The following is a 116,250-nucleotide window of genomic DNA, read 5'->3' as shown; positions in this document are numbered from 1 at the left end:
AACATGTTATCAGAGAAGAACCTGGCACAGACTTCCCTTTTATAGGCTACATTTGATTCACATCAAACAGAATGTGCCTTTGTTCCTAATAGGGTTGTGCGTCTGTAAATAGAGGCCTCTGCTTACAAAAAGCAGAAGATAAATAGAAAAGGGAAGCTGTGTGTGATGACGATGATGAGCAACCCCTTGATCGCACTCTGAGCTCTGGTGTGTGTTTCTCTCTCTCCCTTTCCCCCTCTTTCAGCTATAATTATATCCCTTCGTCAGTGAGCCACAGTACCTCTTTCCCACTTTTCAAGTCTTTGAAGTCGGCGCTTTCAGAAATTATGTGGAGGACGCTCAGGAATTTTGCACTCTTAATTGCAGTGTATTTGGCAGAAGGGGGAAGGTGGGGGCTCGATCCAGGATTCCCTCCCATAATTACAATTCGTTTTCCCCAGCACCACCACTCCAGAACTGAAGCCTACTGTTTTGTTTGGATTCGGTTACCATGCACCATCCTAAAGATGCATTTTAAGGAAATGAGTTTTGTTGCGCTAACCTTAGTTGCAAGTCCGGTCCCTCAATCTGCTGTGCTGGAGGGAGTGGAGAAGTCCTTCTGCCCTGCCTTGCCCAGTTCTGCTTGCCTCTGCCAGTGGGGAAGTCCCACCTGCAAGGAGCACCCCAATGCAGCCACCCAAATCGTGGGTGGGAGCTGCCGCCAGTAGCATTCCTGCCAGCAGTAGCAAGTAGAAATCCCCAAAATATGGTGTGTAAGATAGGGCTGGGGAAACTCAGCTTGCTTCACATTTTAATGCATGCCTACCTAATTCTCGCCTTCCAAAAATATCTGCAAATTGAAATTACAGGTCACACATCCTAACCATACATTATAAGTGCATGGCTGCCTCCCAAAAATTCATGGGGACTGTGATTTATCCCACATGCCGTATCAGTCTCCAGCACCCTTTTAAAAAAACTACAGTTCCCAACATGGGGGGGGGGGCTTTAAATGTACTGTGTGGAGATGAGAACAGTTATCCTTTGAAATTGCACTTCTCTGAATTTTGCAATGCAGATCTACAAACAAAATAATGCATACAAAAATGTGTATATTAGGGGAAATGTATATGTTAGTGAAAATGACATATAAAATGCAATATATTAGAGAAACTGCTTTTTAAAAAAAAGGTTTTATCACTGCATACCTTATAAGAAATTTTCACTACAATCCTGTTGAATTTTCATGAGGGCTTAAAAAAAATATTTTGCAAACTGATGCAGAAATGTAGGGAACTGAATTTAAGACTGGAAAAAAATGAAAAATAGAAATTGGCAGATACATCCAGTCCTAGTGTCAAGGGAGGTCAGGAGACTGAGCTGCACCTCCAGCACAGTATCGCCTGTTGGTAGTAGCTGCTGTAGCAAAAGGGAACTTTTCTCTGGTTGATATGAGCAGTGGGGCTGTGGAAGCAAAGGTGGCTGCATTGCTCTGCCAAGCTTGCCACTGCTGGCCAGACATCTCGAATGACCCTTAAGGCTGAAATCCTATTCATGCTTAACTGGTGGTAAACACCATTGAGCCCAGCGAGACCTGCTTCTAAGTAGACATGTTCAGGATTGTGTCCAGCACTTTCCCGCTGTAAGCTGCATGTGGAATTGTAATTCATTTCCCACACTTTGGATGTTCTAGGGCTTTTTGTGTGTGTTCATTCTGCTATGTTCCAGCTGGACTAGGCGATGTATTGTTGCTGTGGGTAGGGAAAGGTTGAGTCACCGGAGCCTGACATTTGAAACAAAACTTTTTGGATCATTAAAAAAAGAAAAATTAAATCTTCAGTACAGTACAGTGCTTTAAAAACCTTGGAGCGATTGAATGACTAACTGAAAAAGGTTTAACATTAGAAGTAAAATATAACATTAAACGGGGGAGGGAATAAGCCTGATTATAAATGGAATCAATTGAAAAACCCTCAAATATACCATTAATTTAAAAATACTTTAAAAAAATTACACTAAAACAGTGTTTCATTAAAGTGCAATTGCAAATATAGTTTAACATTTTTTTTAATTGACAAAAAAGTACAAGTTGAAAGATTATTTATTTTTCAAAATGGTGGAGACTGAAAAGGTTATAGTGAAGATGTTCTGAATTAGATTTTTTTTGCTTGTATTTGATTGCATCACATGATTGTTGTTTTATGTATTAATGTGGGAAAGCCAGACTGTGTATTGAGAACTACTCTTCTCTCTTTGTTGCCAGATGAGATGCAGTCATGTGGCTTCACTAGGCATTTTCCTGCCCAAATACATTGATCCTGAAGTTCTGTTCAAATAGGGGAAGTGGCACCTCCACCCTGTTACTCAACCCATGACTTGGCCTTCTTTCCCTTCTTGCATCCAAAGCAATTTTCTAACCTCATTTCTTTTAATTAAAAGTAGTTTACCATAAACGTTATTTATTGACTTTTAGGGTATGGCAGCAAATGACCCAGCTGTTTACTCGGACTCCGGGAGAAAGGGAGAGGTCTGACAAGAGAAGAGTCTTTTGTTTTTCACTGAATGTTTTGGGCAAGGCAGGAAAGAATATTGTGTGGATCTTTTCAAAAGGGACCCTAATACTCTATGTTTACTCAGGCCTGCTCCCAACAAAGGCTGCCAACCTAGGCATATTGACCCAGCAACTCAATGGAACACAGAGGGACTTACTAGGAAATAAACACACACCAAATTGTGCTTTTAGTATAGTGTATATGTGCCTACTAAGAAGCCCCACTAAACTCCAGTATAAGGATCACAAGAACATAGGACCTTATACTGAATGACATCATCGGTCCCGTTCAGTGTCTCCCAAACTTGGGTCTACAGCTGTTTTTGGACTACAGTTCCCATCATCCCTGACCACTGGTCATGCTAGCCAGGGATGATGGGAGTTGTAGTCCAAAAACAGCTGGAGACCCAAGTTTGGGAAACAATGGTGTAGCTCAATCTTGGCTACACCAGGGATGGGGAGCCTGGGCTCTCCAGACGTTCTTGGACTACAACTCCTATCATCCCTGTCTGATACTGGTTGGGGTTCACAGGACTTTGAGTCCAACAACAGGAGTGCCCTGCTTGGAGATGCCAGGGATTTGAAATGATGACCTCTCTACATGCAACCCTGATGCTACTGAACTACATGGCCCTTCTTCATCACAAGGGTTGTGCCCTTGCAGATTCTATTAAGGTATCCATATAGATCTCATGGGGAGAAAGCCAGTTGAATGAACATAGCAGGCAAACTAGGTTTTTCATTACTGTTACAAGTGTGTCAAATGCAAAATGACAAAGTGTGCATAATTTGCAAAAATGCCATTTTCATTAATTTATTGGTACTTCCTCAGAAGTCTGTTCCAAAGCCAAACACTCTATCTTACTGTTATGCAATGTTTGGATAGCCTGTTCCTTACTGGTCTGCAGTGCCCAGAATCTGTGACACACACACATACACACACACTCTCTTAATGTATTTTAAGATGTAATTAATGACACAGCAAGTTTATCGAAAACAGCAGGAGGAGCCTGGTGAGGAGTGTCAAATGCTTTTGATTACCCAAATTCTAATTATGAGAGCCATCGGTGTGTGGTCCCTGACATTTTCCAGTGCTCGGGTTCCATTTTAAAAATGAATTAAGCTACCGGTACTTATCCAAAAAACACTTTAACTCTGGTAAAATTATATATATATATTTGCCATGTGAATTGGTATTTGGCACACATACTATGGTGTTTTGCTATGCTAGGATTCTTCCATATTTTCATGGATTTCTCTGTGGTGTGGTGGCCACTGCAAAGCTGCTGCCTTATCTACAGTTCCCTTGTGGCACTGTTCCTGTAGGAACATTTGTTTCACCTGGATAACTTGGACATTTTCCACACCACCATTCCTCTGTATTCACTGGCAGATTGGTTTTGATGTCACCTGTGCAGCCAATTTTCTATTTCTGCATGGTCAGGTCCTCAGCCATGCTGGCAGTGTTTGAAAGAGAGAGATCATGCAAGATGGGACAATGATGTGGTCATGTTCGAAGCAGCAGCACCATTGGTGGCTGCGCCCACAGACAGTTGTATGAGTTTTGTATAAGAACACAGGGAGAACTGAGTCAGACTACTGGTGCATCTAGCTCAGGGCTGTCTGCACTGACAGACAGCAACTTTCCAGGGTTTTCATTCTTCTTTTTCTCTTTCTTTGAAGATCATTCATAGCCAAGTAAGATTGTCTTCCATAAACACGGTTTTAACAATGAGTCCATAAGTGACTGTGGAGGCCAATTCTGGATCCACACGTCCTTCCACAGTGGGGACATTGGTTTCCAGGTGGTGTTGTGTATTGAGTCAAAGGATTTTATATCTGTATTATTATTGTCTGTATTGCATTAGGGTAAAGTAACTGCCTTTTGGTTCCAGAGGGTACAGCTACTATTGGTTCATTTAAGCTGCTGTATTTGGATCCTCTGTCTTATTGGTTTCCTCCAAAAGGCAGGACTGTGATTGCCTGATATTGTTCCCTCCAAAATGTATCCTTTCTAGCTTGTTCCCTGTCCCTATAAATGTAGCTCTCCCCTCCTCAAGTCTCAGTCTTGTTTGCTTTAATAAAGAAGTGTTACTAGAGAACTGTCTCCAGCATATTATGTCAAGAGAGCTGAAATCACAAACCCCACGTCACAACAACTGGCGACGAGGATGGGATCCGGAATGCTGAGGAGCGGTTAACGCAGCCCTGCCTCAGAGTCCGGATTGAAGCTAAAACAAGACTCACTGGCCAGCTGAGAAGACGACCCTGCCCACAGGACAATGGAGAGTCCAAGGGTATTGGAGCCCTTCCAGCCATCAGAGCCCCACACGTGGGAAGACTACGTCGAACGCTTCGAGTTATTCGCGGTGGCTCAAGGGATCACCGATGCCAGCAAAAGAAGGGCCACATTCCTGAGCTACTGTGGGCCTGAGATCTTCACGCTGGCCAAGGCATTGCTTGCTCCAGCGAAGCTAAGTGAGACATCTCTCAAATATATTCTTGCCTGCCTAACAAGCCATTTGGCGCCTACTGAGACCAAGATGGCCCGGCGGATGGAGTTTCATAAGAGGCAGCAGCGTGCTGGGGAGTCTGTATCTGCATTTCTAGCTGAACTGCGGAAGCTCGCTCAGCACTGCGACTTCCAAGATCTGGAAGAGACTCTCCTGGATCGTTTTATCGGTGGTCTGAGCAGCAAGAAAGCCAGAAGACGCATCGTGGCTAAAGAAGAGGTTACCCTTGCTTCAGCCTTGAAAGAGGCCACCGTCACGGAGAATTATGAAAGAGAGGAGCTTGATGCCAGTCGCAGGGCCCCTAAGCCACAGATAGAAGTTGCGCATGCCATGGACGAGCTAGAGTCTACTTCGAGCCAGAGCCCAGTCCGTGGGGTCGAGTCAGTGCGTCAGGCCTGCACAGTGCACAAAGATCACCGAGGCAGGTGCCCTGGTTGTGGCGGAAACCATGAGCGGAAGAGTTGTCGTTTCCGGGATGCTATGTGCCGGACGTGCGGGAAGACAGGTCACATCGCCAGGGTCTGTAGATCGGCGGCGTTGGGAGCAACAGGAGCACCTAGACTGGAGCATCGCAGACCGCCCACAGCAACCCACGTTCTACAGGACTGCCACTACGTAACGGAGATCAACGGGAGGGTCGTGCAGTTTCCAGCGCACGGCAAGGCACACGTCAAGGTGAAGATTGAGGGTCAGCTGTGCGACATGGAGGTGGACTCCGGATCTGGATTCACTATCGTGTCGGACCAGACCGCGAGGACATTCTTCCCCAGGGGTAAGTTGCCCCCTCTGGAGCCCTTCCCGGCAACTTTGCAGTCATACTCAGCGGGCCGCATCCATGTCATGGGAATGTGTGCCGTGAGAGTACAGTTCCGGGACAAACAGGCGGTACTCAAACTGGTGATTGCGAAGGGCAGTCGCCCCAGTCTCCTGGGCACTGACTGGTTCCCCGCCCTGGGACTGAGTATATCAGGGCTTAATTCAATCTAAACCTGCCCTGAGATGAGTGAGGCATTATGCAAAGAATTTGCTGGTCTCTTTAATGGAAAACTGGGTTGTTATAAAGGGCCCCCAGTTGACTTCGAATTGGACCCTGGGGTGGCCCCAATCCGACTCAAACCAAGGCGAGTGCCATTTGCACTGCAACCCAAGATCAAAGCAGAGCTGGATAAATTGGTCAAGCAGGGAGTTCTCTCACCCGTGGACTCCGCTAAGTGGGAGACTCCAATCGTCACGCCCCTTAAAGCAAATGGGGAAGTCAGGATCTGTGCTGATTACAAATGTACTATCAATAAGGCACTCAGGGGAAACTCATACCCCATTCCAGTCATATCACATCTGTTGGCTAAACTGGCTGGGGGCAAGGTGTTCGCCAAAATTGACCTGGCACAAGCTTACCAACAGCTGACAGTAACCCCACAATCAGCGGAAGCACAGACTATTGTCACACATAATGGGGCGTTCAGAGTTAACAGATAGCAATTTGGAGTTTGTGTGGCCCCAGGGATTTTTCAAGGGCTCATGGAACGCCTGTTAAGAGGTCTGCCGGGGGTCTTGCCATTTTTTGATGACGTTTTGATTGCTGGAAAAGACCCACAGGAACTGGTTGCGCGTGTCCGTGCAGTGTTGCTCAAGTTCAAGGAGGTGGGATTGCAACTAAAAAAGGAAAAATGCAGTTTTGGGGTGCCAACTGTAGATTTCTTGGGGTTTAAAATTGATGCATCAGGTATCCACCCCACAGATGCTAAGGTTAAGGCCATCATCGAGGCACCACGACCACAGAACAAGACGGAGTTGCAGTCATTCCTGGGACTTATTAACTTTTATCATTCGTTCTTACCCCAGAAAGCTTCCGTAGCTGAACCATTACATAGACTGTTGCAGAAAAAGAATGTGTGGCGATGGGGGCAGGAGCAGCAGAAGGCTTTTGACTCCTTGTGAGGAATGCTGAGTAGCAGGAGCGTCCTTGCTCATTATGATGAGTCGAAGCCGCTGGTCCTGGCATGTGATGCCTCTCAATACGGTCTGGGGGCGGTGCTGAGTCATAGGGAACCGGATGGGTTGGAAAAGCCCATCTCTTTCTATTCCCGTACGTTGTCGGCCACAGAGCGCAACTATGCTCAAATTGACAAAGAGGCACTTGCAATTGTGGCAGGAATCAAAAAGTTCCATGATTATGTGTACGGTCGCCATTTCTCCATTGAAACGGACCACAAACCACTGTTAGGGTTGTTCAACCCGAACAAACAAACGCCACAAATTCTCTCCCCCAGAATGTTGCGTTGGTCTATATTCCTGAACGGGTTCCAGTACACCTTGACCCATGTGCCGGGGAAGCGGTTGTGCCACGCTGATGCGCTGAGTCGATTGCCCCTTCCTGGCGGGAGCAATGAGGATCCTGCTCCAGCGGAGAACTGTCTCCAGCATATTATGTCAAGAGAGCTGAAATCACAAACCCCACGTCACAACAGGTGGGAGTTGATCACGGTGTGGATTTGCCAAGCATGCCTTCCTCTTAGCACGTTTCCCCCTTGCATCCTGAGTTCGAGTATCTTCAAAGCCCATGACACCTTTGGTAAAGGCTGTTCTCCAACTGGAGCGCTTGCAGGCCAGTGTTTCCCAGTTGTCAGTGTTTATACTACATTTTCTTTAGATTTGCCTTGAGACAGTCTTTAAACCTCTTTTGTTGACCACCAGTGTTACACTTTCCATTTTTTAAGTTCAAAATAGAGTAGTTGCTTTGGAAGACGATCATCGGGCATCCACACAACATGACCAGTCCAACGAAGTTGATGTTGAAGAATCATTGTTGAAGAATCAACTTTCCAGGGTTTTCATTACCAAATGCTGAGTCCTGAAACTGGGACTGTCTACATGCAAAGCATGTGGTCTGCCACTGAGCTCACACCTTTCCCTGTGGTTACAAGATAAAGCCTTATCAGATAAGGGATTTCTCATCTCCCAGAATCTCGCTTTCGCTTTTGGAGCTGCTTCTTCCATAAAGCACATTGGAATGGAATTTGGCAATTCCTGCTGGCTTGTCATGTCCAAATGCAGGAGGACAGGCTTCACCCAGAAGAAACTAATGCTGTCCCTCCCTGGGGAATGCTGGCTGGGACCTGCCATTGTTTCGATAAGACAATCTGAAAAGGCTCCTGTCACCAGCAATAAACTGTGTTTTGACAGGTAAATAGCCTGTAAAAAAACTTTGTTGATACTTCATATTATGCGTGTCTAAACACCAGGTCTCTCTGCTTCCAGATTGTTACAATGTCATATCCATCAGCACAACAATTATGGGCATTTACCTTCTAGCTCTCTACAGGTTTTTACCAAGGATTACTGCCATATGTCTCCCATATATAGAACGCTCACAGGGTGTTCCCAGGTATTAATTGCTAGTTTAACAAATGCAGGGGAAATAGCACACAGTCAGGTTTAGGGGGCGAATTCACTTTTGGCATCATTCCACAGCTGATTCCAGTTTGAACTGTTTCCTCTGAATACTTGCACACCTCCACTATTTCCCCATGAATGTCCCCTCAAACACCCCCCCCCCCATTAAACAATAGCCATCCTGAAAGCTCTTGTTCTGGAAGGTCTTATTCATCCCCTCCTATGACAATAATATTTCAATTCCTTAGAACTGTTTGACCTATACAGTGGTACCTCGGGTTAAGAACTTAATTCATTCTGGAGGTCCGTTCTTAACCTGAAACTGTTCTTAACCTGAGGTACCACTTTAGCTAATGGGGCCTCCCACTACCACTGCACTGCTGCCATGCAATTTCTGTTCTCATCCTGAAGCAAAGTTCTTAACCTGAGGTACTATTTCTGGGTTAGCGGAGTCTATAACCTGAAGTGTCTGTAACCTGAAGCGTCTGTAACCTGAGGTACCACTGTACAGTATTTGTCTTATAGTCAATCTCTGTCAGCTTTGCTGGGTGGGAATTATAATGGAGGATAAGGCTTTCAATGGGGATGGCTATGCACTATTTCCAGGCTCAAGAGGCAGCATGCCTCTGAATGTCAGTTACTGGGGAGCACCAGTGGGCAGTTCATGCTCTGCTTGACAGCAAGGAAATGAAATTTAATTACATTTATGTGCACAAACGTGTGTGTCAGCGTATATATGTGTATATACATTAGGAGTGCCAGCTTGGCTCTGCAACTGTGGGTGCCCGGGACCATGGGTGCCATGCAGTGTGCATGGCCCTGGCATCAAAATGTGTGGGGGCCGAGCCCCTTCATGGGGAATTTTGTGGGTGCTTGGGCACCCAGGGCCCCAGGGAGTTGGCACCTATGAGATACATACTCTCTCTCTCTCTCTCTCTCTCTCTCTCTCTCTCACACACACACACACACACACACACACACTTACACTTGTATAATGCCTCACGACTTCAGAAATCCTAGTCAATTAATTGTATTAGTTTCACCTGATTGAATAATAGCTCGATTAGATATGCACGATTCTACATATTAGGAGGGGGGAAATCTATAATTCTAAAGAGAAAAGCACAGATGAGACATGCACATTCTTTGATTATAAGATTAAATGCATAGTTTGTTTGATCTTCCAAGTGGTCCTGGACCTTCTCCAATTTGGCCCACAAAAGGATGTGTGTGAACCCTTGGAGACCTCCTGTAGCATATTTTCTAAACACTTTAGCAATAAAATAGTTCACATTTCCCACAGCTTAGATGCATCTGTTTCTGAAATTCTGTCTGAGGAGGTGTCTAGTTAATCATTGTGTCCTATTTTGTTGGGTGAGGTGAGTTTCAATTGGTATGGGCTGAGGACATGAACAAGGTGCTTGGAGGGTAAGGATTGCCACAATTTTACTTACTCCTTGGATTTCTTTGCCTGGAGAGAGATGAGTGACTGGCTCCAGGAAGTGGCTGACCATTTATCTGACGAGAAGGTGACCCTGGTCATTTTGAAAGAGGCAGCTGTTGAGCGGATGCTGTTTGAATGTTATTCCTTTGAGTGTCTGAGGATCTGTTTCACTGCTGTGATGTAGCGTTAACTGTTATACTGCTATTCCAACTATAGGTGGCACTGTGTCAAATGGTGGCAATCCGTCATGTGGTTGTTCTAGACTGTTCTTGTTTGCAGCACAGCTGTATTAAGCATCCATTTTTTTGGCCTGGCCTTTCCCCTGAATTAATATGGCAACTGGGACTCGGTTACATTAGTAAAGAAAAAGCACATTATATGTGTTATAACACTGTGACACCAGGTGGCGCTGTGGAGTTCAGTCTTTCACCAAGGTGATTCCCCACTTTGAGGTTTACAACACATTTTTCTGAAACACTTTTTTGATGTGTCTAGATCCAGGCCTGCATACTACAGTACCTCTGTACATGCACGCAGCCCATAAATCTGTAAACATGCTGATTCACATGTGATCATACGTCTCATTTTCTAATATTCCCAGGAGCTAAACTGCATCCACTAAAACCTGCATCTTGCCACTTCACAATGACTGTATGAAATCAGCCTTTGCTTGAATCTATTCATCTACCCCTAAATACTCAGATTTCTGCTATGCACAAAAGTGTGGCCTCTCCTTTTGCTTCACAAGCAATTTACACATGTGATGCCAGCGGAAGCACATGCTCTATAATGACACAGCAAAACATATAATTAAGATTAATTATATACCAGTACACTCCATAATCTTACTGGCCTCTCACCGAGTGGGATCCACATTTTAAGAGTTTTGTGAGGCCTCTGAAGTCACCTCCTTTAAAGAGACCCAAGGGAACGAGCCTTTCTTCTCTCTTGCTCACCAGAGAGTGAAATCCCAAAAGTGCTTTATAGCTGGGAGATTGTCGTAATGCCTCTGAATGCCCCGAAGGGTTGCGCTGGGGTTTTAATGAGGGAGAAAACTGTCTCATGAATAGTAGTTTCGCCACTGAAAAATCAGCTTGGAAAACTGAGTTGTCTGCCAAAGTCACTCACACTTTTAGGAAGAGGAGCTGAGATTTGGCCTGGTCTATGTGACAGAGGCTTTTGATGTTTAAGCACTCAGCTGTCTCTAGCCATAGACTGTATACATGCCATATATTTAAAGCACATTTCCCCCCACCCAAAGAATTCTGGGAACTGTAGCTTGCCCCTCCCAGAGCCACAAGCCCCATCAACCTTATCAAACTACAGTTCCCAGGATCCTTAAAGCGGCAAATGTGCTTTAAATGTTTGTGCAGGTAACTATAGACAACAAGGAATTCCATGCAGGTGAGTGAGAATGTAGGTGTAGGTGTAAGAGACGCCTCTGTTCTGCTCCACCAGTCCATTGCCACCTCCCTCTGCTATCTCTTCTCCAACACAAAAATTAAGCAAAGAGAGCCCCTCACAGAACTACAATGCCCAGAGTCAGAGCCACCCCACATATGAGGCAAGGTGAGATGACTGCCTTGGGTGGCAGGATCCACAGGACCAGATCAGGCTTCAAGGAATGCATCACCCACTGCAACACGTTCCTTGGGGGCTGGATCTGATGCCTCCCCCCCCCCCCCGATATTGCCTCTCCAATGGCCTCTTGGTGAATGGGAGGTGCTGCTCATCTCCTCCCACCCCAGGGAGGAAATGGCAGGGGCTGCCCTCTGGGGTCTCCTGGGGTCCACATCCTTCCAGCATGATTCAGAGTCCCACCCCCACCCCATGGCATTTGATTGCCACTTTAACAGTTGGGTTAGGGTGATTTGATTCTCACCTTATTCCCAATGTAGAACTTTATTTCTCCCTTCTTTCCAATGTAAGATCTCCTCTCGCCCTTCCTTCCTTGGTGGGGGAGGCGCCATTTTGTGGTCCTCCTCAGGTGCCAAAATGTCTTGAGCCAGACCTGCAGAGCATCAATGCCTCTTCCCAGGGAACTCTAGGAGTTGTAGCAGGGGGAATAGGGGCCTCCTAATAATTCTCAGTAAGGGACGCAGGTGGCACTGTGGGTTAAACCACAGAGCCCAGGACTTGTCGATCAGAAGGTCAGCGGTTCGAATCCCCGCAACGGGGTGAGCTCCCGTTGTTCGGTCCCTGCTCCTGCCAACCTAGCAGTTCGAAAGCACGTCAAAGTGCAAGTAGATAAATAGGTATCACTCTGGCGGGAAGGTAAACGGTGTTTCTGTGTGCTGCTCGGGTTCACCAGAAATGGCTTAGTCATGCTGACCACATGACCCGGAAACTGTACGCCGGCTCCCTTGGCCAATAAAATGAGATGAGCGCCACAACCCCAGAGTCGGTCACAACTGGACCTAATGGTCAGGGGTCCCTTTAGCTTTAATAACTCTTAGCACCATCTATAAGCTATACTTCCCAAGATTCTTTGAGGAAGCTATGACTGTTTGAAATGGTACAGTACTGCTTTAAATGTGTAGTGCAAATGGGGCCTAAGAGCTGCGCTCCTTTTTATGGTCCAAGCCATCTAGACATGCCCTCTTCCAAGATACCATAACAAGTTATAAGGGATTCTTTCCCAACTGACACCAATATGTGAGGGCTTCCAGAGACCTCTGAGTGTAGCACCCTGCTTGTGGTTAACGCTTAGCTGGAATGAAATATTCAACGCAGCAATAGAGAAATTAAAATAGTAATTTATTTGTCAGACAAATAAATGAGAGGCACAGTGGTATATGGTTACCAAGCTCTGGCCTGGCCTCCTGCCATTCTGGCCAGCACTTATATTTCCTTAATCCAGCCCCCTTGCTCCTCCTGTGGCTGCCTCTGTCCAATCAGCCTGGTTGAAATTCCTATTGGCTGTTTGCTAGAACCAATCACAAAAGATACACCCATTTCCTTTTGCCCTTTTATGGGAAACAAAGAGCTATATATTCTTATATCTATAAATGACAAATAAGTAGTAATATATCTTACACTTGTCTCAACAAGGAACCTTAATTACCAGCTCACCTCTTGCCCTCCTTGCCCTATTGCCTTCCAAAACAGATGGTTAATCTTAACTTTTTATCTTCAAGGATCTTGAGTTCACATCATCATTGAAAGATTTCCTTCATTTGGAGGTCTCTAAACAAAAGGCCTGACAACCATATATCTAATGATGTTTCCTGCTTGGCAGGGGGGCTGGGCTGGTGGCTGACTTAATTTCAGGATAGTTACAACTCTTACAACTATATGAAATAAGAATCTAGCATTTCTTAAATCCTTTGCATAATTACATTTAAGCCAATATATTTAATACATAAATAACCTTTTAAAAGGAAAAAAAAATCTTAAAAGGATCTCAGTTTAAGAAAGAAACAACTTTAGAAAAGACTTCCCAAAAATGCTCTCTTCCTTTCTGCCAGCCAGATGCTCTTGGCCTTTTAACCTTAGGAAAATATGGCTCAAGTTTAATGGGAGGCACATGGTGTTATTTTACTATTTACCCACTCTTAATTTTGACCACTCTTACAGCTTAATTGTACTCTGTAACATGCAAGGTCAGTGTCCTGCTCTCAGCCTGTAATTCCCTTTTTACGACTTTGAGAATTGTTTTCTGCTATAAATCAGGGGGCCCCCTTGTCTAGGAGGAAAAACATCTTGCCAAGGTTCTTTAGGCAGCTGGTCTTCTGCCTGGCATGAAACATTTGAAAATCTTTAAGCTCATTTTAAAATACAAGCCCTGATCAAACATATAAGCTTTGATAAAAATGCAGGCTTATGATTAGATGCCTCATGAGGATACCTAGTTCTCACTGAGTTGGGGTTTCACACACCCTATTTGGCTCACCTGCACATGCTGATACCTTTTCAGTATGGTTCAAATTGTTTTGGCACTTAAGTCACTCGGGTTTGCTGTTAGAAGGAAGGATTCCCAAGTCTTGCCCTTAGCTGGGACTGTGGTTGTGAAATGTTTTGTTTCAGGGGTCTCAGGTTGCCTTCAGACCACAGCAACAGATCCCGAGTCATCCAGATGTAGCCGGATGAACATTTGTCACTCTCTTATCAGCCACAGCTATTTGCCAGGCAGCTCCAGCTTCTCCGGGTGAAAGCAGGGATAGTTCTGAGGTGCCCTGCCACAGCCAGGCCCCCTGTAATTGCACAGCAACAGCAGGCTGCTGCTGGGCTGTACTTTGAGTAATCGCCTTAATCCCACTGCAAAGTGCCAGTAATTGCTAGTGTGGTTCTTCTCCCTAACAACATTCAAACTCCACAAGCCTTGAAGGTATCTCTAGGCTGCTTTGCCGTTTTACCCCTAGCAAGTACTGGCTGGCACAATAGCCAATCTTTCAGACGACGGCTTGCTCACATATTGTTTTCTACAGCACCATAACTATAAGATCAAGGGCAAGCTATATTTGCATTCCATGCAAATATAGGCAATAAAAGCCCAGGGATTCCTTTTTCTAGGCAAAGTGTCTTGGAGAGCGAGAAATTTGCAGCGGAGAAGCAGTAGCGGGAAGGGATGTTCCATCTTTTTGCCACTTTCCCACTGTACCTGCCTTCATGGGGCTTCAAATGCGTGTGTCCTTTTCTGCTGCAAGCTTCCTGCTCCAAGAGTCGCTTTGTCTGGAACAACTAGTTAATAGGGTTTTTATTACGCATGTAAACTGTTGAGCTTGGGCCTTAGGATGTATAATTAAGAGTTGTATATTTTCACCTTGGTAAATGATGGCATTTGCCTAGGATCCAGAAAGATGGTTAGACACTTACATGGCACTTGTGCCAACACATTGTCTGATGCCTTTTCTTTCTTTTTTACTCCAGTTCCCTTTGAATCACTGACCTTCATCCATGCCCTCTCACAAATTGCTTTTTAAACTCCCCTTGGTTTTAAAAGCTGATTGCTCATGCAGTACAGGGCCCAATTGCTAAAGGAGGCTGCCACACATTCAAAGTGCCATTGTGTTCACAGAATACTACTACTACTAGTAGTAGTACTACTACTAGTAGTAGTAGTAATTTATTATTTATTTATTATTTATACCCCGTCCATCTGGCTGGGTTTCCCCAGCCATTCTGGGTAGCTCCCATCAAAATATTAAAAACATGATAAAACAGCAAACATTAAAAACTTCCCTAAACAGGGCTGCCTTCAGATATATTCTAAAAGTCAGATAGTTGTTTATTTTACATTTATTTTGTTACTGGCCATTTATATGTTACACAAGCAGTTCTGTGCAAGCATTGGCACTCCCATTTTCAGCCACAGAATATCAAAATGTAAACAAAGCAAACTTTTATTATCTTTTTCGTCTGATATTTGCTTCTGTTGAAATGCATCTGAAGAATCATCTAATGGCTGCTTTACAGTTTTATAAAGTACCCATAAAATGCATATATCTATTGGTACCTCGGGTTAAGTACTTAATTCGTTCCAGAGGTCGGTTCTTAACCTGAAACTGTTCTTAACCTTAAGCACCACTTTAGCTAATGTGGCCTCCCGCTGCCACTGCGCCATCAAAGGACAATTTCTGTTCTCATCCTGAAGCAAAGTTCTTAACCCGAGGTACTATTTCTGGGTTAGCGAATTCTCTAACCTGAAGCGTATGTAACCTGAAGCGTATGTAACCCGAGGTACCACTGTATATATATGCATGAACACAACAAAGATATGTTTGCAATCATATTTTTCTCCACTGCAAACAGCAGGTGCAGGAAGGGGTCCAATTCTGATTGGGCTGTGGCAGCAGCAAAGGGTTAAATTTCCCTATCCCCACCACAATCATAGAATTATAGAGTTGGAAGGGACCCTGAGGATCATCTAGTCCGACTCCCTGCAATGATTCTAATCTAGTTCACTCCATGTATTGTTAAAGGGAATCAGCTACATTATGAAAGTCATATATAGCTCAGCTTTAGGACTCCAGACATGGTTGCATGATAGCCAGTTCTCAGAGGCTCAGGGCTGTGTTTGATATGCCCTCCATTCCAAATCCATTGAGCTGAAACACTATTCTTTTGTATATAACATTTTAGCCATTCTATTATAGAGTCTGAAGACATTTTCACAGCTTCGAAACATCTTAAGCTTTTGATTCCCTCGCTCACCATATATGCCACATAAGAATCACCTTTGCACAGGTAATACAGGTTTTATATTCATGATGCTGGCTAATTTAAGCCAAAACCAGTTTAAGCCACCAATGTGAAATGCTCCAGTTCATGCTGTTGGTCTCATACTCTTGCAATCCCGTTAAAAGTTCTTCTAGCTCTGTGAATGTTCAAGGCCAGCAACCGGAAATTAGTCTCAAGGAATAGGGGACAATCTGTTCCTGGAGAGCAGAGCATGTTTCCATGCTGACTGGACTGGTTGACTCTTGTATTCATTCCATGTTTCTTATAGTTGAGGCCTAGATGATTATTTCATTTCAGGAGCGATTTTTTCATTTAGACAAACTGGAGGCACCACCAAGTGGCCAAAGGAGTGAAAAGCAACGCTTTTGCAGGGTTTTAAATGGATTGGCTTTTTTAGATTTAATGTTTTCCTTCTGGCGCTATCCAGGGTACCAGCCTGAGGCCACAAGAGACAATACTTCCATTGAAACCAATCATTCTCATTTGGGTTTGTCCAAATTTTAATGAATGCTGTAATTTCTAAATATGCACACACCGTTCTATTTGCTGTTTTCACTACTGCTGTTTTAACGATTGGAATGTTAATGCTGTAGCATTTGTTGTAACCCATCTTGAGAGGATATAAACTCCAAAAGGCAGGCTATGAAGAAAGTTTAATTCCAAATCTACTGGAATTGCAATGTCGTTTTCTTCGGCATTTAGGAGAGGCTTAACCACATGTTGGAGGTTCAACTGGCATGGACTGTTGGTGTCAAAGGTGTGATGCCTGCATAACAAAGAAGCTCTCTTCCCAGCACAGAGAGCCCCAATGCAGCATCACCTGGTGATGCCTCAATGGAACATGTGGCAGTGGCTGTGCTAGGACCCAACTGCTACATCTTGGTTTCCATGGATTATTTCACATGGTGGCCAGAGGCGTCTGCTATTACAAAACAGGAAGCTGTAATAGTGGCAAATGCCTTGGTTGCCCATTTTCTTTTTCTGATTTTCAAGTGCTGGGGGAATTGCACTCTGATCAACACAGGAACTTTAAGTCAAGGGTGTTCCAGAAAGCGGGTGAAATTCTAGGCATCCACAATACCAAGAATACCCAACCTAGGCCTCAGTCGGATGGCATGGTTAAACCACATGTTGGGGATAGAACTGGCAACGTTTGTCCAGCACCAAAGGGATTCAGATGAGCATATTCCACTCCTTCTGAGGGTGGACAGGACAGCAGTTAATGAAAGCACCCCAGAGCATGATTGGAGGTTGAGCTAGGTGACTCTCGGGGTCCCTTCCAACTTTATAATGTTTATGTTTCTTGTGGAATTATTCTATGACAGCTTAGACCAGGGGTCAGCAACCTTTTTTAGCTGTGGGCTGTTCCACTGTTCCTCAGACCATGTGGTGGGCCGGACCATACTTTGAAAAAATAAATAAATGAATTCCTATGCCCCACAAAGAGATGCATTTTAAATAAAAGGACATATTCATGTAAAAACACGCTGATTCCCGGACTGTCAGCGGGCTGGATTGAGAAGGCGATTGGGCCGCATCCGGCCCCTGGGCCTTAGTTTGCCTACCCCTGGCTTAGACAAAAACCTTCCTCTCAAAGAGAGGCGGCAAAGGGACAAGAAAATAAAAGGACTACTTATGAGACATAATATAGAGATATAATGAGATATAAGAGCATAGCTTTCAGTTCCTGGACAGGGCCAAAGGACCATGAATTGAAGGACACAGAAGTCAGCGGCTGGTTACAGTGGTGGCTGGGGCCTATTGGTAGGGTGCTAACTCCTCAGTAATGGATGAACTGTCAGCATCTCATGGTGTGAGATTTAACTGGATCTCTTTTGCTCATGCCTTAACTGTGAAGCGGGACCCTGCCAAGAAAATTGGAAGTAAAAAACAAAACGAAAAACTAAGACAGGTGTCAATTGCAGTGCATGTAGTAACTTTAAAGCTAGCATGCCAGCTAGATTGTAGAACACGCATATTTCTTTCAACATGCTGATAATCGCGAAGTGAGAACTGGGCCAAACACAAGAAGGCAGTAAGAATCCAGAGATCAGCCCTGCCCTCCAGCGTCAACTGTTTTATGTGGTTCCAACATATTTAATACAGCAGGGGTTTTTTTTTCAAAGAAGTGGGGTGGGGGATGGAAGACATGATTAATTTAAGTCTCTCCCTTGCCTGTGTGTGTGTCTTGTGTGTCCTAACACAGCCCTTGCTGCCAGGGGAGAGGCATTTGTTTGCATCCTTTCCAACTACAAAGCCTAAAGCAAACAATCTAAACAGAAAGGTGAAAACTGTAGATTAAAAAGCTACTTGCATGTATTTAATAGTAACACCTTTAAAAAAAAAAATTCGTAACATCTGCCGAGGAACAAGTTTTACAGTAATTGTTTCTTAGAGGAAAGAAAAGGTACACCAATTAGAAATGTCGCCAGGAGCTAGGGATGCAGAGCCTGCTAACACACACATATCCTTGTCAAAAGAATAGAGGACAAAATTTATTCTTATTCTGGCACTAATAAGATTTGAGAGCAGCGGCCTTTCGAATGACTATGTTGCAGTCTTCTCCCAAAGCTGCAGTTCTAAACCACCGTATTTTGGAGCAAAAAGTAGCTTTAGACCTGGTTGCGATTTCCTCATGGCTTCTTCCGACAGCAGTCTAATCATCTCTAAATTTCGTACACATGGAGGCAGCTGAATCACACACAATAATGTGTTCCCTTCATTGCCAGCACACCAAGAGGCTCAAGTGTTCCTAATTAGGTTTTGCAAGCTCATCCATCTACAATGTAAGTTAAACACACATGCTCATTTCCCCTCGTAATGAAATAGTACATACGTATTGGACATTAGTTCAAGAAGCTAAAAAAATGCTTCATACCTTGCCACAAAAAGCAGGTGCTTGCTAAAGACCTGTTGCTACCTAGTTTTTCCCACCATAGGTAGACTATAGATACCTGCACAAGTATTAAGGCCACTATATGAAAACAAAAGACTGTCTATGCTGGATCATAGTGTGGTGTAGTGGTTAAGAGTGGTAGACTCGTAATCTGGTGAACCAGGTTCGCTTCCCCGCTCCTCCACATGCAGCTGCTGGGTGACCTTGTGCTAGTCACACTTCTGTGAAGTCTCTCAGCCCCACTCACCTCACAGAGTGTTTGTTGTGGGGGAGGAAGGGAAAGGAGAATGTTAGCTGCTTTGAGACTCCTTAGGGTAGTGATAAAGCGGATTATCAAATCCAAACTCCTCTTCTTCTCTTCTTCATCAGATCTGTCTTCAATAGTGGTCAGCCAGCACAGCTGATAATTGTGCAGATAATTATATCTGAGTATTTCTGTTGTGAACTCAGTGTATGTTTGTGTGTGGTTGAGAAGAACTGCAGCTGCTGGGTGGTTAACTTGAGATGCCCCCAATATTGCTGAACCCCAACTCCCATCTGTCCCAGCCAACACAGCCAATGGTCAGAGATGAAGGGAACTGGAGTCCAACAATATCTGGAGAGCTAGAGGTTCCCCACCCCTGTGGTAGACAGTTAACCCCCCTGCCTGTAAACACTTGCCCATCAAATCCCAGATGAAACAGAAGATTGCTGAGGTTCATTCTTTACAAACTGGTATGTATCTGCCCTGCTATTTCTAGGTAAATGTGCTTCAGTGAGGGTGGGTCACACTTGGAGCAAAAAAATACACTGTTATGTCTCTTGCTGGTTCGAGCCCACCAAAGAATGATTGTGGGCAGCATTCCTGCATTGCAGGGGGTTGGACTAGATGACCCTGGGTGTCCCTTCCAACTCTACTATTCATTTTCTACAATCTGAAAGACCCCACACTCTCTCATCGTGGCATTGAATCCAAGGTAAATACACTCTGTTCCACATGTAGTACGTGTTAAAGTAGGACATTCCAAAAACAGTTGTACAAGTGATTTTGTACTTTAAGGAAAATATGCATTTATTTTCATTGACAATATTTGTGTCCAATATAAAACAATGTGTTTAAATACACTTGAATACTGTGTAAGAGCAGGACAGCTTTCCCATATGTAATCACCATTAAACAAAGAGCACCTTCTTTCCATGCTGCTGTCTTGTTGGACTCGTCCAGCTAAATTACAACTTGTAGAATAAATAAACACCTCCCGTTTGCCATGAAAACCACCACTTGTAGATGTTGTTTTGGAAAAATACTACTACTTCCACCCTCCCCATATCCATGCCCAAAGTAACATCTCTTTCTCAAAACCCTTTAAAGTAGAAAGGTCTTCTAATTCAGGAACAACTCCCACAGAAAATCACTCTCGTAAGGTCAGGGCTTCATGCTGCTAAAAAAATGCCTAGATTCAGCTTCCGCTGCGGATCAATCAAATTATGAGAGCTATTTTTCCTGGAAATTATGCCACTGTAAAAAAAAATATGAAATTGAATTTCAATGCATGAAATTTCAGAGAATGATAATCCCTCTCAATCAGAAATTGATTAAATTGTAAACAGTATAAAAGTAATTAAAATGCAAGCTTAAGCAAGAGATATTAATAGTATTTCTTGCCATGTAACTTTAAATTTGGCATTCTAAAGTAGTACAGATGTAGTAAGAATTGGTTGTCAACTGCTATATAACCTGGCTTTGAAATACACATCAAGAACCTGTTTACTGCTCAGTTGTTCCCAGCCAGTAAGAAAGTAAAGCAATAACTTTTATTCTCCTGGTACTAGACTAAGAAACTAGAGGATGTCTAGTACTACTTAGTCTAGTGTTTCCAAGATAAAGATTCCCTCCCACAGCACACTCAGGAAAATAAAAGAGTAACTGAAGTTGAATACCATCAAGTCCTGCTAATCCAAATAATATTCACACTTGATTTTGTTCTCCAGATTTCTATTAGGAATACAGTTTTGGTGACATTAGATTCAAGACAGATTCTTTGTATTAGGTTTAAGTGCTGTCAGCTGAGGACTGAAGATTAACTTTGGAAAGACTGCTCTGCTGCAATACAAGGTATATCTCTTATGAGTAGAGATAGCTGTTAAAGAAAACCAATACATTTTAGAAATGAGGATTATTTATGAAACTTTCTGGAGTTGTACCAAGTTCAAATAATGTCTCAAGAGGAACTCAGTAGTGCTTGAAGGCTTTCAAAAGTAGCAACATGAAGGCTTACATTTGGGAAGGTTAACTGCTGTACCTGGAAGCAAGACACTGATTACACTGGCCACTTCTTCTCTGATTTACCTCAATTAGATACAGTAATTCACTTGCTCTCAAAATACTCTTGCCCAGCAGCTTAACTATGTTCTCATTTGACTTCAGGTGTGGTTGCTTTGTGGTCTTAAGGAGGAGAGAATCTGAGGCCTTCAAAAGTTACATCCAGTTATGAAGTAAGACATCCTTAGAACAGCATTTCTCCATTTCCAGACAAGGGAGTCCAATGGTGTTTCAGCAGCTTTCCATGGTTCTGGGCAGTTATTAATTCATAGATCTTCTCAACCCCATTACCAGAAAGTGCACAGTACTGCACTGAAAAGGGTTAGGAAAATATAAATATAACTGAAGAGACACAGACGCTATGCAATGCTCCCATGCTTTCACTAGTGCAAAGAAACCACAGCACTATGCAACTTTTCTCCTATGACTAAATCCACTTGTATTGCAGCTACTTATATGTCTAATGTGGAGGGAGATCCCTTGCCCTCAGAAGAGTAAAGAAAAAGGGAAGCGGGGGGTGGAAGAGAGGATGTGTGTGTTATTAAGACATCCAGTCAACAATTTTGGAAGATTTGCTTTTTCCTATCAACACAGAGTACTGCCATCTGTCTGTCTGATATAAGATCAAATACTATGATTGTCAAATGTCTGTTCCTTCCTTTTTTTTAAAGCCCAAGTGATTTCTGGACTATTTGCTTGGCTATTTTGTTAAACTGCTCTCTGTCTTCCCGCCACATTTTAGAAGCATCCACGTTGGCTCCACTCTCATCATTCGGTTCTGAAAAAGGGAAATAAAAGAAAAATTGGCTTTAGCATTACATATGAATGCACCCTAAGACTCTGACTGGTCCTCTGCCTCTTCAGTTTCATCCCCTACTGCTTCCAAGGATTGCTGGCACCCTAGACCACCTTGCAGAACTGCAAGATACACAATGTACTGGACTTTATACATGGATTACGGACCCAACCAATATTTTAATGGGGCTACTAAGTATTTACACTATACCACAACTGCACGTGCACAGTGTTAAAGAAAGGGAGTCGCAGAAATTGAGGCATCAACAGCCACAGAAAACTGCCAGTACATACAGGGACTGAAAACAACTCCAGGATTGTAGGTTAGGTGGTGAAGCTGGCTAACTGAACAATTTAGTTTGGCAACCCACATTTGACGGTCTGAGCTATTCCATCTTCATTTAAATTGGACCTATAAGTTTGATTTTGAATTGGTATTTGGTTGTTGTTGTTAAATTTGTGGCTGTTTCGAAAGCAAATTAGTAGAATGGTGGTTTCTTAATTAAAGCAAATCTCACAATTCCTTGAGATTTATTTAAGCCAAAGTTTATGTGCATAAGCACATACTATTCATGTCCGCAGGGGCTTACAGAAATAAGACCTCAAATAATGACTATTTCAATGCCAGAATGAGTAGTATTCTTCACCCTTGTCATCTGAACATACTGCAGTTCATCAGCTTGCCTTGCACTTTGCCATAGAGGGAGAGTAACAACTTTCTTCTATTTAGGTAAACAATGAACTATCTGAACATAGGATTTTCAACTCATCCTAAGGAGCCCTTGCTGGATCAGGCCAAAGGCCCATCTAGTTCAGCACTCTGTTCTTGCATGAAGATCCTGAGCACAACAGCTGCGAATCCCAGATACTGGCATTCAGAGGCATATTATCTTTAACAGTGTAGGTACAACATAGTCATTGTGGCTAGTAGCCAGTGACAGCCTTATTCTCCAGTCTTCAAAAGTAGCAACATAAAGGCTTACATATGGGAAGGTGGACTGCTTTACCTGGAAGCAAGACATTGATTAAATTGGTCACTTTTTCTCTTCGTAGACACAATTTATCTTAAAGAAAAGCCAATGCCAAATCTAAGGGAACAGTAGACTACATAAAAGAGAACCATAGCTAAACAGCTTCTAAGGTGGCTGCTGAAACTCTTGTTATTTTAGCAGCCCCTTAATTGGTTGCTGCTTGAACAGCTTTCCTAGCTTAGTGTTTGGAGATGAACTGCTGTTTCATACCTGCCAGCATGCTGACCACTGACAAGAGGATCTTCTCCACGCTCTGTACTGGGCTCCATCGTTCTGCGCTGCTCTCATAGCCCATGGGATCATCCCCAGGAGCATGAAGAATAGAAATACAAACTCTCCCATCTGGATAAACTGTGGAGAAGAAAAGTATTTTGTTCTTTAGCCTCCTCTACACAACAGTCATTTAAGAAAAACAGAAAGAAAGTGGAAGAATCTAGGAGGCAACAGTATACTTTTTGCAACTACAGAGCTAATGTTCTTAAAACACACATCTTTCTAGATAAAAAGGAGGGATAAACAGATCAATTTCTGAGGGATTCCAAATTCTCCAGTGTAATATGTTTCCCCACATGCTTTCTGTCCAAACACTGTCCATCGTTTATGCATTTTAGGCTACAATCCTAATCCTTTTACCTGGGAATAAATATCATATAACACAATAGAATTTACTTAGGTGTGCATAGGATTACACTGACATTAGTTCTTATTTTAAGGTGTCTTAAAATAGAAGGACAAGTTCCCCCTCCCCAAAATACTCCCCTAACAAGTAGGTCTACAGCCTAAAAGATGCTAGATTTTTAAAGTCAAGAAACCTTTGGTGCACTTTTAACATTCTGCCTTGCACTAGTGTTTTGTGCCATTTTACTGTTTTTCATTTTGAATGAGATGGAGAAAGACCATGCTATAAATATAAATTGATATTGCTCTTCTAACCAACTGACTGGGAGAGAGATTTGGCTCTTCACTTTTATTTTCTCTCTCATGCCCCCCAGAGTTGTTCTTCCATTTGTCCAGCTACTCTCCACCCAAAATAACAGCAGAGTGAAACGGGTGGTAGAAAGCTGCCAGGCACATTTTCAAATCTCCCCTTCAGCTAATTTCTGTGCAAGTTTGAAACTTGTTAAGTGCTATATATAGGTTACTGTGTTTACTCCCTCATTACAGCCTTAGGGTAGGGAATGGTTGTTGTTGGTCTATCCATAGCTGAGGGAAAGGGAGAGAAGACTTTGATGGATCTCTATTCTGTAGAGGAGGAACAGGAATAGAAGAGGCAAAGATGATATGCTTTGAAAGTCCCAATAGTCAAACTTAGGGGAAATAATACATGAAAAGAGAGTTAATCACACAGAGTTGAATTCAACATCATGCTAATACAATTGTTCTGTTAGTGCAAGCATTTCTGCTTGCCAGATGGAACCATCTCCCCTCTCATGCCCTGCTGCTGCTGCTTCTTTCTTCTTCTTTCGTGATCACTCGCAGCCGAGTAAGATTGTCTTCCATGAACATGGTCTTAAGAGTGAGTCCATAAGTGACTGTGGAGGCCAATTCTAGATCCACATGTCCTTCTGCAGTGAGGACATAGGTTTCTGGGTGGGAGTTGATCAAGGTGAGGGTTTGCCAAATGTACCTTTCTCTTAGCACATTTCTCCCTTTCGTCCTCAGTTTAAAGTCTTCAAAGTCCATGACACTTTTAGTAAAGGCTGTTCTCCAATTGGAGCACTTGCAGGCCAGTGTCTCTCAATTGTCGGTGTTTATACTACATTTTTAAAGATTTGCCTTGAGAGAGTCTTTAAACTTCTTTTGTTGACCACCGGCATTATGCTTTCCATTTTTTAAGAGTAGTTGCTTTGGAAGACAAAAATCAGGCATCTGAACAACATGACAAGTCCAACGAAGTTGATGTTAAAGAATCACTGCTTTGACACTGGTGATCTTTGTTTCTTCCAGTACACTGGCATTAGTTCACCTGTCCCCCCAAGTGTAAAAAATTTCAGAGAGAACCTTTGATGGAATCTTTCGAAGAGTGGCAATGGCCTTTACAAGTGGTCCATGTTTCACAAGCATACAGTAAGATCGGTAGTACAATAGTTTTGTAAACAAGCATTTTGGTTTCCCTGCTAACGTCTGTGCTTCAATCTGGAGAAAGCTACACTCGCAGAGCTCAGGCAATGCTGGATTTCAGCATCAATGTCGGCCCTTGTGGAAAGATAGCTGCCCAGGTAAGAGAACTGATTGACATTTTTCAACATTACACTGTTAACCCATGCTCTGCAGAGCTGATTTAGGAGGTGGAGGGGGACAAAAAGCCCCATTGCACTAGTGGGACTCATTGCACAGATTCCCACCAGAACAACTATTTAATTGAATCTGGTCCATGCTTTGGTGGGCATCATTGTTCTTCTTCTCCAATTGCTACTTCATGGTACCTATCAATCTGCCTATAATGCTCCTAGAGAAGTATCCAGCTCTCCTGGTATTAAAGACATGGAATTCAGAAAGGAGGTCTCAACCCTGTGATTTTTTTCTTTTAAGACAATGGTAATTATGCAGAGGTCAACTAGTATACTGTTACTATAAAGCAATGCGGCAGCAAGAAGCAGCTAAGTCAGCTGCTTGTGGCTGGAAAGCCAAACAGGATGTGTGTGACTGTTGCCATGTAAACAAAGGGGCAGTCCATTCTCCTTATTGAGCACCGGATGTGAGCTCAGTGTATGTCATATGATCTGTACAGGATGTACATGGGTGGAGTGAGTTTCTCTCTGTTGTTCAAAGAGAGCAGACATCTTTATCTGTATGGCTGCGAGAGACAGAAATAAAGACATGTAAATACGTTTCTGTCTGAGTCTGATTCCCCTCCCTGGGGATAAGCAGGGAGGAGGAGAAGCAGTGGTGTGTTTTTCTCACAGCCTGAGAAAAATCGCCGGAACGGACCTCGTGTGTTTTCCTGCCGGGAGTCGCAGGAGGGAGGTCAGAAAGGAATTCAGCCGGTGCCTGGAAGACTGGCACATCCCTCTGACCGAGGCAGAATTCCAACAAATTGGTAGCAGCCCTGCTGGTTTCTTCGATCCATGGGAGTCTGCATCAAGAGTAGCAGAGTAGCAGAGCTACTGTATTCATCTCTCCATGGAAGCCTGAAGTGAGAGGCTGTTCCTCTGCAGCTAGAAGCTGACCAGACAAAGCTGACAGAGCCAAGCCACGGAGCCCAAAGGTATGAGATTTTCGGGCTTAAAAGTGTGAATGCAGATTGATTCATTCTCTGCTTCACGGGGAGCAGCGTTTGGGAAAACAGCTCCAGTGAGAAGAGGCCTGCATTCCAGACATTCTTGTGGTTTCCTGTCCAAGGAAAGGAATGCACTGTTGCTAAGCAACGCCCATCATTGAAGTGGAAAGTTACTCGAGTGGGCTGGACAGTCAGGCTGTGCCTCAGAGAGGCAAAAACAATCTATGTTTTGACTTAGGCTCTCTCGAACTGTTGGAAGAAACATTCCAACGCAGCCAGTGTCAGAGCTGCCAGGTGCACAAGAGTGTAAACAAGCCAGCTATTGGATTTTAGAGGCTTGTGTTTGAGAGTTAATGAAAGGACTCAAAATGGATGCAAAGAAGGGAAGTTTGCCTTCTCCATCCCTCCTGACCAATGACAATTATGCATCTTGGTCTATTAAGATGAAGGCCCTGCTGCAGAATCAGAGACTGTTTGGGGTGATTGAGAACCCCATCCCTGCTGCACCAACGTGTGCTTGGGAATCACAGGATGTGAAGGCCAGAACGGCTATAATTCTGTGTGTGTCAGATTCTCAGCTTATCCATATACAGAATTTAGAGCACGCGAAAGATGTTTGGGACACGCTGAGAAGGACACATCAGAGAGATGCAGGTTCTTCAGCGTTGCTGTATTTTGAGAAGCTGACCAACCTGAGGCTTGCGCCTGATGGAGATGTACAAGCGCACCTGACGGAAATGAAATATCTGCGTCAACAGATGGTGGAACGTAATTTCCGTCTGCAGGAGGAAGTGTTTTGCTTCATGGTGATAAACAGCCTGAATCGGACTTACAAAACCGTTGCCAGTCAGCTGGGGTCCCTCCCAGCGAATGAATTGACTTCGGAGAGGGTCTTTGCCGTGGTTCTGAATGAACAGGACAGACTTGCCGCCCTGGAGGTCAAGGACAGGGGGAGACAAGAACGGAGTTCTGACACCCCCACTGCTGTTGCTACTGGAGAAAATGCTGTAGCTTTGAACGTTGTCCGATGTTACAATTGTGGACAAACTGGGCATCTTCAGCGGTACTGCAAGAAGCCACGTCAGAACAAAGGAGCCAAGGGAAGCTCCACAAAGTCTGAGGCGTCAGGCAAAGGTCATACCATCCCAAAGGCGAAGCCTGCAAAGGCCTTGATGTCAAAAGGAACCAAGCCAGAAGTGGAGAACGCTTTTGTCATAGACACGGGCGCGACGGTTCATATGTCCCCAAACAGACAGCTATTTTCGTCGTTTAAGAAGCAAAGCTTCGCTGTACAACAAGCCAACGGTCAAGAGCTGGAAGCCACCGGAATTGGGACTGTGTATCTTAAAAGTCTGAACTTGACCATAAACAATGTTTATTTGGTTCCAGAGTTGAAGTACAATCTGCTCAGCGTTTCGCAGATTGCCAAGAAGGGACTAAAACTGTCCTATGATGATGAGAACTGCGAGATCTACAAAGATGGAGAGTTGTATCTTTCTGCTAAAGAGAAAGATGGACTGTATTTGTTGACTTTTGATCAAAGTGATTACATGAAATGTAATTCTAACATGATCTCTTTTGCAGGTGTAGCTGAAAAGAACACCAAGCAGGTCACCTCGAGGGTCAACAGGGCATTTCAGCGGGTGTATGCTGATGTGATTGGTCCTCTAGCACCTTCTAGAGGCAATGCAAAATATTACCTAATATGTGTTGATTCTTTCACAGGTTTTGTCTGGATTTATCTTTTAGAGAGACCAAAAGACGCCTTAGAAAGGTTTAAAGAGTTTTGTGACAAAGTTAAAAATATGCATGATGCTGACATAGATTGTCTTTGCACAGATGAGAAGCCAATTTTTCTTTTACAGGATTTCCAGAGGTTCCTGAAGAAGAAAGGGATAAGACACAAAATTGCTACTTCAGAAGAAGCTTGGAACAGATGTGTCTGTGTTAGGGTGAACAAAGAATTGCAAAAGGGAATGCATGCGCAATTGCTAAGTTCACATCTGCCACATGAGTACTGGGCTGAGTCGCTAATGTCGTTTTGTTATACGTGGTTGAGAAATGGATTTGTAAAAATGTTACACAGGGGGAAAAAATACGAGGCATTACACACACACATACACACACACACACAAAATTATCTACTCACTAGATCTATTGCACACTTTTTGTCCCTAGAAAGAGTTTCTTGAGAAACTGGTTTCATTCCAAAAAAAAGAGTTGGGAAGTTCTCCTTTTGAGAAACTGTTCCACAGAAAACCTTATGTTGCCCTTTTCAAGGTTTTTGGGTCTCATGTGAGAACAGAAGCTCCAGGTGGGGTAAAGAATGCCAGAGGCATTTTTGTGGGTTATGAAAAGGGTCTCTACAGAGTAATTTTGTCTGAATCTGGTCAGGTGATTCTCACAAAATTTCTAGAGAGTGCTCCTGAACAGGAGAAAGTGATTGTTCACACATTTCCCACAGGAGATGATGATGATTCTGATGATGATGATGATGAGTTTGATCTTATTGAGTTCAGTAGTACTGATGATGACAGCGATAGCTCAGACAGCTCAGTTGTCACAGTCATTGAGAGGAAATCTCACATAATGACTAGACCCTCAGAAGAGGAGGATGATCTACTGATTAAGCTTAGTACTGGTTCTCCAGAGAGTTCAGAGGCTGAACCAGAAAGCAAGGGAGAGCAGCACCTCTTACGTAGGTCTGAGAGAGTAACGAAGGGTGTAACACCCAAGAGGTATTCAAAGGAGTTTGCTAACCTAGCTATTGCATGTGTTGCTGTTGTAAACGACCAAGGTCAAATTGAAGCTGTGTCTGAGTCAGAGACAAAGGCACAACAAAGAGTTGCTAACCAAGGTAATGCAGATGAACTCATTCCTTGGAAGTCAGACAACCAGAGAGGTACATTGGTGAAACCAATGGCGGGTAGTTCCAAGGGTGGAACTGAAACAACAGGGGAGTGTTATACATATAACAACTGTTTGTTTTCTTCTCTGGATGACGCTTTGCTCGCTGCACGCATTGATTCTTTAGGGGGAGTATGTTACTATAAAGAAGCAATGCGGCAGCAAGAAGCAGCTAAGTCAGCTGCTTGTGGCTGGAAAGCCAAACAGGATGTGTGTGACTGTTGCCATGTAAACAAAGGGGCAGTCCATTCTCCTTATTGAGCACCGGATGTGAGCTCAGTGTGTGTCATATGATCTGTACAGGATGTACATGGGTGGAGTGAGTTTCTCTCTGTTGTTCAAAGAGAGCAGACATCTTTATCTGTATGGCTGCGAGAGACAGAAATAAAGACATGTAAATACGTTTCTGTCTGAGTCTGATTCCCCTCCCTGGGGATAAGCAGGGAGGAGGAGAAGCAGTGGTGTGTTTTTCTCACAGCCTGAGAAAAATCGCCGGAACGGACCTCGTGTGTTTTCCTGCCGGGAGTCGCAGGAGGGAGGTCAGAAAGGAATTCAGCCGGTGCCTGGAAGACTGGCACATCCCTCTGACCGAGGCAGAATTCCAACAATCAGTTGGGAAAACAAAGACAAAATATGACCAGAAAAGGAGCTACTGACAAACTAAATCAATCGGTAAATCTATATGTCAAGTATTTGTAATCTCAGGCTGTAATTCAAACCTTTCCTCTCCCCTACCAACAGGACTTTATGGGCACCAGGTGGATAGGGCAGAAGTTCAGATGGGGAAGCAAGGTTGCTGATCCTATCATGTGATGGCAGTGAGACCAGCTTAGGTTCCATCAGATCCCAGGCTAGCTCAGCCCTTCTATCTCCTCCATTCTATTTCAGGGCATTTTACATTATGAAATTACTGACATTAAGGGTAAATGGTATACAGAAGATCACATCTTGTACTTTGCTTTATTTTGTACCACAATTCAAAGTGGCTTACGAGTAAAACATAATTAAAAGGTGTTCACCAGTGACTAAGTACATAGTTCTCTAATTGTTTAATAATGAACAACAACAAAAATCAAAGGGTAGGTCCAGATAATATGTAGCTCCTGCTAAAGATAGCCCAAGTGTTTTAAAGATCCATTAAGCTTTTTCTAGATAGCTGGACTTGATGACATTCTTTACCAATGTAGAAACCATCAAGGCACCTATTGGTAGAACTTACTGTTGGGATGAAACATCTCACATGTGAACCTCATCTTTGGAGGACTTAAAGGATAATCAAGAGGAAAACTCAGAATAGCAGGGAAAACGCCATACTCAAAGCATGTGTCTTCTGGGCCCCTGAAACAAAAGAAACATTACATCTATGCAGCATGGAAACAGTTGGCACCACTTTCAAACTAGTTCCAAAATATTAGTTACTAAAAATGAAAGTTGATGGTAATCAAGTATTTCAGCAGCACAAGGAAGTCTCTAGATTAGTAGATACATGCAATTATAACATGGAAGTAGTTTCCAGACTGTATGAATTGAATAACTATAAACTATTTAGGAGAGTATTCTCCATTTCAAACAGATCAATCTTCAAGAGGATATCCAAGATGTAATCCAGTAGAGATTTGGCAAGCATCCTTGCTGCTAACTTTCACGGAGCTCTTGAATATCTTTTATGCTGACAGACCCATTCAGTTGTTTAGATTTTGCCAAAATGAGTGAGTCAGTTTTACGATTATTGCATGTTGTTTTTATGTGTATATATTGTAGTACACCACCTGGCTATTTTATGAGTGGATGGTTTACATATATTTTCCTAAACATAAATAAGTTGATGATAAACTATAATTGATGTTGTAGTCATAGTGCTTTGATGCAGCTGTGCATTTGGCACTGCCATAGATGACTTACTGAGTCAGCAATCATACTCAAGAACCAAGGCTAAAGAAGCAGGGGAAGTCTGTGCTGCAGGGATCACCACCACTTGCTTCCTCCACAATGGACAGTTAACTAATGGCAGTTTAACAGTCATACATATTTGGAATCATTAAATGACCCCAGAAGGATAACTTGCATCACTTTGTATGCTATGGCAGTAGAGAAGTGGATCCAGCTAGTGGGCCAGATGGAGGAGACTCTTGAGAGTCTGCAAGAAGATCAAACCTATCCATTCTGAAGGAAACCAGACCTGAGTGCTCACTGGAAGGACAGATCGTGAAGCTGAGGCTCCAATACTGTGGCCACCTCATGAGAAGAGAAGACTCCCTGGAAAAGACCCTGACGTTGGGAAAGATTGAGGGCACAAGAAGAGGAGGACGACTGAGGACGAGATGGTTGGACAGTGTTCTCGAAGCTACAAACATGAGTCTGACCAAACTGCAGGAGGCAGTGGAAGACAGGAGTGCCTGAGGTGCGCTGGTCCATGGGGTCACGAAGAGTTGGACACGACTGAATGACTAAACAACAAGCGGGTCAGATCCTGAGTTCCCCCATTCTCAAGGCCTGCCCACATGACATTACCAAGAGCCATTTTTTCCTTTGTACTATGGCAAGCCACACTAGGAAGAAAAATCTGAAGTTTATCCAAGTGGGGTTTGAAGTTACCACCAATCAGCTGATCAGCAGTAATGGCAAGCCCTATTTGGCTGGGCTTACATTTTTCTTTCTAATGCAGCATCCAACTGTACATGGAGAGCAGCATCTCCACCTGCCCCTCACCTAACTTCATATATAATTTGTGATTTAAAATAGCCTCAGTTTAAATCACTCCACCTGTTGGGGTCTTTACATACATAAGCTGTATACAGTTGTACTCCTGTTACTATAAATATGAAATAGGATTAACTCTCAGTTATTATTGTGTTTTGTTTTGTTTTAAAGTTGTAACATCCAATATTGGAGGTCTGATTCCTAATACCAGGTTAAGAAAGTGATTTTTTTGGCAGCAGGGGGCGAGTGCTAAGTTATTCTCAATGGAAATACATCACTAAATACTACAGCTAAGCTACTACTTGGCTCAACTTTCACTGCAAAAGGAGAGAATCAGAAACCCTGTTTTCTCACCTAATAGTAAGGATACACCTTTTCTGACACACTATTCTTACACTTATGCTTTTGCAACCAAGTCATCAGGCCCAGATTAGGCTCAATGCTATCGCATGACATAGAGCAGCAAGCTCAGTTTCCAATGGATCATGGGCTGCCTCAGCCCTTCTCCCTCCTTAGAAAAGACCCATCTGGGGGCTTCCTGCTGGTCTCTGCAAGAGGCCATCAGAGACAACTCTGTCCAATCCACACAGCCCTACACTCATCTACTTGCCATTCTACAACTGGTGATTTGTCATAGGTAATTAACAGCATGCGAGCTTCCATGCTGGATGGTAACCACTTCTACAGAAGCTGCTTCAGCATGGGCCACTATAGGTACTAAACTGGTCCTGTCTCTCCCAACACCTTGCTTGGAAACCACAGGTGACAAGAAATTCCATGCAAGCGAGTGAATGGGCTGGCAAAGGAGGGACAGGTCTCTTTAGCTGTTCTCAGCCTGTTTGTTAATTTTCTGAGCTTGTCATAGAAGACAAGAAGCTTGTCCCTCAGCTCCATATGTTAACTGCCAGCCCAATTTGTGGAAAGCACATTTACCCTACTTTCTGTGCCACTTAAACAAAATATTAGACAAGTAACTTTGGTGAGCTTATTTACAAGGCTATACTACACAGTGAAACCCAATGTGTACTGAAAAATTCATGCTGTTTTTTTAGAAGGAAGCCTTGATTATAAAGAGTTAACTTGTTCACATCCTCTCTAACCTAAAACAAGAAGCTGAAAGGGAGAGAAATCAAAGCTTGCACATTAAATTGCTAGGAAGGTCACAACACTGCTTAATTACCAGGGTGTGTTTATTCAATTATGCTCAATCTGTCTCCAAGGCATGTTCCAGATTTTAGTGCCTGCACGTCAAGAGATATAGCCTACAGGTGCCTGATCTTGCTACTTTGAAGACACTATTATAATGCATGGACAAAAGTGTCAGAAACTGCCATTTGCAAGGCATTGTATAACCAGTGTTTATTATTTCTATAATGGTCTGATGGAAAGATGTGCATGTTAGATTTAAACACAACAACTCAAGTAATAAAAGCAACTTCAGGATACGCAATTAGGATGTGCATGCTGGCCAGACTTCAGACTTTGAAGGTAAGTATACCCAAGGTGCACACCCAGATTATAAATGGGGTTACATACACACCAAGCACTGACCATAATTTTTGGCAAGCTAAATCATTCAAAGTGGAAACTTCCACCTGTATGCCCATAGCTTTTCTAGACAGTAATGAACATATGTTTTTGAGCACTGCTGAACAACAACAACAAACATAGGGCTGAAATTCAGAATTAGAGTCCTCATAAGTAGTAAGTATTAGAAGTAGGAGTTTCAACCTTTGCTACCTCTCTATTGTTATTTTATTTCCCTCCTACAAATGCACAACCTGTGCCTCTCATTTTTTTCTCAGTGTCACTTCTAGCATATTTCTTCTTGGGTCTAAACAGCTTCTCCTCCTCTAGAAAACAAAAATATCCCCCTCCTTTTTTTCTTCAACAATCACCTTGGCAAAAAAAATCTTGGAGCCATCATAGTCTAGTCAAGTAGAACTTCACTATTACGCGTTTCTCCTTCCAAAAACAGAACAGGTTCTTCTTTCCAATCTGTTCACCTAATATAGCTTAAGTGCATTGAGCAGAACCCCTTGGAGGGCCTTATTTCACCCTTTAATTTCTGTGCTTTTGTCGAAGACCACCCAGATAGTTTCATGCCTGAGCAAGGATTTGATGCTGGTTCTCACATTCAGATCCAACACTCAAGCAACAAGACTATACTAACTCTATCACTCTACTCACTTGTGATTCCTGGACTGGGATGGCCTTGCAACACTATTATATGCTCTGAACACTCCTGAACAAAGTTTATAGGCAATTTTGACAAGTGCTATGTTTAGATGTTTTATTTTAGAAGAACCTTTATTTGCTTAGAAGATCAGTGTTTTTTGATCCTCAATCACCTGAAGTTTCCTCTATGCTTCCCTTGGTCTGGTCAGGATGCAATCCCATACTTTACCTGGGGGGAAACCACCAATCTCGGTGGAACTTACTTTTGAACAGATATATATATATATATATATAGGTTCCTCTGTTTATAATGAGATATATGTTGCTCACTCTGGGTTGTATCCAAGTCATGCTAACTAAGGTCCACTGATTTAAATGGGTCTATTCAGTGTATGGCTGGATACAACCCTTAAGCCCTAGCAGAAAGCATTTCTGCTGTACTGTGAATGTCCAAAGAGACAACAGCATGGATATAGTAGGTGTTAGAAATTGCAAATGTAAACCTTATGTATATGAATGGGGCAGTAACTTCTGCTATTATAGGCAAACTAGAAGTGTCAGGTACCTTAACCTCTTAAAGGAACCATAATCTATGTTATTAAGAATGAAAATTGATGCACGCTCTATTCACTGAAGTAGAAGATATTTGGCATGCATTCCAAGTTACTACAAAAGAAGAAGTCTAAATCATAATGATAATAAATTATTTATATAAAAAGTAACAGCTTTATAACTTTGTTTTTATACTTTTGATTTAGCTCCAATTTATTTTTTATCATTCTTCATTGCTTTTATTTTGCTTGTAATATACCCTGAGTATTTCTTAAAAAGTTAGGGTATAATAGTGAAATTAAATAAGGCTGTGCCAGTTATTTCACTATTTCTATGTGCATGTAGCAGAAAAAAATATTTCAGCTTCCCAGGTGCTGGGAGCAAGTTCTAAGTTAGAACTTTTCCAGTACTCTGACTCCATATTAGGTAGCACAGAACTATCAAAGCAACATTCTGAACCAACATTCCCCACGTGGAAATTGCCTCTGTCACCATAGTAGGGAGAAATGATATAGCTTCCACCATAAAAGCAAAATACATGCTTAATGTCTCCTATTATGGCATTGTAGGATGCAATTAGGTATTTTTTTAAAAAAATATATCATTTGCATATTTAGACTGGAACCAAATGGATGTTTTTTGGTCCTAGAATAACAAAGTATTTTCCTGGGCAGTTGATCTTTCTGGATCAAAGTTGATCATTACCTTTTATTTGTAAGGCAACTACCATTTCCCAATCTAAGCTATTTTCTTTGATATTAAACAAGAAAAGCTGCTCACTTCTGGGAGAAGAGAAATAGCATGCCTCCTTTCTTTGTCTAGCATTATGGGAACTAGCAGGAACATACCAATACATTAAATTCAACTCTTCATGACCCCATGGACCAGAGCACTACATTACAAATAAGCATTACAAATAAGTAGTAGTAATAAAAACAAAAACCTTGGATCAGCCATTAGACACACAACTTTCAGACACCTAGATCTATAGCACATCATAAATTCACTACTTAATGATAAACCTGTACAGAAAAGTTATTCCTAATCTAAGCACGGTTCCCACTAGGCTTCCTTGCTACATTTTAAATGTGATAATAAATAAGTCTAGGTAGTTTTACTGCTACAATTTCTAAGGGGTTAAACATTAATACTTCCTCCACCCTACCCCCATAAACTTTAAAATAGCGACACTGAGCAAGTATTCACTTGTTACAGACTGTATATCACTCTTCCAGCTCTCAGTACGTAATGGTTGCTGATAATTAGGTGCAATACAGTAATATAAACTATAGTGCAGAAAAGTACAAACAGAAAGATCAAGGGGCTGAAGCAACTTCCCTATGAGGAAAGGTTACAACGTATGGGGCTTTTTAGTTTATAAAAAGGTGAATGGGGGGACGACCTGATGGAACTGTATAAAATGATGCCTGGGTGGTGAGAGATTTTTTCTTCCTCTCCCATAATTCTAGAAGCCAGAGTCATTCAATGAAGCTGAATGTTGGAAAATTCAAGAGTGACAAAAGGAAGTACAGTGGTACCTCCGTTTGACTTCCAAAACGTTTGGAAACCAAGGCACGGTTTCTGATTGGCTGCAGGAAGTGACGCATGACATAAAAATATTATGACAAACAGCCATAAATTTACATGTATCTTAGAGCATAAGCAAAAACATTATAACAGTAACATACAATTACAGAAAATAAAAGGGTAGAAAATGTTCACATAAACATATGGAACAAAAGAACAAACACTTATGGGAGGTCAGTTAATGCTATAATAATTGTTTTTAAGCACTTTTTTTCCAATTTTTATGAAAGCAGCTGCAATCCCTGCTCCCAAAATCTTACAATGCACAAAGGGGAATTCCACAATGAAGTAAACATTTACACTAAACTGAAATATAATTACATTTCTAGACAGCTTTTTGAAATATTGGCTTAAATTTGTACTTGTTATTTTTAAGAGCAGCCTTTAGGCTAGCCAAGTTCTAACAATGAATACTTTTGTATCATTTTAGTGGGGTAAACTGTTGTGATAATGAGCACTAACAGTTTTCAAATGCCATCCGTTTTGAAGTTAATAAAGCTAAGTGAGAATAGCCTGATAAGAGAGAGAAAATACATTAATCTCACATATCAAGTTAATTGATTTACGCAACACAGCACTCACACGGTATGAAGCTGGAAGTCTTTATGTATTCCCATTATCTAACACTGCCTATTTGCACTTTTGATGTGACAAGATCAAAGGTGAACATTTATTTGTTTAAAAATTGTGCACAAGATCACAGCACTTGTTTTCAGGCCCTAAAAACAAGCATTGTTTTAACAAACATACTACTGGCCATGAGATGGACACAGCAAAACTAAATAAAGATTTTTTTTTGCTAAAATCATTGGTCTTGTTCCACGTAAATGTATTAGGATAAGATGCCAACCAGTGTTTCTTTTCAGCTTTAGCCACACTGAAAATACTCAATTTATAATGTTTCAGCAATACTAGTTTTCATCATGAAATGGAAGGCTTGGTATTTCTGGTATGTTTGAATAGCAGTCATTCTCATCACCCTTCTAATATCACTCCTGAAACTTCAGACTCTACACTTTGATATTCAATCTACATACAATTATTTTTCAGAAGTCATGAAAGTACAGCTCTGTAGTTCTTCCAAACTGAGCCTTTAATACAGAGGACCAAAGTAAATGAACAAAGATGCCTCATTATTATTAGCTTAATCTTTACTGGTGCCACTCATAAATTAGGCACTCTCATTATCAGTGCAGCCCTTGATTACACCTCCACCACAGTGGGAAGGGAAGATGCTGATACACAAATTCCTTTTAAAAATGTACTCTTTCCATGTGTACATATGTGTTACAAGGCAGAAAATAACATTTGGCATTTAAGAACTACAAAAAAATGATCCTGCTGTATACTGGCCACACTTCCTTCCAAAGCACTGGCTTATTATAATCCAAAGTTTATTTTCTTGCAGTTTGACTAGTAGCCTGATGCACAAAATTAAGTGTGTGTTTCTCTATAAGATTTATTTAAGATTTATTTTGTCAGCTATGGCCACACAATCAAAACTTGCAGCGAACTTGTAACAGTTAGCTTGCTACCTTAACACCCGCCTTTCTCATTAAAAGCCTCCCAGATCAATGGTATACAGACTATTTTAATTTCTTCCAGTGTGTCTTAATGCATACTGTACTGCTACAATTTTCCAGAGCTATGATCCTATCTGAAATTTTATATAGCACATTGCCAAAAAAGAAAGAGTGCACTTCAGAAGAGGAAAACCAGACTTCAGAGAATTACCAGATCTTGAGACTTGTGTCATATTTTTTGTGTTCCCGTTGTTTGTACTCTTCATTTCTGAAACATTTTTAGACATTCCCTGACAGTGGCAAGTTGAGCCATCTGGAAACTTCACAAGACAAACCCCAAAAGTTGGGGCTATGGTAAAGAAAGCCCAAGTCTTTCCAACAGCCAAGGTCCCCTTTGAGTGAAAATGGGATGCACAAACCCTCGTTAAGATAAACATGGAAAACAACTCCCCTAAGGTTGGCTAGACCTCAACAATTTCACCGCCTGATTCATCTCAATTAAAAAAAAAAAAAAAGATCTCGTAGGTGAAAGCACAATGCTGAAAAGTCTCTCTTGTACCTACGTGGTACAAACTGGGTGAAATTCAAGACACTAAGACTATTTCTCTTCTTCATTATCTTAGTCTGTCCCAGAAGGTGTGGTGGCATGCAAAACCCTTAAGTTCTTTCTGTACTAAAGGCCACATATGAATTCAACAAAAAGGAGAAGCCTGCTTGGTTGGCAAACATTGCTTTTTGTTTCATTTAAGACAAGAAAACGAGATTATTATTGAACTCGACAACTTGCCCTCTTTGCAAGTTGGCAAAGCTTTTATCTTTTCAGAACGTATTAAGAAGACTTGTGCTGGCAGGTGGATAAATGCAACCTGAACTGTTTCAGGGGAATCCCTAAACTTGATACTCCATTTATTAAAAGATGCACATAGGATTACTTTTTGTTCTCTGAGGTCCACCAGCAAAATGTATGTAGATATAATTTTAAAAGAATAATAGCTTATAAACTTACATTATCAAAGCTTCCCATTCAAAGAAATTTTCTTCATTCATAGGCCCTATTTAAAGACAAAATGTATTATTTTATTTAAAGTCTTCTAATGTCAAGGTATACAGATATAAAATAAATAGGATTCCTTACCAGCTACTATGCCTTCTGGTGGATTCAAGGTCAACTCTAAAATTAAGAATAAATATTTTAAAGTATTTTTCCTCGTTTCATTAATACATACCACAAAAACAATCTATATGGCCACAATAATTTCTGACAGCAATAACAGATAACTCAACACAGGGAAATGATTTAGAACAAGAGTAAACTTTATATCCTGCTATTTTGTTTGTTTGCTTGCTTGCTTGCTTGCTTGCTTGCTTGCTTGTTTGGGTAAGCACACTCACAAGGGAATAAGCCTCATCAAATACAACTGGACTTACTTCCAAGTAAACATGCATTATCAGTATTCATGGAAACCCAGTTCTCTCTTTAAAATGTTCACCTTCCACCATTGGAAGCAGTATGCCTCTGAATACCAGTTGCTGGAAACCACTGTTGCTGTCAGGCTTGGGTCCTGCTTGCATGCTTCCTAGATGCATCTGGTTGACTACTCTGAGAACAGGATACAGGACTGCGATGGCTGCCAATTAGTTTGTGGGCCCAATTCAAAGTGCTGGTTGTGACTTATAAAGCCTTAAATTGCTCAGGACTGCAAGAACAACCTCTCTCCATACCTGGACCCTGTGATCATCATAAGAGGCCCTTCTTCACATGCCTCCTCCACAAGAGATCCAGATGTGGCAACACAGGAATGGGCCTTTTCTGCAGTGGCTCCCCAAGGAGGTTTGGCTGGCACCTTCATTATACGTTTAGGCACCAGGCGAAAATGTTCCTCTTTAAATAGGTCATTGACTGATTAGCATCTTATACCCTTTTAAATGTGTTTGGGGGAGGGGGTTATTAGTTTTTTTGGGGTGTTGTTTTTATTAGTTGTTTTATGTTTTTATCTTGCATTTTTATGTTGTGAACTGCCCTGAGATCCATGGATGAAGGGCAGTATACAAATTTAAAAAATAAAAAATAAATAGACGGGCCACTGGTCTGATCCAGCAGGCTTTTCTTATATTCTTAAATCTAGTTCTCATTGCCACAGAGATGACTTGTTTTATATATAAAACAAGCTTGCATTCTCTCATTTATATTGAGGCATGCAAAAGTATGTATATGAACACAGTCAGCAAGCAATAAGCATGCGATCTTACAGCTATTCAAGTTTTTATTTATTTTAGCAGATGGAATCTATTAGGCTTCCTGGTTCCTAAACTGGAAAGAATTCCACATCATGTTCTATCAGTGCAAGCATTTCTGCTTGCCTGGTGGAACAATTTCCTCTCTCCTCCCCCATGCTCTGCTCTTGGGAGTTCTACTGACCACCCCTACAAGCCAATTTGGGGGCTGTGTGCAGGGCACCTTGGACAGGGGCAAAAGCCCTGCTGTGCTAGCAGAGCCAGTTAGCTGAATCTGACCCACAGTGTTCATTAACAAATGCAGACTCCAGCATTCCAAAACCTAGGACCCTGCAGAGGTGTTTTGGACTGCAACTCACATTAGCCACAGGATGAGGAAGGCTGGCATATTCTTACCACTTTTCTAGTTGTTTACAACAATAAGATCTAAAATGTGAGATGAGGGCAGGAGAAGAGGACAGGAGAAGTCGAGTGAAAAGAGGAGTTATTGCTCTCTCTAGTGGAGAAGATGCATATATCAGCATCAAATGATTGTTTTAAAAAAAGTGGTTCTCAAACTCCCCCCACCATGGACTACTTGAAGATTGCTGAGGGTCTTGGCAGACTACTTAATGATTTTTCTGCCTATGGAAGCAATTATCATGTGCTCTGGTAGATGTTGTATGATTTTTTAATTGTATTTTTGTTGTTCCCTTTATTTCATATCTGTTTTATTATCTTTACTCCATAGAATTCAAACTGTAATGCAATAAAATGTAAGACATAACATAATCTATTAAAATATAATTAAAAATCATAGAATCATATGAATATTTAATGGGTTTTTTCCAGGAAAAATGAATTTCATTTGCAAATTACCCTAACTTGCATTGGAAAGCTAACTGATGCCCTAGAGAGTGGTCTTATTTAGCACATTTATTTTACTTGTATTTAGTAAACAAAGCTTAAAAAATGTATTGAATAGTCCACCTTGCTTAATACTGTACTGCTTTAGCAATTGGCCTCTATTCACTGTTACTGTTAAACTTATGAAACAGAAAATTTTCTGTGGAAAATAAAGCACTGGAGAAATTTCCACCCCACATAAGTGAGCCATGTATTTGTTAATTTTTGTGTTTATATACTACCATTCAGAGTTAAACACATGAAAGTAGCTTTACCTTTATACCTAATGATATAAATTTGACTGCTATATTAACAGGATTTTTCCCCTAATTCCAGCGCTTTCCCATAGGCTCTGCTGCAAGAAACAGCCTTATGCAGAGTAAGATCATTGATCTATTTAGCTCAATACTATTGAGCTCAATACTCAATGAGCAGCATCTTTCCAGAACTTAGAGCTGGAGCCTCTTTTAGTCCTACCTGGAAATGCCACACACCTGGGGCAAATGCCAAACACTGGGATACATAGCTGACTGCAGCAACCGTAGCTGACAGCCCTGTTAAGGGTTTCTCATGATTAGCTAATATGGCACTAGGTTTGTCTACTGTAGACTTCCTAAGCAGTCTATATGAAAAATATTACCTTCTTTTCGGCGTCATCATTCCAAGTTCTCTTACACACTGGTAACTGAATGACCAAACAAAACGCCTTCCACACAGCAAAAACTAACTCTCGTATTTCTGTTCAGGTTCTTAAATAGAACAGCACAGCAGAACCCTCTGTTTGGTGCTGTCTAATTCAGACACAAAAGAGAAGCAAGCGCTGAAGTCTCGGCTGCGTTGCTAACACTTCAGACGGTAGCGCTTATTACAATATGCCATTATGAAAATTTTGTTTTGTTTTTCAAATATAAACCACCGAAGGGACTTAGGAAATTGATATACCACCTAAAGAAAACACCCCACACCTTTTGCACATAAAAAAAAAAAACATGTCAAGAAGAATAACACTATATAGAGTGAACCAAGGCTTGGAGAACCCGTGGCCCTTTGGACAATGTTGGACTACAATTCATAGCTGTCAACGTTTCCCTTTTTTTAAGGGAAATTCCCTCATTCCGAATAGGATTCCTCGCAAGAAAAGGGGAAAGTTGACAGCTATGCTACAATTCCCATTGACTATACTGGGCGGGCCTGATGGCACTGGAGTCCCAATTACTTCTGGAGGGCCGCAGGCTCCCCACCCCTGAAGAGAAACTCTTCTCTCTCGACGCACCAGATTTCCACATACAGGGGACTCATGTGGGGGCTTAGGGGCAGTTCAGTCTCCAAAGGCCAAAGCCAATTTCACGGCCTCCGCTGGTGCGATCCAGCAAAAGGAGTTTCCCTTGCGCCTGGTGAATGTCTGCCCTGGCCCGGGGTGCCAGAGACTGGCGTGACTGGAAGGAGGAGCTCGACGAGGAGTGAGGGGAGCAACGGCCAAGGGACTCGGAAGCATCGCTCCGAAGCCGGCCGGGACTGCCACCCCCCAGCCCCACCGCCACCCCCAGCAACGGAGTCCGGAGAAACGGCCGGTGCCGCCGCTTCGTAGCTCCCGCCTCTCCCTCAGAGACCCCGGGGGCGCCTGCCCTCGCCTCCCCACTCACGTTTATACTCCGCCATCAGCCGCTTCAGCGCCGTGCCCGCCATAGCTCAGGCAGTGACGAGGGGAGTCGGATCCGGCGCCAGCTGTTGCGCTTCGGGTCACCGGAACCATCCGAGGAGCCACTTCCGGTTGACCTTTACCATAGAGAGGCCGCTCCCGGAGGAGGCTCTTCGTTCTCTCCCTAGAGGTAGAAATAAGTAGAGGGAACCTCAAACGTTTTCCATCGACTTTTCTGGCTTTATTTCATTCCTCGCTTCGGAGGGGAGCAGGAATAATGGTAATCGGTAAAGAAAGCCCGCAGTTCTCCTTAGGCGACGTTGGCAAGCGGGCCTCACAACCCAAATCAGTATAGATTTTCTAGCTTGGTTGCCACTCGTGGGGAAATGTGGCGTCTTTTCAGGGTTTTTGGCCAAAGTGCAACCCATCTGGTATGCAAGTCAACGGACCAAACGGAGCACGAGGGCTTCTGCATGCAAGTGGGCGCTGGATCTGGCCTCGGAATGGAAGGAATCGTTTGTGTAGCCTGAGAGGTCGTGTTTTGTATAAGGTGATGAATGGAAAGCCAACCCAGTCTCGTTCCCTCCTCTGACAGCGAATTACGCTGAAGGGCTGTTAGAAGCTGCAATACTCCCATCTAAGACGTGGGCGATAGCAGCCCTGGGCTGCATTGCGACGAGTGATCGCCAAAGATCTTGCTCAGCCTCAGTGCCAACCCCAACCTGCAGCGGGATGTGGAGTACATTACAGTACAGACAAAAAAAATAAAAATCTTCCAGTAGGACCTTAAAGACCAACTAAGTTTGTTGTTGTTATGAACTTTCGTGTGCATGCACACTTCCGTCTAAATCGTTCTCAACCATAGGGCACTCCTGTGTTTGCACTGGCGGAGCTATTCGAGTTTAGAAAGAGCACAAACTCCTCTCTTTACTGCTTCCTTCTAAGAAGGCATGCTGGTGCCCCAGCGAGTGCTTTTTTCTACCCTGGTGGAGATTTTAACAAGATGAACACAGAAATTATTCATGTCCACGATATGATATGCCATTTCCCGTACCTTATCTCTGTATGTCGTCACCCAGCTGAATTACTATTGTGCGCATGCGTCAATCGAGCGGCTTCACCTCTGCACAACCTCCATCTCGCTCTGGGTGACGGCGCCGCAGAACTCGAGCTTCGGTCTCCCGTAACTTAAGAACTGTCACGTGCAATCGGAATTACTCGATCCTTAATTTTGCTTCCATTGTAATCTAGATGTATATAAAATAACTACTACTACTAAACTCCTGCCCATAATAATATTTATACTCCGCCCATTTGGCTTTGTTTTTCCCCAGCCAATAAGGGTGGTTTACAGCATATATAAAAACAGTAAAATATCAAGCATAAAAAACTTCCTGATACAGTTCTGCCTTCAGATGTCTTCTAAAAGTTGTGTAGTTCTTTATCTACACACTGGAAAGACAGGGAGAATCTGTGCTGTACTAGGAAACAGACTTTTGCTTCTTCACAAAATAGAAAGGGAATCGCCAAAGCGCTTGGAATCATTTAACTTTCTTTTACTCAGTACTTGTCAATTAAACATGCTGTCTTGAAACTGATTATGGGAAATGTGAAAAGTTTATAATTTATTTAGACCACTGTAAAGCAGATGAAAACATTAGCAAGATTTTAATCTCACTTGGGACAAATGCTATGGACAATATGGGTAGACATAAAATATGGATTACAATATGCAGTTGAAAATGTTGACAATAGAACCTATGGGGGGGCAAAGTAATCTCTTTACATGGATGTGCATCTGGTATGGTTATGAATTCATTTCTAAAATAAAAAAAATATTATAAAGAGAAAAAAATTATGGGAGTACCGTGAGATATTCTTATTAGTTCCATATCCTCACTATCACACGCTCGTACAGTACCATGTTTTTAAAATCGTTTAATCCATGTGGACATTTCAAAAACCTGGTTAGACTTAGTAGTACGTACTTCATGATCTACACCATGGATAAGCAAACTAAGGCCTGGAGGCCGGATCCGGCCCAGTCGCCTTCTAAATCCAGCCCGCAGACGGTCCGAGAATCAGTGTTTTTACGTGAGTAGAATGTGTCCTATTATTTAAAGTGCATGTCTAGGTTACTTGTGGGGCATAGGAATTAGTTCATTTCCCACCCCAAAATATAGTCTGCCCCCCCCCAAGGTCTGAGGGACAGTGGACTGGCCCCTTGCTGAAAGTTTGCTGACCCCTGATCCACACACAGCCTTCATCCAGCCCTTCAAAGTGGTATTCATTGAACCAACTAGGGTCAGAAGTCATTTTTGGGCAAAACAAAGTGACTTACCTACAGGCAGTCATTCCTAAAAAGGTAGCTTCACCAGAGAGGCTGCAATGATATTTGGATGTTCCTCTGCTTCATGAAGATATGCAGCAATTTTTATGCCATCACAGTTCAGTCAGTAGAGCATGAGACTCAATCACAGGGTCATGGGTTCAAAACCTACGTTGCGCAAAAAGATTCCTGTATTTCAGGGGGGTTGGACTAATGACCCTTGTGGTCCCTTTCTACTCTACAACTCTTAATATTGTTGTATACGGACTCAATAATAGCCTGATGCCGATGGTGTCAAACAGTTGAGGGACAAAGATTCTGCAGGACTCCCAACAACCCAAACGTTTTGAAACAAAAGCTGCAGGTAACTAGAGTTTTAGCAAGTAATGGCAGCATCTCCATAGCTACAACCCCAAAATAGTGTCAAAGTGAAAGATTTAAGCATTGCCCACCATCAAGCTACAACTGCAAAAATGTGGCTTTGGCACACTACTGTGGTAAAGGCATATTGTGAGATATCCAAAATGCACTATGCGCATGGCATTCTGAATCCTGATATGCCTTCCAACAACTCAAATTTTACACTAAAGCTAAATTACTCAAATGTGAAACTTTTTATGTGCAAGTTAAACAGAAGGAGCAGCTGTATAGTGCAGGTGTAACTACATATAGAAGCAATTCCAAATGGATCTGCAATGTTTTCCTGAAATGGGTGTTTGATGTGCAATTATCTCTGAAATACTGAATAGAAAATATGGCCTTGCCCTTTAAACCACCATCACCACTTCCTCCCACGCCATCCGTTTTTCTAAATAGTAAGTGCATTTCATCTGAGATATTAAGGATAAATAATATCACCATGTAATTGTAAGTTAATAAAGAAAAACACCTCCAGGGTGTATTTTATGAAAAACTGATTTTTATACCCTGAACAGTAGGCTTACTCTCAATAAAAGAACTTTAATAAAAGATGTACATAAGAATAAGTTGTCAGCATTTCAGTGATATAGCTTTGAGTACAGTCATATGAAATGCAGCAGCATCAAGCATAAGCCAAGAGACAGAGTAACAAACTATATTTACTGTGTACAGTAGTAAAGGACAACAAATGTAAAAATTTGTGAATAAACAATGACAGATTTTAAAATACCCCTCCTTAGACAACATATAACTGTAACAGAAAAGACTTTTTTTCCAACAGGATTTCTTGCAAGCAGATAATCTAACACATGATGGGTAGAGATTAAAAGGAAGTGACATTCTCAAGCAGCAATGAACAACATCCTGAAAGTCAACAGAATGAGCTTGTATTTTTGGACCTCTGCAAATTAAATTTTATCAAGCCAGTTGTCACTACAAACATTATTTTGAAGCTCAAAATATTTGAGGATGTAGGACACAGCAAGCCTCTTTAAGAATGTATCACTACATTGAGATTTTCCTGCACGCTTGATACCATATTTTTTAAAAGCTACACCTAATTTACTCATTATAATATAACTAAAATATCTATGAATTGATGGTGGTTATCCAAAGACCCCAGGCACAAGCAGGAGACTCTGCATGTACATGGGGAACAGGTACCGGACACATTTCTCCTCTGCAGCCCTCCAGTATTGCACAATACTCCAAAGGGTCCTCTCCTCCTATAGGAGGCAACTTTTCAGGAGACATGAGGAGTTATAGCAGGAAGAGACTGCAGAAATCCCTGATGTGCACACAGAACATGGCACATGGTCCTTTGTATCCCAGCCTATAGATTTCAAAGTAGCAGCTAAGGGAAGAGTTAAAATTTCAGCTTTCAAGAGAGATGTCAGAAAAAGGTACACAAGTTTATTTATTGCCTAATACATCAATAAGGAGTGATTCTCACTGGGAACAATCTGTTCCGAATTTCTCCTAAACAAATTCCATTAAAATTAGTTGAACACCATCGCTTCCTAAGACGATTCTGGTTCTGGTCCATTCTTTAAACATTTTATCAAAGACATAGGTGCTCAATGTTGGACATGTGACATTTAAATAGAAGATGTGAAAGTTAACCTAAGCAAATGCTACAGCTGCTGACAAACTCAAAGACATTCCTTTACTTTAAAAAAATTGTTTTATTCTATGCTATTTTATTATGAAAAAGCACATGTACATTTGCATTACCTTAAACTGTCACTAAGCATGTATCTGAAGTACTGTCCTTTCTGCATATCCCATTAACAGTTTTAAAGTAATACATGTGTTTAATGGTAAAATCCTTTCTTTCTCAACCCACCTGTTTTGAGAAACTTACTATTGCAAGGAAAAATATTTCAATATTTACATTACATAATTAAGCAGTAAAACAGAAACAACGAAAGCCAGGACTAAGTATCCTTCTTTTACAGTAGGCTTGTATTTAGGCCACCAATTTATAGAAACAAGATGACAGCAGACAACAACCGGTATTTTACTGATTTGAAAATTTAATTTTGACTGGGCCCATTTTTATGATGCAGTAATTTCCCACAGATGCAGCTTCAACTTGCACACGCAGTATATCAGGGACAGGAAAAGAATTTGGATAAATGTCTTCAGAACATGAGGAGATTCCTGTATGATTGGCATGTTCATTTGTTTACTATTTAATAGCAAATCCAAGGACAGATGATAAAGTGAGTTGAAATTTTACATTCCTCTTCCTAAAAGGACAGGATATTTAGCACATGCCACCCGTCTGCTGTTGAAACACATCAATAGTATCCTCATCTTCCATTTCCAACTGTTAATAAGACAAAAAAGTAACGAGTTTTAAAAATAATATTTAAGGAATCTTGTTTCTAATATACCAAAACCTCTTAATTCAGACCTCTGGTTGAGTAGATGCCTTCTCTCTTGCTCTTGTTCTGTGTTGCTGGTCTGTTGTTTTGCAGTTGTGTTATGTTTTTTATGTATCTGTACCCGTTTTAGCTGTGAGATTTTTGTAACTTGCCTTGGGATCATTTGGTGAAGGGTAGGCTACAGGTACAAATAATTAACTTCATGTTTGGAAGCATACTGTGTAGAGGTTTGTTTAGATGTATTATTTTATCAGCACCAGTTTTCCCCATTCCAGTGCTAAAAGCTGCATCTCTCACAAACTCATATTGGGTTTCTAGAATTAAAGAGAACTCTGCAACCACATCTGCTTGCTGTATTGCAGAGATGGGGAACTTCTTCAGCCCAAGGGAGGCATTCCCTTCTGGACAAGCCTCTGGGAACCATATGCCAGTGGTGAGGCAAAAGCATTATTCTACCTTTGTACTGCAGGCTAGTTTCTTCACACTCAACACATCTCTGTACTCTATCCAAGCAAGCAAGAAACATTACTGTAGTTCAAGGACACATTCTACTCAGGTAAGAACCCTGGGGGGGGGGGTGCAAAGCAGGGTTGGGGAGGATGTGGCTTGGAAGGTTAATATATAGCATTGAAGGAACAATGCCCTTCACCACTCCCCTAAAAACAGAGGAAACCATATACTTAGCAAATCATTATCTAGGTACCCTTACTGGTCCAACACTTCACAATCTGGCAGGCTAAATATTCTTGGGTTATTTCTACTGCCAACTCCTACAGCTTTCTTAATATGATACACAAGCATTTACAGTGCATTCCCCCAAACATTAGCATGCATAAAGCACATCTCAGAGGACATGCTAAGAAAGCCGCTAACACAGTCATTCCAAATAAATCCAAGAGAGAAATTTAATGAAGATAGGTGGGTGGCTGCCATCCTGTGTGTGTATGTTAACTGTGGTAACAATAAAATACCTTATGGAATTTAGTTTTCTGTACTAGTATTTGTATTTCCATATCAGGCTTTATTCTCTCCCCTGTTCAGTTTTAAGCTGTTAATTGGGTTAGTTTATCTGTATTAGTTTAATTTGTGGATTGACTTTGTTATGATATACTTGCTTATTGTCACTGATTATTTAAATGTTACACTTTTTCAGTTGCTATTGCTGTACATTTTACACCTTGTGAATTGTTTTGATAAAAACAAACATATAAATAGATAAAATGCTCTTTCCTCCCTTTCCACAACTTTCGTAAGTGGAAACAGAAAGGTACTGCCAAGTGCTTTCTCCATAAGCACAGCTTATGAAAGAAATTGGATGGTTATTCTTCTCAGTACTGGGTTTTTGCAGAAGTGAGTTACTACTATATTTCCTCACTCAACTTCTCCAGAATCACTGATGTTAGTTCCTGCAGATATCCAGCTCCTGACTCAAAAAGTACCCTCCCTTCTCCACAACCTGTGGAAGGATGGATGGATGGATTCTATTGCTTCTCATGGCACAGGCACTGCTTGGAACTTCTGCAGAAACCTAGAACGTGAGTGAGCAGGCCTCTCTTCCCCCAAATTTTGTGCACAGGACATAGGACATCAGGAAGATAAAAGAGAGGCAAGGCAAAATTTGTAGACACAGACCCTCAACGATAAACATACAGAAAAATCTAGCAACTTGCATGAATAATTTTATATAGGATAAAACAAGTATTTCTGGTGCCAGCCAGCATGCATGGTCTGACGAACCGGTTAGCTTAGACTAAAACTTTTTTCCTATCCCAATTAATGCCTTTCAAAACCTTTAGAAATAGCAATAAAATAAGGATAAGAAAGGCATCGGTTTTCACATCCTACATAAAAGTGAGAACATTTAAAATCAGACTAACAATAAATATTTAGACCACATGTTATCTATTTTTGAACACATTTATTTGGAGAAACCAGATCTTCCCAGTAGCTCACACACTCATATGTGCTACAGCTCTCTTAACCCAAAATTCCTATCTTTCTTGTGGGGTAATGCCTTAGATTCCATTCCTAAGAATGCACTCCCTCCAGCCAAATACTTACAGTGCAGTTCTTTATGCCCATTTGGTGTCCTGTTGAAATGGAAGTCTCTTTGATCCAGTAGAGCCTTCTATCAGAAGAATGGCGAGGAAAGTGATTTTCCATAACCACCCTACCCTCTGCAGCCCCCTCACAAATCTGCTGGAGGGACGTCAACTGATACAGCCCAGCATCTTTACTCAGAATAAGTTATTGCTGAGTTCAATAGGATTTATTACCAAATAAATGTGCACAGTTTCAGCCTCAGTAAGGCTGAATCCTTTCTTGGTGGGGAAATTTTGTAGCATGCTTACACTATAAATTTGATACAGGGGAGAAAGTTTCCATGAGAAAAGATTAATATTTTCTACCAATGATGAGAGAATTCCACCAAGTACCACAGGCACGGAATTACATCATGCCCGGGATTAATTCCAGTAAAGGGATCTGCTATATGTACTTCTAATAATCACTGAGAGACTACCAAAATCTAAAGGGATCTATTATATGTATTTCTAATAATCACTGAGAGCCTACCAAAATCTGTCATCTTATCAGTCTGTGTCAACCTTATTTACACCCCAGAAACCTTACACACCATTTCCTCACTAGTGGAAATTGCCCGTGAATTCTGAAGGCCTACAGCTTCTCTAATACTCTCTAATCCTTTTCTCTCTCCCACCTTGATGGACTCTTGTTAATAATGATTTAGCTCACCATAGTAACATTTTATTCTAGGAATCAACTTAATTTCCATGTGAAGTAATTAAGTAAACTTCCAAGACACAGGCAGTAGCCGCAAGCTCAGCTTCAACTGTATAACGAACACCACTCTCTCTTACCTGTGCAGGTGTGTCTGTTTCATTAATTGGTTGTCCATCAAATCTGAATCTAATCTGTCTCATTGACAAACCCTGAAATATGACAGTTAATGTAAATCCACATATGTAAGTTCATGTCAAAATGGATATTGCTCACAGACATCAGTATTTCAAAGAATTAAACTGAAAGCTGATTGAGGATACACACTTCATGAGCCAAGTATCTCTGAGGAATTTTATTGCCTCATGCAACATTTCTATAAACTTGTCTAATTTAGCAATCTTGGTAGAGCTGCTAGAGATGCAATGTAATTAGGACGGTGTCTTTTCTTTGTCAAGGGTAGAGGTGACTTTCTATGAACAGCAGAATCAAATACATTCCTATCTAGGCAACCTTCTAGAGGCCACCTGCAAATGATGGCTAGAGCCAGAGGCAAACACAAGCCGAGCAAGAAAAGCCAGAGGGCCACATTTGGCTCCCTTAGCCTATGGCTTCCCACTTCGCAGTATACAGTAAATCCACAATTTATGTGGGGACTACATTCCAAGAATAGTACATACAAGCCAAAATCACATATAGTCAAAACACACTGGGTGCAATGGCGGGTGGGATTGCCAAAGTTTTTTTCCCTTGGATGTCCGCCCGCTTTTTAAATTTTACTTTTTTTGCCAAATGCGTAAAGCTGAATGCACACAAGTTATGTGTCTGATGGGTCTAATGTAATCTCATGAGCACCCAGGTTTATCCACATCACACAGCCCCATTAAATGAAGTTTTCTCATACATCAATTAAACACTGCATAACATAAATGAGATAAATTATGACTTGACACTTGTGCAGATATGTCTCAGCACTGCAAATGAAAGGAATACAACAATCACATCAAAGATTATGTGGGATAATTGTATGCGTCAACACACTAGCATAATGGGTTTTACACCACCAAGGCATCAGAACTTTGTATGCCTTGAGAAAATATTCTAACATCAAAATTTATCTGGGCAAATAAGCCATAGGGGCTTGGGAGCCTTTTTATGTACCTCACAATAAACAAGTGCATAATCACACAAAAATATAGTTAACTCATTTACCTGTCTCTCACAATAGGCCTTCATTAGTTTACTTAGTGGTGTGTGCCGTTTTATTTTAAACTGGACCACTGATCCATCTTGGCCAGCTACTTTTAAATTGATATGGTCATTCTCCGTTTTTACTCCTTCCTGCAAAACAAAACATAAAAGTTCAGATCAGTATTTGGGGAGCATTAGTCAGGAGAACCTGGCTGATACCTGCAGCACTTAGATTTCTCAGAAAACAACGTACAAACCACCTGCTGGATAAAGTCAATGTCCACCTTGTCCAACATCTTGTTCTCACAATGGCCAAGCTGTGGGGAACCTACAAGCAGGACCTGAGCACAAGAGCACTCTTCCCACCTGCATTTCCCGCTACTGGCATTCAGAAGCATTCCTGCCTCCAACTGCAGAGGCAGAGCATAGCCTCCATCATGGCTAGTAGCCATAAGACTTATTCTTCATGGATCTGTCTAATCCTCTTTTAAACCATCCTAGTTGGTGGCCAGCACTGCCTCCTACGGGTGTAAATTCCATAGTTCAACTATGTACTGTGTGAAGAAGTACTTTTAAAAAATTTGCCCCGAATCTTCAAATTTGCAACGTCACTGGATCTCCACAAATTCTTACTGTTATGAGAAAGGGAGGGGGGAAATTATCTATCCACTTTTTTGACACCATGCATAATTTTATATGCCTCTATCATGTATTCTCTTACTCACCTATTCTCTACACTGAAAAGTCCCAAATGCTGTAACCTTTCCTTATAGCAGAATTGTTCCAACCCCCTGATCATTTTAGGTTGCACCTTTCTGAATCATTCCCAACTCTGCAATATCCTTTTTGAGGTGAGGTGACCAGAGCTGTACACAGTATTCCAAACATAGTCACACTACTGAATTATATAAAGGCATTATAATATCAACAGTTTTATTTCCCATTCCTTTCCTAATGACCCCAAGCATGGAATTTGCCTTTTTCACAGCTGCCGCACTACAGTTAAGCAGCACACAGATGTTATTAAATAAAATAAACAAAAGGGCAGAGCAAACCAAACTACAGGAAGCCAGTACAACTTACTCCTATTCCAAATTCTATTCAGTAGTGGATCTACTGCTGATTAAGTCAACCCAAACGCAGCAGAGGCACACAAACCTGTAAAAAAGTAGTTTGACTTACACTGGCAAAAAGGATGGTGTAACCCCTGCAGGGTGGCTAAGCCATGTGACTAAGCTGAAAGGAATTTGGAATGGGGTATTTCTGCTTCTCCCCATGTGTCATCCTGTTGTTGAGCACTGGCTTGTAGCAATGTTTGGATCTTTCATTGTGACTGCAGCACAACCATTTTGGTATGAATTAACAAAGCACTGTTTCCTGAACTGGTTTGGAGGTATGATTTGTAACACAACTGCAGATGATATGTAATGCAGCCTCACTGCATTATTTAGCAACCCCTCCACATTTTTAGTCTGAAAATGCCCTCTTCTGCTACGGGACTCTGGATTTTTTTACTCTAGGAAATTCCATTAGGATTTCAAGGTAAAAAATGAGGTGGAATCTACAAACATCAATTTTGCCTTCTTTTTCCAGTGAGCAGCCCAGGGAGCAACACAGGAAGTGATAGAAAGAAAAGGTTGGCATAAAAACTTCTCCCAAGAGGGTTGCTGAAATCCCTGCCCCACAGCTTACCCTTAGAAAGATTTTACATTGTATTTATACTTTCACTGTTGGTAAGCTTATAGTTAGGTCGCAATCCTAACCATGTCTACTCATAAATCATAGTTGATTCAAAGGGCTTTCTCCCATGTAAGTGGGGTTAGGATTGTAGGCTTAAACACACAACATAGCATATTAAACAACTAGCAGTTTTAATCAATTTCTAGTAGTCATACCTGGGGATAAATATGCTTTAGGTTGAGTGCTTTCGGGTTGCACTCTGCGGCGACCCGGAAGTAACGGAGTGCGTTACTTTCAGGTTTCGCCGCTCGCGCATACGGTCAAAATGACGTCACACGCATGCGTGGAAGTGGAGAAATGCGGCAGGCGCGTCTTATGTTCTGTTCGGAATGCAAACGGGGCTCCGGAACGGATCCTGTTCGCATCCAAAGGTACCACTGTAGCTTGATCCCAAGTGTTAGTCTCACACTAAATACAACATTTCCTTAGCCTGTATATGTTATTCGAAATGATCTTTAAATGCTTTAAGAATCCACAGCCTAATCATGATGCAAATTGAAAGCCTTCCTCAAGCAGCAGAGGAAGTTGTCTTATACTGACTCAGATCCATTTACTTGAGTAGCCAACATGGCACCCTCCAGATGTTGTTGACTAAAACTTCTATCAGTCCCAGCCAGCATGGCCAAGAACAAGGGATAGGAGTTGCAGTCCAAACCATCTGAGGATATCATGGTTGACTAGCTCTGGTCTACACTGACTGGTAGCAGCTCTCTGCTTTTCAGGTAGGGAATGTTCTCATCTCCTACTTGAAAATGCCAGGGACTGGTCCTTGGACCTTCTGCATGCAAAGTGGATTCTCTTTAACTGAACTACATCTCTTACTCCAAATCTGGAGTGCAATTAATAGTCAATAAATTGTCAAAGATGTGCCACCCTGGGGTCTTAGCTTCACCAGCACCCGTCTCCTGTAGCAGGAGGGAAAACAACCTCCAGTACTAGGCAAACTTCCTGTAACTATTTAAAAAGTCTACATGTTTCATAATATATTTAAACCTGGTCCCTTCCAACTCTACAATTCTATCAGATTCCACACAGAATCCGAACATGGTTGACCAACAGCAGATCCACACTATACATTTAAAGCACATGATTTCCCCTAAAAAAATGTAGGAATTGCAGTTTCCCTCACAGAACTACCTTTTCCAGTACTCTTAAACTCCACTTCCCAGGATTCTTTGGGGGAATTAAAAGAATGGGCGTTAAATACGCTTTAAATGTAGTGCAGATATTCCACAAGTCTGCAAAAAGGCTCAATTTTAGAATGATCCCTCTCTGCTTTTAAAACTATTGGGGGAGGGTGGATAAAAGCCAATTTAAAAAAAAACTACATACCATCCAATCAACTGAAAAAAACTTTCAATGCTTTCACTCCTGCTTATCTGAATATTTTCAGCCTACAAACACCACTCATCTATAAAGCTCACCTTTAAGCGACTCTGTGATGTAGGTTTACAACTGATGGGGACAACGCTAAACGTATCATCTTTCATTAAATTGTTCTAATATTACAATGGGGATAGCGATTGTTCCACACGCGCAAAACAGAACAGTGCAATCCTCCGCATACCGTCTTGGGAGGTATCCTCCACTGAATTCAATGGCCAGCACTTGACTGCACTAAAAGACTCTCCTCAAACTTGCAGCCAGATCCTATGCATGTTGAGTCTCAAGTCTCAATGGGGTTGCTCTGTCTAGGGCTGCTCCCTCGCTATATGGATTCACGCGGGGGAAGGGGGCTCTTAGGTGCAAAACCCTTTGGAAATTACTGGACACCGGTCCGTGTGCACCTCGGTCCAACTACGCGCGGAAAAGGGGCCCTGGGCGACGGGGTGAGGGAAAGAGGCCGGATGGATCCGGCCCCCAGCGAGAGCGCGCTGCCTTGCGGAGCACGTGGTGGTCGCGCCTTTGGCCTGGCTCGACAATAGCGAACCCGGCGGGGGCGGGCCAGGATGGGAGTTCGCAGCGAAGCGGCGCGGCCTAGGAGCGGCGCCGAACTCTTGCAGGAGCTCCGCGGTGGAAGAGCGCGGTCGGGCCGCCCCTTCTCGAGCCGCCCTCCTTCCGGGTGAGGCGGGTCCGGGTCTCGCCGCTCACAACCGGGGCGGGGGAACGCAGACCCTCGGGGCCTCAGCCCCACGGCGAGCCTCGCGCCCCTCTTCTGAGGGGGGCCGGCAGGCAGGCTCGGAAGGGGCCCGAGAGGAGGCAGAGGGCCTACGGGGCCCGAGCGGCTGAGGGAGGGGGGCGCTGCTGGGGCGGCCTCGCACTCACCTTGGGCTTCTCCTCGGACATGGCGTCGCGTCAGGCAGGGACCTCTCAAGGAGCGAGTCCGCACGCGCTCGGAGCCCCCGTCTTCCTGCGCTCTCCTCTCCCGCCCGCAGCAACTGCCCGCGAGGACGCGCTCCGCTCCCCGCAATCTTCGGCTCCCGGTTGGTCCCGGAGGGGTCACGTGGGGAAGGCGTGCGCTCCCGAGGCGCGTTCCCGAGCGATGCTCTCCCCGTCGAGAGCGCGCTTCGCCAGGGCGGAGGAGGCGGCGGCGATGGCGCCGAAGGTGCGTCATCGCCGGCTGAAGCGGGAGCGCTTGGGCGGCAGAAGGTGCGCGGGTGGGGGGGGGGAGGAGCCACGTCAGGGCGCGGGAGGAAGGAGGGGCGGGGCGAAGCATTCCCAAAAGGAATAAAAGCCCCCCTGGGGGATGGAGGAGGGTCGCCCTCCATAGCTCCCCTATGTGACCTGTTCGGGGATATAACATCACGGGCCTAAGAAGCCGATCATAGAAATAGACTCGAGGCATCGCGCGTCTGCTCTCGTACACAGACAAAGTCGCCTTCTGTTTCCACACTTATTGACATAAGGACCTTTTAGCTACTGCGCTTCAAGCCTACCTTGGTTGTAAAAGCTGTGTGGAAACGCTTCATTCATTCGTGGCAGCTAAATATTTCCTGGCAGGCCAGCAAACTAGGCAAAAAGCAAAATATTTATTATTTCATAAAATTTATAAACTGCTTGGCTGTAATAAAAAGCAACAAAAAAGCAGTTTACAAATACAATCTAATAATGAAACGATGAAAGACAGTAAATAAAAGCAACAACAACCCCAGGTTACTTGCCATCAGAGTCGAGTCATGTATTAACTAGTTGAGATTCCTACATTGCTGGGGGTTGGAATAGATGACCTTTGGGGTACCTTCCAATTCTACAATTCTATGAATCTATAAACAGCTTACAATTTGGGTTAAGCTACAATGGGCCACAAAAGCTCAAAGTTCAGAGCACAGAAAACTGGAGAAGGGTCATAGTGCCAGAGCAACATCATAAATACCTGCTGAACTTTCAGTGCTTGGTGAATACCTTTTTAGCAAAAAAAAATTATACAAGTTTTCTGATTTTATGGTAATTTTAACTGAATTTATATCTGTTGTATTATTTTTGTAAATTTGCGGTACACCACTTAGAGACCGTAGTGTTAAGTGGACTCAAAATAGTTGAAATAAATATTTTGTCCCTCACATCAGCACTTAGCCTATGAAAGAACGTTTTTTGCTGCATTCCCTGAGGGGTAACACATAGCAAGGATTGAAGCCAATAGTGGGTGGGGTCACCCCTTCTTTCTCTCCTTGCTCGGTATGTTGCACCAGTAGTTGTGGCAAAACATCTTAATAAGTACCTTGGATATGTGCAACATAAACAATGGAGCCTTGTTGGGAGTTCTGAGGCAATTTCAAGGAAGTGGAGACATTGATCATGTCGCGTCTTGTTAAATTGATCAAAAGCATAACTTATGGCTTTGACTGAAAGTTTTTTGTATGGTAAATAAATCTTTTAACTTCTGGTTTTCTTTCAAAACTCTAGAGTGTGGCATATAAACACTGCTTCTTTCATCTGTGCCTTCTTCTCTGCAATCTGCGACGTAGAGAAAAGAATATCAGTTCTAACCACAGTAGTCCTGACGCCCTCTGCCTAATGCAGCTATTGCCCCTTTACTAAGGAAAAACATGTACCTAAATTTGGTTTGGGACAACTGGGAAATATTTCCCCATTGGGTGGTTAACTTCCAAAACTTCTAAAACCTCCCCAATGGTTTCCTTTGAGATGGAACTAATATTTGAGGAAGGAGAGGGTATCATTGGGGTGATGAGGTAGTTCACCCTGAAGAGGTACAAAATATTTTAAGTAGGATAAAAACTCATTGATCTCTTCCCAAAGAATATCATGAAAGCAGTCAGATGAGTGTTATTTGACCCTCTTTCAGGCTGAAATCCTATGTCCTTAATCATGGCCGAGGCATCTCTGGCCCTCCAGATGTTGAGCGAGAACTCACATCAGCTTCAGTCAGTATAACCAATGGTCAGGGATAATGGGAAGTGTACTCCCAAAAAACATCTGCAGTGGGGCAGGTTCCCCACCCCTGCTCTGTTGTAAGAAGTAAGCCCTATTGTGCCATATAAGGCTTCTTAGTAGATACCTGTAGGACTGCACTGTCACTCAGCACACAGCACACAGCCTCACTATATGTCATTTTTTAATGAAGTGCTTTTCATAAGAGTTCTACGTATATTAGAAACAACAAAGAAGTTGGGAAGATTGTTAAATATTGGGCACAATGCAGAAATCTAGGAAGAGGGAAGACTGAAGGGAAGACTGTTAAAAGGTTAAGATAGGAATGATAGAAGAGGAGACATTTAGGACATTAGGACATTTTATTGCCCTTTAAAAATGTGGGGGAGTTATTAGGTTGTTTTTGTTTTGATTGTATGTTTTGTGGTTTTATATTCATATTTTACTCTGTGAACTGCCTGTGGGTATAGGGTAGTACAGTGGTGCCCCGCAAGACGAATGCCTCGCAAGACGAAAAACCCGCTAGACGAAAGGGTTTTCCGTTTTTTGAGGCGCTTCGCAAGACGAATTTCCCTAGGGAAATCTCTGGGGAGCTCTTTTAAATGCTGGTGGTGGGGAGCAAAGCCTTTCTCCCCCCCCCCCTCCGGCCTTCAGAAGAGGTCGGGGGACAGACTGTCCCCGGACCTGGACTGAAGGCGGTTTCCTTAGGAACGCATTGATTGATTTTCAATGCATTCCTATGGGAAACCGTGCTTCGCAAGATGAAAAACTCGCAAGACGAAAAAACTTGCGGAACGAATTAATTTCGTCTCGCGAGGCACCACTGTATACAAATTTTAATAATAATAATAATAATGGAAGACAGGTGCATGTACTAGGTGCATGGACTGAATAATAATAGAAGACAGATACATGCACTAGGTGCATGAACTGTTGCAGAGAACTGGCAGAAATAAATGGCACAAGAAACTAGAGGTTAAGCAGGTAAGTCAGTATTAGATCAGGAACAGGGAAACCTGTAGCTCTCCATAATTGCTGAACTCTAATCAGCCCCTGCCAGCGTCTCACAGGTTCCCTACCTCTGTATTACATGAAAGAAATATGACTAGTGTTGAGATGAAAGAAGAGCCAATACTAAGAAGTTTGAACTAAACACAAAAAGAGTGAATGAATGGTGCAGTGGTGTGGCTTTTAAACAGTGAGCAAAATATTAGATGGCCACAGAGCTGAGGATAGAAGACATTTAGAGTGAGAAACTGGAACCAAGACATTACAGTAATCCAGGCAATAAGAACATGTATTAGAATTTTAGAACAGCCAATGTAAAATAGTGAGATCTTAGTAGTATTGTAAAGACTAACTAGATTACTAAGTCGTGTAGATAGCCCATATATGTGGATAAACAGAGCAAGGTGAACATGCTGTGTGGAATGTTGCAGTGTATCCCCATCCTCAAAAGGTATTACTGTTCAGCCCTCCTGGGGCAGGGTAAAGGTAAAGAGACCCCTGACCGTTATGGCAGAGTAGGAAGGAATAAAGGACACACTTCATTCGCTTCCCATCTCAAGGCCATCTTCCATTGTGTTATATATTGCTAGCAGGCTTTATTCTTGGACTGGCTGCCAGCCCCAACAACCTGAGGATGTTATACATGTATATGGGACCTGCCACAAAGCAGTGCGGAGCCTGTTCAGAGTTCCAGCCAGTCATACCCTCTCTTTGAGGAGAGAGAGATCACACACACACACACACACACACACACACACACACACACGTCAGCATAAGCCTTAAGCATTTCTAGTTTTCAAATTTGTGATTCTGTCACTAAAAAACACTTTCTTAAGATGCTGACATCCCTCCCCACTTGTACTCATATTCTTCAGAAAAAGGAGATTGTATGACCATGTGGTACAATAATTCTCCATTATTTATATTTGCTTAAGAGGGCAAGAGAATGATAGAATGCCAAGAGATGTAAGATATTAAATATTTATTTTATTAAGTAAATAATTACAAATTTTGCTACAGTAAATAATTCATTTTACTTGTTAATATGGCAAAATAATTGTATGAAAGTTTTTATAAAACAATGTCCTGTATTTCTGGTATTTACTACGCATTGTCGGCAAATTTCGGCAGATTTCAACTTGTTTTTAAGATGTCAACAGAAGAGTAAAGATATTTAAATGAATAGAAAGTATTATATGTGTTTGTGACTTTGACAACATATATAAAAAGTTTAAGATTACAATGGAATCTTACTACTTCAGTATCTAATATACCTCCATATGTACGTGTGTTTTTAGAAGAGTGTGGGCATGAAAATTAGCCATTTAATTTCTCTATACTATCTAATGCTTTCAATTTTGGGTTGGGGGAAATGACAATATCATTCCACATTTTCCACAAGTTCTGTGTTTATGATCTAGGTGCTATTTCACTCCAGGCAAATGTAGTGTTTAAAGTTTCCTTGGAAACAAACTTTATACATTCCAAGTGTAGCCAGTCCTCCAAATCATTATTTCATGGTTTTGTTTTAATCCACTCTTCCACTTGACAGTAAACATTAAGAAGTTACTTTCCTTATTAATCTGTCTTCATAAAGAAACTCCAGTGCATAGGACTCTTGACGTAGAACAGCCTGAAGAAAAACAGGCTATTGCATCAAGCCAAATATTTTATTGGCAGGCCTTACTCTAGGTAGCAGAAATCAACCCTAAGGCTGCATTATGGTTCTTTACTTCAAAAAAGGAACCTTTTCATTCTTCTGATTTGGTTAGGACATTCTTTCCAAGATTATACATTGCTTCAGATAATTACAAGCAGTACAAAGTTCTTAAATATAAGAAGAGCCTTTAAAATTCCAATACAAGCAGCCACTTAATCAGCACCAGTAAAGCATTTGTATCACACTGTTACTAACATAAATCAGTCTAACTATTTCTGTAGTTGAAGTGATTTAAAAGAGGCAAAGGAACGGAAGGAACACACATACGTAGTCCAGAAGAAAAAGTAGTATTAATATATAAAAGTGCAAACCTTCACAATCACACTATAAAAACGTCTGTGCTGCAAACAAAATGTTTTTAAAGATCAATTCAGGCACTTTTTGCTAGTGGCACAATTAAAGCTTATGTTCCTTTCACATAGCCTACCCACCTAGTTTTTTGATATGACCACCCAACTCCTACCCTTCAATTAAAAACAGCTATAATTTGTTGACCATAGAAAAGATTGACAAGAAGAAATGTGCACTGTTCCTCTCCACTTCATGAACAAATTTGTTCCAACATTTGACCAGCAAACAAAGGTTATGCTATACTATGTAAGAGCACAGACACCTGCAGGACAGAAAGAAGAAAAATCTAACATCTCCAGCCTGCTAGGCCATCTGGTTTTCAGAGGTATGTTTGGCTTGTTCGTTTATCTCGCTGCTTATTAACAGCTGTCTTCTAGTAAGACCAATTTTCCATTTGCAATTAAGGCATCTAATTTACTGGATCTTTTAGCAGCTGTACTACACATTCTATAGACAGCACTGGCAGAGCTTACTTTGGCTTTTCAAAAGAAATCTTAGTTGTTTTCAAATTTGGCATATGGGTTCTCTTCTTTAAACAAACCTGGAAAAAAATAACATCTGGTTAGAACACAGAGATCAAAGATATTGGTGAGGAGCAAATATGAAAAGTAGCCGGGGGAGGCGATGAAAAGTGGTTGCCAGTATTCATGAAAGTGGGGGCGCAGGATCAAAGTCTAGTGAACTGTATTTCTCAATGACTTGCCTATCCAAATATTTCACAGAATGTGGCATCTGGTTATAAAAACCCCAATAACTCCTTTCTTGCAACATGTTTTTGGACAAGTATTTTAAAGAGTTATAATACAATAAATTATGTTTATAACATTTTGGCTTAATACAGAACTGATTGTTTCTTGTGTCAGGAGTACTGATCTAATAATAAGGAAAAGCTGATGACAGCTTATTAGAATTACCAACACCCAAATTACCGTTTAAGCAAAATCAGTTAAATGATACACTTAGAGAACATAAACTCCAATCATTTTGTACCCTTACTAAGGGCAGAGTGCCTTTAGTATTTTTGGAACAGCTGAACTGTTAGGGAGTAGGGTTTATTTCCTAACATTTGTGTGGGGGTGCAACAGATGGGAGAGAGAGATTGCTGGCAATCAGGGGTTTTTTGGCTTGGTTACCAAGGCCAGTCAAAAACTGTGGGACACCATTCCGTCGGGTAATGAGTTGAAGTGGTAACTATCACATGTTGATATATAGCACACTAAGATGAAGCATCTTTTGCATTTGACAGCTAGCCATTGGCACTTACCATATTTTTTCCGGATTTCATCATGCCTTGATTTCATCTCTGCTCTCCTGCAAGAAATATAACATGTCATGGGATGTTTGCAATTTAGAATAATTTTGTATACATTTTTTTCCTCCTATGTAGGAAGGAAATTAGTAAGAAAACAGCTCTCAACTACCTACATTCAAGATTAATTTTATACCCTGTCTTTTGACCAATAGAATCTTCAAAGTGCTTTTCATCAATAGGACCTTCAAGCAGGTTACAATATAATTCCAGATGCTTATAAACACTGGAGTCCTCCAAGGCCAACACGTTAAGTATTACAGCAGAGGAATAATGTATGAAGAGCACCTGCAACAGTCTGTTACTCCAGATGTTTTCTGCAAACATCTGGTCTTAACATCAAAAGGGAAGGTAGCAGCAGGCCTGACAACATCTGTAGGTTGACAGCAACTTACCTTTCTTCCTGTCTTACTCTTCTCTGCTCTCTCTCTCTGGCAACTTTCTCATCCTCCTTATCAGGTCTGCACAAAACAAGAGCATTTAGGACATATATGATTAGGTATGCCATAACTTGAGGGGTGTCATTAAAGTAAGTATATTACTGGTATTTATGGTATTAAAAAATAAGAACATGTTCAGATACTTGCTTTCTGCTCTTTTTTTTCCTGCAGCAACAACAGCAACAAACACAAAGAGCAATAAGGATTATTCCTCCCACCACGGACATTGTAATTATGAGAGCTTCAAAATTCACTGAAATATATAACACAAGAAAAGTAGTGAGTGAGCCATTTGCCAAAAAACAAACTCTGAATTTAAAATAGGCCTAAGTCATTTATTTCAAAATTAAAGTTATTCTACACAAATCACTGCAAACTTGCCCAGTTAACGCATGGAGAACAAACTCAGTGCAGCAGCTTCATACAAATGAGCCATTTCATGGGCAATGTCCTCTATAGGACATCTATAATGCTGAGCCTTCTGCTACCACAATAGCTTTAAATTTTCTTTTTAGAGGATTAGTTGCATTTACTATCCAAAACTATTGAACACAAAATGCATAATGGAATCTTCATGTTCAGAAGTTGCTTACCTTCTAATTACCAAAACACTGGGAGAACAATCATCATACTCTGCTTTATCCTAGTAACACCTAACTGACCACTAAAAATGCTAATATCTTTGCTGTGATATAGGAACATAACTAGAAAGAATCCCCATGATCTTGCTGCAGTAATGATTTGCTGTTTAATCCAGGGAAAAAAAAATTCTGCCTGTAAAATAATGTCATGGAACATTTTGCTGCTGGTAGCAAGTAAAGGAGTTCCATTCCTTTCTATCAACTTGTAAGCTGTAGTAACTGGATCTGCCCATGTTGCAAGGAGACTACAAACTTCTGATACGTTTACTTATAATACCCTAAATAATATTGAAGAAAGTTATTGAGAAGAGGAATATTAATTGCATCCAAGAAGCAATCCAGGAATTGTTTACAGAGAAAATTGCAATGCCAATGATACACATGCAGTATTCCTGGAAGTTACTCACCCCAACAGACACCCCAGCGGGCTTTACTCAACTGGCAAAGTGAACTGGGAGGGAGGATATTTCGAACAGGATATTCCAGGCATTGTTTGCTGCTGCTGCACCATAAACACTGGAAAAAGAAGAGGTGGTAAATACAACAAGCCTATTAACCAACCAACCAACAAACAAACCAGCTGAGTAGGATAAAGTTGAAGGGCAATATCCATACTTAGAGGAGAACCACTGAAATATGTTGACTTAAGTCACTTCAAGCCACTGATTTCAACCAGTCTATTCTGAGAATGAACTAGCTGGGTATCGCCCAAAGATAGCAAAAGGAACACAACTGTATGCCAACATTATCAAGATTGCTTCTATGTAATCTTATTGACTAGAGAGCACTGCCAAGAATTCAAGAGCACTGCTTCAACCTTAGTCCCAACACCACACTACTGAAGCACTAGGTCCTTTTGAGTTTCGTTTTGCCAAGTAATCCTATCTGAAAAAGCATCAAATGTAGGTCATTTTAAAAGGTCATAAAAACTTGTTTAGTCTAGAACTGCAATCCTTTGTACTTACGGTACTTGAAGCAAGCTTCCCTTAATTCAGCAGAGAGACAAACTACTCATTGTGTTAAACACATGATCACATTTAACATGTCCACACACAAAAACAATCCCAGCCACATTAAAATATGTAGTTGGCTGTTACATATGCATGGTATTAATACCAAATAAAAATCTTACTATGTGGAAACTGGGAACTATAATATATCAGTAAATGAACTGTATAAAGTGGCCACAGATAGAAGCAGAAAGTTGTAGTAATCAAGGAAGACTGTTCTTGTGATCAGCACAAGTGAACCCAAAGGGTACCCTGTCAAAAGCACCTAGAGGTCAAGGACTAACATTAGATTCAGACTCTTACAGAAAGATGCAGCAAATTGGAAGTGGTTTTTCCAAGCCTCAGAATTATACACTGTGCACCTCTAGGGCCTCCATAGTTGCAGTGCTTTCTAAACAATGCATCTGGCATATTAAAGGACTGTGCAGCCAAATAGCCACAACAACACACACCCCTCCCAAATTAAGCCCTCATGTTCAAATTTAGATGCCATTTTTTGCTTAATCTGTTTGCTGGGTGATTAGTACATTTTTTTAATGCTTATAAGGCACAGATGGGGAACCTCAGGCTTGGACACCAAATGCAGCCCCCCACTGTTCTCTTAGCTGGCTCTCGAATATTTTTGCCTGGCTGGAATGTGTCCTTGGAACTCCAATATTTCCTGCTTGCCTGAAGTGAGAACAGAAAGTGATGCATGAATGTGTGTAGAAGCAAACCTACTGTGCAAAGGTAAAACGCACACTTCTGCCTCTAGCCCTGCCCACACTGGCATGTAGAAATTGCCCAGAAGGGAATGCAGCTTTTTGACTGAAAATGGTTCCTCATCAGTTCTATAGGGAATGGCAGGGGAGTCCAAATAAGTTCTATAAACTAATAGTGCATTTGTCCAAAACTGGCAGCAAATTCTGCTATCCTTAAAAACTATTTTGACTAGATTTTCAATAGGACTTGAATTCATTAAGTCTTCCTGCATTTTCCCACTATGAAAAGCCAGACAACTGCAAGAAAAATCAAGATCTGGATGCTTCAGTACAATGAGACTTGTATAAAACCCCTGCTCAAGTCCAGGTCATAGGGAAGTTGCTCAGAAGCAACATCTGGTAGATTATAGATCAAAATACTCATTGGATGTTTCTCAGGTATCTCCAGTTAATACATAACTCAAAGATGCTGGGTCTCAAATTTTTGTACTTAACCCCTCTTTCCTTGCCTAAACATGAATCTGCACTTATTGTCAACTAACAGTGATTTCTTTTTAGTTGGACGAACTAGCAACTGATTGAGAAACATTTCTCAAGAATTGGAAGAGGGATTTCACAATACAATTTGCAAGGAAGAGATCACAGGCTTGCAACTTAAATCTGTTGAGGAAGGGGACTAGTTAATTAATTTATTTGAAATATACTGTATAATGAAGTGGTGCCTATGCCTCGTATCTATTCATCCCAGGATGGTTTGGCTTTATGTTATATTATACTGGTCTCTATAGAAAGAAACAGGATGTTATAAACTTACTTGAGAAAGCAAGATTTGATAAATTTTTGCCCAACAAGCTTGTTTTTGTATCACTGACCATCCTACTGAGTGTGTGTAGAGTAGATTGTGTAGTGCAGGAGCATCTGAGCCAGGGGTGGCAAACTTATGGCCCTCCAGATGTTGGACTACAAACCCCATCAGCCCCTGCCAGCATGGGCAATGGTAATAAGATTCCTCACCCCTGTGCTAAGCCAACAGCTCCCTGTGCATACACAAAGCTTGTATTCTGGAAGAGCCTTCCCCATTAAAAATAGAAACAATTTGATGCATTCATTTTCACTGCACACGCAGAATTATTCTTTTTATTGTATTTGCTAAGCACCGGTCCTGATCCACCAGACCAAAGGAGGGCTCGTGGGAGTGGTTTGGTGCAGGGATACCTAAGGAGGATGTCAAAAGCACCAGAGCAATCAGTTCTAGTGCTTTATTAAAAGAGAGGTGTAGTCTTTCAACAAGTCAGCCTGCCAGGTCTCCCAGCCTTTACAGATGCGGGAAGGACACTGGAGCAAGGAGATGGCCCAAGCAAATGTTTATACATTCTTTATACCCCAAACAGCATACGTCACTTTGGCCAGCACTTTACATCACTTCAGATGAGGGCATAGATTGCAAATAACCAAATCTTACAGATAGTTCCTCTTTTCTGGGCTGAGAGCCCAGCACCCCAAGCCCACAGATAAGGATAAAATCAAAGCAAGCCAATTGGCCTATATCAAAGCAAGTGAATATGAACATATATGAGCTCATGGTTACAACTACCAACTGTGGGGTTATCTTGACTACCAAGATTGCATTTGCAGGGTTTCTGGAACCGTTCACCTTTGGTTCAGCATAGCCCTGTGGATGCACTCTAGAACACCTGAACGGTTCTGAGTTGGGCTCAGCAGGCTCATAGACAATTTCAAGTTACAATATGCATTCTGCAATTGTATACTACTTACCGTGACATTTTTCAGGCATTCCTCACATGTTTTGTTTGTGTACTGTTGGCAGCCTATTGTGAGAGAGTAGAGGAATGATGTGTTAGTTTATAATTGACAATGCATTAAGTTAAAGGTAAAGGACCCCTGACAGTTAAGCCCAGTCACGAACGACTCTGGGGTTGCGGTGCTCATCTCACTTTAGTAGCCGAGGGAGCCGGTGTTTGTCCGCAGACAGTTTTTCCGGGTCATGTAGTCAGCATGACTAAGCCGCTTCTGGCGAAACCAGAGCAGCGCACGGAAACGCCGTTTACCTTCCCACCGGAGCGATACCTATTTATCTACTTGAACTTTGACGTCCTTTCGAACTGCTAGGTTGGCAGGAGCTGGGACCGAACAACGGGAGCTCACCCTGTTGCGGGGATTTGAACCGCCGACCTTCCAATCGGCAAGCCCAAGGCTCATTGGTTTACACCACAGCGCCACCCACGCCCCTGCATTAAGTTAGTCACTCACTATTGCAGTTTTCTCCCATAATATATTTTGCTATTTTAAAAAATAAGGCTGAACTCTACTTGTAGAAGTTTGTGGCATTCCCTGATGCCAGGAATATAAGCCAAGTTGCTCATGGTTGTAAACATTTACTTCCTATTTTAGGACAGAAAATTAAGACAGTCCAAAATTCATTCCCATAATTCTCAACAATCATTTCTTAGACATTAAAATTCAGGCAAAGAGGAAGCTTCTAAACTACTGTATAGCTATTATTTACTTGTATATATATATATGCTGTGCTGAACTGCTCTCAGGTAGGTACACAAAGTAGGTGTAATATGATGCCATTAAGATTCGATCATTAGTGTCAGTACAATTGTGCAGTTGATTAATGAGGTCATGTTTAGCAATCAACTTTACAGAATAAAGTTCTAAGCAAGTGTCTTCTAGAACAACCCTGAGCACATGACACAGCCTGGTTTAGCTCAATTACAAGGAAGTGGTTTAGCAACAGGGCACTCATTCCAGCATCTGCACAATGCTGTCAACTCAGTCGCAAATGCTGGCCAAGGAAACATCTGGGTTAAAGAAAGTGCCCTATGCCCACACACAGTTCAAATGAACTAGTCAATGCAGGTCACTGACGTAAACTATGAAAGCAATGCTATAGCCATTAACCTATCATGTATTTTACTCAAGTGAAAACTGACACCAGAAATATAGGATAACTTATACTAAGTTAGACATTGACCATATGAGCTTTCTAACTGGGGATGACAGGGGACTGAACCTTCTGTATGCAAAGCATATGGCATGGTGCTTCTTACAAGCACCATAACAATGCCATTCATGCTTATAAGGGTAAACCCCGCTATTTTCAACCCTAAACAAACTTTTTTGCATACAGCAATTTGCCACATCATGAAATTCAGAAATGGCATCCCTGTTATCCCAAGACCACACAAGGAATAGCCCAGAATGAACTACAACAGCCAACTTTGGACTTGCAGTTTCTACAGAGATCTGAAGTTCCCACATTAACCAATAGAACTCTTTATACAATCAAGAGATCAAAGTGTGCTAAGGAGCAACTAATCTGTATCACATGGCTGGATATCAGGAGTTTTGCTGCAACTATTTACTGCCTGGCAAACACGTAACATTAGCTCAGTGAACAAATGAACTCAGCCTCAAATTCAGACACTAAAGAAACCAACCTTACTCACGGTAAATCTAATGCTTCAGTTCCAATTTAAGGAATGCAAACGAACAAGAACAGAGACCAGACACTGATTACACCAGTGCTTTCTCAAGCCACTAAGTCCAGTACAGTTTTTTAGAGCTGTCACCAGTTTTCATAAATCTTAGGCAATCAAACTTGCATGTGTGCAAAAAATTACAGTGGTAGCTCGGGTTAAGTACTTAATTTGTTCTGGAGGTCCGTTCTTAACCTGAAACTATTCTTAACTATTCTTAACCTGAAGCACCACTTTAGCTAATGGGGCCTCCCGCTGCTGCCGCGCCGCCGCCGCACGATTTCTGTTCTCATCCTGAAGCAAAGTTCTTAACCCAAGGTACTATTTCTGGGTTAGCGGAGTCTGTAACCTGAAGCGTATGTAACCTGAGGTACCACTGTAGTTCTGAAGCAGGAATGTGTGGTAGGAGGAAATCCCTTTCATGTGAGAAAAAAGAAGCCCCTTTTTAAGATAACAGTTTTCCATCTCTATTTTTTTAAATAATAATAATGATGATGCTTGGATTCAGTCTGCCATATTGCTGAGGCACCCTTTCACATTGCAGCCCTTAGGTTATAGGGCATAGGCATAGCCATGACTTTGGGGGTGGGGAATCTAGGTATCTGGTCAGTTAAGTATTTTAACATGGGGGGCAGTCTTCATGTTGGGAGGATCATAACCTCAGTTAAGTATTTTCAATCCTTTACAGTACTTGACTGGGGAGGCAGGTGCCACCCTTGGCTACGCCCATGATTTATAGGGTTTGCCCCCGCGTATTCCTACCGCTGCGTTTCGAACGGGCTTTCCAGGTATCGTGCGTACGCGGCCATAAAAACAAACTTTCAGGAAAACACTTCGGATTCCTGGCAACGCGTCACAGAGGGCAATAAAGCTAACAAAATAAAACAAATCACGGCAAGCCCCGGCGGCGCCGCTCCTCGTCGGAAACGAGGCGCTGTTTTGGAAAGGAGAGAGGAGAAAGGACGCACGGGCCCTCCGGGGGCCACGAAGGGCACGTCCACACCGGAGAGCCGCACAATCGGCGTTTAAAAGCGGCGAGGGGCGGGGAAAGGAGCGGGCCCGCGGCTGCCTCGGCCGCCCACAACTCCCTGCCCCCGAGGGGCGCCACGGCCGAGGTCTCTCACCTGCTTGCTCCCCGGGCCCGGGCGTGGGGGCTCCGCGGGCGACAGCGAAGAGCAGCGGGACGCAGAGCAGGAGCAGGGGCCGCGGAGAGGCTCGGAGGCAGTGGTGGCCCATGGCGGAGAAGGCGCCCCGCAAAGCCAGGCTCCCTCTTCTTCTGGCGCCAGGAAACACTCTCTCTCACACACACTCACACACACACGCACTTTTCTGCTTTCACTGCGCTTCTTTCTCCTCAGTTCTCCGAGCTCAACAGGAAACAAACACACCCACACCCGCCGTGACACACGCTCAGTCGCGCTCTCGCGCGCAGGCCGTTCTCCGCCCGCGCCCTCCTCACTGACGGGGCGGGAGCGCGCGCTGGGCGGGACAACTGGGCAGCTCCCCCCGAAAGGTGGGGCCGAGGGAACGCGCGCTCCCGCAAGGAAGCCGTAACCATCACAACCGCGCCGAAGGACGAATGCTACTCTGGCAAAGCGCTTTCTAGGTGCCGCCCAATCGCGCGCGCTCTCCATCTCTCCACAAGGCTCTTTGGCGCCCCTCATCAAGGCCGCAGCAGCAGCAGCGATAGCAGCCGTTGGGAGTTCAGGCGTTCCCTGTTCAGATTACTGTATCGGTATTTCTGCGAGGCGCCCTGTCCCCTCGCGCGCGGAAAAGAGGAGCAGAAGCCCGCCGCGCCATCGAATTGAGTGACTTGGGAGGTTTACACAGCATTATGATTGCACGGGATGGAAGCTGCCTTGCGCCAAGTCTCCCCCTCGTTGATCCGTCTAGCTCAGTGACTCTTCAAGGATTTAGAGAGGAGTCTTTCTTTTCCAGCCCTACCTCCTTGGAGAAACAAGGGACTTTGGGCACGCAAAGCACGTGGCAAGGCTAGGGGTGCCAGGGACCAAACTACAGACTTTCTGCACGAGGGTAAAAGGAGCCTCCTCCATAGCCCTCATCGTGACTAATAGCCATTGATAGGCTTGACTTGTCCTCCGTTAATTCAGCCAATCATCTGAAAGTCATCCTAGTTGGTGGTCCTCACTGCCTCCTGTGCAAAGCTTGAGCTCTATCCCAGATCACTGGTCCCCCTCGTCCCATTTATATGTCTTTTACCCAGGGTAAGCTCTGTCAGACAGCAGCTTTTGTGCTGCTCTGGTTTTAATCATCGTTGATTAAAGTAATCAGCCTTGTTGGTTCATTGGGGAGGAAATATCCAAACAGCAATAGTTGCATGATATGAGTATTAGGACCAATTAAAAATTAAGCAAGCTGTTGAGGTCACCAGTACTCTTCTATAGGGTAGTTGTTAAATAAAAGAAAAAAATATACTGCATGGTGCTGGTGCCAATTCCAGGTGGGGAGTTTTAGCATCCCACCACCTAGGTGGGTCCTTTATCCTGGCATGAATGTGGGTGACGCTGTGGTCTAAACCACTTGAGTCTCTTGGGCTTGCCAATTAGAAGGTCAGCGGTTCAAATCCGTGCAACGGGGTGAGCTCCTGTTGCTCTGTCCCAGCTTCTACCAACCTAGCACTTCGAAAGCACACCAGTGCAATTAGATAAATGGGTACCACTGTGGCGGGAAGGTAAACGGCGTTTCCGTGCGCTCTGGCTTCCATCACGGTGTTCCATTGCACATGACCTGGAAAGCTGCCTGTAGACAAACACCAGATCCCTCAGCCTGAAGCGAGATTTGTGCTACACCCCATAGTCACCTTTGACTGGACTTACCGTAACCATTCACAGGTCCTTTACCTTTTACCTTACCTTTTGTCCTGGCATGGTGGGCCCCATCTCCTCCTTTCTTCAGCTCCCCATCCTTCCCTGATCTTTGAGAGTGGTAGGCTCAGCAGCAGACAGAGAGGTCAGTCTAGCAGCAACTATTGCTGGTGGTGCCTGCCATTTCAATCCTCCAGGACCCTGATATAAGCATTATGCTGAAATAAGGCAACCAAAGCACTAGAAGCATTGTAGGGGAATTTAAACGGGTGTCTCCTTGTGTGTGTGGAGAGACAGAGATTCCTATAGTGGTTTTTTTTGGGGGGGGGGTGTCAAAGCAACAATAAACTGAGCAGCAAAACCCAGTTTTCATATGGCAAAGCGTGTTGGAGAGAAATGGAATTCAGCCATTGCAGTTACACCATGGTGTCCCCTTCCATATTTACATCTGGATCACAAGAAGATGTGTCTGTTGGAATAATATCTACTTTGTTATATGAGGTTAAAATAGTGATTGTAACAACAGAGATTAATTTGTCCATTACAGTATTAACAGTAAGAAAGAAAGAAAATTAAAATGACCACACGATGGTGCCATCATCTTGAAGTATATATAAAAGCCTGAAAAGAACATGTTAGCTAACTTGTTTTGAAGACTGTCTTCCAAAAGCTATTTAACAGCCCCCCTGGGAAATTTTTGGAAAGGCATAAGATTTCAGTCAGTGCAGAATTCACAATGGTTTTTAAAAGTTTATTTTTGTTGTGTATGTTTGGTTTTTTGAAGAACTGTGGGCATTTTCCAGGTGACTTGGAATACTGAGCATTCATCTTAATTAGTTCTTAGAGAAGTTAGGACGTTCATTTTGATTTGCTTGTGAGTTTAGACAATGTTATATCAAAATTTCAATCCGCTGAAGAAGCAGATTTGTTACACAAGTCCTCCAAAACAACTTTAATTGCACAAACTGGATTTGCTGATAGGTGATTGAATCCCACCTGAAAATACTGAAAATCTGGAAGTGCCCTGTGAAACAGGAGGGCTTAATAACAGGCATGGAAAGAAAATAAACAGAATATTGTCAGGATAAAAGCAATGGACAAAATTCACTTGTGAAAAATTGAGTTCCATGAGGACTCAGGAGGGGATAAGGGCTAAGGCAAGAGATGCACTGAATATTTTTCACAAGGGTTGCTGATCAAATTCAAACAAGAGCTGAGCTTTTAACACCCTGAAATTATTTTCCACTTTGGGTTAAAGTTTGCGCTGAAGAAAAATTCCCAGCTTTCGTCCTCCCACACCAATCCTCAAGTACTCTCCTCATGAGTTCCCCCCAGCGCCCACCTACTCTTCTGCTTAAGGCCTTTCCTGGTGTTTGTGGGAGTAGTGGCAACACAGAGAGGCAGGAAAAGAGGCAGATCCCCACCAGAATGCTTGACATCCTTCTGGGCTGTTATGCTTATTTGCTGCTACACAGCACATCAGTACACTATCCCAGGACCCAGTGGCCACTGAGAGATTTGAGTTTTCCTGAGAATGACTACAATCCTAAACCCTGTGGATATTCAGGAATGTTGCTGTAAGGTATGGTCTCACTCTCACTGGTACACCCCCTGGCATCTGCAGTCCTTGTTAACCTCCATTATAGCTGCTGGGATGGAACAAGTTCCTATGTGCGCTTGTGATTAGAGTACAGCAAGACACCTAAGGACACATAAATGTCAATAATTTGCTCTTCATTGTTCTCCTTGGCTGCTTGTGCTTCTTTTTGCCAAGTATGGGGGACCTGTGGCTGTGGTACTCCAGCTTCTATCAGTCCCCACCAGCATAGCCAGGGGTCAGAGATTCAGAGCGTTGTAGTTCAACATCTGGATGGCCACAATTTCCCCATACCTGCTTTTTGCAAAGTGCCCTTTCCACAAAAGTTCCCTGACACCAAGATGCCCCTTATGTGCTCATGGTTCTATAGTCATCGTGATACCCACCCATGCTGTACATCTTGATATATGTGAATTGTGTTTCATTGGTGGAGCTATGTTCTACATTAGATGCTGTACTATGACCTTAGGTGTTAATGGGAGATTTCCCTGCTTAGCAAATACCAACTTCAGAGGAGGAATATTCCGTAGGAAAGAGTTAAGTCCCCCCTTCATACTGTAATCCCAGTAATTTCCAGCCCTCCATCCTGATGCTATTTGCATTTTTAGAACCAGAATTTAAGGGCACATAGAGGCAGGCCCTTTGTCATCAACCAGGGACCTGCACTTGGGGAACTTTTATTTTCACAGTGTGCATCCTGAGCACACCTTAAACCAGCAAAGCATATCTATCTTTCTTTTTTTGCTCATGCTCTTTGAAGAAAGACTAGAAAAACATTGGTGGACTTATGCAAATATCGTCAAAATGTCTTGCATCAGGTTTTCAGAAACATCCAAACAAACAATAAGAGATTTTGCAGCATGCAGCTGGCATGGTGAGGCCATGAATGTATGACCAAGGTGAAACAAAGAATGGAGTAACTGACAAGGAACAATTGTAAATTTGTGGATAATTATTGCCTTTGTTTGAAAAAGATGACTGTTACGGGGATGATAAACACTATGGGTGGAAAAGAATGAGGAGGGGTGTTCTTCACTGATTAGCAAACCAGCTGTGGAGAAAAGCTCTAATCACTCGCCCTCCATTCTGCCTGAGTGAGTCAGGCATATCCTTGCTGCAGTGTTCCCAAATACACAGCAACAGGTGGAGTGTGGGGACTTCACTGATAACCAACACCGAGATAGCTATTAGGGTTGCCATATTTCAAAAAGTAAAAACCAGGACACCCCGAAAGTTGTTGAGTTTTTTTCCGATTTACTTGCCTAAGATCGAGGACAAAGTACCACTTTTCGGAAATTCCACCTTTGAAATCCCAATAATATCCAGGGAAATCCGGACATATGGCAGCCCTGATAGCCATCTCCCAACTCGCAAAAGCTGTCAACCCTCTACCTGGTGAATATGACTGGCTTGTGATTGGTGGAGTATCACCAGCTGTCAATCAAGCCCCCCAAAGTGGACTGTTGCAAACAGTGTCATTTGCCCTTCTTCATTCCCCCAACCTGCAACATATTCTTGAAGTTTGTTAGGGTCAGAGGTGACCATTCAGCATAAACTTGCAGTGTTAGTTTGGATTAAGTGTAGGATTATTTAGACCAGTATTTTTGTATCACAAGCAGCATACTGGCTGCTTCTCCTCTCGTCTTCCTTTTTACCCTTTGAATAAACTGCTTAATTGGATTACTGGACTGGACTGGTTTCTGAACACACTCAAAGGCTAGTTAACCTCTCTGATGGCTTAGGCAACTGGGTCTACACAATGCCTTGGAGGGCACAATGCCTTGGATACATTGATGAATGGTTGTAGCAGAGAGAGAGAGAGAGAGAGAGAGAGAGAGAGAGGACTAGGATGAGTTTCCAGGCGTACTAGCCTACCCTGCAGAGCTGGTGCTGGAACAGGAGACTGCCCTATCCTTACAACAGTTATTCAGAGTAATTAAGCCTTGTCATTGATAGGTGCAACAGAAAATATTAGTGCTCCTCAGCCACAGGGGATGATTTGGCTGGAAGGAAATAGAAGGAGTAGGGAGAACAGTTACAATGAAAGCAATAGCCGTCATGCATTTCCAGTATGCAAACCGCCCAACATTATGGGGCTCTGTTAATGTCTAACAACCTGGATCTACTTGCTGGTAAATCCTTTCAGTGAGTCACTGTTACATTCCAAGAAACTCCTCATTTCCCAAAAACTCTTCTAAGCCACAAGATTCTAGCTGCTTTATAATAGTCACTGTGATAGATGGTCCTCCTCTGGCATCTGCATCCTCTGATGGATTCTGCAGTCATTAAGAGACGATGTTCTTCAAATGGATCAGGAACGGAGGTGTGTTCATTTCTGCCACAATATTGTTCCATCATATAGATTTTCTAGATGAGAGTATCTAATTAAGCAGGCTGTGGAAGAAGCTCCAAGGATAGGACTAGGACCTGGACAAGGATGGATGTGGTTTTCATCAGCTAAAAACTGGCATTTATCAGCTGCCTGTCTGAGAGTTCTGCCTTTGTTTATTCATCCCCTACTTGGCATTAAGCCAGCTGATGTGAAATTATAGAATGCCCACAAGCAGAGCCGTAGCTGGGTGGGGTGGGGTGGGGTGGGGGGTGTCTAGCCAGGGTTTCTGCCCCAGATGAATCCTCCAGAGGGGCGCCATTGAGGCTTCCAGCCTCCCAGCATGTCTGGGCTTCAACCAGAGAGAACAATGAAAAAGTGAATAGCAATCGGGTGCTCTATCTTTCCCCTTTCCCCATGAAGCTGTAGAAGGCTCATTTACAATGTGGTGCAGGGAGAGGAGGAAGAGTTGGAAAATCTGGAGAGGCTGTGTGGGTCTCCCCAGTGAAGCAGAAGATAGGATCCGCTGTGGGTTTGCTACTATGCGATAAAGAAATAATGGAGGAATAGAGGGAGGGGCTGGAAGCTGAGGAAGAGAATCAGTTGGACTAGATGATCCTTGGGTTCCCTTCCAGTTATTTCCAACAGCCACATGAGATAGTGTGAGATTGTTATGGCCATGATGTCAGATGGATATGGCTTGCATAAAATGGCCTGAGAGATGCCCCATGAGCCGAAGGTATCCCATGCCTAGTTTGCTGCCTATTTTCCCACTCTGAAGGAGAAGCTCTCCAGACCCACTGCAGTGTGTCCTTTACTAGGGAGATCATAATATCTGATCTGCTTTCCCCAGCAAGCTCCTCACTGAAGGAGCTTTTATCCAGCTACATTTCTGCTACCTTCCTTCCTTCCTTGGGTATGGAAGGGGCTGGCAAGGCAGGCCCAAGACTTATTGCTGCAGGAGGCAGAACAGCAAATGATTCCCCTCCTCTAAGTTTCGGTGCACATTACCCAAGGCAAATCAAGTTATGTTGGCACTTGAAGCACAAATGCTTCTTAATGTGCCTGGCAGCAAAAAAAAGTTTGATGACTATAAGTTAAATAACCTACAATTTGCTACTTGTTCATGACACCCAAAATCAGCTGCCCGAGGAGCTGTTTCACTCTGCCTAGGGTAGGCCCAGCCCTGAACGGGCACCCCAGACTATTACATTGATTTTGCCAGCTGCTGTACTGATTCTAGAGACAGCCAAAAGAACATAATTAAGAGTCGTCGTCCCCACAGCAAAAGGCCCCAGGTGCTTTAAACGTTTCTCACTGGGAATGTGCTCCAACTCCTTGATCATTTTGGCTGCTCTTTTCTGCACCATTTGCAGCTCTTCTATAACCTTTTAGACATGGAGGTGAGCAGAACTCAATATTTCTAAGTATATAAGGATGTTATTACCTTGGAAGTTTTATTTCTGATCCCTTACTAGGTCTTTGCCTTCTCCCCTCCCGCACCCCAGCTGCTCCATACTGAGTTGTTGCTTTCTTTGAGCTGTCCACCACAACTCATCATTGTGGTGCATCTCAGAATCTTAGAGAAACACAGGTACTGCCTCCTGGACTGCTGTTTCCCTGACTTCCTAAAACACACACAAAAACAGGATACAACAAGTGACACTTTCTCTGAGTGAGGACTTATTTCCAAACTTGCTTTTGGTACATCTATGCAGGAATGATCATCATGGCTATTTCACCCAGTGGCATGTTGTCTTGCTTGAGGTCAGTGGCGTAGCGTGGGTTGCCAGCACCCGGGGCAAGGCAAGTAATTTGCACCCCCTAACCTGTGGATTTGCGCCCCCTAACCCTAACCCCCAGATGTTGCGGCCGGTGCGGCCGGCCCCCCCTGCACCCCCCACGCTACGCCACTGCTTGAGGTCAGTCTCCAGGCTGTAGGATTCCAGCCTCATAGAATTCTAGCACGTTTGAATTTAATTAGTGCATTAAGACATTTGTTATCTGTCTCTCTCCATCAGGATTTCAGTGTGTAAGAAGCTCTGAGATGGTTGTTCCAGCATATGGCTCTAACTAGCCTCTTTTGTTTCAGACCAGAACAAAGTTTGAAACTAGCATTTTTCTCTACCAATAGTTTAGAAACTTTTATCTCTTGTAACTAAGCAGTGTTTTACTGCCTGTGCAATTTTTCTGACTGTTTTATGGAAAATTACATGAATCCAACCTTTGAAAAGTTTTGTAAGTAAACCATTTTGTACAATGATAGCCTTAGATTTTTATGTATATAGGAAGATAGGTTGTGATGGTTTAAAACACATCCAGTGCACATTTAAAACACATGAGTTCCCTCAAAGAATTCTGGGAACTGTAATTTGTTAAAAGTACTGGGAATTGTAGCTCTGTGTAATGGGAAACTACAATTCCCAGGATTATTTTGAGAAAATCACGTTCTTTAAATGTGTGTTGAATATGCTTTAAATGTTTGGTGTGGATCTGTCTCTTAGTGGATAGGCTGAAGTTCATGTTTCAAGTGCTGAATATGTTATCTAGGAAATAGGGTGTTAGCCATGAGCCTGGAAGATCTGTCTTCTAAATTATAGCTCTGCTCTGTGAGGGCTCTTGGTTCTTGCCTAATGAACATAGTAATGATTTTAGCTCAGAGGGTTCTGGTGGACATGAATGAGCAATAATAAAGACCTTTGCAGGCTTAACCGAGCTATGTAAATAATTATTAATATAGTAGTAAAGAAAACACTGTTCATTCCCACAGATTGCCTGTCACTTCAGACAGGAAGTCCCCCCCAACCCGGTCTGTCTCCATTTATAAATATGATGTGTTTGTTTTTGATTTCTCTTTCATTCATGAATGGCCAAATGCACTGTCTGATTTCCCACGGTGGTGAAAGGAGGGAGACAACATGACAGCGGAGAACAGAGGAGATGGAGAGACTGACTGAACCCCGAGTGGCATTATCGGGCAGGGCACCAAAGCAGACTGGACAATAATATAATAAATCCACCAGCACATCCTGGCTCTGGTCAAAAGCATGATCGGAGGGCACAGGCCTTTCTAGTTTCTCAATATTTTTACATGTATCCTCTACCAATTCATCATCTCAGCACAATTCGCACATGCATTTCAAGCATGTCCCTCTCACTCCCCTAATCCTGGGCACTCTAGATTACCCCCAACAGAGCTCCAATTCTCACCACCTTTAACAAACTATAGCCCCTAGGATTCTTTGTGTGGGGGATGCTTTAAATGTCCGAATTGCTCAGCTAAAAATGAAAAAACAAAGCCAACACACATGGGTGTAGCAAGGACACACAGTAAAAATTTCATGTTTTCCATGATCTTTAAATGCAAGATCCCTGAGATCCATAGTTTCCTCTGCTGATACCATAAAGAAAATCTGGGATCCAATGCTTAAAACTACACATCCAGGACATTGCTGCTCACATGGATGACCCTCATCACTTTCATATCTAGAGCCCACCACCACGCTCAATCTAACCTTGTACCCCCATCGCTTTCAATCCCTGTTAAGAGCTGCATAAAAATCAAAGTTCCAGTCCTTCACGGCAAGCAGGAAAACTGGAGGCAGGTGTAGCAAGACTGCAGCAGCTCTTACACAAGCGATGGAGGACAGGAACCTGTTGTCCTTGAAATGTTGTTCACCATGCATTGCCTGCTTTCATTTAAGCTGATCAGCATCTATCTTGACTCCATGTAGAGAAAGAAAAAAAAGGGGGAGTGATAGTGGTGGTGGATAAAACTCTAGCACCCCTTTCAGAGCAAAAGTACACAGTGTCAACAAACCCCCAGAGAAGTAACCTGGGGCCAAAGTGAAACATACGGTTGTATCCAACATTAGTTCTAATCAGAGTAGACCCGTTAACATTAATGGGGATGAATAACTTAATTTCAATGGGTCTACTCTGAGTAGAATTTATTGTTACTAGTAAATGAGCAGTGGGAGAACAGCACCTTGGAGCTTCTTGGAGAAAAAGATGGGCTATAAATGCAAGCAACCAACAAACCATCAGTCGTCTTGAGGCCCTTCTCTTGCCCCCACATCAGTAGCATATTTAAGTACATGAAATACCATAGAATTGTAGAGTTGGAAGGGACCAGATATAACTCAATTTTTGGTTCCCCATCCAACTTAAAACCATACTGAGCTCAGCTTAGCTTTACAAATGCGCTAGCAGTTTTATTGCAGTACCATAACATATGTGACATAGTTTTGTATGTAGCACTTAATGATGATCCAGTCCTTAAAAACCATAAAAACTCAGCAGACAGAGAAATGGCTTCCCTATCCTGTGAATTGGCATTCACAATTATGAATGAATTTTCCCTTCATCTACTCTACTGGAATGCTAAAGGAATATTTGACAAACTCAGGAAATTACAGACCATCACAGAATCAAGATTTGCCAAGGTGTTGTTGTTTTTGTACCTCGCTTCGAATTGCATATAACAAGATCAGGGACAAGAGTCCAGCTTTTGGGGGAAGAAGCATGTCCAGGTGACCACAAGAGAAAGTGAGAAAGAGTGCGTAAATACTTGGGGATCAATATGACAGCAAAAAATGGGAACTTATTTAAAGATAGCTATGAAAAATGCTGGGGTGAAGTGAAAAAAGATCTAGAAATATGGTCAAATTTGAAACTTTCTTTGTTGGGCCGTATTGCTGTTATAAAAATGAATGTATTGCCTAGAATGTTGTTTTTATTTCAGGCATTGCAAATTGTGGACAAGATGGATTGTTTCAAGAAGTGGCAGAGAGATATTTCAAGATTTGTCTGGCAGGGCAAGAAGCCTAGAATAAAATTTAAAATATTAACAGATGCAAAGGAAAGAGGTGGGTTTGCCTTGCCAGACTTTAAACTTTATTATGAATCAGCAGCTTACTGCTGGCTAAAGGACTGGCTACTTCTTGAAAACACAGACATTTTGGATTTGGAAGGCTTTAACAATGTATTTGGATGGCATGCATATTTGTGGTATGATAAGATCAAAGTGCACAAAGCATTTAAAAACCATATTGTTAGGAAAGCATTGCTTAATGTTTGGATAAGATACAAGGACTTATTGGAAAATAAAACCCCAAGGTGGCTGTCACCGATGGAAGCGAAAGCTCAGAAAAAGCTCAATATGGAGGCTAAATGGCCGAAATATTGGGAAATTTTAGAACAAGATGGAGATAGACTAAAATTGCAGAGTTTTGAGAAATTAAAGAATAAAGTGCGAAATTGGCTCCATTACTATCAGATAATGGAGGCATATAATTTGGATAAGAAAATTGGCTTCCAGGTGGAAAAATCAAAATCAGAAACAGAATTGTTAGAACCCAAAACAAAGAATTTGTCAAGAATGTATAACTTGCTGTTGAAATGGAACACTCAAGGAGGGAGATGGGAAGGTTCCGCCCACTTTAGGTTCTGGCTCCGCCCACTATCCGCTGCACACTTTACTTCTCCCGCGCGTCAGTGGTCCTCCCCATCCGCGCTTTGCCAGTTTCACGTTACTAAAGGCGCTCTCAACTGATGCAACCCATATGGGAATGCAGCTGAACATTCTTTGGGTAACGCTACTTTCAGAAATAGGTCTTCCAGACCTTCGATATGCATCTGGATCTAGGCAACGAATGAGCCCTTAAAAAAAAAAATTAAACAAAAACCCGAAGCTCATCACACTTGGACTCCATAAGCCAGATTCATGAGCTATGGTACCCTAACTGAGCGCACGTCGCAATTGTACTTCCTCTGCATCAAGCGCAATATTTCGGGGGGGGGCAGCCTTCTGGCTCTGTCTCCTCCCGCTGCCCCCCGCATTCCTGCACCCACCCCCGTGCCTTGCAGACACGAAGAAGCTGACGGGGCTGCCCTTCAGAAGAGGGCGTCTCATTTTTTTTCGAGACGTTTGCGTCGGAAAGTTGACGCCAAGCGCTAGCGGTTCCTGCGCGAGAAACGCCCGTCGACGGAGACGCCCGTCGGGCTTCCGCTAGGGGGAGAGCAGCAGGCCAGGAGAAGAAGAAGAAGACAGAAGGGGAGGACCGAGGGGGAGAAGGGCGATCCTCTCCCCCTACCCCACCCCTGGCCTCCCCTCCCCTCGGCGGCTGCTCGCCTTATTTGTCTAGGAAGTGGGTATTCTCAGCCCGTCCAAGATGGCCTCAAGTGGTTGTCACGGCAACAGTGTGAAAGTCATCAGTGCCATGGAAACCCTCTCTGTGGCATAATAATATAAATATTTTCCTTGAAGAAGGAGCCTGGGGATGAGTGGGCGATGTGCTATTTTCTAGCGCTGCTGCTGCCTGGCTGCGGCGGACGGGAGGAAAGGAGGTGGGGGCTGGAGGAGGAGGAGGAGGGACGGAGGCTCCCCCGGCGATGGGGGAAGGGGACCGATAAAATTAGCTCAGCATGTCTGCACTGGCGGGGAAGGGCCCCGCGGGCAGCGGCGGGCCTTGGTACCAGAGTGGAGCCGCGCGGGGGCTGCCTGGGCATCGCCAGGTCCCAAGGCCACTAGATGGGCCCACAGGCGGGCAGGAGGCGCCCAGGTAAGAGGAGTTTGCCTGCTGCTTTGCTCGACTTGCCCCAGGGCTCCTGATGCCTTGCCTTCCTGTCCCAGAGGAGCAGGCACATGCCAGGCAGCAGCTGAGTCCCTGGGCTCAGCTGCACTCAGAAGCCCACACTCACTTGGCAAGGGCACTGGGCAAAGGGGAAGATGCTTCCCGTTCCCCGGAGTTCCTGAGAGTGAGGGTGGCGCAGGGACAAGGGCGCTCAAGGCTGCTTCATGTGTCACAGCATCCCTGGCGGATGGACGGCACAGGGGCAGGAAGTGAAGGGCTGTGCAACCCATGACTAGATCACACGTGAATAATAAATGTAGGGGCATTGGGTGGTAGTAGTAGTTGTTTTTGGTTTTCTTTGGGGCTTGTTGTGGGGAGCATTTACTCTCAGTATATAAAGGCTCGAAAGCCACAGCCCCAATTGTTGTTTCCCAGAGCGTGTACACAGGGCAGCAATGCACGCAAGGGTACCACATGCAGTGATGTGCATGCCGATCTCACATGGTTGTTCCTGTGTCAAAATGCCACCTGCTTTAATGATTTTTGTAACATCTGAAGGGGCCTAGACATAATCATGAAACCGGAACGTCTTTTATATATAACACTTGGCACGTCTTATGGTTTGGAATGCTTCTCGTGTTGTTTTCTCAGCTTGCATAAGAAAAACGAAAACCACCGCCAGATCACCACTTTTGAAAGCAATATTGCAGGCTTTATATAGGTGAATAGCTCTCTGAGCCTCAATTCCCATCTGTAAAATGGGTATAAGAACAACCCTCTTTATAGAAATCTAAAAGGAGGAATGAAAGAAGGACTGGGAGTTTTTACCCAAGTAGTGTCTGAGGTGAGTTACGGCGTAAAAGACAACCTGTTGCACATTGAGGGCACCACATGCCTTTGTAACATTTTAAGTGGTAAAACGTAATTTAAATGGATACTGGTGTATTTAAATAATGAAATGTAGATGATTCGTTGTAAAACATTGAATACATCTATAAATGCATACAGCCACAAACAACCATACACAGAATTGCAATGGCTCCCCTCCACCCTGTAACAGAAGTGGCATAGATATAGAGTTGAAAAATTTATATTCTGTGTGCCATTGTTTAAGCAGCTTCAAATTCAGGCTTGTCAGTTTGTGGGGAGGGAATGTATGTGACTTCATAATCTCAGTCTTTTTACGACCAATTGTTTTCTGCTGTCAGTTTTGCATCATGCAAAGCACCTTTTGCAACACACAATTTTCAGAAGCCGATATCTATGAGGTGTTTGGCTTTCTCGAACATATTATATACATTTGCATATGGAGATGCAAATGTTTCCTCCATTTGCCTCCTAGACTTGTTTGCTCTGACTACTAAGAGTGAGTACCTGAGGTCTCAGGCAGAGCTCTCTTCCAGACTTGCCTGCACCCAACTCCAAATCCTCCCTCTCTCCCAACCATTTGATTTTGTGGAAGGTAGGTTTGCAGTTGCACCGGCATACATGGCTTTCAGGAGGGTAAAATGCTTCCGGTATGTTGCATTGCAAGGCTGCTTGTTTGCCTGCCTCACCACTCCTATTGCCATAACCATAAGCTGCCTTATGCTGAGATGGCCCGTCTAGCCCTGTATTGTATACTACTCTGACTGGCAGCTAGCAATCCAGGGTTATTCCCCACCCTACTCTCTGATCCTTCTGAAAATAAGAGGTTTGGATCTGGCATCTTCTGCATGCAAACCATGCAGATCACGTATGACAGCGATGGGAAACATGCAGCCCTCCGGATATTATTGCTGGCTGGACTGCTGGGAGTTGGTTTCCAATAGCACCTGCATGGACCACAGATTCTCTATCCCTGGGCTAAAGCCTCTGCCACACTCAAGTGCTTGATGGACTATTTTCCTATCACAACATTCACAACTGCTGGCATGGCCAACACATTCTTGTTGTCTTGAGCATTGGGATTGCAACAGAAGGGTGGGGTTTAAACCTTCTGAAATAAATTAATACATTTTGAAAATGAATGAATCAATCATGGAATGACCATAGCATGGTAAAGTTCATGCTTTGCATGCAGGAAGTCCCGGGTTAAGTTTCTGGCATCCCCAGACAGGGCTGAGAAAGGCTTCTGTCCGAAACCCTGGAGAACCACTATATAAGAATAGACAATAGTGAGCTCAATTGGACCAAGGGCCTAATTCAGGATAAGTTAGCTACATATGTACTTATTGCATTTGTAGTGTGCCCTTTCTTCAAGAAGCTCAGGGTGGCATATACAGTGGAACCTCGGGTTAAGTACTTAATTCGTTCCGGAGGTCCGTACGTAACCTGAAACTGTTCTTAACCTGAAGCACCACTTTAGCTAATGGGGCCTCCTGCTGCTGCCGCGCCTCCGGAGCACAATTTCTGTTCTCATCCTGAAGCAATATTTCTGGGTTAGCGGAGTCTGTAACCTGAAGCGTCTGTAACCTGAGGTACCACTGTATGCCTCACCTCCTTTTATCCTCACAACAACCATTTGTGGGTGTTTTCGTCCACACTTCTGCTTGTGCCACACCTAGAAGGCAGTGGGATAGGAGGAAATGTGGTTTAGCTCTGTGCTAGGTTTGATGGAGAGCTCTTGGTGCAGCTTCCTAATTTCTAGTCTAGTGCTATAGTTGGGACCCTCGAGCCAGATCCTGACCCTTCCAATAACTAAGTCCCAGATCATAGGATCAGGCCATATAAAGAAACACTCCCACACTCTCTCGCTATTTTTTCAGTCACTATTGTATCAGTTGGAATCAACGGGTACTCCAAAAAGTGCAGCAAAAGGGAGACACTGGGCTGACTTGCTTGACAGCCCCCCTCACCGTCCCCCCCCCCCCCGACGATAGACCTTGGCTCAGCATCAATCACTTGAAGGCTCATCATCCAACATGTACACTCTCTCTTGAGCGCTGCTGCAGCCCTCTTTGCCCTTTTCCTAGTACAAAGCATGTTTGCTGCTGGTGATGCGCGTTGCCTCAGCAGATATGAACTCACAGGGCAGAACAAGCTGTGCAGTGGACGGATATGCTGGCTTTTTATTCCAAACATGTTGTTTATGTCATAAAAGGAGACAACTCTGCAAGACAGGATTGAGAAGTGGAAAGGTGAACAAATAGGGCCTCTGAAGGTGTGCTGATATGAGCTTAATATGAAGGTATATCTATCTGGCTGTGGAACTGTGACAAGGTGTGCATATATATCTGAATTGGTCCTCACCGTCAGCGCTGCATGATGGATGAGCATAATCAGACAATGTCCTAGGGAGAACATATTTCCTCCTCCGCTTGTGAAATTCCATCACTGTTGTGGACAAGACTCTCTGGTAATTCTGCCAGAAACCCCCACTACCGGAATAGATGGATGCTGTCTGTTCTAGAACTCTGACTCAGGTCCAAACGAGACTTGACGTTAAAAGGTTTCATAGCATTTAGTGTTCAGGGATTTTTAAAAACACAAACAGGAAAAACCTGCACAGGAGATGCAAAGACTCATTTAACAATTTGGCCCTTAATATTCATTTGAATTATTACTTTTTAGATTTATTTTTTTGGCCAGCATTCATTTGTGAAGAGTAGCTGAAGGGGCATAGAGTGCCCCAACTTGCCTGCTGATCTTCTCACTTCCCCCCGGTTGCAAATAGTGCTTTAAATTATGACATACTATATTGTTTGTTTGGGACACGGGTGGCGCTGTGGGTTAAACCACAGAGCCTAGGACTTGCCGATCAGAAGGTCGGCGGTTCGAATCCCCGCGATGGGGAGAGCTCCAGCTGCTCGGTCCCTGCTCCTGCCAACCTAGCAGTTCGAAAGCACGTCAAAGTGCAATTAGATAAATAGGCACCGCTCTGGCGGGAAGGTAAACGGTGTTTCCGTGCGCTGCTGTGGTTCGCCAGAAGTGGCCTAGTCATGTTGGCCACATGACCTGAAAGCTGGACGCCGGCTCCCTCAGCCAATAAAGCGAGATGAGCGCCGCAACCCCAGAGTCGGTCACGACTGGACCTAATGGCCAGGGGTCCCTTTACCTTTATATTGTTTGTTTACCAGTATAACCAAGTCTATGCAAAAGAATAAAAACTCACTGTTTATTTTCTGAACACTAGGGATCTTAAATGATAACACCCTTTTCTAATTGTGCAATAGGTATGTGGCAACATGAAGAACTACTTTGCTCTATGAGGCAAAAGGTCAATCTAGTCCAACATTCTGCCCCCAGCTGTAGCTAGATAGATTCTTCTGGAAACTCAAAGGCAGGACATGAAGGTGATGCCCTGTTATTATAGCATCTAGTAATCTAAGGAATTCTGCCTCTAAACATTGGGGCTTATTAATCATGACTACTACCTTATTATTTATTTATTGCAAGCAACCCAGATCCCTCTCCTGATCAGTGTAATTTCTGATGTGGGAATATTACATTTCCTAGCACTTAAACCTTAAAATGTTGCAATTTTTAAAAATACAGTGAACACTGGACATTGTATATTTGATTGTCCTATAGAAGGTAGCCAAGCAGCTGCCAAGAGGCACTTATTGGATAGTGATGGATGTTTGGGCAAAACCTTCCCAATATCCACTGAAAAGTGCATTATAGTCACATGGCCACGGGGACTAGCTCTTCTTTCTGATGATGTACCTGGCAGCTGTGCCCCCCCACTATAATAAAATAATAATAATAATTTATTATTTATACCCCAACCATCTGGCTGGAGGGACGCAGGTGGCGCTGTGGGTTAAACCACAGAGCCTAGTACTTGCTGATCAGAAGGTTGGCGGTTCGAATCCCTGTGACGGGGTGAGCTCCCGTTGCTCGGTCCCTGCTCCTGCCAACCTAGCAGTTTGAAAGCACAACAAAGTGCAAGTAGATAAATAGGAACTGCTCCGGCGGGAAGGTAAACGGCGTTTCCGTGCACTGCTTTGGTTCACCAGAAGTGGCTTAGTCATGCTGGCCACATGACCCGGAAGCTGTCTGCGGACAAACGCCGGCTCCCTCGGCCCATAGAGCGAGATGAGCGCTGCAACCCCAGAGTCGGTCACAACTGGACCGAATGATCAGGGGTCCCTTTACCTTTACCTTTACCATCTGTCTGGATCCCCCCAGCCACTCTGGGCGGCTTCCAACAAAACACAAATACAATAACCTATTAAACATTAAAAGCTTCCCTAAACAGGGCTGCCTTTAGATGTCTTCTAAAAGTTTGGTAGTTATTTTTCTCTTTGACATCTTGTGGGAGGTGTTTCACAGGGCGGGCGCCACTACTGAGAAAGCCCTCTGCCTGGTTCCCTGGAACTTGGCTTCTCGCAGCAAGGGAACCACCAGAAGGCCTTCGGCGCTGGACCTCAGTGTCCGGGCAGAACGATGGAGGTGGAGACGCTCCTTCAGGTATACTGGACCAAGGCCGTTTAGGGCTTTAAAGGTCAGCACCAACACTTTGAATTGTGCTCGGAAACGTACTTGGAGCCGGTGTAGGTCTTTCAAGACCAGTGTTATATGATCTCGGCAGCCACTCCCAGTCACCAGTCTAGCTGCCGCATTCTGGATTAATTGTAGTTTCTGGGTCACCTTCAAAAGTAGCCCCACATAGAGCGCATTGCAGTAGTCCAAGCGAGAGATAACCAGAACATGCATCACTCTGGCGAGACAGTCCGCGGGTAGGTAGGGTCTCAGCCTGCGTACCAGATGGAGCTGATAAACAGCTGCCCTCGACACAGAATTGACCTGTGCCTCCATGGACAGCTGTGAGTCCAGAATGACTCTCAGGCCGCGCACCTGGTCCTTCAGGGAGCGTGTCGGAGCGTGTCAGAATGCATACACATATACCAATCAGGGTTCCTCTTGCCTATGTGCATGCACCATTACATGCTCAGAACCCCTTCTGATGTGCTCCAAATGCATGGAAGGTTTAAGTGGCAGGGAGACTAGTCCATATGGCTCTGACCCCTCTCACACATTCTTTCAGTGCAAGAGGTTGTCATTTGAACCTGACATTAATTATTGTCATCAACACAACTCCCATTCAGTTCAGGCTATAACATTTGTTGCATTGTTTTGGTTGCTTTGGATACTTTTTCTTGCTTTACAACTCTAAAAGAGCAATATTAGGAAAGTGTCTGAATTGCAACAAATCCTTCTCCCACAGTTGCATGTTCCCCCTCTCCTGCACTGGAATGTATAGCTCCAGTGGTTTTCCTATGGGGTGGGGAGACAACAGTATTGATGAACCAATTTTTGACTACCCTCCCCATGTGAAAAGGAAATAGTAAAATGTAGTTTTACTAAAATCTAAAATGATAGAAAACCACAAAAGCAGAAATATTTAAAGAGCTGCTTAGTTTGAAAAGGCTCGTCAGCTTAGCACTACGATCCTCAGTATGCGACCACTGATAGGTAGTAGATAAATTACTGAGAGTAATAGTCATGTTTAATAGCTGTAGTATGAAGTAATGTGGGAATTATGTTGTTATTACAGAAAGCACAAAAACTTTAGCATGCAGGGATTGTTCTTTGTTAATCTTAAGGATTTTGAGGGTTCTATCTGTAAATGCTACTGTATAAGAATATTTCTTTTAACTACAGTATAATGATTCTTGAGCAACATTAGGCTGAAAAGCCTAAGCATATTCACTTAAAAAGTAAATGCCATTGAATCTCTCGAGCAGTTTTGAATAAACATGGTTAAGCTTGGAATGTAAATCATGCTTTATTCATGTCATATATATGGTATCTTAGTTTGCTGGTATTTAACTGTAAGGACCCTTCCCACACTGTCAAAAGCCTTTTCTAAAACCAGTTAACTAGCATGATGAATGTTTGGTGATACCAGACACTATTTGATACTTTTCTGTAAAGTATATATTCTACTTGTTCTTGATTTGTCAGGGACTCAGGACAGAGCCATGCTATGTCTACAAACGCACATGCATAACCTTGCATTTCCTGATGTGACACAAGCAGGTGGAGGCAGGGGACTTTGGTAGAGGAGATCAATAGATGCTAGTGATGTTCTTAATCTTTCCAATTTTCAAGGGAGAATCATTGGCCGGAGGAAAAATTAAGCATCCCCTCTAGCCATCAGTTATTCCCTGGGCATGACCACTTATCATAAATTCTGTAATACTGTAGTGGATTTCTTGTATCAATAAAGAGCTGGAATAGATTATCTTTGAAGTCCCTCTCAACTGTATGATTCTGCGACTGTAAAATGTTCCCCAGCTCTGCATTGCTATTGCATTATATAACTTGCAATTCCAGCAACACAGGGGTTAAATATTATCACATTTGTTCTTCTACTAACATAACTTTCCCAGTTCGAGTTGTGCTTCAAATAATTGTGTTTCCTCACTTGCAGATTCTTCACGTTTATTCAAATATTGAACCAACATGCATTTACCAAGTTTGCTTTAAATTAACTTTGAGAAATGTATTACAATTTCTTTCTCCAAACTTGTGTTCCGTGTGTTGTACCGTCTTGTGACATGGAATGCTAGAATAAATTAGATTTTAAGGAGTTTTGCTGTTGCTTCAGAAGAAACAAGGAATACTGTATTCCGCTTTGTCTTAAATTTCCAGTTAATGGACTTAGCATTGCAGTTTATCTAAAGTGCTAGAAAAGCAGAGGGTCTTTTCTTTAACTATATCTTATACTTTGCTCAGATCGTTCAGTTATGGACAAAAATGGAATGTGTTGCTAAAACAACAATGGATGCTAACATTTTAAATACTGCTGTTAGACAACCGTCAGTTATTGTTGTAATCTTATTTTGCAGAACACAAAATGTATTTCCATAAACCTGTTGATTTCAGTGAACTTCAGCCTGTTTAGTTTGTGCCGGATGGTGCACATTTAGGGATCAGTGGCAGAACAGAATGGGAGCTGCTGTGGTCACAGAGGTTACTCTCCTGCTGCCTTGGAAAGTTTATAGTTATAATCAGGATTTTCAGGCTGTGCATCTGCCAGAACAGTAGTGGCTATTGCTGCATCTTTGATGCAGGAGATGGTATCAGCTTCAATAACGTGGGCCCTTTGTGCTAATGCCCAGAATACATTGTGGAATTATATGCTCTACAAGCTGTACAGCCTCTGAAGGGGGTCCCAGCCCTATAACATAGTTGACCTTATCAGTGATATTATGATACATTTTCTTGAAAACAAACAGGGCCATCTCTAAAGAACTTTTGGTCTCATTTTTATTCACTTAATGGAGTGCTCCCGTTTACTTTCCCCCATCTAAACCCATCATCTCCACATGCTGCCTGTCTCTGTTTTCAAGGTCCTCTGCTTTCTCCAATAAAGCTCTGACCTATGTCAGTAGCTTCAGTTCCAAATAAAATGTGCATGTTTTGAGTCATCTTGCAGATCAGATTTTCCCAACTTTTCAAATTGGATTTGAGAAGACAATCAAATATGCCTTCCCCCGCTTCCGCCACTGTGGTCTTTGGTGATTTCAAGTTCTATGCAGTTGTTTCAAACCCTGAAGTAAGCTCTGTTCCTCTCTAAGAGGGTGGGATCCAATTTGCCTTTGTAGATCTCTTTGTTCCCTGCAGTTTTCACATGGTAGTGGGATAGTGTTACTATTTCTCACAAATCCAGAAGAGACAGATCTCACATCCAAAATCCCAGGGACATGTGAGTTACATGTTTCATGCCACCCCAATTTCTGAGCAGTGCGAGATTCCAAGGGTCTCAGAGTTGGATCAAGGCACAGCAGAGACTGTAGTGTCTTTGTGATATATGGTTTGTTTATACATATATACAACCTGAGCCTATGATGGAGGGGTTCACAGCATAAACACCCCAAAAGGGTCTTGTTTCTCCCATAGGCACAGCCTTGGATTCAAACAGAAATCAAACATTGCTCTCAAACGTTGCTCTGACTCTCTCTGTGCCTTGCTGCTTTACTTCTAGGTCACATCACCGCAACTCTCTGTTCTCAACTTTGGCTTTTTTCTGTTGAAGGAAGGGGCCCTACCCATTTGCTGACTTGCACCAAACCCCTTTAGCCTCCTTAATGGCTCTCACCCAGGCTACCACCTCCCCAGGAGGCTAGTTTGGCTGTGACAAAAATTAGAAGGCTTGGTTCAATTCTGACAATTGCTGAATCCAGGGATTAGAGAGGTCTGGCACCCAGCTTAACACCCCAAACTCATAACAATATTAAAGGCAAATGGAGCTGTGTTGGCTGTATTTGGGAAATACCTTTATGAGGCCAACCAAAATAATAATAATAATAATAATAATAATAATAATAATAATAATAATAATAATAATAATAATAATTTATACCCTGCCCTCCCCAGCCGCAGCCGGGCTCAGAGTGGCTAACATCATATAAATAACACAGTATACATAAAAACAGGCATCAATTAATTAAAATACACCTTAAAATTAATTCAGACAAATTAAAATCTGGACAAATGGCAGTCATCAGGTTAAGATTGAGAGCAGTTAATACTTGCCAGGACCAACTGTTTTCACTGATCATATAAGGACCTGTGAACAGGCTGGGAGGCCTCCTTCAAGCTTGTTCTTATACAAAGGAAAATAGGTTAGACAGCACCCTGGCCAAAACAGTGTGCAAGCAAGGATTACTGGATAGTTAAGACACAACTGGCCAACAACTGGCAGTTGCACAAGGTAGTGTATGTGTGTGTATTCCACAATCACTTCTGCTTTAAGTGGTTTTGCAGGAATTCACAATGTTTCAAGCTATGCTATACTATGTAAGGTGAAAAATTAATGGAGACACTGAGAAAGTTTCAGGGAGTAAGTTCCTAACCCCAGATTGAGTATGGTTTCTAAAGAGGGAGATTTTGCAACAGAGGGGGTGGAAATGTTCATTGCCTTTTACTTTAAATAGAATCAGTCCTGGAAGGAAGACAACGTCAGCTAGCTGTGTGTCTTTTGCTATTTCTGTTCCATATACGATTTGCAATGTAAATAAGACTAGTCTGCTAAGTGGCCACCATTGAAAGACTAAACAATATTTTCTCTAAACTGCATGGAGCAGAGAAAACTCATTCAAGTGCTGAAATCAGAGAAGACCAAATTTGTTCTGCAGTACTTCATGGTGCTCACACTTTGAACTGGATTTTGCTGTTTTTCGGTGAACAACCCCTCCGTTGGCTCAGGAAAATTTAATTTTCAAGAAAAGTACACACAGATTATGGAATCAGGTTAGCTTTAACTTCAGTGACCCTCTGCTTTGCTTTGAGGACATCATTGAACTCAATTGATGCAATAATAAAAGACAGATTGGTCCTTAGAAAGCATCCTTTTCTGGTATTCTGAAGTCTGGTAATCCTATAAGAGGCAAAAGCAGAGTCATTGTGATTGTCCTGATATAATATTATTTCACATAGAGACTTTTCCTTTTTATAAAATGTTAGGCACAAGCCACTGGGACCCCAGTTTATTTGGAAGCAGGTTCCATAGATTTCAGGGTCTACAACTGCAATGACTTACTTCTAAACAGATGTGCTTGGGAACACAACCTTGTAGCTGCTCAGTCTTCCCTGAGCTTCAGCTACCATGATGCCAGTGCTTTTTTTTCTGGCAGTACTCAACGGTATGTAGTACCGGCGCCTCCCCACTGCCACCAAAATCTTGCAATGCCCCCCGTGGTCCCTTCCAACTCTACGATTCTGCTATTCCATCTATGGTTTGAAAAAGCAGCACTGTTGTGGCCATTCTGTTAGGGGTGTGTGGCTTTTCTTATATCATTTAATCATTTATGTGGGTGGATGGAGGGTGGGCATCACAGAGAGAAAGGAGTTGGCAAGTGTGTGCTGTGGCAATCCAACCTTTCTTCTCTCTCTCCCACTCTGCGTTGTTGTACCCCTAACCTGTCACCCAGTGCATGAGATCCTCTTTGTCCCTCCTTGAATTGGGCATGGGTCCTTTTACTTTCCAAGATGTTATTATTATTATTATCCCACCTTTTCTCCAGACAGGGACTTAAGGTGGCTTACAACAAATGAAAACAACGCAGATAAAATAAAGACACTGAAAACATAGAAAAGATAATAATTAAAAAGTAATTAAACTCAAATAGTGTTAAAACTATTGCTTACTCCTTTCTTCTTACCTTTCATTACCTTGCTGTTCCATTATTATTTCCTTTAACATTCTTATCTCTTTGTTCTTTGTTCTTTATCTTTTTCTTCTTTTGTTTTTCATTTGTTCCGATCATTTGCACCATTTGTGGTCCTCTACTCAAGGTAAACGGTGTTTCCGTGTGCTGCTCTGGTTCACCAGAAGCAGCTTAGTCATGCTGCCCACATGACCCGGAAGCTGTCTGCGTACAAACGCCGGCTCCCTCGGCCAATAAAGCGACATGAGCACCACAACCTCAGAGTCAGTCATGACTGGACCTAATGGTCAGGGCTCCCTTTACCTTTTTTACTCAGGGTTAAGGAAGGGTTAACATGCAGATGAAGGTGATGGATAGTTGATTAAGGGCCCTGTGTGAGAGAAGAAAGGGAAGCTCCCAGGTAAGAGTTGGGGGGTTTGCCTTTCTCTGTGTTGGTTAAGTTAAGATTTACCTGTGAAAGAGGACTTTCTTCTTCTTTTTTGCTTTTGTTTCCATTTAGATTAGATTTTTTCTATTATAATGTATTAATTAAATCTTATAAATGAAAAAACCCAACTGAAAAAACAAATCTATTAAAATGCAGATGACAAAAACCATAAAAACAGCACAGTACTATAAAAGCCCTTTCCTGAAAAGAACAGCCAGTGTTGAGGGCCTGTTGGAATAGGACAGGACAAGTGGGGTGGGGGTGGAGCCAGGCTAGCTTCTCTAGGAAGGGAATTTCAAAGTCTGGTAGCAGCAACTGAGAACATCCCAGGAATCTCTTGTGATATCTTTAGGGTAGAAGTGCATCTCTATATTCTGCCATAAATTAAGTACTTAGATGGCCCAAATGTAAAGGATCTGAATTGCCTCAGCAAAGCCATTGTATAACTCTGCTAGAGTACATACAGTATGTGACCGACTGGTGGTATTCAGTTCAGTGACACCAATGGTAGTTGGGCATGTAGAACGGGGCTGAGGTGAGTCTCTAGGCAACAGTGAAGAATTGGTATCTGCTCAGCATCCAATTACCAATGACACTTTAGAGGACACTTCAAAAACCAGTGGTAGGGGAGAAAAGGCTGGCCCTCTGCTGTTACCTGCCACTGAGCAAATCTCCACAGTGTAGTAATTAGAGATGTCATCCTTCTGTTGAGCAACACACCTGTTGCTCTCTGATGGGGCTCTATAATCAAATTTAGCTGTCATGGACTTCCAGTAGCTCAAGTCCCAGTGGGGCACCTGAAAGCATGTCACAACCACCACTGGCACTCTGACTCAGACTCCCATTTGGTGGCCCCCTCCGTTTTTTGTATTTTACTTACAGAACGTAAGAGCAGCTTTTCTGCTTTTCTGCTAGGCTTGTGATCACAAGAAGACCAGTTCAAGAGAACTGGCCCCTGTACAAGAGAATTCTGAAGTCAACTGGTGGTATTTAATGGAAATCTTCACCTGCCTAACCAGCGTCCTTCTCAAATAATTCTGGTCGTTTCTTTTCTCTCTCTCCCTTTTTTCCCTTTCTGTCCAAAGAAGGTAGTTATGCTGAGATAAATTCTTTGGTTCACAAGGAAACGGAATTATAATATGTTCTTCAGCTACTTAGCCTCTTTGAAGTCATTCACAGCTTACTATGTTTCTCTGTGGAACTTTGAACTCTCCACCCACAATACATAACAAGACTCATTTATTTACTTATTGCATTTCCTTTGCTATTGGGTACACAACTGTTTCTTTCCAGATGAAAGAGAAATAAGCTGAGAACCTCTCGCTAGAGGTCATTTGTGGGCCCAGGCACAGTGAGCCCGCAAACGTCGGGGTTGAACCATGGGAAGAAGTAGTAAAGACGGGTCAAGCCACTTGGGATCAAATAGGTCACAACTTCATTGCTTACAAATGTCAGAAGGTCTTGGCTTAGGCATTGGGTGTGTATCCTGAATTAACCAACCCAATTTGCTGAATAATAATAATAATAATAATTTATTATTTATACCCCCCCCCCCAAATCTGGCTGAGTTTCCCCAGCCACTCTGGGCGGCTCCCAATCCAGTGTTAAAAACAGTACAGCATTAAATATTTAAAACTTCCTTGAACAGGGCTGCCTTCAGATGTCTTTTAAAGATAGGATAGCTGCTTATTTCCTTGACATCTGAAGGGAGGGTGTTCCACGGGGTGGGTGCCACTACCGAGAAGGCCCTCTGTCTGGTTCCCTGTAACCTCACTTCTCGCAATGAGGGAACCGCCAGAAGGCCCTCGGCGCTGGATCTCAGTGTCTGGGCTGAACGATAAGGGTGGAGACGCTCCTTCAGGTATACAGGACCGAGGCCGTTTAGGGTACCAACACTTTGAATTGTGCTCAGAAACGCACTGGGAGCCAATGCAGATCTCTCAGGACCAGTGTTATGTCATCAGGGTCAATCCTGGGTAAAGGACCACTCTATGATGCACATCAATTCTGGACAGTCCTTCCAGGATGCTGTTGGGTAGGTGGGGGTCTATGGCCTATACACCCCTGCCTTGGTATTCAGACAGAGGTACTCCCCCTTTGACCCCTTTACTAGGATACCATAATCCTTGGAGTGGATCCCACCTAAATCCAGCAACGCACGCTCTCCACAGCTAAGAGAAAGTAGGTAGGCATTATTGACCTTGGATTGCAGCCTTACAGTGAAGCTGGTTGTTGGAAAATTCAGGACCAACAAAAGAAAGTACTTCTTCACCCAGTGCAAACTATGGAATTCACTTCCATGTGAGGTAGTGGTGACCACCAACTTGGATAGCTTTAAAAGAGAATGAGATACATTCATGGAGGGATTAGGCTACCAGCCGCAATGAGTATGTTCTATATCCACTTTCAGAGGCAGAATGCTTCCAAATTCTACTTGGGAACCATAGGAGGGGAGACTGCTGTTGCACTCACATCCTGCTTGCATGCTTCCGACAGGTATCTGGTTGGCCACTGTGAAAAGAGGATGCTGGCCTTTGGTCTGCTCCAGCAGGACTTTTCTTATGTTCTTAAACCTCATTCAGTGCATTGTCCACAGAAAGCATGCTTGGGCTTCTTTCAGGCACCAGCATTATGTATATTGAGCTTCAGAGTGTTGTTTTATATATTAAAATGTTGTAAACTAGCTGAGCCCCCCGTGGGAGGAAATGGTAGAGTAGGGGAGGAGCTAGAAAATTTTATAAATACAAATCCCACATGTGCAACCATGTTAAAGCTGTGGTCTTGCACCCACTGTCTCATAAGTTATCATGGACATGAAACCTCAGTCCTGCACAGAACCAAAGCCCCAGGTCAATTTCTCACTGAAGTTCAGCTCATCTTGCTTGGTTAGAGTTTGAACAATACCAAGAGGTGGTGGGAGCAATCACTCCCCTTCAAAACCTGGAGAGTGAGCACCTAGTCCTATTTCCCCATGTTTAGTATGTCCATAAATTATGTTTCAAAACACACATTCTCACATGGGGCCATCACATCTACATTCTGTTCATCCCACCACATTCTAGGAAGATGTCTATATAGACATCTGCCTTTACCAACCTGAAGCCATCCAGATGTTTTGGCAATGGGAGTTGCAACCCCAAACAACTGTGGAATCAGTTGGTGAAAGCTGCCCTAGAGACATCAACCACTTTAACCTCAATAAATGACCCAGAGAAAATGTGAAGCCTTATGACCAACCTCAAATCCTGTGCAGTAGTGACTAGTGTACTCAAATATTGGTGGTGCTATAAACCAAAACCACCCAAGTCACATCACTGGTAGATGGGGCATTGCAGAGCTTGCCAGCTGTTGGGACTGAGCTGTGGGCAGCAGTCTGAGGCGAGCTGGGAACAAACCAACAGGACTCGTTGGACTGAGCTAGTGATCAGGAAGACCAACAAGCAAATCAGGAGGACCGAAGGACAAGCCAGGAGGCAGGACTGCATCACAGCTGACTCCTCAGGACAAGTTGGTTGAGGAGCTTTCTGTGTTGGTAGCTAAAAGCTATCTGCCACATGCACTCAGACTTTCACAAATTCTGTTTAATGGAAGACTGTATATAAAAGAACCTGAAGCCTTGCTTTCTAAGAGGCACTGTTGTCTCGGTAGCGCCATGCAATCTTTAATCTGAAAGCCAGGACATAATCCTATCACAGAAGCCGTGCTAGAGGCACCTGATGGCAGCGTGTGCCGACTGAGCTAGCTGAAATATGAGTTGGATTCTATCCTAAGCATATTTCAGCAGACAGTCAAAGCTGTCTCCTTCCCAGCTTGCCCATCCCTTGTTAATCAAGGGGAAAGCTGCAGAGACATTTACAAGTTCCCCATCTGTCAGCTCACCACACTCAGCCTTTTTCTTGCCCTCCCCCAATCCACTTGGCCTTTGAGATTTTTGGATGGGAGAATAGCTCTGTTTCCCCAGGTCCTCTTTGTGGTACAGTTTGTTGGAAAAGATTGAGTGGACAGGCAAAAAATGGCTTTCCCCGGAAAAGTGCCTAGAACAGGAGACCAATTCTCACAGGCTGGGCTTGGGTGCATTTTATTTATGAGGAGTCCCTTGCCTGTTAGCCCTTGCCCTTGCTCATGAATCAATCCAATATCTGAAAGGGAGAGGATGCTTTCATTGACAGCTTGGAAGGCAATGGCCTTATTAAACACCACTTTTCTAGGTCCTGCTGAACAACTGTTTTCTTTGATCAAAATGATAAATGAACCCCAGAGAGAGCTGCTGAGAAAAGCTTACTCAAGTTAGGAGCTTTTGCATCAGTCTGGATCCTCCTGTTCCCTTGTGAGAAGGAAATGCCAAACCAGGGGTAGCCAGGTAGGTTCATAGAGGTCCACAGAATATTGTGATATCAACCTGGCTAAGGGGATGGAGTATAGCAGGGCTGGGGGCAAAGCCCATAGAAGGCAATTTATTCATCCTGGGAAGAAATGCTAATATTTAACCTGGCCACCTTACCAGCCACACATGATAGGGGGCCAACACAGATCAACTCAACACATCCTTGATGGCAGCTGTGGCACATGCATGCCATAAGCAGAAGTACGTGCATAGCAGAAAGCTCTGGCAGGATACCGAATGATCATTCTTATTAAAAAGCTGATGGACCTGAACCTTTACCATCTGTGATTGGATTAAAGACTTTCTGAGGGACCGCACACAAATAGTGAGGATTGGGCTGTCCCCTGAGTTTGCTAGATGACATCGCGGGAGACCCCTGCCTCAGGAGAGCGAGGAAAACCTGGCCAGTACCTCTTTGAACTCCAGCCTTGGGGCAGGAGATACAGAAGTACAGTCAGCCGCAGCAACAGGTTAAAGAACTGATTTTATCGGTGGGCTGTTGGGCTGCTGAATGGAAAAAAATAGTGGTGCAATTGACTTCCAACAAGCACACAGTGTGCAAACAAGACTGAGTGTATGTGTGGGGGTGGGGAGAGGGGCTCATTTAATTTAACTGCACACAGGTGGTGTAGTGACAATAAAGGTTTATTATTATTATTATTATTATTATTATTATTATTATTATTATTATTTATTATTATTATTAGTCGGTCAAGCTGAGTATTGTCCATGCTGATTGGCTGTGACTCTTTGGGGTTTCAGGTAAGAAAGTCCCAGGGGGCCTACCTGGAAAGGCCAGACAAAGAACCTGGCTGGCACCTTTCACATACAAAGCAGTTTCTCTACCACTCAGCTACAGCACGTCCCCATCACTATGAGCCACACTTATAAACAACATTTTAAGAGATTTAGAAGAAGTCCTAGGGCTACAGTCCAAAGCCCTTTGTACCAGCCTAGGGAGGGATAGGAGCCTTGCCAGACTCCAGTGTCCTCCACCAGAGGACTTTCCTGTTTCACCTGCCAAGCTTCCATGCAGGGAGTGCTGAGCCAACTCAGGATCTGCTGGGACCTGAGCCAGCCCAGCCGCCATCATATAACAGCATCGAACTCCAGGCTGGCACAACAGTTTACCTTCTGGCCTGCCTGCCTGGGGTGAGTAGCAGAGCTGTGGCTGTGGCAGTGGCCCTGCTGTTCTGTTAAGCCCTGCTGCTTCTGCTGCTTGGGGTTTGGACTGCAGCTGACATTTTACAGATGGGGAAGACTGAGTCTCATTCCAAAGGCGATAATGAAATCCACTGCAGAGGAAAGACACACAGCAGATAAGAAAAAGGACAAACTGCAGATCAGTTTGTGCAAATGAGGGCTGTGTACGCCGCTCCATACACTGAAAGCGCATTTCCCACAGAAAGAATCCTAAGAACTGTGGTTTGTTATGGGTGCTAGGAATTGAACAGTAAACCACATTTCCCAGGATTCTTTGGTGGGAGGGAGTGCTTTTTCCCCTAGAAAAAATAGGTGCCAGTACTCACCATGAAGTTGTTACAATGAGTGCCACACTTTTTAACAACAACAAAAGAGGTGCTGGCGCTGCGTACCTTTGAGTACCTCCTGAAAAAAAGCACTGGTGGGAGGTGCTTTAAACGTATGGTATGTACAAAGCCTAAGTATTTTTCCATGTATAAGACCAAGTTTCCCCCCTAAAAAATAATGTCAAAAATTAGGGGGTGTCTTATACTCTGGGCCATCTCCCCCCATTTTCTTAACTCTGAATCCCCTAAAATAGGGGGCGTCTTATACATGGGGGCGTCTTATAGACGGAAAAATACGTTATATGGTCAAGGAATTACGATCATAGAAGACATTCTTGAAAATGTTTACTAGAGGACAAATAAGTGTACTGCCGTGGCAGAGAATTCAAATGCAAACAGGCAAGGTACATAGAAGCTCCTCACATCCAACGTACTCCAGAAAGTCTGTATCACACCCACTTCACACATTCCACATCACCCAACGCATAAATCCTGCACCATACAACAATAATAAATAAATATCGTAAGGAAGCAGTTTTAATATGAATAATACAAATTGCAACAAAAAAGGTATGTACTTTTAAAGTATTTGATGCGGTTATTTTTCTCCATATAACCAGAAATATAGGTGCTCCTGGAGAATATTCACATGTGATTAGGGCGGAATTCCCTCTTTTGCATAACTATTAAAAGTCCTCTTTTTCACCTAATCACCCTACATGTGGATGGAAATAAAGATGCTCTCAGCAGTGGGGGCCTTTGTGATTACTATAATAGAATTAATATGGCATTTTAGTTTGGACACAGACATGTGATTTTGTATGTCACTAAAGATGCTTCAGGGGAAATAGCCAACTGTTCTCTCTTTCTCTGATCATTCTGCATGCATTTACTTACAAGTCAGTCTTAAAGAGACTTACAATAAATGCAGTCTTTTGCACACTGAGGTCATAATCCAACCTCCCTTTGTGCCAGGCTGGCATGGAAGGTTGGATGGGATGGAGGTGCATTTTATGCCAGCATGTGCTTGTGGAGTGATGGCAGCATCACTCCGCCAGCAAAGAGACCCCCCTCCTCCCTGCTGGGTCCCCACTGGTTGTAGCCAGCAGAAATCCTTGAAACTGGTCCATCCAGGCCTGATCACTGCACCAGCTCCATTGATAAAAGTGGTATTAAGAACAATGTTGCAGCTCTGCTTTCACACAGATCGCTTGCTATACAACACAGGACTCCCACGCTAAAGAAATATATACTTAGGATCAAACAACAATCTCCCACTTAGCTATGCATGTGTGTGTGAGAGAGAAAATGAGAACGTAAACTTCTCTGCACCTTCAGCTGAATGTGACACACACTTTTGCAAAGTTGTAAGCAGCAGGGAAGCTGCTGGGTCCTTAACTCTGCCATTTAATGGTGGGGGAACATTACAAACATATCAGGATAAAGGGAAACAAAGCAAAAAACACTTCTGTTTTTAAGGATTAAAACATCACACCCACATATGGAGGTCACAGCTCCAAAGTCCTGGAAAAAAAGAAATGTTTTTGCCTGGCGCCTAAGGATCGCACCAGGCAAGCCGCCTTGTGGAGAGCATTCCACAAGTGGGGAGCCACCACCAAAAAGGCCCATTCTTGCATTGTCACCCTCTGGAATTCCCATGGAGGGGACACACAAAGAAGGGCCTCAGTTGATGATCACAGGATCTGGGTTGGGTCATATGGGAGAGGCAAGCCTTGAGGTACTGGAGTCCTGAGCCACATTAAGCTTTATAGGTCGAAAATAGCACTTTGAATCGGGCTCTGAAACTAATTGGTAGCCAGTGCAGTTAGGCCGGGCTTGGTGTTATGTGCTCAGACCATGTTACCCCAGTGAGCAACCTGGCAGCTGAATTCTGCACCAGCTGCAGTTTCTGAACTGTCTTCAAAAGCAGCCCAGTGTAAAATGCATCGCAGTAATCCAGCCTAGAGGTTACCAGAGCATAGACAACAGAAGTTAGGCTATCCCTGTATTACGTATTGGAGCTCTCTACTCATCTTCTGGGAACTATGGATCCCAGGTTTCCTTATGAGAAGGAAATGGCTATTAGATTCTTTACCATGTGAAACACCCTTTTGCCAGAATAAGTCATTAGCCTATGTACCTAATGAAAATGTGGGGGTGCAGTTTTGGAGCTGGCAAGTTGGACCACGCCATTTTTCAACAACAGCATCTGCTGGTACAAAGGGACTGTCTGGCAAATCCTTTCCCAGATAATGAGTTATTAGAGTAATTTTTCTTTCAAGTGCTCCTGATAGCCAGGGCTGATGCAGTATCTGTATCTTCAAAAAGCAAGCATGCAAAGGGTCACAGATGTAGCTGAATCTAAATTTGTTTTCAAACACAAATGTTTGCAGGAAATGTTGCCCATTATTCTCTCAGCTGTGCTAATTAGGGAACTGTTCCGACTATGTGCTGATGGCAAAGTGTTAATTAGAGTGTCACCGTTACAGTCTGTTGTAAATAAATGCAGGGGAAGGGATACTAGTGTGGAAGCCATGGAAGTATTGCCAGAATTTGACACAATTACTCCCCACTGCTGCTGCTGCCACCACCAACTGCTGCTTTTGTAGGGCCCATGATCTCTACCAGACATGAAAAGGATTAGACTTAGGCAAGGAAGGCAGATAAATTTAATCTGAGCATGGGATGGCCAGATGCAGATTCGGACAGTGCCCTTACACCATTCAGTGTAGAGTATTTCAGCAGGTGCAGCTTGCATGATAAGCAATACCTGCTGACCATTCCTTGTCTGCACAACTATGCAATGTGCAAGTTTCATCCTCTTTTGCATCTACCCACAATAGAGCAACATCTGTTAGCAGAATAGAAAAGTCAGCATTCATGGTTCTTTCTGCAGGCAGATGTGGATAACAAGCACACAACTGAATTGAGATACCTTCACATGATGATTCCTACTCCCCCACTGCTTAATTGGTATAGACCAGGCATAGGCAAACTCGGCCCTCCAGATGTTTCAGGACTACAACTCCCATCATCCCTAGCTAACAGGACCAGTGGTCAGGGATGATGGAGTGGTAGTCCCAAAACATCTGGAGGGCCGAGTTTGCCTATTCTTGGTATAGACATTCCAGCCTGTCATTGTATGACACTATATGAGTAAGACGGGACTAAGCTGTCTTCCACTGCCTCCCACAGTTTGGTCAAACTCATGCTGGTAGCTTCAATAACACTGTCCAACCATTCTCATGATCCATAGCTTCCACCCTCTGGAGAGAGAGAGATTGAGATTGAGAGAGAGAAGTGATTATGTGAAAACTATGGTGAACTGAATGAGACCGGGATTCTTGTACCTTTCATCATTGTGTAGAAGATGGATTTTCAACACATGCTGATTTTTCAGCATGGTAAAAAAACCTGCACTTGCCAACATTTCTTCTTTGGTAGTTTAAGGGGAACAAAAACTCATTGCATCTGGCCTCTCTACTGAAGACTATTAGTTTCACCAAACTGAGAAGCCATTTGGGTTGGGTGGGATTTTTGGGGTTCGGCCTCCATGTGTCCAGTTTGCCGAACAAAAATAAATGCTAACAGTTTTCAAGTGATACAACTGATGTATGTTGATGGTCAAGTAGTTGACTCCAATACTTGATTGCTTCACCTTATGCAAAACTCTGAAAGGCATGGCTTAGTCCATGTTCTCCAGACTTCTGTTTCTCTCTGGGAAACTGAATAACCCATCCTAGATGTTAAACCAATTCCCTGTGTATCTGCTGGTGAAAGCAGGGATAATGAAGCAGGGATAACAGACAGAACCACCATTTTATTGATCACATTTTGCAAAAAGTGAAATGATTTACAAAAGGCAAAATACATAGGTACAGTGAGGAAGAGGAGGAGGGGAAGCTCCTCGGCAGAATGCTGCAAGAAGCGGAAATGCTTTGCATAATTGGTACAATTAAGAACAAAGCAAACGTTTCCAAGAAGGTATATCCATCCTCTGTTGTATTGCTGGGAGGGAGGGGGCATCCAGTTGCACCAAAGCAGCACACAAAGTGTAGGCTTGCCATACGTCAAGAAAATTCCTGACATGTCCTGGTTTTCAGATGTAAAAATAGCACCAGGGGGGAATTTTGCCGAATCAGAATAATGTCCAGGGAAACCCGGGAGGCTTTGTAGTTGTCAGGAATTTGTGTTGTTGTTGTTCAGTCGTTTAGTCATGTCCGACACTTCGTGACCCCATGGAGTAGAGCACGCCAGGCACTCCTGTCTTCCACTGCCTCCCGCAGTTTGGTCAAACTCATGCTGGTAGCTTCAATAACACTGTCCAACCATCTCATCCTTTGTCGTCCCCTTCTCCTTGTGCCCTCCATCTTTCCCAACATCAGGGTCTTTTCCAGGGAGTCTTCTCTTCTCATGAGGTGGCCAAAGTATTGGAGCCTCAGCTTCAGGATCTGTCCTTCCAGTGAGCACTCAGGGCTGATTTCCTTAAGAATGGATAGGTTTGATCTTCTTGCAGTCCATGGGACTCTCAAGAGTCTCCTCCAGCACCATAATTCAAAAGAATCCATTCTTCGGCGATCAGTCTTACTTTTTGAAATATGGCAACCGTAACAAAGTGCCACTTTCCCAGCAGTGGGGCAAGGATAGCACCCAGGGATCTTTGTAGGAGCTGGGAAAGAAACAAACAGCATGAACCTTGGTGTGCATGCAGAACACAAACCATGGATCTGTTTCTAAACAATATTTAGTACACTGCACACCATGGCTTAGTGGCCTATCAACTTTAGTTCAGAACTGCCTTGCAGTAAGTGCATGAGTTTGGTCTCTGGTCTGCATTTTGCTGTATGTTTCTCTTCAAATGAGGGGGATATAAAGGATATGAAGGCAGTGTCAAAGAGCGTTTGCAACAGCTTTTCAGTTATTTGCTCCAAGAGCCTGCAGTCCCGCATAAAATCTGCTGGCTAAATATAGCCGGCACCCTATAAATTAAACAGAGTGTTTTCTTTGCACTTACAGAGGGTTTGTCCAGCAGTATTTTTATCCATAGCAGATAGAAACACCAAGGGAGTTTTATTTATTATTGGATTTACATATATCACTTCATTGCCATTGGTCAGGAACATTCTTTTATAATAGCTTATGTTTCATCCCCCTGCAAGCCTCGAGTCCTAGTAAAGACTTTCATTTGAAAGCTCTCCCTTCTTCTCACTGCCTTTCTTCTCCTTCAAAGGAAAGGTCTCTTCTCTGTGTTGGCTGCTGTTGCAAACTCCTCAGTATATTAATAATTCTTTCTAATTTTCTGAACAGCGAGGACACCGGAAGAACCTCATTATTTCTCCTGTGCTGCATTTGAAGAAGAGTGTTTTTGCAGTAACAGAGTAGGATGACCAGATGCAAAAGAGCACAGGGCTCCTGAACTTTTAATAGTTGTGTAGAAAAGGGACATTCAACAAGTGTTACTTGTCATAGATGCTACACTTGTTGAAACTCCCTCTTCTGCCCAATTAGGGAAAGTTGCAGTAGCCCTTACCATTATTGTTTGCTTCTGGCCATCGTAACAGGCAATGCAGTCTAGTGATCAGAAAAAAAACACCCCTAAGTTTTACCATCACTTATCCAAAGATTTAAAACCCTTTAACTAGCTTCTGTCATTTGTTTACACAATTCTGGGTTATGTGAGGACAGAAGAGAGCTAAAAAGTGAAGACAGAGCCTCTGGGTCTCTTTTTTTCTTCTGCCTTACTTACCATATTTTTTGCTCTATAAGACTCACTTTTTCCCTCCTAAAAAGTAAGGGGAAATGTGTGTGCGTCTTATGGAGCGAATGCAGGCTGTGCAGCTATCCCAGAAGCCAGAACAGTAAGAGGGATTCCTGCTTTCACTGCGCAGTGATCCCTCTTGCTGTTTTGGCTTCTGAGATTCAGAATGTTTTTTTTCTTGTTTTCCTCCTCCAAAAACTAGGTGCGTCTTGTGGTCTGGTGCGTCTTATAGAGCAAAAAATATGGTACCTGTTCAGTGTGTGGTGAGTTGAGTTGAAAAGAATTGTCCTTCATTCCCAATTTCTTCAGGGTTCCCTAAATGAACTGAGAGTGAGGCTGCATCTCCTAATGATGTTGCCTAAACGTCCTTTACAATTGACATATCTTCACAGCATTTGTCTATTTTTTCCTTCTCAGAGCCACTTATATGAGTGACCTTCACAATATCCGCAGGGAATGTGTTTTGCAAGTGAATCATATGTGGCAGGAAAAAGCAGCTCTCGCTCATTTTAAAACTACAGCCTTTGAAACCCACCTTTTTTGCCTCCCTCTGTCATGAGGTGTTTGGTATTTGCTATAACTAGGGATGGCAGAATCTGCCCATTTCGGTTTCGCTCCATTTATCATTTTTCCAACCTGAAAGACACACCTCGACATTTCCACATAGGTGTGCAAACTTTTTGTTCTTAAAAGAAGTCCTCATAAAAAAATCACCAGCATTTTTGTGCAAATTTTTTCGAATCTACACATTTTTGTTTGCAGTTTTGCAACTAATGCACACATTTTTATAAAACAAATTGTAATTATAATTCAATTTTGTATGCTATCTTTGCTAATACAGTGGTACCTCGGGTTACAGATGCTTTGGGTTACAAACTCCACTAACCAAGAGTGGTTGCTCCAGGTTAAGAACATTGCCCCAGGATAAGAACAGAAATCATGTGCCAGTGGCACAGCAGCAGCAGGGGGCCCCATTAGTAAAAGTGTGCCTCAGGTTAAGAAAGGACCTCTGGAACGAATTAAGTTCTTAACCCGAGGTACCACTGTATATGCACCCTAGTCTGTGCATTTCTGTGCACATTACTAAAAACTTAGCACATTACTAAAAAACTTGGAGAAGTGCAACTTTCAAACAATAAATGTGTTTCACGTATCGTTTCAGGAATGGGGAATTAGGAAGCTTCACCTTTAAATGCAAACTGAATCAAATTTCCTCCCTATCCCTAGCTATAATGTAGCAGCTCCCTGAGGTCTCCTATGCACAACCCAATGAACCTAAAGCACATGTGTGCAAGAAGGTCCCAGGTTCAATCATTGAGGTCTCAGGGTATGGCTGGGAAAGTCTCCTGCATAAAACCCCAGAGCACCACTGCCAGTCCATGTCAACATCACTGAGCAAGATGGATCAATGGTCTGACTCAGAATAAGGCAGCTTCCTAGGTTGCTCCTTTCTCGATGGACTGGCATCCCTATCAGAAAAGGAATCCTCCCCCCCCCCCATCTGCTCATCTCCATTTCTTTTGTTTTCCTCTGAGTTGGTGGAAATGCCCCTTAATTCCCCCCTCCTGACAAACACACTCACTTCTGCTTTGTAGCATAGGAACCAGATTCTGCCAGGTTATTTTAAGTGTACTTGATGAAAAAGAAAGTCAACTCTGAACTCTTGTCATGGCTATATTTAGCTGGAACTTCTCTCGCTGGGATTCAGACTCTATTTGGAAACTGCGCAGCTTGGTGTACAGCCAAACCATTTCTTTTTTACACAGACATCCCTCAGCATATGGCAAAGGGTTTTGTCCCTCTCTGTGTTTTATGAGGAACTGTCATTGCTGTGCTAACCTGGCCAGCTGAAGAACAATGCCTTTTACGGTGCATCTGACAGGGTGGGGAAGCGCATGGCTCAATTCTCCTGAGGCACTCTTCTTAGAAACCCAGGATTCCTCTTTTTTTTAGCCTACCCAGTTACAGGGATAAAAGGTCAGCCCTCCTACTCTCGGAAGAAAACATTTTAGTCATTTGGAATCAGGATCCTTTCGGCCAGGGCTGGGAAACTCCAGCCATGTGCCCTGATTAGGCCCTGCAGGCCATTTTGGGTGACTCAGCGCCATCTTTCCCCGTGCCTTGTGTTATAAACGACGTCAGGCAGGAGGAAGTTCAAGCCGCGCCTGCAAAGGGGGAATCACCCTAAGTGTGCTCCTGAGTCTCACAGCTGCTACGTTCTGAATCTGGCACCTGTTCCTGCCGCCCTTCAGGGTTATGGAAAAAAGGCCCCAGGTTCAAAACGCACCAGCTGCAAAGGAAGACTTGGCAACTCAAGTTAGCGTGCGCTCCCATCAATTTTGCAGCCATACTTTTAAGAAGAGTGTTGCTTTGCAGCCACGGCTTGAATTCAAGGACTGTTGCTCAGAACAGCTACACAGAGTGGGCCTGATTCACATCTGTGACCGCAAGCAACTAATTGGGGGTGTGCACACGAATCTGCTTCAAATGAGAGCTTTCTGTCCAGCCTCCCCTCATCCAAATAGACCATGGTGTACATCAGATTGGGTCCATATACACCTGCTGTTTAGCAATGGGAAAACAAGCACATACTTTTCCACAGGGGTCCTAATTTGGCCCACGAGGCCATTTTCTCTAAACCACGTTCACCTGCCCCACACTGGCTGTCCTATGTGATGTAGGCAAAGACATGGCTGCAAACGGTTGGAAGCTTAAAGTGCATTTCCAGTTGTTGCTTGGCTTTCTGACATCTCCGATCAGCTTATCGCTGTTGACAGCCAGCCACTTTGAGCGTGTATCCGTTTGCAGGTGCTGTTTAATGAAGTTAAATAATCAATACTGAAATTAAAATGCAATAATATGTCCATATGGGAGATTTTATTAATTGTGTTCATTCGGCACACCCAGCGAGCATCGTTCACGCAGTCCTTTTACAGTCTCCACATGGTGAGCACATGGGATCACAGCCTGTAGCTGTGCCATGTAAGGCTGTAGGATTAGAACACCAAGTGTTATTATTATTTAGTCAATTTATGAGTTGTTTGGCACATAAGAAGTTTCCAAGCAACTAACAACATTGGAAAACAGAAAGCGTGGCATAAAGGGAGAAAAAGTCTATTGCGTTACATATGAAAGCCTATTTTAAAAAATACAATAGCCTGTAAAACAAATAGCAGCAATGTTTTTGTGTAAGAAATTGGTGACATATAGTGCTGCCCCTTTCATCCTATGTGATTTCAAGTATTATTCTGCTGGAAAAGGCACTGCCCACATAATAGGCTGTCTGGAACCTCATTAGCTGGCTGCTTATGCATCACCAAAAAGGATGGAAGACATAATCTAAAAGAGCAAAAAGTGGGCAGATTTGCATAAGATCCGCATTTGCTAATTCACAGAAAGAATTTCAATAATAATAAAATAAATTTCACTCTTAGTGGGGAAGAATGAGACCAGGTGGCATTCTGCTGTTCAATCTGTTGTCCAAATGTTCACTTACAGTGGGCAACTTCAGGAGTCCTCCTCTTCCACCTTACATTTTTTTATCTAGGTCCAGCCAGCCCTTCAAATAGAGGCCTTTCCTCTGATAGCTCATCAAACGGAGCAAAGCAGAACATATGGCCACCCTAAACTTCATAGCATTTCAATAAGCCAAATACCTGGCTTATTTCTACTCAGGGGGACAAGGCAAACTCATGTTACATAACCTTTAATAAGCAGAAACAGCAACCCCAATAAAAAACTGATCACAGGGATCAGTTCAGATGCACCGTGGTGTTTTGCACCTGTGACTCAGCCATAGTGTTATACTTGTTACTTGAGCCAGAAAAGCCTTCAGTGCTTTGTGCCAATTACAGCCCCATTATGATTATACATTTTAAAAGCCTGGCAAAGGAGTTGGCCGTCAGGCCTGCAGGAATCCTGCCAAATCCTGTACATCCCAAGCAGATGGATCTCATTAAGAGATGCCAAGCGGCTTGAAGCCACCTGACCACCTCCTTGCCTGCATTTCTTTCTCCAGCCAGCGCAATATGGCCTCATCAGCAACCTGGAGAAGCAAAGCTGGCTTACAAAGAAAGTGAACCACACACCTTTTCCCTTTCTATCCTTATAAGCTCAGAGGGGGATGAGAGTAAGCGCCATGTTCTTGCTTAGATTGAATTCTCATCCAGTGAGTCAGGCAAATTAATGAACAATCGGATTGACATGACCTGCTACAACATACCTCAATACGGTTCAGTCTGTGCTATCATTGGCTCATTTAGCTTCACAAATCATCTGGCTTCATGGGGGCAATTTGGCTGCATTAAAAGCAGGCAGGCTTTCTGCTGGAATGAGATGGATTTTGCTAACTGTAAGTCAGTCCTCTCTCTCTCTCTCTCTCTCTCTCTCTCTCTCTCTCTCTCTCTCTCTGAATCACTTGGTTGCCTTTTCGATCTCACAAAATCTGACAAGATTCCAAACAGGGCGACTTGGAGTAAGAAAAACCTTCGTATGAATATCTTTCCTTTCATCCTGTGCACTTAACATTTTCAGGTGCTCTTCAATGACTTGCCTGGGAAAGCAACAAAGCAAGTTTTGCACTTTGAAAATACATTGATTAATGGCTTCCCAAATTCCGCTGGTGATCTCGGTATAAATCTTACAGCACCAAACCACTAAAGCACCCAAATGCAGAAAATCAGACCCATCTGTCTTCTTTTTGAAACAGAGTTTGTGGGGGAAGTGGGTACACACACACACACACACACACACACACACACTTTTACTGCATTTTAAGTCAGTTTTCATCCATCACTATCCTGGTAGTAATCTTTGTCTATATACGCATCCTTCTTTATGGGGCTGAGTTTTTCTTTATTTTTCTCTAGAATGCTGCTATAGATGTGCAATTGTATCTGTGAACTGGCACTTGTACACATTCCAATCCAGTTAATGCAAGATGCCTCCTTAACAGTGGCGCAGTGTGGGGGGTGCAGGGGGGGCCGGCCGCACCGGGCGCAATATCTGGGGGTTAGGGTTAGGGGGTGCAAATCCATGGGTTAGGGGGTGCAAATTACTTGCCTTGCCCCGGGTGCTGACAACCCACGCTACGCCACTGCTCCTTAATGGAGGGTCATGAAGTAGCCAGATTTATCTTCTGCTCAAATGAATTAGCAAGGTATCTGTAGAGAAACCCTGCATGGGTGCAATGATTTTAAAAATATTCTAAATTGCCAATTAAAAAGAAGAGGAGGAAGAGCAAGGCAGTGGTGAGGGAAGGAAAATTATGGGACAGTTTCCAGCTTCTTAATGAAAAATTCAGGGCATGTGATATAGATAACCACTTTGAGGTTAAAACAAAAAAAATTCCTTCCAGTAGCACCTTAAAGACCAACTAAGTCAGTTCTTGGTATGAGCTTTCATGTGCATGCACACTTCTTCAGATACCAAGAAGTGTATCTCAAGAAGTGTGCATGCACACGAAAGCTCATACCAAGAACTGACTTAGTTGGTCTTTAAGGTGCTACTGGAAGGAATTTTTTTTGTTTTGACTATGGCAGACCAACACGGCTACCTATCTGTAACTGGAACTATGGAAGGCACCACATTGAGCCGCATGAAATGGAAGTCCATCAACCAGAAGTGTGCATGCACACAAAAGCTCATACCAAGAACTGACTTAGTTGGTCTTTAAGGTGCTACTGGAAGGAATTTTTTTTGTTTTGACTATGGCAGACCAACACGGCTACCTATCTGTAACTAACACTTTGAGGTTCTTTTTTTTACCATCAAGCGGTGTATACATTTTATAAAGTAAAAATATATAAATAAAAACTGACAGATTACAGAGTGCAATACTGAATGTATCACCTCCATGCACAAATAACAATCACTAGTAAGTCATGCAAAAACTGCTTCTCTTAATGCATCCTTTAAAAAAATGCAAGATATCTGGAAGATAATATTCCTCCCAGAGGCAATGCCTCAAATAAAAATCCTCTTTGGCTGAAAGATCTATGTATAAATTATTTAACCTCACTAATTGCTTAATTGTTAATGTTCCTGAAAAAGTGCATTATAAAGAAGAGATAAGAGTCAAAACTGATTCTCTTTGCTAGGGATTTCATCTTGGCCAATGCCACAGGAAGCAGACACTGTAAATCCCAATATAAGCAAATTAGCAATTTTATGAGCTAACCAGCTGCTCAGCAGAATTTTGTTGCAATGCATCACCGCCTGAGAAAGAACTCTGTGTGGCCTCCTTAATTCCTGTTTTTCAATGATTTGGAACATGTGCTAGTTGGACTATAACACATCCATTCTACAGTTTGCCCGGTTTTAAAAACTTAATTTTAGATTATAATTAGACTGAGAGTTTTAACCAGAAAAAAACATCAGAACATTCCTAGCTCAGTTAATAACACAGGATAGAGGAAATAACGGTCAGGGCACCAGCAAGGAGACCTCTCTCACCCTCTGTGTTTTAGATTTCATATGATCTGTTCTCAGGAACATCCTCTTGTTATCAAGAGTTATAAAGTGTAATGCATATCTCTGGTTATTATTAGGTATAAGGGGAGGGCCATACCTGAGTGGTCGAGCAATTGCTTCGTATACCAAAGGTCATTGGTTCAATCTCTGGTGTCTCCAGTTGGGGGAGGAAATACCCTTGTCCAAAATCCTGGAAAGCCATCAGGCCAGGACTTTGGAGAAGGAGGTCAGGGCCCCACTCGATGGAATGAGTAGGAAGGCCCCCAAACACAGCATGGCCACAGTTTGAAGTAAACCTATAGAGCAGAGAGGGCACTAAGGCCATAAAGTGTAGAGTCTAACAGTACCTACCTGCATCATTGCTGCTGCCAGTCAGTGTGGACAAGACAGAACTAGATGGACTATGAACTTGGTATACAGAAGCTTCATATGTTCATGTAACCACAATGCCTGCTTTTAAAATTCTTTGCTTTTCAGCAGTTTAATCTTGCGTATTTTCAAAAGCAAGCCTGAAAATGTTACTCTTGATAGCTCAGTCAGTAGAGCACGAGACTCTTAACCTTAGGGTTGTGGGTTTGAGCCCCAAGTTGGACAAAAGATTCCTGCATTGCAGGGAGTTGAACTATTTGATCCTCATCATCCCTTCCAACTCTACAAATCTATGATTCCCCTCCCACTAGAGTTGCCAGCTCTCCAGGTTTGGCCCAGAGTCTAAGCATCAACCTGCAGCTCCAGGAATCTTCTGAGGCCAATCTTGGAGATTTGACCAGCCACTGTTGCTGTCTCACACTAGAAAGGGGTAGTCAGGAAATATGGTACAAGGGACTCTTGCCCTGCCATCATGACTCAGCTGGAGCCACAGCTACAGTAAGGGGATCATTGATTGACTCAGCTGTCAGGCCTGGGCAGTAGAGAACCAAACCACGGAAACCAGTCCCAAGTCAATGTTGCAAAATGGAGTTTGACCAGTGCACAGTGGAGTTAGGAGACTAGAAGAAGTGCTGAGACAGTCTAAGGAGAGGCAGCATGAAGGAGCTGGGCATTCATCCAGAGTACAGTATGGTGCAGAGAAGCCTTCTGTAAACAGAAACAAAAGAGAGAGAGGTAGTGGTGGTCGCTGATGAACAATACAGTGGCACAGTGAACAAGACGATGCATTTGTGTGGTTTTAATGATGAATGGTGCAAGCAACATGCATTTAGGAGCTGGTTTCACAAGGTCAATACAGCTACCAGCAGAGAACACTGGATGCCACCAAGGGTCTTCAGTTAAATATTTTGAGGGGTGGGGAGAGAGGGGTAAGCTGTAAGGAGCCACAAAGAAAGCCTAAGGAATTAGAAAAACAACAGAAAAGAAGTCAACAGATTTCATCATTTTGTACCATTTATCCCCCAAGAAAATCTGGTTACAATAGCAGAAGTGGGGCAGGTTTACCACAGAACTTCACACCCTTTAAATTATGCAAGCCAAGACTGCAAGCAAAATGCTTCTAAGAATATTGTCCGATTCTGAAATTGCAACAGCAACACAATCTTGCACACAGACAAAAGCAATCAGCACAACAGAAAAACATTTTGGCACCCAAATCACTAGAACCTTTGCGTAAGGACTTGGATGGCGCACAGTTGTTTTTTCAGTTGAATTTGCTGTTTGCAACATGAGACAGAGGAAAGTCTTCCTAGTAAGTCTTTGTTACTTTTCTGTGTCAGACAGAATGAAGCATGGCTAACTTGAATTTTTGCAGTGACTTGACAAGTCAGTCAACTGTGATACGTATCGCCATCATTCCACAGGAGAATGGTCTCTGTATTAAGTGTGTCTTCTTATGGAGCTGACAATGCCTCTGTAAATTTGGAAAAGCACAGATCAGTGTATCAGAAATTAAAGCAGCTTAATGGCTACTTGATAGAAATTAGGTGCAGACATCATATAATCCATACTTGCCTCAAACATTGGATGAGTGCTTTGAGTTTTGTCGCAGAACCCCCAAGTGCAGTCATACCTCGTGTTGCGTCCACTTCATGTTGCGTCTTTTGCATTACGTCCCACTGCAACCCGGAAGTACTGGAACAGGTTACTTCCAGGTTTCGCTGTTCGCATATGTGCAGAAGCTCTAAATCGTGCTTCCCGCATGTGCAGAAGCACCAAATTGCACTGCACGCCTGCGCAGATGCAGCGCTTCAAGTTGTGGGCATTTCATGTTACGGATGGGCCTCCATAACACGAGGTACCACTGTATACAGTGAGGTTTTTTCCCCTTGTCCAAGAAAGTAGAATCTCTTATGTCCTTTTCTGAGTTTGTAGAAATGAAATAGAAAGATGTCCTTCAGCATGTACCAACAAAGTGCTTGTCACTTCTACCTGCTATTGAACACACATTACAATGTTGGCCAGTACTGAGGTCATACTTCTTTTCAGAGAAAGAAGAATGTGTGGAGATTGTGTGGGCAGTATTCAGTGAGAAAGAACACAAATTCCCCACTTAGTTATGTTTGCTTCCTGCATAACCTGATGGGAATCTTTCAGATTGCTGTGAAGAAACAGGAATGTAACAATGTCAGCTGTACAAATTCTATGGAAGATCAGCCCAAGTCATTTTTAGCAATGCTGAGAACAGAAATTTCAGAAAGGAAACAAATAATACTGTTACACACCACCCACCCCAATCTCCAAGCTGTGCAAGATTCCAGGGTTCTAGGACTAGGTGCTTACCCAGGATTCATGTTTCCTTTTGGAAACAGTGGAGACTGTGGTGTCTTTATGATATATGGTTTGTTCACAACTATACAACCTGAGTCAAATGATGGAGGGGCTTACAGCATTCCAAAAGGGTCTTGCTTCCTCATAGACACAACTTGGGATCAAAACAGATACCGGCCATGGCTCTTACTCTCGGTCCACTTTGCAGCCTTTAACAGACTGAAGCCATTTTCCTCCAGCCTACATCATCCCCAACTGCAACCCTAAACTCTCCACTCTGCTTTGTCTCAGCTAACTATCTCAGAGCTCAGGTAAGGGATCCACCCATTTGCCAACTGCCACAGAGTCTGCTTTGCTGATAGCCCATCTCCCTGTCTTTGTTCTCTGTTAATGGCCCATCTTTCAGCAATCTACTGAACTCAGGAAAGTGGTTTGGCCTGCCTTAACACTTTGCTAAATCCAGTGTCTGGCAGCCAATGTTAGCACTGCAAGCATTGATGAAATTCTAATATCTATCAGACCCAGGAATTTAGGGGATACTGGCACCTACAAACTCACAATACATTGACACAGTGCCTTGAATACCTGGAGAAATTGTATGATGTTGAAACAGCCCCTTAAAAACAAAAGCAAGCGTCAGTGGTCTCATTTCACAACAATGTGAAAAGTCTTGCTACAGAAGCCCACATCGAGATAGACGAGCTGCATGATGACTACTTTGTGTTACAGTAAACAAGGGGTAAAGTTGCCTTGAAGGAACAAAATATAGATCAGAGATGAGTGGAGGTGTTCAGATGAATGCCAGTGGGTAGTGGCAACCAAATGAAGAAGCTGGTCTCTTCCACACTTTCCATTTCTATAACTAATGCCTACCAGGTTGTCAGTTTAACGGCACAACTATGAGCCAAGAACAGAACCAAGCTGTGTGACAGCATTGTGAAGTCATAGTTTGCAACCCAAGCTTCCACTGAAATCTGACCTCTTACCCCGTAAATAAAGCTGTAATATCCATTTATATTCCACCTTTCTTCCATTTGAAAGGGTTCTCTAAAGTGAAGGGCTGTCCAGCTCAGTCTCAGTATTTAAAGATAAAGAACCCTAAGAAGGGAGAGGTGGAGCCTTGAAGTTGCTCATCAACAATTAGTATCCGGACAACAGAATGAGGAGGCATAAGGGGAGGACTTCAATGTAGCACTAAGTTGAAGTCCCTTAGTGACATGCTAGTGGTGCTAGCAAAATGGCATGTGCAAGAGAAGGAGCAGTAAGCCAACATGGTTCTCGAGGTTGGTTGTGGGGCTACCTTTGAAGGTGCCCCAGAAACATCAATTAATCCAGAATGCAGCAGCTAGACTGCCGACTGGGAGTGGCCGCTGAGACCATATAACACCGGTCCTGAAAGACCTACATTGACTCCCTGTATGTTTCTGAGCACAATTCAAAGTGTTGGTGCTGACCTTTAAAGCCCTAAACGGCCTCATCCCAGTATACCCGAAGGAGAGTTTCCACCCCCATTGTTCAGCCCGGACACTGAGGTCCAGCTCCGAGGGCCTTCTGGCGGTTTCCTCACTGCAAGAAGTGAGGTTACAGGGAACCAGGCAGAGGGCCTTCTTGGTAGTGGCGCCTGCCCTGTGGAACGCCCTCCCATCAGATGTCCATGAAATAAACAACTATCAGACTTTGAGAAGACGTCTGAAGGCAGTTTAAGGAAGTTTTTAATGTTTGATGTTTTATCGTGTTTTTAATATTCTTTTGGGAGCCGCCCAGAGTAGCTGGGGAAATCCAGCCAGATGGGGAGGGTATAATAATAATAATAATAATAATAATAATAATAATAATAATAGTGCAACAGATTGCTGTAGGCCTGGTACTTCCTGTTGCACAACAAGCTTCTGCTAGTGCAACTGTTGCTCTGGGTTTCATATTGCACAACCATTATTCTTGCTCTTATGCTAGGGCCCTTGCATTGGCTGTCAGTGAATGTTAAATCCAGGCCAAAGTCACCTGTTCACAGTGTGCTCCACTATGGTGAGATGCATTTTGATTTAAATTATAGCAGTTGTTTCTAAATTGGCATATATCAAGTGTTGTTGTTGTTTAGTCGTTTAGGCATGTCCAACTCTTCGTGACCCCATGGACCAGAGCACGCCAGGCACTCCTGTCTTCCAGGACACCGTACAACCATCTCGTCCTCTGTCGTCCCCTTCTCCTTGTGCCCTCAA

The 116,250-nt window shown here is 43.0% G+C and overlaps 3 protein-coding genes and 4 long non-coding RNA genes across 10 annotated transcripts; 2 read left to right on the top strand and 5 right to left on the bottom strand.

The window, feature by feature from the left end:
- Positions 1-19,981: 19,981 nt before the first annotated feature.
- On the bottom strand, positions 19,982-43,610 carry UBE2G2 (ubiquitin conjugating enzyme E2 G2). 2 transcript variants are annotated; one of them, XM_083740096.1, is made up of 7 exons: positions 43,565-43,610; positions 42,515-42,694; positions 38,887-38,922; positions 38,758-38,803; positions 30,431-30,549; positions 23,295-23,435; positions 19,982-22,036 (listed from the first exon to the last, which is right to left on the bottom strand). In XM_083740096.1, the coding sequence occupies exons 2-7, from the start codon at positions 42,555-42,557 to the stop codon at positions 21,924-21,926; spliced, it is 498 nt and encodes a 165-aa protein (XP_083596222.1). In that variant the 5' UTR covers positions 42,558-42,694; positions 43,565-43,610; the 3' UTR covers positions 19,982-21,923. The 2 variants fall into 2 exon arrangements, with proteins under 2 accessions (XP_083596222.1, XP_083596223.1); XM_083740097.1 differs by lacking the exons at positions 38,758-38,803; positions 38,887-38,922; positions 43,565-43,610 and having other exon boundaries at positions 42,515-42,590.
- Positions 43,611-45,740: 2,130 nt separating this feature from the next.
- Positions 45,741-55,918, bottom strand: LOC310845273 (small ubiquitin-related modifier 3). 2 transcript variants are annotated; one of them, XM_083740098.1, is made up of 4 exons: positions 55,585-55,918; positions 51,601-51,729; positions 50,529-50,600; positions 45,741-47,591 (listed from the first exon to the last, which is right to left on the bottom strand). In XM_083740098.1, exons 1-4 carry the CDS (start codon positions 55,603-55,605, stop codon positions 47,529-47,531), a joined length of 285 nt encoding a protein of 94 aa, XP_083596224.1. In that variant the 5' UTR covers positions 55,606-55,918; the 3' UTR covers positions 45,741-47,528. The 2 variants fall into 2 exon arrangements, with proteins under 2 accessions (XP_083596224.1, XP_083596225.1); XM_083740099.1 differs by lacking the exon at positions 50,529-50,600 and having other exon boundaries at positions 55,585-55,903.
- A 3,705-nt stretch (positions 55,919-59,623) lies between these two features.
- Positions 59,624-69,665, bottom strand: PTTG1IP (PTTG1 interacting protein). The gene is made up of 7 exons (XM_083740031.1): positions 69,459-69,665; positions 66,605-66,657; positions 63,525-63,633; positions 62,624-62,729; positions 62,432-62,497; positions 61,992-62,038; positions 59,624-61,268 (listed from the first exon to the last, which is right to left on the bottom strand). The coding sequence occupies exons 1-7, from the start codon at positions 69,568-69,570 to the stop codon at positions 61,222-61,224; spliced, it is 540 nt and encodes a 179-aa protein (XP_083596157.1). The 5' UTR covers positions 69,571-69,665; the 3' UTR covers positions 59,624-61,221.
- Positions 69,666-74,996: 5,331 nt separating this feature from the next.
- Positions 74,997-78,103, top strand: LOC310845233. The gene is made up of 3 exons (XR_014564586.1): positions 74,997-75,079; positions 76,594-76,852; positions 77,992-78,103. It is a non-coding gene; the product is annotated as an uncharacterized lncRNA (long non-coding RNA).
- Positions 78,104-80,504: 2,401 nt separating this feature from the next.
- LOC310846017 lies at positions 80,505-92,731 on the top strand. 2 transcript variants are annotated; one of them, XR_014565083.1, is made up of 4 exons: positions 80,505-81,648; positions 85,815-85,934; positions 91,680-91,845; positions 92,619-92,731. It is a non-coding gene; the product is annotated as an uncharacterized lncRNA (long non-coding RNA). The 2 variants fall into 2 exon arrangements; XR_014565084.1 differs by lacking the exon at positions 91,680-91,845 and having other exon boundaries at positions 81,206-81,648.
- Positions 92,732-107,722: 14,991 nt separating this feature from the next.
- On the bottom strand, positions 107,723-109,232 carry LOC310846033. Its single transcript, XR_014565102.1, has 2 exons — positions 108,357-109,232; positions 107,723-107,848 (listed from the first exon to the last, which is right to left on the bottom strand). It is a non-coding gene; the product is annotated as an uncharacterized lncRNA (long non-coding RNA).
- A 28-nt stretch (positions 109,233-109,260) lies between these two features.
- Positions 109,261-114,914, bottom strand: LOC310846022. The gene is made up of 3 exons (XR_014565091.1): positions 113,276-114,914; positions 111,683-113,174; positions 109,261-109,412 (listed from the first exon to the last, which is right to left on the bottom strand). It is a non-coding gene; the product is annotated as an uncharacterized lncRNA (long non-coding RNA).
- Positions 114,915-116,250: the final 1,336 nt, after the last annotated feature.

Source organism: Podarcis gaigeae (genome assembly GCF_964106915.1).
Source record: "Podarcis gaigeae genome assembly, chromosome: 5".
Taxonomy (NCBI): domain Eukaryota; kingdom Metazoa; phylum Chordata; class Lepidosauria; order Squamata; family Lacertidae; genus Podarcis; species Podarcis gaigeae.
This window is presented reverse-complemented; position numbering and strand designations above follow the sequence as displayed.

Excerpts from the sequence above, each read along its gene's own strand:
- PTTG1IP (XM_083740031.1), bottom strand. The coding sequence starts at position 69,570 with ATGGGCCACCACTGCCTCCGAGCCTCTCCGCGGCCCCTGCTCCTGCTC. Across the intron at positions 63,634-66,604 it reads AATGCCTGAAAAATGTCACG|TGTTTATGGTGCAGCAGCAG; the intron begins GTAAGTAGTATA and ends TTCTTTTTCCAG. Across the intron at positions 62,039-62,431 it reads AGAGTAAGACAGGAAGAAAG|GAGAGCAGAGATGAAATCAA; the intron begins GTAAGTTGCTGT and ends TATTTCTTGCAG.
- LOC310845273 (XM_083740098.1), bottom strand. The coding sequence starts at position 55,605 with ATGTCCGAGGAGAAGCCCAAG. Across the intron at positions 51,730-55,584 it reads TGTCCGAGGAGAAGCCCAAG|GAAGGAGTAAAAACGGAGAA; the intron begins GTGAGTGCGAGG and ends TTTGTTTTGCAG. Across the intron at positions 47,592-50,528 it reads AAACAGACACACCTGCACAG|TTGGAAATGGAAGATGAGGA; the intron begins GTAAGAGAGAGT and ends TCTTATTAACAG.
- UBE2G2 (XM_083740096.1), bottom strand. The coding sequence starts at position 42,557 with ATGGCGGGCACGGCGCTGAAGCGGCTGATGGCGGAGTATAAAC. Across the intron at positions 30,550-38,757 it reads GAATGGGAAGCTTTGATAAT|GGGCCCAGAAGACACATGCT; the intron begins GTAAGTTTATAA and ends CTTTTGTTTCAG. Across the intron at positions 22,037-23,294 it reads AGTGGTCAGCATGCTGGCAG|AACCGAATGATGAGAGTGGA; the intron begins GTATGAAACAGC and ends TCCCTTTTTCAG.